The 137,016-nt window shown below is 48.2% G+C and overlaps 9 protein-coding genes and 1 long non-coding RNA gene across 11 annotated transcripts in view; 6 read left to right on the plus strand and 4 right to left on the minus strand.

The window, feature by feature from the left end:
• Positions 1-8,269: 8,269 nt before the first annotated feature.
• RHOA (ras homolog family member A) lies at positions 8,270-14,517 on the plus strand. The gene is made up of 4 exons (XM_042885440.1): positions 8,270-8,457; positions 10,973-11,093; positions 12,622-12,752; positions 13,237-14,517. Exons 1-4 carry the CDS (start codon positions 8,302-8,304, stop codon positions 13,408-13,410), a joined length of 582 nt encoding a protein of 193 aa, XP_042741374.1. The 5' UTR covers positions 8,270-8,301; the 3' UTR covers positions 13,411-14,517.
• A 1,402-nt stretch (positions 14,518-15,919) lies between these two features.
• On the plus strand, positions 15,920-16,820 carry GPX1 (glutathione peroxidase 1). Its single transcript, XM_042885473.1, has 2 exons — positions 15,920-16,156; positions 16,233-16,820. The coding sequence occupies exons 1-2, from the start codon at positions 15,935-15,937 to the stop codon at positions 16,596-16,598; spliced, it is 588 nt and encodes a 195-aa protein (XP_042741407.1). The 5' UTR covers positions 15,920-15,934; the 3' UTR covers positions 16,599-16,820.
• A 3,324-nt stretch (positions 16,821-20,144) lies between these two features.
• USP4 (ubiquitin specific peptidase 4) lies at positions 20,145-52,591 on the plus strand. The gene is made up of 22 exons (XM_042885391.1): positions 20,145-20,317; positions 20,408-20,535; positions 20,663-20,793; positions 24,058-24,184; positions 25,323-25,468; positions 25,716-25,777; positions 29,612-29,755; positions 30,375-30,492; positions 31,160-31,333; positions 33,228-33,386; positions 35,009-35,233; positions 36,480-36,563; positions 37,274-37,368; positions 44,720-44,911; positions 45,442-45,530; positions 46,003-46,218; positions 46,297-46,367; positions 47,365-47,480; positions 48,030-48,179; positions 49,023-49,126; positions 49,354-49,442; positions 49,571-52,591. The coding sequence occupies exons 1-22, from the start codon at positions 20,145-20,147 to the stop codon at positions 49,670-49,672; spliced, it is 2,895 nt and encodes a 964-aa protein (XP_042741325.1). The 3' UTR covers positions 49,673-52,591.
• A 1,327-nt stretch (positions 52,592-53,918) lies between these two features.
• On the minus strand, positions 53,919-57,722 carry EMC3 (ER membrane protein complex subunit 3). Its single transcript, XM_042885392.1, has 8 exons — positions 57,473-57,722; positions 57,338-57,395; positions 56,699-56,792; positions 55,991-56,095; positions 55,289-55,370; positions 55,047-55,126; positions 54,380-54,462; positions 53,919-54,144 (listed from the first exon to the last, which is right to left on the minus strand). The coding sequence occupies exons 1-8, from the start codon at positions 57,625-57,627 to the stop codon at positions 54,016-54,018; spliced, it is 786 nt and encodes a 261-aa protein (XP_042741326.1). The 5' UTR covers positions 57,628-57,722; the 3' UTR covers positions 53,919-54,015.
• An 85-nt stretch (positions 57,723-57,807) lies between these two features.
• FANCD2 (FA complementation group D2) lies at positions 57,808-102,574 on the plus strand. The gene is made up of 44 exons (XM_042885505.1): positions 57,808-57,874; positions 58,233-58,334; positions 59,088-59,219; positions 60,290-60,357; positions 61,066-61,169; positions 62,103-62,166; positions 63,331-63,383; positions 64,763-64,838; positions 65,567-65,691; positions 68,582-68,669; positions 69,077-69,181; positions 70,243-70,343; positions 71,182-71,290; positions 71,638-71,673; positions 72,061-72,204; positions 73,184-73,318; positions 74,676-74,807; positions 76,807-76,914; positions 77,817-77,926; positions 79,339-79,399; positions 79,888-80,013; positions 80,882-80,955; positions 81,058-81,198; positions 82,352-82,452; positions 82,734-82,849; positions 83,677-83,785; positions 83,962-84,060; positions 85,652-85,761; positions 86,920-87,066; positions 88,333-88,449; positions 88,960-89,088; positions 89,288-89,403; positions 91,165-91,278; positions 91,789-91,916; positions 93,414-93,513; positions 94,777-94,899; positions 95,675-95,768; positions 96,581-96,652; positions 97,714-97,752; positions 98,342-98,416; positions 99,469-99,543; positions 101,734-101,880; positions 102,379-102,453; positions 102,524-102,574. The coding sequence occupies exons 2-44, from the start codon at positions 58,256-58,258 to the stop codon at positions 102,572-102,574; spliced, it is 4,308 nt and encodes a 1,435-aa protein (XP_042741439.1). The 5' UTR covers positions 57,808-57,874; positions 58,233-58,255.
• A 32-nt stretch (positions 102,575-102,606) lies between these two features.
• On the plus strand, positions 102,607-103,322 carry BRK1 (BRICK1 subunit of SCAR/WAVE actin nucleating complex). The gene is made up of 3 exons (XM_042885477.1): positions 102,607-102,764; positions 102,848-102,930; positions 102,998-103,322. Exons 1-3 carry the CDS (start codon positions 102,647-102,649, stop codon positions 103,022-103,024), a joined length of 228 nt encoding a protein of 75 aa, XP_042741411.1. The 5' UTR covers positions 102,607-102,646; the 3' UTR covers positions 103,025-103,322.
• A 2,167-nt stretch (positions 103,323-105,489) lies between these two features.
• PHF7 (PHD finger protein 7) lies at positions 105,490-107,426 on the minus strand. The gene is made up of 6 exons (XM_042885431.1): positions 107,284-107,426; positions 106,932-107,094; positions 106,738-106,841; positions 106,412-106,519; positions 106,142-106,260; positions 105,490-106,000 (listed from the first exon to the last, which is right to left on the minus strand). The coding sequence occupies exons 1-6, from the start codon at positions 107,424-107,426 to the stop codon at positions 105,657-105,659; spliced, it is 981 nt and encodes a 326-aa protein (XP_042741365.1). The 3' UTR covers positions 105,490-105,656.
• Positions 107,427-107,677: 251 nt separating this feature from the next.
• On the minus strand, positions 107,678-108,284 carry LOC122187721. Its single transcript, XR_006181397.1, has 3 exons — positions 108,169-108,284; positions 107,857-107,948; positions 107,678-107,767 (listed from the first exon to the last, which is right to left on the minus strand). It is a non-coding gene; the product is annotated as an uncharacterized LOC122187721 (long non-coding RNA).
• Positions 108,285-109,780: 1,496 nt separating this feature from the next.
• Positions 109,781-116,606, minus strand: LOC122187688 (maestro heat-like repeat-containing protein family member 6). Its single transcript, XM_042885432.1, has 22 exons — positions 116,585-116,606; positions 115,527-115,624; positions 115,229-115,345; positions 114,981-115,060; positions 114,733-114,853; positions 114,533-114,619; positions 114,174-114,278; positions 113,861-114,041; positions 113,667-113,776; positions 113,297-113,446; positions 113,000-113,154; positions 112,754-112,901; positions 112,357-112,535; positions 112,138-112,275; positions 111,861-111,975; positions 111,572-111,709; positions 111,232-111,408; positions 110,948-111,103; positions 110,667-110,768; positions 110,489-110,594; positions 110,337-110,396; positions 109,781-110,201 (listed from the first exon to the last, which is right to left on the minus strand). Exons 1-22 carry the CDS (start codon positions 116,604-116,606, stop codon positions 110,026-110,028), a joined length of 2,721 nt encoding a protein of 906 aa, XP_042741366.1. The 3' UTR covers positions 109,781-110,025.
• Positions 116,607-121,535: 4,929 nt separating this feature from the next.
• RAD54L2 (RAD54 like 2) overlaps positions 121,536-137,016 on the plus strand; it is a 63,377-nt gene continuing 47,896 nt past the window's right edge. For both annotated transcript variants that reach the window (XM_042885415.1, XM_042885413.1), the window contains exon 1: positions 121,536-121,589. The gene's annotated coding sequence lies outside the window, so the exon portion shown is untranslated. The remainder of the gene's footprint in view (positions 121,590-137,016) is intronic.

The raw sequence follows: 137,016 nt of genomic DNA on the forward strand, positions 1-137,016 counted from the left end.
GTGTTTGAATGCCCTGCAAGCACCCAGAGGGGAGGTGTGGGGATCTGCTCAGTGCAACCAGAGGATCTGGTGAGGTCTGAAGGTGGGGTGGATGTTGAGTAGTCTGGGAAGGAAAGACAAAAAGTGAGGAGGAGGAACTGCAGCCCAGGCCTTTGGATACTAAATGAAAGGAGGAAAAGCATCAAATGCATTTCGCTCCAGGTAAGTGCAAATCAGGAGGGAGAAATAATCTCAATTTGGTGGGGTGAGAGTTAATTATTGCCACTTATGAGGAAGAGTTTGTCATCGTTCAGTGGAAATCGAGTTTAATGTTTGGTAGTGATTGATTGAGGAGCAATGGGAAGAGGAGTCAGTAAGAAAACAGGATGGCATCGTGCCTCTCAGATCACAGCCCACTGTTGTCCTGAATGCTGTGCATGAAGAGGGGCTTGGGGGTGCAGAATGCCAAGGGGAGCAGATGAGAGGCTGATGAAGGCGACTGGAGATAATAAGGCAGGGGGTGCCTAGAGGCTGAACCCCCCAGCTCAGCCCCACAAGGTGCTCTGAGTGGCTTTTTTTTCTTTTCTTTGGAGCTTCAGGACCTTGCAAGTGAAATGATGGAAGAAAGCACTGCCAGGCGTGCTGCTGAGCACAAAGATTGCGAAGCAAGGAACGCCCAAGCTGGAAACTGGGAAAATAAGCTTGTAGCTGAGCATTTCCTGCTCCTGCCCTTGGTAATCTTAAGTGCCTGTGGAGCTGGTGGGCACCTGGGGGGGGATACTGAGCAGAAAGCTGGCCTAAATGCTGAGCGTCCCACAGGTCGCACGCATGATTGGAAATCCACAGATCTACTATAATTACCTCAATATTAAGCCCTAATCTCATTTTGTGCAGAGTAATCTTGGGACTCGGAATTGCGTAAGAGAAGTGCTCTCGTGTGTGCTGATAACAAAGAGAGGGTCAGCAGGGGCAAAGCAGCAGGCGTGCAGAGGGGCGATGGGCTGTGTGCCCTCAGGTTAAATGCTTCCTGCCTCATAGCCCTGCCTTGGGGCAGGGTGTGAGAGTGTCCTGCCATGGACCAGGGAAATGCTGCAGTTAGCTTCTTGCCTGAGTGCTGGAGCAGCATCCATCCCATAGCTGTTGGAAATGAAGGAGAGTGGCACAGTGGGGAGCCTGGCAGGAGCAAAGGGAGCTTGTGGGAGCCCAGAAGGATCTTGCTGGGTTTGGCATTTGGACAGCAGGGCACATGGTGCCAGTGTTTGGATGGAGGGTTCTGCTTGAGCATATTGCAGCTTTAGCTTCTAACTGTTAGCGCTTGAGTTGGCTTAATAAAAAAAAAAAAAAAGCTTTGGGAACCTCACTTTGTGATGTTTTTCTGTAAGCAAGTGTTGAAAGTGATTTAACTGAGTAACCTGGCCTGGAAGGGAAATGAAAGCATCTGTTCTGTTTTGCATTTACAGCGTAATGCAGGAAAGCCGTGCGGATGGGACAGGAGAAAAGTAGAAACTGAAAGCAGAAAGTAGAAAAACAGGCTGGAAGGCACAGAAAGTGCCTCGCTGGGGGAAAAGGGAGCTCGAGGAGGAGCCTAGGCCAGGAGGTGTTAGATCTCACAGATGTCTTCATTACCTCTGTCAGTAGGAAGGATGGAACATCACTGTGTGCTTTGGAGCTGCTGGCTTACACCTCTGCTCTGTGTGTGGCTCAGCTTGAAGCTCTGTCTGGCCTGCGAGTGGGGGGGTTCTGCGTGGATGTGTTTTTCTGGAAAGCTCTTGAACTGCTGCAGTGATTTAAGGAGTTTGGAAGAGTGCTAATAATCAGGAGAAGTAGGACAGCCTTAATGATTATAATCCCATCAGAGTAAGGCATCAATCCCAGGTACAATAATGGAACAAGTAACAAAGCGTTCAGAAAAGAATTAAGGCACTGTCACTCATCGAGGACTGAGAAACAATTAGTGCTAATTGTTTCAGTTCTGTTCTTAAGTGCAGGTGTTCTCTTGGCCTTCGATGTGATTGCGCATTGCTTTCAGTAAGAACTGAACTGCTATAAAATCAGTATGTCTTGTATTCAATGTGGAGGGGCTGTAGAGCCTGTGCCTGTGGGGCACTCAGCTCGTGGGCTGGGGTTCCTGCTGCACCAAGCAGCAGAGGAGGGATTGACAGGCCTGCAAAGGAGGATGATGCAAATAAAACCTTACCCCTTGCACAAAGTGCAAGTGCTGCCAGAGCAAGAGCCACAGCTGTGGGTGCTCCTTCGTGCTAAAAGCAGAAAGGGCGAGGGAGGTGGCCTGCTCCTCTGTGCCTGCCTGGGAGTTGGGTGGCGGTGAGAGAGATGAATAGGGATGGTTCTGAGTTGGAAGGAAGTGGCTTTACTCACAGTGTGTCATTAAGCTGTGGGAGCTCCCTCCTCCTGCAGGCTGTGAGCCCAGAGCTGTACACTGCTTCAGAGGCGTCTGGCCTGGCTGGGGGAGGGTGGGGGTGTGCAGCTGCTCAGGGAGTCCTGCAGGATGCTGTTCCTTCCTCTTCCTCCTCCCTGCCCTTCTGCCAGCTCTGCCTTGCAGCTGCCCACAGTGCAGGGCGGGAGGCAGACTGGGGTTGCTGCCGTGGCTTTGTTCCTGTAAAGCCCTGGTGAGTGGAGAGCCAGTGGCTAGAAATCCAGAAAGCATATCACGATCAGAAGCAGTTTTCTCTAGGGGTCAGATGCACTGCATGTTGTCACACAGGATTCCTCCTGAAGAGGAAAGCAAGGGCAAAGGCTGCCATCTGATACGAGGAATCCGGTGCTGAGGTGTCACACAAAACCCCCAGCACTGATCTGGTGCTGAGTGCCAACCCGGTGTCCTGGGAAGCTTTGCACTCTCTGCACTGCAGCAACGTGGGCAGCACCAGCAGCATGTAACTGACGCACATGGGATGCTCGTGCCTGTAAAGCTCCAGTTTGGCACTTCTGGCTGGCTCTTTCTTGCTCTGTGTAAAATACATCAGTCATTAAGGGTTCACAAAAGCTGCCTCAGAGCTGATGCGTTGTGGTTCTGATGCACTGAGCTGCCCCTGCTCACAGTTCTGGGGTTGTGCTGCAGGGCATTGAGTGGGTTATCAGTTATCAGTGATCTGGGCCTGCTGAGCTTTGTTACCTGGGGTTTAGCACAGCTGCGTGGCTCTGGAAATGGGCGGCTCTGTTTGCAGAGCATTTCCCAAACTAGTAAAACTTGCCAGGCTTGAGCATGGCTAGCAGTCAGAACAACCCATGAGCAGAAAGCCAAACGTTTTGCTTGGATGCCAAGGGTCCAGCACTTAGTCCTGCTGGCAGCTGTGCCAACCTTCTGTGGCATTTTTCGATTGTACTTCAGTCAGGTAATAGAAAATTTCCATTAAGGGCTGCACACGACGTGCCGCAGCAGTAGCGTGCCCCGTGCTTTGCCAGCTCCGGGACTGTTTGAGTGCTACATTTCATATATAAGCCTCCAAAAAAACCCCCGTCTTTTCTTACCACCTGCTCCTGTGGCGCACGGTAGTTAGAAATAGAACTATTTTGCAGTGGTGTCAAACAAAACTGCCTCATGTTCTCCATGCTCCCTAAAGAATATGGTTATTTCCCAAAAGCCTCAATAGCAACACATGGAATGTCTGATGTGAGAATGAACATCCACAGGCCAGTTTGCACACAATCAAGCAGCTGTTTATTATTGAAACAAGCTGTGTTGACCATCACCTTGTAGCATTCATGTTTTCAGTGCTTGCATCCTGGTGCCCTGTGGCCAAGGCATCCTCCTAGCCCGCTGTGCTCCGTGCTGTTCATGGTATCACACAGGTGTGATCTCTCTGAGCGCAGAGCTGGTCAGTCTTTGCTTTCACTGCAGTGTAGATGAGCCCTGTCCTGGATGCCTTTGGCAATAATGGCAATAATGAAGTGCTGGCAGCGTGTTTTGGTGTATGTTATTCTTAGGGTTAAATCTAACTCCTCTGTGTGACTGAATCGGTCTCTTTCCTCCCTTCCTTTCATTGCAGTCCCAAGGCCGATTGCAAACCTGTTTTGCAGCTTCTGTAAGAGGTGAATTGGGGTCACAGTTTCCTTTACTTCACAGGCATGGCTGGCTGAGCGTGGGGCCCATCCTGTGTGAGCTCTGCGTGCGGAGAGGAGCTGACGAAGGCAGCGTGAACTGCAGTTCATCTGCAGTGTTTGTAGCGTTTGCTTAGACATACTTTCATTAATGTGAAGATGTGGTGGGGGAAAGAAACCTTCAAGATGCGCAGTCAGTGACGTTTTTCCATGGGAGATGGAAGGAGAAGAAGGCTGGGATGCTTTGTCTTGCTGGCAGATCTGTGGGACTTGGGCTGGACTGGAAGAAGGGGGACTGGGCAGTTAGAGATTTGCCATCCTCCTCTTCCTTGTGATGATGATCTCGGTACCATTCCCTCATCCAAATGCTCCATACTCAGCCCCAGTCCCTTCACAGTCTGCATGCAGCTGCCCCACGAGCAGACTTGCTCTGTTTTCCATTCCAAACTGCTCTGAGACTTGGGTCATTCTCATTTTGTATGCCAGAAGGCAGCGGTGGGAGCAGCCTGCTCATCCCTCCCTGCCCTCCTCCTCAGAACCACTGCAGAAGCTCCTCCCCCTCTGTCCTCACAGAAGGGAATATTTTAGAACAGAACACAGGGCCTGGCAGGGTTCTGCCCCACCTCAGCAGGGTTGGCTGGGTGTAGGGGGACACAGAGAGTGCTGGACATCGGTCTGCCTGGTGCTCAGCGTGCGGGAGGCAGCAGCAGGGCTGCCTGCAAGATGCCGAAACTCTGCAATGCCTTGTGTTGGAGGGCTTTAGTAAGACCAGGTGGGAAAGAATCTAAAGTGTGTTTCTGCTCCCATTGGCAGAAATGTCCTGAGTGGGGCTGCTGGGCTGCTCCTGTGGTTTTGTGTATTTTTTTAATCAAAGCAGCGATCCGTTTGGGCGAAACCTTGGGTCTGCCTGCGTGGCATAGCAGTAACATAAAGTTGGTAGTGGCCAACAGGTCAGCGACACGAAGCATAGCGAGGATACCCATGTGGTGGGAAAGGGCTTTAATGCCCCTTTCTTACTTTCTCTGGGGGGGAGATGCAGAGCTGGAGAGGCACACCTGGGCTGTGGGGCACGGCCGTATCCACCTTTGGAGCGTGCCCGTGGGCTCCCTTCTGAGTGTGACTTTAGGGTCTGCAGGATGGGGGGCACTGCCAGCATTCCCCTGGGAAAATAATGTATGTGCTGAGCTAAAGGGGCAGGTTCTGTTGCATTAAATAATAATGCTTTGGGGGAGTGGGTGGCAGAATATATTTAAAACACAGAAAAAAAAATTACTTTCCCCATCTTTTCATTCTTTGGGAGTGTTCAGTAGGTTCTTGTAACAAGCAGGGCTTTATGCTGCGCGAGTGCTGCGCTTGGAAATAGCTTCGTGTAACAAAGGTATTAGTGTGGCAGCTGAGCAAACAGGAGCTCCTTGTGCTGTCAGCTCTGTGCCGAGCGAGGAGCTGCAGCTCCTGTGGTACCTGGGGAAGGCACTGGCTGGGAGGGTGTCATAATTTGGAATTTCTTCCATTTGAATCTCTTCTCTCACCTGACTGGAGCTGCATGCTGGCTGCACTGCAGCAAATGCAGCGTGTGCGTAGCCTAGGTGCTGCCCGTCTTACAGCAAAGCTCTTCTTGCTTTCTGCAGCGAATGGGTGTATATCCAGGCCTCAGAATACCTGGTTAAGAAAGCAGAGCGTGCCAAAATGCAGAAGGCCTCAAATGCCGCATGTGCTGTTAGCGTTGTCCTGTGATACAGATTGCTAAGATGTGGTCCTGCTGCAAGCAGTCAGATTCCTTCTCATTTGTGCCACCCAGATGTTGTTCTCAGTGTTTGCCAGCTCTGACGATCCCTTCTAGCTGCCATGGAGAGCAGGGTGCTGTTGCCATGGCCATATATGTGCTGTCCAGCAAAGAACAAAACCGATTGGGTTTTTTTGGGACTTGCAGCGTCATCGCTGTGAACACAAATTGTGCTGCAAAGGCAGCAGCAGTGCTCCTTCCCTGAATGTCTGTGTGTTGGTTCATGTCAGTGAAGCACTGGGTGAACTCTTTGGTCCCCCACATTCTGGTGAGTGTGTGCAGAGCAGAGCCATAGGGAAGCATGGGAAGCGTGATATCCAAAGAAGTGTTGGATGAGCTGGGATGGGTTTGCCTGCAGAGAAGCCTGAGGAAGGGTACACACTGGAGAAAGGGAATAAGCTGTTGTCCTGCACCCATGTCAAGTAGGATAAGAGGTAATGGGCTTACATTACATAAGGAAGGCTGAGGGCAGCCTGCAGGGGAAGTATGCTCAGGGGGAGCAGAGTGCAGAGGCAGGTTGCTCCAGGGGTCTGTAGGGCTCAGCATTGTGGTTCTGAAGGGTGATGGAGAAACCTGGCAGGGGACAGGCCTTATGCAGTTGATTGTGACTTGGTGCAGAGGACAGATGATCTCCAGTTCTGTAAAATCAAATATTACCGTTGCTAGAAATACTCAAAACCATCTAAAGCCACTGAAAGAGAACCCGTTTAAGGCATGTATCATTTTAAACCTTCCACAAATGTAAAAATAACCCTAAAGCCCTAAGGTAAATAACACAAATGCATGCATGTGTGTTAATTCATAAGGTGAATGTAGCCCATTTTAGAGAGAGATTTGGATTACAGCAGTTGTCTGATGTAGCCGTGCTCCAGGAGTCCCCAAGCCCTTGCTGACTGATGGCTGAGGGGTCCTTCCCTACTGGCACCCCCAGAAGAAGCCCAGAACCTCTAGCAACCACTGCTGCTTTGCCATGAAGTAGTGCTGAAGATTGCCTATAGGTGGTTAGTTTTATCTTTTCATTTGCTTAATTTCCAAGGGAGAGAGAAGAGGTGGAAAGGAGGAAATGTTTTGGCTGTATTCTTCTCTCTGCTTCATCAAGCCTTTCTCCCCTCGCCAGCAGCACCAGTCATCCCTGTGAGCTTTGTACTGGGCTTGTCACAGTACAAATTTCCTCTGGGAGTGTGCAGTTGGTCATAAAATGGCTATAATGGCAGCGTGCCTGTTGGCTGCATGGCTGGGAAGCTTTGTGGGGTGTCTCAGGGTGCCCTCCAAAGTGCCCTCACTGCAGAACGAAGTCAGTGTGGTTCTGTCCTGTTCTGTTCCCATGCAGCCCAGCCCCTCCTTATATGTCTTGTTCCTGCACTGGGAGCAAATAATGCCTGAGGAGAAAAGAGAACAAGTATATGTATATATTGTGTTCCAAGGACTTTCAGTCTCAGAGTACTTTCTGATGAGGGATTTTCTAATTCAGGTGTGGTTCCTGCATTCTTGAACCTGTGCAGGAAGCTTCTTCCACAAACCTGCCCAGTCTCCTTTAGGGCTGCATGCATTTCTTGTGCCCACATCATCCCCTTGCTGGAGTCGCCCAGGTCCCTGTTGCCCTCTGGTGGGCTTGGACTCTATTCTGCTGCCTTTGTGTCACTCCCTCATAGTCATTTGTGGGAAGTGATGACAAGCAGTCAGTGTCTGTCCACGCTGGCCACTCCTGACTCTGTAGATGTTTGCCAACTCTGACATGGTCATCTCGTTCAGCCCCACCCTGACCAGCTTTTGTTAAACCTCTTCCAGCTTTCCTCCCATTCACGATGCTACTTTGTCCTTCTGTTGCTTTCCTAGCAGTTTCTGCCATTTCCTTTTGTTCTTTTGACTGCTACTGAGGGGACACTTCCAGGAGGAAGCAGCAGGGATCCCAGCAGCCCGCAAGGAGCTACTGGCCGTGCCGTCCAGGAGTGAGCTGTGTGCTTCCCAGCCCTGTGCAGCGTGCTGCCTGTAACTGGAGGAGCAGGCTGAGACCTGGAGGTCCTTGTGTGAGCACTGTGACGTGGCAGACGGGCGCTCCCCAGCCCCAGTGACTCACCAAGCCTTCTGGCACTGGGTCGCTGGGACAGCTCAGCCTGGGAGAGTGTCAGTGCCCTCAGACTGGAGCGCTGCTCACTGGATTGTCTAAAACACACTTCTCAGGATGTGCTCACTTGGTTTCTGTGGAGTTCCGTGTCTCAAACTCCAGGTCAGGCGAGGCAGTGCTACAACATGCTGATTTCCATTCCCTTCTGCCGCTTCCATGCCCGGTGCCTCAGCAGCACGATGATTTTCTTAAAAAGATGGAGATCTCTTTCCAGATGTGTCTCTGCCCAGAGCAGGAAGACTCGATTCAGAAGTTGTTATTGATTGGAAATAATTAGTAACGATTGCTAATTATTAGCGTCTCAATTAAAAGCTGCGACGGAAGGATTAATAAGCTGTCCTCTTGTGTTTCAGCTATGGCAGCCATTCGAAAAAAGCTGGTTATAGTGGGTGACGGTGCCTGTGGGAAGACCTGCCTGCTGATTGTGTTTAGCAAAGACCAGTTCCCTGAAGTCTATGTTCCCACCGTCTTTGAAAATTATGTAGCAGATATTGAAGTGGATGGAAAGCAGGTATGTATACATGCTTACAGTAATCAAAATGAACGTGCATTTATTCAGAACACCGTAGAGATCAGCGTGCTTCTTTAATGAGTGGGCAGTCCAGGTACTTTTAGTACCCACTTTGTCAATTTATTTTTAAACACATCGTGTTTGCATGCAGTAAAAATACTGCCCTGCTCATATCCAGTGTCTGTTTACAGCATATTTCTTGTTACAATGTATTTCTAACCCCCTACAATTTGAGATGGTGAAAAACCAGCAGTTCTGGCAGGTGAATGCTGTGTGCTGAGGCAAAGATGTGCTGAGAACATGGGGCCACTGCCCATTGGGGCTGCAAAGGGGCAGCCCTGCCTTGATGGGGTCCTGCAGCTGTGAGGACAAAGTTCCTGGAGCAGTATTTTTTCCTACCCGCTCCTGGCAATGTGCAAAATCCTCTTTGGAACAGATGACTGGCAGACTTCAAAGGGATTTCATTTTTGTAGTGTTCATCAGCATCTGTCCTACTGGCCTGCAGGAATGCAGATCTTAGCAGCCAGGCGTGCTCACCAAGCTTCAATGTTAGTTCTTCTTTTGTGAATGCATTGCTCATACACTTCATTTTCAGTACTTTGAAGAGCAGTTTTGAATTAATGGGACTCAGAGGTCACACAGTTTGCCAAACAAACCCCCAAACCCCTGCTCCAGGAACCAGCCTTCAGAAGCCTGCAATCTGAAAGCCGAGTACACTGCATTCTGTGTTTGTGTCCCACTAAGTGGCCTGAGCTGTGTAAAATGGGCACTTTGCAGTGTACTCTGGAGCCTTGTACCTCAAAAGGCCAGCTGCTTTCAGAATTTTGGCAAGCATGACGTGTGTCTGTTTATTATCACGCAGTTGACCTTCCTGGTCTTCTGTGGCAGGCTGTGGTGCTGAGCTCCCCTGTGCCACAGTCCTTTCACTGTAGGTTCAGGCACGGTCAGAATACCTTCCTGTCACTTGTAGTTCAGGTGCAGTGATGTGCACTGGAACTGCTTAGTTTCAGTTCTGATTTGGGCCAAGATCAGAGCCAGTTATGGGTGTTCTGTTGCATTTGATTTCCTGCTGTCAGAGGTATGGATTAATTGTGGTTGTAGTCATTACACTTCATGCTATCTGAGTCTGAAAAGAGCTCTCATATGATGTGGATAGAATAGAAAAGAAATCCTTTTAGGCTAGTACAAAGACACATTTCCCTCCACAGTTACAACTTCTCAGCTGCTTTATCATATCTGAGATACGAGATCTTAAATTGTTGTTTCAAATACATCTGGCGTTCATTACCACCCAGTCACACAGCCTCACTCCCTCCTGCCTGAATCCCTGCATCTCTCAATGGGTGGGCCAGAGAGCTGTGCCATTCCAGCGGTGTGCAGCTCTGTGCCACCAGCACTTGGTACAAGTGGCACGAGCAGCTCGAGCGGTGCCTTTTCTGCTGTGGAAATGTCCGTGCCTGTTTGATGAGCAGATGATGTTTTATCCAAGCACTTTGTATTCTGAAAACCTGGTTACAAAAGCCTGCAGTGGAGCAGGGCTTCAGGCTGCGCCGTCTCAGGGATGCATGCCTGCTGTCCTCTTAGAAAAGCATTCCCAGAAATGCACAGTGCCACATGGAAACAGAACGGTGATGCTGTGGGATGTGTTTGTTCAGACAGAGCAAAGGAGCTGATGTGAGCATCATGTGAGGGGACCTGCAGCAGATACCTCTGTAAAAAGCATGAGTGCCACCAAGCTCACATTAGCAGCTGTGAATGCAGAGATTGCTCTGAGGAGTCATTCTGCTGTATTTATGTCACGGTGTTCTGTGTGTCTGCAGATAAGGCATTGCATCTTTACAGCGTTACCAGACGTTTGCATTGCCTGTTGAAGCTCACATTTGAGTTCTGGTTCTGTCTGTCTCTATCTGAGCTGCTGTGGACTTATTTTCTGAAGGAGACTAAAGGAGAAGAGTAAAATAGAAGTGTAAATACCAAGAACCTTACTCAGAACTGAATAAAATTGCTCACAAGAAGCTGTGTGCACAAACCAGCTGTGTGCCAAAGCAAATGGCAAGCTTGCATTTCTGCTCAGATGGAGTTGTAAGAATTTGTGCACAAATAAGTATTAGCTTGACATTTCGCTGTCACTACGGGTTCCAGCTGTAAACCAATTGAAAATATGCATAATCCTAAAAAGTTTATACTTAGAGAGTCCTCTTTTGCTGACAGCTGGTATTCCTGGAATGCCTATCGAATGGCTTCTCAGCCCTGTGCAGCTGGGTCCCCTTAATCCCCATCTTGCTTTTCTGCTGGAAGCGTTCAAGTGCTTGCAGAGAACTGCTGTGGATGTGAGGGGAGGTCTCACGAGCTGCAAGAAGTCAGTCTGGGGACAGGCAGTTCTGTTGCCAAAGCAGCTCTGTTCTGCTCCTGAGAGGCACTGACTGCAATACGTGGTGCACTGTGCTGGGGTCTCTTGCTTCAGAATCACAGCATCCCTGTCAGGTGGCTGACTGCCCTGCTCTTTGTGCTGCAGGTGGAGCTGGCTCTGTGGGACACAGCAGGACAAGAAGACTACGATCGACTTAGACCGCTTTCTTACCCAGACACCGACGTTATACTTATGTGTTTTTCAATCGATAGTCCTGATAGTTTAGGTAAGCAGGATGGCATCACATGAAAAACTGCTCCTGGGTGTTGCTGTATTCCTTTGGAAATCATCCCTTAAAATGTATTCTCATGTGCTGCGGTGAGAGCATTCCCAGCTTCAAAATCTGCCTTTATTGCAATGTATGGTTTTCATAAATTCAGATCTTTAAGGAACCTTGCAGTACAGATTGGCACTTTGATTTATTGTTATTATTATTATTTCTCCTTGAAAATGGCAGGTTCTTACGTGCTCAAGATCGCACTATATCCAGGAAAACTGACCAACTCCCTTCCTTTGTAAATGGGAAAAGTTAGCTTTGTGTCATTCCTCCTCCCCCCAACACACCCTTTTTATTCAGGAGAGAGTTTGGTTTGAAGCACTCCCAATTACTAGGTTCTAAACACACAGAGTTCTCTTTCTCTGCATGGTGGGGAAGAAACCTGACCTGGAGCAGGCTCAGGATGGGGAGGAGAGGCTTTCTCACTGCTGGAAGGGATTGCAGAGGCTGAGGGTTTATGGCCTGCTCTGCTTTCCTGTGAGTGGCACCTGCTTGTGGTGGAGAAGAGAACACAGCTGCTTGATTTAAGATTTCTGAGCTCCAGATGAGACAGATGTTTATCAGATGGCACCTCTCCTGCACGGAGCCCAGGGCTGAATTGTTTGGTGTTTGATATTTAAGACTGATGCACAGATACGTGTTTGATCTTAAAAAGGCAGTTCTGAGGAGGGGGAGAAGAAGGAAGTAGGGAGGCTCCTATTGCAAGGACGAAGAACATCTCTTGAACTTTGATTCCTGTCCCAGTTAAAATGGTAATTGCTGCATCCAGCATAGCCTCCCAACCACATATTTTGTGGTAACATTTTCTTAAACAAGTGATTTTCTGCAAAGATCAGTCACCAGTGGCATTTGTTTGCTGGTGCTTATTTGGGAGCTGTCTCACTAGATCTCCCTACTCCTCTGATCCATCCTATGGGCAAACCCTTCCTCCCTGAGTTGCCTCAGGAAGAAACAAGGAGACAGAAAGGAGGTGTGAAACACTGCCAGTGGGATAATGCCTGGTGGTTGTTCTGATTTCTTGCCTTGCCTTACAAATGAGTGGCACAGTGTTTGTTTCTGTGCATCTGTAGTCCATGGAGTTCAGGTGGTGGTTTGGTTTTGGGGTTGGGTGTTGTAAAAAAGCTACGCTGCAGGGCCGTGCCTGTCTTTAGCTTCTGGAGATAAAGGCAGTGCATCTCTCGAAGCCAAACATTCCATAACTCTTCACATCAGAATTCTGATTTCTCTTCTTTGAAATCTTGTGCTAACCCTTGTCAAGTGGTTACTGAGACGTAGAGAAACCAAAATTTTGGGTGTCCATCAGCTTGTCTTTTTGGTATCAGCAGAACAGGTCTATTTGCACCTGGTGTGGAAAGTAGAATAAGGGCATCAGTGTGTTTTAGCTCGTTACTACAAGTCAGCAGGCAGAAGCCTTAAAAGAAAACCAGCCCCAGAACTGGGTTTTGGTGTGCTCACACTTGTGGTATTTTTTTAACAGAAAACATCCCAGAGAAGTGGACCCCAGAGGTGAAGCATTTCTGTCCCAACGTGCCTATCATCTTGGTAGGAAACAAGAAGGACCTGAGGAATGACGAGCACACAAGACGAGAGCTGGCCAAAATGAAGCAGGCAGGTTCCTTTGAGAGAGCTTTAACAAGACATGAAGTGGGTAGTGATAGGACAAGGGGAATGGTGTTAAACTGAGATGGGAGGTTTAGGTTGGATATGAGGAGGAAGTTTTTCACCCAGAGGGTGGTGAGGCACTGGCACAGGTTGCCCAAGGAGGCTGTGGATGCCCCATCCCTGCAGGCATTCAAGGCCAGGCTGGATGTGGCTCTGGGCAGCCTGGGCTGCTGGTTGGTGACCTGCACACAGCAGGGGTTGGAACTGGATGAGCACTGTGCTCCTTTGCAGCCCATTCTATGAAAGTGCATCTCAGCTGTCCCAGAGCATCGAGTGGGCATTGGCAGCTTGCTGTGTGTTGCACAGTGAGCAGTTTATGGTCGGGTTGTAAAAGGAAGTGGCTTCAGCGGCGTGTCTGCCATCAGTGCAGATGCTGCAGCTCCTTCCTGAGCACGTCGCTTGGTTTTAACTCTCCTTTGTGTTGTTGCAGGAGCCTGTCAAGCCTGAGGAAGGAAGAGATATGGCAAACCGCATCGGTGCATTTGGATACATGGAGTGTTCGGCAAAGACCAAAGACGGTGTGAGGGAGGTTTTTGAAATGGCCACTAGAGCTGCTTTGCAAGCCCGGCGTGGCAAGAAAAAGTCCGGGTGCCTTCTCTTATAAAGTGTGGCCAGAGGAAGATGGCCAAAGCAGCACCCTGCACTTGAGTAATTTTGAAGTGCTGTTTATTAATCTTAGTGTATGATTACTGGCCTTTTTCATTATCTATAATTTACTTAAGAGATTAAAAATCGAGTCATCTTGCTACCAGTATTTAGAAGCCAACCATGATTTTTATAACAATCTGCATCAAATTCATCTGTGCACCCAAGGTTAACCTCAACATTCCTCTAACCAACCTTTTCTGCACTCACAGGATATGCCAGGCGCTAATTGAAGACAATTCTCTATCTTCTTTCTTCTTTCTAGAAAGAGAAAAAGCTGTCAACACAGAGGATTGGTCTGTAACTACTTAATAACTAACGTCCTATTCTAATTGAGTACAACAGTTCATGGCTGTATGTGGAACGAAGCGTGGCTTCAGTGCTATCACATTTAGGAAGGTCTGATTTGCATGGCTGGGTGGTGTGAAAGGTTTGTTTGAAAATGTGATCACTCTGAAATGACCAAGTCCCATTCAGCTAAGGAAAAGTGAGGGTTCTGTGGTTTCATGTTAGTTACCTTTTAGTTACTGTGTAATTAGTGCCAGTTTAAATGTATGTTACCAAAAATAAATCTATTTACCCCAGCTTAGATGTAGTATTTTTTGTATAATTGGATTTCCTAATACTGTTACTTGTAACCTCTGCGTTAAGGTGTTCTGGGTTTTTTAAGAAACTGTATTTGAAAATAAAGTCCAATGGAAAGCAGCTGATCCTCTTCCCCTTCATTTGTAAGAGTCTGACCCACCGGAATGATCCAAGTGGTCTGCACAGCCAGGAGGAGTTTTTTCCATGACGTGCCGTAGGGATGAGAAAAGACAGCCTGCTCACACTCAAAGCTTCTGAACTGTTCAGTTGCCTTAAGCTCATTGCTGGACCCAATTTCAAAACTAAAAATAAAAAAAAAAAAAAAAAAAAAAAAGGAAACTTTTTGTGTAAGTTTGGTTACCATGTAGTGATCAGACTCCTAACCTGTGAACTTCTTGCTGTTCTGCAGCCAACTAAACTTTCTGTATTTTCATTTTTCCAACAACTAATAGAATAAAGGCAGTTTTCTAAGCTCCCTGTATCCTGGTGTCTGTATTGCTCACTCCGGGCTTTTGGCCCAGCGTCCAACAACCTGAACCAGAAGAATCATTCTCGGTGTGGCTGTGGAACAGCTGCAAATGCTTCTGTGTGTTTTTCCTGGTAAGTGCTGCCCGTGGAGGAGGAATCCTTCACCCTGCCTGGCGATGAGATCACAGAATGAGATGGGTTGGAAGGGACCTCAAAAATCATGAAGCTCCAACCCCCTCATTGCAGGCAGGGCCACCAACCTCTGTATTTAATACCAGACCAGGCAGCACAGGGCCCCATCCAACCCAGCCTTCAACACCTCCAGGGATGGGGCATCCACAGCCTCTCTGAGCAGCCTGAAATTCAGCACCTCACCGCTCTCATAGTAAAGAATTTCCCCCTGACATCCAACCTCAGTCTTCCTTCTTTCAACTTAAAACCTTCTCCTGCCGTCATCCGCCTTTCCAAGAGTTGATTCCCCTCCTGTTCACAGGCTCCCTTTAGGTACCGAAAGGCTGCAATGAGGTCACCCCGCAGCCTTCTCTTCTCCGGGCTGAGCTGTGCTGCAGCATGCATCTGTGCCCGTGTTGGTGTTCCAGCAGCTGCTGCGGAGCTGAGAGCCCTGCCAGCAGAGCTGGGTTTGGGCCAGTGCCCTGTAGAAGGGAGCACCGAGCTGCACCCAGGCCGAGTCCTGCAAAATGCCATTAGTTTTTTGAAGGGGGGGGCAGGCTGTGCTTCGGACACGCAAAGGCAGTCCTTTGCCCCCGCCCCGGGGTGACACAGCGGCAGAGCAGGAAGTTTCCAGCCGCTGCGCTGCCCGTGGGGATTTCATGGCTGTTGTTGAGCTTACTCGTTGCCGTGCTCTTCCCTTTTTGGGGTGGAGGTTTTTTTCTTCTTCCTTTTTTTTAAAAAAGTTGAGCAAAACCGGTTTGCAGCGCGCTGCAGCCGCCGTTACGCAGCCGCTCATCACCCACGGGGTTCTGAGTAAGGGCTGCGCGCCCCTCCAGCTCGCGAGCTGCCGCTCCGCCGCCGCGGTCTCCCCGCAAGCGATCCCTTCGTTAGCTCACGTCTGATCCCATCCCCCGCCTGCAGAGCCGCCCCTCAGCCGCGGGTGCCGCCCCTGGAGGTGCCCCAGGCCACCGAGGGGCCCTGGGCGGCGGGAGCTGGAGGGCGGGCAGCCCACGGCACGGGCGGGGCTGGAGGTCCTTTCCGACCCAACCGCGCTGCGTTTCTTCGTGCGTGCTGCCGCCCCTCCCGAGCACCGCCCGCACCCCCAGCCCTGTCCCGGCTCTGCCCCAAACAGCGCAGAGAGGCGCGGAAAGGGGCGGGCGGTGCGCGCCTGAACTGAGGCGGGACAGAGCGCTGCGGGGTGGGCGGGTGTTGGTGTGTCCGTCCGTCTGTAGGAAGGAGCGGAGCGGAGCGGAGCGGCCATGGCAGCAACGCGGCTGGCGGGGATCTCGGCGCGGCCGCTGGGCGCGGCTGAGCCGCTGGCGCTGGGCTCGCTGCAGGGCAAGGTGCTGCTGGTGGTCAACGTGGCGTCGCTCTGAGGCACCACCACGCGCGACTTCCTGCAGCTCAACGAGCTGCAGCAGCGCTACGGGCCCCGCGGGCTGCGTGTGCTGGGCTTCCCCTGCAACCAGTTCGGGCACCAGGTATGGAGCGGGGAGCGGGCAGCGGGGAGGGGGCGGCAGCGCGGCCGGGAGCTCACGGGGCCGATCCTTCCCGCAGGAGAACGCCACCAACGAGGAGATCCTGCGCTCGCTGGAGTACGTGCGGCCCGGCAACGGCTTCAAACCCAATTTCACCATGTTCGAGAAGTGCGAGGTGAACGGGAAGGGCGCGCACCCGCTGTTCACCTTCCTGAAAGAGGCGCTGCCCTTCCCGCACGACGACCCCACGGCGCTGATGACCAACCCGCAGTACATCATCTGGTCGCCCGTGTGCCGCAACGACGTCTCCTGGAACTTCGAGAAGTTCCTCGTGGGCCCCGACGGCGTTCCCTTCCGCCGCTACAGCCGGCACTTCGAGACCATCAAGCTGCAGGACGACATCGAGCTGCTGCTCCAGAAGGTCCCCAAGGAGGCTCTGCAATAAAGGAAAGCCTGCACCTGCGTTGTACCGAGGGCCGCTGCTCTGGCTGAACCCCCAATGTCCGTGCAAGCTTTGCTCGTGACGGTGCATCTTCCAAACCCTCGAAGTGCGCCCGATGTTTTCAAAGCTGCATGTGAAATGTTTGGGGCAACTCAGCCTGGGGAGCAGCACATGAGTGTGGGTAATGGTGTGGGGTTCTCTGAATAAAGACAAAGTCTGCTTTAAGGCTACGGCGTGGTGAATCTGGGTGAGTTGGGACAAACAGGGTGGCCAAAGGCTGGGTGCATGCTCTGCCTGGGTGCGGGCTGGCTGGGTGCAGGCTGGGGCAGGCTGAGCTGTGCCCGGGCAGCTGGCAGCCACTGCACGGCTTCTGGCTGCTGTACCAAGGGGCTGCAGAGGAGCAGCCTTTGCCCGAGGTCACTCATTCTTCGTCTTGCATCAGTGGATGCCCCAAGGAGACCCAGAGCTGGAGCAGCGAGTGTGTGTGGTGCTGCTGTCCTATCTGCCCAGCGGTCCCTGGCACTGTTCTGTGTTGGAGGCAGCCTCTGGTGGTGCCACTGACCCTGAAAGTGTTCAGGAAATATGGGGATGTGGCACTGAGGGGGTGGCTGAGTGGGCAGCTAGGGATAAAGATTCCATGATTCTGTGATCCTGCATTCAGCCCGGGTCACCTTGCAGCCCCAGCACAGGTACACGGGGCTCTAGCTGGAGAACCAGTTCTTTTGTTCCCAGCCTGTTTGACTACTTCTTCAGCAGAAGCTGTGCCTCGCCTCTGATTATCGCTGTTGCCTCTTGGGCACAAGAATTGTAGGCAACACACAGTGTGGGTGAGCTGGGGTTTGTGCTATGGCATTTTCTTGTTTCAATTCCTCTGCTGCCTAGTTTTGATTCCAACAAGCACTGATCTGACAGGTGTTCTGTGGAGCTGCCAAGACCTTGATGTTGTTCCTGGGCAGCAACGCAGGGTTTGCAGCTGAATGCCAAAATTGGGGCTGTTTTCCCCTGGAAGCCGTGAGCATGTGCCAAACTTCATCTGCTATCTCATTGCACAGGTCCTCCTGCGGTTGGTTTTCACTCCAGATATCTCACAGTTTCTGCACAATCAACCCTTACAAGGCCTCGAAGCACTGAGTGTAAACATGGTGCTACACTGCCGAGTTCAAGCATGTACCAGCAACTTGGGAAGGCACAACGCTTTCAAGCTCCATCACTTGTGTGTTGTTCTCATAACTGAAACCACTTAACTTTGGGATTTATGGTTTTTTTTTTTTTCCTGTTCATAGCTTCCCATTTCTTACTTGCTTCATGAATGCAAGTACATCCAAGGCCCCTCCTGGCCCGGTTGTTAAGGCAAAGCCTGCAGGCAGCTCCACCCTGCTTACCGCTACCCCTGAGTAATCCGGATTTCAGCTCAGATTGCACAACTCTCACTGGGCTATTTCTTAATTTCCTTAACTTTTTAACTTTGTTAAAAACAAAAAAAAAACAAAAAACAAAACAAAACAAAACAAAACAAAAAAAAACAGGATGTTTTCAGTGGTTCATTTCGCCTCTGGAGCAGAAGTTGCTTGATTTGGTGCATTCACTTTGCAGTTAAATCCACTTCCCTAATTAGTGCAGTATGTTGAAACACACTGAAAGCACAGTGGCTGACGGGCAGCAGGAGCTCATTGCATTGCCTTTAAAAATCTTACTCGATGTGAGCTGTGGCATTTCCTTCATCTTGGCTCACCAGACTCCAGATGTGTGAGCAGGAGCCCCTGCAGGACCCTCCATGCTTTGCCACTTCCCACTGTCTGCAGCCTCTGTAGAGCCCCACAGCTGCAAGGAACAGGGCACCAGGGCAGCCCCACAAAGAGATCCTTCCCCAGGTGGGAGAGCTGCCTGCTGGAGCTGTACAGTGTTCATTCTGTATTAATGGCCATGGGATTTGTTTGTCTCCTGGCTGCCGGGGCTGTAGTGGCAGAAAAGCAAAGCGGCAGCTCCAGGACAGATGCGCAGCAGCAGAATGATAGCGGTGATGCTACTCTAGGATGAAAATTGGCAGAAAAACAAACCATCCCAATGTAAGCATGCTGCAGTCCCAGCAGTTAGTGTGCAGAGGTAAAATCCTCTCAGCCTCATTCCCTGTCTGCTTTAATCACACACAGAGAGTGGATGGTGGTGGAAGGGCCATTCTGGAAACATTCCTTGGTGACACACACATAAGAGCACAGTTCTTGTGCAGGCTGCTGTACTCCAACACTACTGGGTGTTGGAACCACGTGGGAAAGAGACATTTCACTGCAGGTAATGCATTTCAATGATTCCGTGACCTGAGGACATTGCCCCTTCCGTATCTTATCTACACTCCTATACCTTCCTACTCCTACACCTTCCTACTGTAACATGTATCTGCTAACAGCTACTCCTTTGCCAGTGCACACCTTGCCCTTCCCTTCCTCTACCTATCAGCCCCAGCTCTCCCCCCTTCCCAGAGTGTTTGGCCCCTCCTTCCCCTCATGATCAGGGTGACCTTCTAAGCTGCCATCAACTCCTTTAACCTTTAAACAAGTTCAGATGGGACACAGTCAGGAGCATGAACTAGCTGCAAATAAAAACGTCCTATCCTGCCTTTATCTCCTGGCTTCCCAAGCATTCTGCCCATCAGCCTCAAGGACACAACCCTCAATCATGGAACAGCAGCGTTCAGAAGCATTTAAACAACAGAAATGCCATCAAGTGGAGAACAAAACAAGCCCTTTATTCCTCAGCCTGCTAAAAGCTCTTTCTGATGTTTTTAACTCCTTTTTCCTTTCCGAGGAGTTGCATTGCACACACAAACTTTGCACACACAGACTTCCAGAGGACTTGTAGTCATTTTTTGGTCACTGCCATGGGCAGGCAGGAGGAAACACCTGCCTACAGCTGGGTGGTGCCTGAAAGCCCTTGCTCCCTTAGCCCTACACATGAGACTATTTTGTTTCCTATTAGGAAACAGAGCTCAGCCATGCGTGCTTTGCCTCAGCACAGCTGACTCACTGTAAAACACACCCACGAGCTGTGGCAGCATTCTTAAAGCTTGCTGGCATTCATTGATGGATTGCCCTGCCCTGCAGTTTGTTTAGGTAACAGAGCTGTGTCTCTGTACCAAGGAGAGAAGGAAGTTCTGCCGAACGTTTGTACCAAGGAAACAGGAGGTCGTGTAGCATGTGATATGTAACAGAACTCTGGGAAACCTTTGCATGTGTAACACGAGCACCACAATCTCCCTGAAGGGCGGTTTCCAGAGGCACTTTCACAACTCTTACGAGCTCCCCTCGTTGCTCAGCTCTGTCCTCTCTTTTCTTCCCCCCCTCAGTCTGAAGGCTTTCCCCCCCAGGCTCGCACTCAGCGCAGGGAGCCATGAAGCCTGGCCACAGGGAACACACACACAGCCGCAGCTCACACGCCGCCGAACCACGCCCCCACCACTTCCGGTCACCCGGGCGGGGCCACAAAATGGCGCCCGCACGCAGAGCGCATGTGCGCACGGCCGACTTCCGGTAGCGGAGGGGTGAGCGCACCAAGATGGCGGCGGCCCAGGGCGGAGGGGGGGCGGCGCGGTCGGAGCTCGGCCCGGAGGCGCCGGGCTCGGCGACCGTGGAGCCGGCGGCGGCGGACTCGGCGGTGCCGAGCCCTGCGGTGCAGCGGGCTGAGCTGAGGCCACTGATGGCCGCGTCCATGAGGCTGGGGGAGTCCTGGTGAGCCCGGCCGGCCCTTCCCCGCTGCCCCGTCCCCGGGCTGCCAGCGGGCTGCCAGCGCTGAGGGCCGCGCCCGGCCGTGTGTTGCAGGTACCTGCTGTCCAGCCGCTGGTTCGGTCTCTGGAAGCGCTACGTGGGTTACGACAGGTGGGACGTGTCCGGCGTGGGCGACCCCAATCTCTTTCCTGGGCCCATCGACAACGCGTGTCTGCTGAACGGTGAGTGCGGCCCTGTGTGGCCCGGCCCGTCGGGGCTGACGGGCTGCGCGGGGCTCCCCGGGCAACGGTAGCTGCGGGGAGGAAGGGAGCGTGAGAGAGCCGGACCTTAAGCACGTGTCCCTTCCAGATGGGGAAAGTCAGAGCTTAAAGGAGCACCTCATCGCTCAGCTGGACTACGTGCTGGTGCCCAGCAGCGCCTGGCAGAAGCTGGTTTCGTGGTATGGCTGCATCGAGGGACAGCAGCCCATCGTGAGGAAAGTACGTATGGATGGAGCAGGGTTTCCTCAGTATACCTTTGTTATCTTATCTTTGGGGCTGAGGCTGATTGGATGGAGTTCAACAAGACCAAATGCCAGGTCCTGCACTTCTGTCACAGCAACCCTGGGCAATGCTATAGGCTGGGGACAGAGCAGCTGGAAAGCTGTGTGGAGAAAAAGGATCTGGGGGTGTTAGTTGACACCTGGCTACAGATGAGCCAGCAGTGTGCTGGGGTTTACAAGAAGGCCAAGAGCATCCTGGCACATGTCAGAAACAATGCAACCAGCAGGAGCACAGAGGTGATCCTCATACTGGTGAGGCTGCACTTCAAGTACTGTGTTCAGTTTTGGGTCCCTCTCCCCAAGAAAGACATCGAGGTATTGCAGTTTGTCCATGGAAGGGCAACAGAGCTGTGAAGGGTCTGGAGCGCAGTCCTATGAGGAGTGGCTGAGGGAACTGGGTTTGTTTCATCTGGAGAAGAGGAGGCTCAGGGGAGGTCTTATTTCTCTCTCTGCAACTCCCTGAAACGAGGTTGTAGTGTAGTGGGGATCAGCCTTTTCTGCCAGGTAGCAGTGATAAGATGAGAGGGAATGGACTCAAGTTGCACCAGGGGAGATTAGGTTGGATGCTATGAAAAATTTCTTAAAGAATGGTCAGACACTGACACAGGCTGCCTGGGGAAATGACTGAGTCACCATTCCTGAAGGTGTTCAAGAAAAGGGTAGATGTGGCACTGTGGGACATGGCTTAGGGGGGGGGCATGGTGGTGATGGGTTGATGGTTGGACTCCATGACCTTGGAGATCTTTTCTAACCCTTATTCTGTGGTGTTTGTTTCACTGGATGTGAGTTGAGATAATAATGTCAGGTTGCACTTAGCTAGTTGTATTAAAGAATATGATTTGCCAGTGTTGAAGTGCCTGAATCCCCACTGACTCTGTGGATGGGTTATGTGGGGTGAGAGCCATGAACCTTGTTCCAGTTACCTTTAAGTTTGTTTGGAGCAGTGTGGTGCTTTTGTGTTGTGTGCAGCTTGGGCTGTACTAAGGCATGCAATCTGTTAGGCTTATTGATCTAATGGGACAGAACAGGGGACTGGGGTAAATTACCTGCTAATGCAGATGGTTTGGGCACTTTCTATGCAGTTGAACTTGGTTCTTGTTTTCTCTCCCAAAATTCTAGCACTCTAAACTCCAAAAAGAAAAGGAGTGTGTGTGGTTTTCTTTTCTAAGCTTGTAAGATGTTTTCTTCTGTAAGTGTAGTTATGAATGCATTTTGAGTATGTAAGCTCTTCTGAAAGGTAGACCTCACATGTCACTCTTCTGAAACCTGTCAGTTGTTTACAGGTAGAAGGGGTTTTGCTTTTGTTTTAGTCTTGAGTTTTCAGATCAATTCAGTACCATAATTGTTGAGTGTTAGAGATTAGAGCAAATGCTGCTTTGCAGACAGTCTGAGTTATCGTGGCTCAATTAAAAATAACTTTTTTAAGTCTAGACTTGCTGCAAGAATTTCAGTCTCTGTTGATAACCTGCCAGTTACAGTGGATTTTGCTGTTTAAAAAACAGCACCTAGAAATATAGCAGAATAGTATGTCTGTGGGATGTGGCATTCTGTTAGAGAAAAATAGGAAGTGAAAGGTCGGGGGGTACAGCAGCACAGTGCTGCACGTGAGTGTAACCTGCTTGGTATCTAGTGACAGAATGTTCTACATGGCAATGGAAGTAACGTACTTAGACGTGTGATCCTTGGGTGCTCTTTGCTTAAATGGGGATCAATTCATGCATCAGAGTATCTGTAAAAATAACATTTGGAAAGTAATTATTCCTCAAGCATCCTCATAACTTCACAAGTTGAGATTTCTTCCGTCCCTGTGGGTCTGGTAACTGGAAGCAAATACAGGAGGGTAAGACTAGATTTATCTCTAGTTTATCTTATTTCATATTTCCAAACTGTTTCTTGGGACAGTCACTGCAGAAGTCCTGTTGCAGAGCACATGAGTGTGCAAAGTATGGAACAGCAGGGTTTGGGTGTTCATAGCAGTGTGGTTATGTGTTGTGCTGCCCAGTGGGATCACCCACATTTTCCTTTGGCCAGCTTAGTACAGAGAGCAAGCTTGCTGGCCAGAGCTCTTCAGAGAAGTGATGGAAGGAGATTTGTTTTCAATGACCCGAACTGTGTGCCCAAACCATGCTGCTGTTCTGTGAACAGGCACAGTGATGTGCTCAGGAACTTCTCCTGGAAAGGTGTTCTTCCATTTCTGCTGTTGGCTAAAATTTCTGCTAAAAAAGAGACAGAATTTGTGAATGGTTTCTTTTGCATTAAGCAACAACAGAGGTTTCATCTCTTATTCTTGATTCTTCTTTTCTTTCCGAAACTGAGCAAAGTGTTTTTTCGTATGTGGGTTTTTTTCATTCATCCACTTAATTAATTAATCCACATTAAAAATAATGCAGCTATAGATTGTGGATGTGGATTGCAGCAAGTCTGATGTCTTGGGGAAAAATCTTCTGTATCTGCTACTGCAGTGAAGTATGGTGTCAGTTTCCTAGACCTTTTAGCTGCAGAGCACTGTGTGAGTAACATGTTAGTTTTTCATGTTATTTTTTTTAATAGGGTAAGTTTTGCAGTATCCACGTTGAGAAGGATCTCAAGGTTTGTCAAGTTTAGTACTTGAGAAATCACTTTTTTCCTGTACAGTCTTAAATGAACTAAACGTGGCTTTTGTTTACATAGATATGTGGCATCACTTTTGCAAGCTGTGTTGCAGGACTTCAGGATTGTGCTGTATGCATTTCTCCTCAACAATAAGAGAAGGGAATGAGCATGGTATTTAAATGAATAAAAGAGCAAGCTTGAAAGCAACACACTTGTAGGCAGCCATGTGTAGTTAAATGATACTGGTGGAGTCACCGTAGCACAAAGCTGGGAAGTTAAGTGTGAATTAATTATGAACGGAGTGGTTCAGTATTGTGCACCAATGAGCTGAAAACTGGTCTCAGGGTGAAGAGGAGTGCTTGGTGTCAGGTATGGGGAGGGCAGTTGTCCCACAGTGCTGTGAAGCTGTAGTATCAGATGGTATGATATTCTCAGCTATTTTTTTTTCCTCTTCCTGCTGCACTGGTGTTGTCACATAACTGGCCTCTAACTGACGTGCTGCTTTTCCTGCTGTGATATGATTTAAAATCTGTAGATGAAGAGGGATATCTAATCTTGCAGAATACCTTATTATTACTGGTGTTATTTTTCACCTTCTTTCTGTGTGCAGGTGATGGAATTTGGTCTGTATGCAAAGCACTGTGAGGTTGAAGTTTATCCTCTTGAGCTGAAGCTGTGTGAGAGCAGCAGTGCTTCCAACGTGATCAGCTGCTGCTTCAGCAGAAGAGATAGTGTTGGTAAGTAGCTCTCTATGCATTAAGCTGTTCTGATGCTTCGTCAAGAGGTGCTTCGTACCTTCCAGAGCAAGAAAGATGATGTGACTAGAACAAGTCTAGCAGTAAGGTGGTCCAACTGGAGTACATGATCTTTGAGTAGAGCCTAAGGGAGCTGTGGTTGACCTGGAAAAGAAAGGACTTTAGGGGCACCTCTTAACAGCCTCACAGAACCTGTGAGGAGGTTATTGAGAACAGAGGAGGCGAGCTCCTTACTGCAGCACAAAGCAAGGTAACAACAGGTGGTGGTCATATATGAAACATGAGGGTTTGAACTGAATATAATGAAAGTTTTCCCTGTCAGAACAGCTGGGCGTTTGAACAGAGCCCAAATGGGGATTTTCCTTCCTTGCCAGCTTTGAACACCCAGCTGGCTGTGTCCCAAGCAGCCCGGGCTGAAAGCAGTGTTGACTCAGCTTTGAACGCTCAGATTAGGAACAGCCTGAAGTTTCTTCCAGTCATAGTGACTCTTTGTGCAGTGCAGGGAGATGTCATTAAAGGCTTTGCAGAACGTGTTGTTTACTAACCAGTGTCCTTGAGAAACCTCTGTGTTGTTTGTGTAAAGCACTTCAGTCTTTTGTTCTTGTTGTATAATTCCTTCCTTGAGTGTGAATGTTTTAGATGTCCTCTCAGTGGCTTCTTCCTATGCTTCTCTACTTCCTGAAACGTGCCCTCCGTGTAATTCTTGTATTTTCAGATGTGAAAATACATCTGAAATGCATCTGATGGATTTTAGCTGTAATTTGTCTATAAAGAGGCTTCTTTCAGCTTGCTGGTGATAACTGAAACACTTCCTTCTCAACCTGCGTTTTCAAATCATGGCTCTTCCACCAAAGTTGTCCTTTGGGCAGGAGCATCCCAAGGGTTCTGAATGCTGTTGAATGGAGGGCTTGGTGGACAAATGTGTGGCTGAAATAACTGCATTTCTTTCTTTCACACTAAGTACTAGAAAAGCTATAGGAGCAATTGTAACTCCCACAGTGCGCTCCCTACTCAGAAGCCCTTGACAGATAGTGGTGCTGGAAGACTGGCTTCCCAGTTTATTTTCTTCAAAAGTTTTTGTGTTTTAGGAGTTTTGGTGTTGCTTTTTCTTCCTGAACAGCCACTCTTGTGAAAGAAATTCGGAAACTATTTCAAATCCCAGCTGAGAAGGATGTGAGGTTATGGAGCAGCCATTTTGATGGCTCCTACGAGCAGCTCAGCGATTTGGGTGTCACCCTAGAAGATGCAAACATCTATCATGGGGAGGTAAGGGATGTATCTATCTTCAGTGCTCGTGGTGAATGCTGGCATTCTGATAATGCTCAGCAATTTGCAATGCAGGTTTCCTTGAGCAGTGCTTTTTCTCTAAAGTTTTTAGATGCTCGTGTACTGTTTTCCTTTCAGGTCAAGTACTTCAATCACAGTTATCAATATTTGCTCTACTGATGACTTTGTGAAATGTATAGTGGATTTTTTTAGTTACTTCTCTTTTTTTATCTGCACTCTCTTTCAGCTTGTCCTAATAGAAGTGAAAAATGAAGATGGCACGTGGCCTCAACATCCTTTCCTTGCAAAGTAAGAGTAAAGTAATGGCTTCCATTATTTAGTTCAGCTCGTTTGCTGAGTTTAGTGAGTGTGCATTCCCTGGGGAGGCCCAGTTATTGGTGGCTGTTGTGAATTTGTTTGTTTTGTGTGTTTTGGAGAATGTCAGATCTTCAATATAAATATCCTTTATTTATTGCCCTACAGCTGGTTTCTTGTTTTAGCAACAGTCTCTGTCCTAAAGCCCATTTCAGATAGGTTGTGTAAGGATTAAATAGCTTAGGTTTCTGCAGTGCTTAGGAGACAGAAGTGCTATTTCTGTTGAGCTAGATTACTTAGGAAACTGCCTCTGTAGACTGCCCAGGAAAAGTCTGTAGTATTCTACTGCTGTAGGAAAAAATAAAAAGATTGCAGCATGTGAATGCCAGTAGTGAACATTCCACATTCTAGTAGTTTCTCATTAAAAGCAGTTGCAGACAGCCTGACAAATGTGAGCCTTCCATCCTCTGCAAAAAAACACCCGAGAGCTAACAAAAAGAAATCAAAACACCCAACCAATTAGAACCCTGGAAATATTGCTATGAATCTTTAATCTCTGAGTAAGATGAGGAGATGAGGGTGTGATGAAATACTGTGTGTGTGTAGCAGAGTGTGAGTTACGTGCAGTGGTGAGAAATGACTTGTTCATTGTTACACTGCAGAAGGCAAAATCCAATGAAGTTGAGGCCATCAGATTTGATACTGATAAAGGAAATCTTTTCTGTACGGTGCAGTTGAAATGGCAGCAGGTTTCGTAAGGTGCTCCATTTTTAATCAAGATCCTACTGGAGCTGTTTGAAGAAGAGGGAAAAATGAGATTGTTAGTGACAGCTAGTACAGGATCATTTCAGACTTCAGGGATGTCATGCTGGGGAAGTGGGTCAAGAGGAGGTCTGTAGGATCACAGTGAACTCGATGTACATTTTCTCTCTCCACTCACTGTCGTTGCTCTATTAATGCATTTGTAATTGCTCTGTGCTTTCCCTTCACGTCAGTCGTGATCTTCTCTGAAATTTATTTCGTTTCCTTCCCATTTTATGGCATATCTTCATATAAATGCTTTGTTTGGTCACTTGTGGTTTATTTGGTATTTGAATATTCTCCAACTGCTTTTCATCCTTTAATCTTTAACTTTTTCAGTACTACTTTTCATTAAGAGTGGTTTATGAATCCTAAGTGAAACGTAGCCAGCATCTCAGCTGAAGAGAAACAACGACACTCTGCTGTTCACTGATGGTGCTGTGCATTCAGTCAACCTCTTCCTTCCTGACCCACTCTTCATTAAAAAGGAGTTGAGGAGTTGTTGCTTAGTTCACTCATTTGGAGCACACGCTGTTTTTTCTTCAGCTGCCCTGTCTTGCCTTAGGCAGCTGTTGGACCTCATGCACCATTCAGTGATAAAGCCAGAAATTGTTGTGTGATTTAAGGCCATTGATGTATTTTGTATGCACGTCACGCTATGATTAAATGCCCTTCTGAGTTTGAAACTCTTCTTCCCCTGTAGTGCTGGTGACCTCAGGGACCCCCTTCAGCAATGGTGCCAAAGATTTCAAGGGCAGGCCTTCATTTCTTGACTTTCAAGCACGTGTACTTGCAGCAGTTGCTCTGCTTTGGGTAGCTTTGACTATGTCAGTTCTGCTGGAGAGACTCTGGCATACGTGAGCTTTCTAAGTGGCTTTTCATGATGGCCATAGCTTTGCTTGTTCTTCCTTTTTTTTTTTGTTGAAGCATCTATAGTTTTTTTGCTTTTCTGGATCCCTGCTTTATAAAGGACTAACTTCCCCACGTGCTCTCAAGGTATCATCAGCTGAATCAGCTGAATTGGAATACTTTTCTTGCTTATGCCTTCCAACCACTTGAAAATCTTCCTTTTCTTTTTTTTTTTTTTTTTGTTTTTTTCTTTTTTCCAAGCAGTTCATCTTGGCAGGCTTTTGGTTTTTTGGTTTTTTTTTTGCTTATCACAGTTCTTGTACTCAATTAATCTTCGGAGAGCAGCAGCATAATGACGGATTTCTCTTCCCTTGCCATCTGTGTGGGTTTTCAAAAGGTTGCGTGGTAGAACTTGAGATGCCTGACTATAATTGGCAGAATGGGGGCAATGTGCAGCAGTGCTGTGAGATGTGAAGTTTGGGGTCTCTGACCGTGAGCCCTCAGTGTGTGCTGGGCTCTGTGGGGCTGTGATTCCAGCCCTGGCAACCTATGCAACCTATGTGAGTCCCTGTAGCAGCATTGAGGTTAATGTTATAATGAAAAATAACCTCAGTGGTTCACCAGGGAACTCCTGAGCGTGGATCAGAAGATTTCCTTTTCCTAGCTGACGTGCTGGTAAATGGCATGTGAAATGATAGCATCCTTTTAGGCTGTCAAGAAATGTGGTAAGTGGGTTAATGAGGTTTCAGAAGGAATCTAATGGACTGCTGAACAGTTGGCAGGTGATTTTGTTACTGGGGGACTTAAAAGTGTTCTGTCGATGAGAAAGTTAAAAGCTGATTTGAGCACTTAAAGTTCTGTGTTGTACAAGAAGTGGAAGTGAAATAAGGAAGTCCACAGGCAGCAGATTGAGGAAAAACTCGAGCCAGTGCCTACAAGAAGCTGAATCCAAATGCTCAGTGCTGCAGAATGAAGCGGGAGTTTCTGACTGCAGTGATTACTGATGTTTCAAATTGTTTGTGCTCTGCTGGATTTAATTGAACCATGTTGGCTGTCATCAGTCACCTCTGTTTCCATGTGCTTTGGCACAGCTTCCAGAAGGATCTGTCTGCTCCATGATCTTACCAGGCACTGAGATGAGCCAAGCTGGCCTGTAGTTCCCTGGATCTTCTGTTTTTTTTTTTCCCCCTTTTTGAAGGTGGGGGTTATGTTTCTCCCTTTCCATTCTGTGAGAACGTCACTGGACTGTCACAGCTGCTCAGATATGATGGCTAATGGCTTAGCAACTTCATCTGCCAGTTCCCTCAGGTTCTTCAGATGCATCTCATAAAGTCCTGTGGGCTTCAATACGTCCAGGTTCCTTATGTGGTCTTAAACCTGGTCTTCTGCAGTAGGTTGTTCTTCATTCTCTCCCAGCTCCTGCCTTTGGTTTGTGCATACTGAGCAGTGGTTGGAGCACTTCTCAGTGAGGACTGAGGCCAAACATTCTTTGAGTATCTCAGCTTTCTCCATAACCCAGGTAACCAGGTCCATCATATTCTCAGGGAATGTTCTCTCTGCCAGCCTTAATTGCTGCCACCCAGGTTCCCTTTGTCATCTTCAGTGTATACTGCCTTCCCAAACAGCTTGGTTCTGTGCATCCCTTCCAGTACCCCTCTCTGCAGAGTGCTGAGGGTTGCTGTGTGCATGGCCTTGGTGCCACAATAGTGGTGTGCCTCGCCCCCAGGCGATGGAGTTGTATCATCCAGCTCAGTGACAAACTGATTACCATTCTGTTTTGGGAGCTCAGTAAAGAAGAACTGATGTTGTTGCTTTTAACATGAGGTGAGCCTTTTGTGATGATTAAGACTGTAATTTTTGTTTGTTTGTTTCTAGCTGGCTTACGAGTAGAGTTAAATCATGATGTCCTGTTACTTGTGCCATCTGAAATACATTCTTATTTCGGTCTGACCAAGGAATTTTGCCTTAAGCAAGAATTGCAACTCCTGCTTTTGTGCTTCTGTCTGATGTTTCTGTTCAGATGTGTTTTTGGAAACGTGATTACACAGATGATAGCAGTGAAATCTGTGAGGGGCTCACTGTAAAATGGCAATTCCTTGGGGTTTTGTGGCAGGTGGTGTTGGGGTGGCCAAAGTAGTACCACTGCTTCTACTTTTTTTTTTTTCTCCTTTCTTCCAGGTCAAGCACTGCAACTAGCAGAAACTTTTCTACCTCTTCAAAACCTTCAGCAAGTTCTTACTCCTCAGCATCTGCCACGTCTGTCATTACTAACGGTGATAGCAGTAATTCCTATGGACTGAGCAGCTCCAGCCTAGGCAGGGGGTAAGAGCTGCAATCATCTTTTGTGTCTTTGTCCTTCGTGTGAATACTGCTGCTCTTCCTTGACTGTATAGAAAACGACTGTGATGCTGCTTTGAGCAACTTAAATCAAACCTTGCCTTTGAGGCAATTAGGTTCTGCTGTTCCCTGCTCACTCAGAAGAGTAGCACATGTTCTGGTACTGCTAACTGCTAGAGCTTGGCCTGATTTTCAGAGGACTGGGGGTGTGAGGGAAAGGATTATATTCTTCTCTCCATCTGCCTGTGTGATAGCAGCCTTTCCAGGTGGAAACTGTAATTTCTTTACTAGCTCTAACAGCTCATCACACGAGCTCTTGCACTGGGTTGCTACACTAGCATGGAGTGCTGTGTACTTTTAGGCAGAGGAAATTAAAGTGTTCTGTGGCATGCATTAATAATAGACCCTGTAGTGATTAATGTTTCCAAAGTTAGTGTGTGTATCTCGTGATCCTGGTATCTAGTGCTAGCCACTGTGAGGCAGCAGCAATATGAAGGCTGGTGCCTTTCATTAATCAATTCTTTCACACGTTTGATGCAAGTCTTCAAAATGACCAAGGCTGGGTAGGCTCACTGCGGAGTACTTTGTGTCGTCTTTCTTTCAGAGGTTCTGGATTTGCCTGCAACTCTTACAGCAGCAGGGACTCAGCTTCCCTGTCCCAGCCCGGCCTTTGTGGACTCAGTAACCTTGGGAATACTTGCTTCATGAATTCTGCATTACAGGTAACGTTTGAAAAGAGCGTTCTTCAGATTAAGCACAAGAGCGATCTCATCTCACAGAGATTATGAGTCAGAATCTGTGGAAAGAAAAGTGCTTATGCAGGAATGGTCAGACGTGGAAAACGTTCTAAGCTGTGTGTGCAGCACTGGTGAGATGAGCACGCAGAACTGTGGTCTCTTGCAGACTTGGCATCATCAGGCTTCAGCATTACGCTGAGAAGCTTTTCTTAGGTTGATGAAGTATCAGTGGGAGTTACAGAACAAATTAACCAAAAATTCCTGAAGGAAAACCAAGTTGCTGCAGGCCAGAGAGCCTTGTGTGTCGTACTCTTGATAAACTGGTAGAAACTGCTCCAAAGAGAAGGGTTGCACTTGTGGACACATCTGCTGCATGAGAGTAGCCAGCGTGGCATCCACAAAGAGAAATGAGTCTCTTGAATGCTGTAGCCTTTGGTGTTTTAATTTGTTTTCCAGCCATGTTCCAGTTACAGTCGTTGAAGTATCCCGCCTTCCTGAGAGATTTTTTTAATTGTTAAATAGTCTGCTTCACCAGATTTGTTAAAACATCTAGCGTGTGTTCTGATGTGGAAGTTGGATTTGCTACTTCACTGTCACACAGATTTGTTGTACAGTGCAGTAAGTTCATTTCCTTAATGTTTTTTTTTTTTAGTGTCTGAGCAATACTCCTCCTCTGACTGAGTATTTCCTGGAAGATAAATATGAAGCTGAAATAAATCACAGCAACCCCTTGGGGATGAGAGGAGAAATTGCAGAAGCCTATGCGGAACTCATTAAGCAGATTTGGTCTGGGAGACAATCTCATGTGGCCCCACGTATGTTTAAAGTAAGTACTCTGTGTGCTCATGGTGTTGCACTTTGGCAGAAGAAGCTAACGTGCCTTCCACAAATTCTGGTGTCTTGAAAGCACTAGCAACAGAACTGCTTCAGTGTTACTTCATTTTTTAAGGAGCTATTTTTTGGAGTGGGGGAAGGAAGGAGAAGTGAGAAAGTAAGGTCGTGACCTGGAGTTGGCTGTTGCTTTTTACCACTGTGCCTTACTTAGTAAATGGCCTTCTAACCTGAGAGCTGTTTTTATATGCATCACCATGGCTGTTGGTACAAAACTAGGCAAGGTCATGAGCACTGCCAGCTGTTAATTTTCAGCAGCATGCAAGTTGTAAATGCAAAAGTGGAATGAGCAAGAAGCATTTCCTTGTCTTCTGTGTTGTCTGTTGGTTTGGTGTTGGCAGTGCTTCAGCACAGAGCTGCTTCCAGCTGAAACCCTGCAATGTAGCAGTAGTGTGCAACCACCCTAGGAAAATTTAAACTATGTGTTTTGTTCTAAATATGATGCAAAGGTGCTCCAGGACAATGTAATAAAAGCATCAAAGGAACATTAAAAGTGCTTCTGTAAGTGCAATCCCAGTAATGCGAAGAACAACATTCCAAATACATGAAATAAGCAATGAGCTGAAACTGTGAATTCACATCCTTTTGCTGGTTGAGTTTTGTGTGGCGTAGTGTCTAAGCTGAGTTATATGCTTTTGAGACCTGAAGCATAAGTGCTGCCTACAACAGAAATTGTCCTCTGTAGGGTCACAGGTGGCTCTGAAGCAGCAAGATGTTTTTAATGTCTGCCTCTTGAAGTTGGTGGCACACAGAATCACAGAATCACCCGGGTTGGAAGGGACCTCAAGGATCATGTAGTTCCAACCCCCCTGCCTGGCAGGGCCACCAAACATACACATTCAGATCAGGTTGCCCAGGACCCCGTCCAACCTGGCCTTGATGGCCACACCATCCTTCTTTATTAAAGTTACTCTGTAAACTGTTTGGAGGAAGTAGACAGTAGTGGGCATCTTTAAAAGTGTCTTACCGTTGGCTGTTCTTATTTAAGACTGGAGTAAGTGTTGCTTTTTATTTCCCAGTGCAGCATTACTTGTGCTGCTTCTAATATTGCTGCTGTGTTTCAGTATTTCAGCCCTTGGTTTGGATTTCCTTGCAGTTGTCACTGTGATTAAAATGTGCTGAGCATAACTCTAGAATCGTGTTTGGTGCCACGTGTTGGTGAGAAGATGAGCTGTGATCCTTTGGACAGAGCACTCCTTCAGCTGCTCGTTGGATGGAGTACCACAGAAAATCTGTTGTTTGTGAAAGCAGGAAGTTAAATGGCAGTGCTGTGATATGGCACTTGTGGTTTGGAGTAGCACAGGTTGTGTTTGGCTGCAGTGTTTCTGGCTCTTGCTACTCAGCCTGTTATATCTTCTAGGTTCATACCTAGCTGCAGACTACTGGTGACTCTTGGTTTCAAGCTTAGCTTTGAGCCAGTCAATGTTAGTTCTCCTGCAGGTGCTTTCTGTCTTCACCTTCAAGATGCTGTCATGCAGTAATTCTGCATTGTGGCTGTAGGCTTCTGAAATAAAGTAAAAAAATGCAACATGCACAGAAGTTTTCCATGCTCGCTGTTTGCAGGTTTGTGAATTAATATTCCTACTTCAGATCTCCATGTTGTAGCACTAAATACATTCATCTCCCGTAGTAGTTCAGGGATGAAGTGAAAAATGGTTGGTAAAATTAATCTCTGCACTCTCTACTTTGTTAGCATTCAGTTCTCTGGGGTCTGCTGCTAATATAAGGCAGCATGGGGTTTGTCTGGAAAAGCTAGGTTGTGTTTTTATCCCACTGTCTTTTGCATACAGCTTATACTTGTCCCCTCCAACTCTTGTGTTATGTTGCAGACACAGGTTGGCCGATTTGCTCCTCAGTTTTCAGGATACCAGCAGCAAGATTCCCAGGAGCTCTTGGCTTTTCTTCTAGATGGCTTGCATGAGGATTTAAATAGAGTGAAGAAGAAACCTTACTTGGAGCTGAAGGATGCCAATGGCAGGCCCGATTCGGTATGGTGCTCTTTGCTAGAGAACAGGACAACCAGTGCTCCTGAAGGAGTATAAGTTGGTTTTGTCATGCTTCCTGCCCACTAACCACAATAATGCCTTCCCTGCAAAGCCACTATACCCAGGAAGAGAGAATCCTGTTATGCCTTGTGGCCTAGATAGTTCTTCATGGCACCTTGCAGCACAAAGCTGTTGCTCTGTATTACAGCAGAGCTCTGTTCTTCCTGCCAAGCAAGAAAGTACCTTACCATACCATTCTGACATAGGTTTTCAGTGGAAAAGAAAGAAGTTTGAGCTTGTACTGAGCTTTTATATGACAAGTAGATTGCAGTTACCACTACAGCCTTGTCTCTTGACTACCTCATCACACTGTCAACTTCCAGGTAGTCTGGACAGCAGCTGTCAGCATCAATTTGAGGCAGATGCTGTCTGTGGACTTTGGGAGTGGGGATGCATGTGGAAGTGCAGGGAGACTCTAAAGAAATTGTCTGAATGAGTGCCCTGGGTTGTAAGCAGCGTTGTGGTAAGCAGCACTCAGGCTGGGGTACTCAGCTGTTCTCCCTTGTGGCCTCTCGATGTGTGTAACCTGTGAAGTGTTACATTGAGGTTGTATGAAAGGTCTGGACAAAGCAAAGCCAGAGCTAAGTTTTATGCAGAGTTGAATCACTGTAATGTGGTCCTGCTGTGGATCTGGATGAATTCTTAATGTTCAGTGAACCAGCTGCATCTCCTGCACAGGCTTCTCCTGATTCTTCCTCCTTTCTGGTGCTGTGGAATGGATATAAAAGCAGTTTTACACACTTGGGGTCCAGTTACCTACTCTACAGGGGTACAGGAAAATGATTCTTTGATGCCATTTCTTGACATAGGCCTGAAAAATCTCATGGTCGTTTTTTCCTCTCTACCTTTATCCTCTATCAGTACTGGTATGAGTACTGGTACTGGTATGAGAGCACCTTACAGACACTTCTGTTTGTCTGAAGTTGGCAAATGCTGTGCCCGCATTGAGATGAGACACATAATAGTGGAATGTCTTTCTGTAGGTGAAATCACATTCCTCTTGATTGGGTTTCTGACTTTTGTCATGGTACAAACAACTGCAGTGTACTGACAGGTGCAGAATCCACAGTAAATACACAGTCAGGGTGGCAGTAATGCTCATAAAAGCCAGGTAAAACAGTTTTTATTATTGTTTTTTTAGGAAGTATATGTGACTATTTATTTTTCCACTTACCTGACAATAGCTTATAGGTTTTTTTTTTGCTTTTTTATGCAAATGGCAACAATGCTTGAAGTATATTTATTCCTTTTTTCTCCAAGCAGTGGTGGTGGGTGGGGTGAAGAGGACACCCAGCTCTGCTTCATTTTCTTTCGGTGCTTCCACTTCCCCTGATGCAGGAAGTACACAGATTTCTGCCTTGTTTTCAAACTGCTGTACTTCTAGCTTGATACAGGGCCTTAGTTTCACTGTGAAAAATCCAGGAGTGTTAGGCTGAAAATAGAGTGTACACCCCCCTTTCTATGAAGATTTTCTCTGTATGTATTGACTTCCTGAGTTTGCTTCCATCCCCATGCTTGCTGTGCCTCGTGTTTGTGAGAGTTAATACTTAATTTCTGTTCTGTAGGTGGTAGCAAAAGAAGCCTGGGAGAACCACAGACTGCGGAACGATTCTGTCATTGTGGATATTTTTCATGGTCTTTTCAAATCTACCCTTGTTTGTCCCAAATGCTCCAAGGTTTCTGTGACCTTTGATCCCTTCTGTTACTTAACCCTTCCACTGCCTTTGAAGAGAGATCGTCTCCTGGAAGTTACCCTGGTGTTTGCAGACCCGCAGCGCAGACCTGTCCAGGTGAGGCATGGCTAAGGCAGGAATTTCTTTATCCCAGTCTCTTCCTCTTAGGTTTTAAAGAGGTGGCTTAACTTTTCCTGTGGTGAGGTTACCTATGTGATACACTGCTCTGTGAAGGCAGGAATACGTTTGCATGGTCACGTTTGCCTTATATTACCTTGGAAGAATGCAAAGGTGAAGCTTCTCTAAATGAGTAAGGATTTTCAATTTCATACAAATGGGGGAAAAAGTCTCTCTTGTAAAAAGAGAGGTATGATTTGATTACTTTAAAAGCCTGCTTTTTTCTGAGATAGGTACTGGTATCTACTTTTCTTTATTTCAAGTGAGCCTGTAGGTGAGCACACACACAAAGTAGCCTTGTAGTTGCCATGCTTGTGCACAAGATCTGTGGCACCCAGAAGCTCTAATGGTGGATAGACATTTACCAAAGGAAAAAGTAAAGCAGCTTTTGAGGTGTTGCTTGGCAGTATTTGCATATGTTGTGCATTAGAACCTTTGATTTATATAGAGTGTCATCTTGGGGGTAAGGGGTTGGTAGACGCAGTGGTGATGTATGCTAAGTTGGTGGTGAATTTTGATTCTGCTTTTTGTACAGCTGTGAAGTCAAGGAGAGCTGCACTCATCACCAAGGTTTTGTAAAGAGAAGGAACAGAAGAGGGATTCACTGAAGAGATGGGAAACATAAATGAGTAGCATAGGGACTGAAAGCCTAAATTGTGCTTTGAAGAATTGAGATAAACCAAAGTTGCAGCAGCTGGAGCTCTGCTGGCTGAACTGGCCATGTTCAGTCTCACATCCCCACCTGCTGTCCTCCTGACAGCAACTCTGTGCGTTTTGTGATCTCCCAGTTGGGATGCCAGAGGTATGCACCACTGCCTTTCACCTCTGGTGTGTGACACAGGAGAAAAAGTGTCTCCACTACGTGGGTTGTGCTAAGGGGAAGTGAACTGTAAGCCTGTGATGGCCACGGGTGAGGGTACAGATGGATGGCATAACCCAGAAGATCCTGGTGAATAATAGTGAAACATAACTCCTTGTAGTCAAGGCAAGTGTGCTCCATGTGGCTCCCTCAAGTGTGTGCGTGCCTTTGAGTCCTTCTCTAAAGCATACGGTTCTGATTCCCAAAGGAGGAAAGGCTGGCTGTGACCTTGAGCAGAACTAGGCATTCCAAGCTGTGTTTTCGGATCCATGCTCTTTGTGTACACAAGTTTGTTTTGCCTTTGCTAAGCATTATCTCTCTTTTTAGTACCGGGTTGTGGTGCCAATGATGGGGGCCATCTCAGATCTCTGCGAATCACTCTCCAAACTTTCTGGGGTTCCTGCAGAAAACGTAAGGATAAATGCAGTGTGGTGACATTGATAAATCTTTGCTGTTCTAGAGGCATTTTGATGTCTTAATTTTTGAATGTATAATGAGCTGAAGGATATATTTCTGTTGTTACTCCTTGAGAGGTTTGAATGCAATTTTTGACTGAAAAATATATATAAAAAAAGGCATGGAAATCATCTGTTCAGCCACCCACCTCCCTCTCTAGTGTTTCTGACACTGTAATTTCTTAGTAATGTGAGTTGCTCAGCCTGTTTTGAGGCCACCTCCCCTTGGGTGTCCTTATAATAACAAAGGAATTGGGTGAGCTTTTTATAAAATGAATGGTTTTGTAGGTGATGGGGGAGATTTTTCAGGATATCAGTGTAACACTTCAATTTATGTCAATATTTAGCGAGTTATAGATGGAGTGGTCTTTGCCTAAAATGTTAGATTTGAGCTGTTGTTGCCAGCAGACAGACTTGCAGCTGTAGTATCTCATCTCTTCAGTACCTCTGTAAAATCAGTCTGTCACTTGCTTTGTTTTTCTGATCCACCTTAATGAAAGCAGCTGATGAGCTCTTGGTGCTGTTAAGGAAAACAGAGCACTGATGCTACAGGTGCTGAAAATTCTCATGGGGAAAAAAAAACACAAGTGTTGCTTGAATTTAGCAGGCATGAATTTATGTAAATATTTACTACAGTCTCTTTGCAACTCTCACTTGCTGTTCCAGATGGTGGTGACAGATGTGTATAACCATCGGTTCCACAAAATCTTCCAGGCGGATGAAGGTTTAAATCACATCATGCCGAAAGACGACATCTTTGTGTGAGTAAAGTGGGAAGATGCCACGATGCAGAGAGTGCTGAGAACCAACGTGGGTGTTACAGCACCCAGCTAACCATGGCAGGGGTTTTGCTGTGTCTGTGTCCAGCTGCAGAGGACTTGTTTTGGGGAGCATGGGCGCCTGTGGTGAAGCTGAGGGTTCAGTTGTGCTTGATGTTTCCAGTGCATGTGGTGGATGAGACAACCTGGATCGTCTGAGTGGAGAGCAAAGGTCGTGTTCCTCTGTAGCAGCTGGTAAAAGATGGGAAGTACAGCGCATGAAATGCAAAGCAGACTTTGGAGTTAGCTGCTGAGCCTGGAGCTTGTGAGGTCCAATGAGATCCCCATCAGAAGCCCCCTCTTTCTCTTATGAGATAATCCACTGCAAGCTTGCTGTTTGTATAAAAGCATTGTGCAGTGGTGTCCTTGGGTGCAGTGAGTGGGATGCTGTGATGTGCTGTTTGGTGCTGTTCTGTCCTGCTATCTGTTGTGAACTCGCTGCTGAGGAGTCATGCCAGACTGTTTCTGAAAGTTCCTGTCGTATCATTTGTTTTCTTCAATTGCAGCTGAAGATCAGGCTGGTTAAGGTGCTATGAAGGGCATTTGGTGTCTGTTTGTTGGGATATTTTAAGGCGTTAAGTTGCAAGCAAACCTTTCTCCATAACTTACAAAATGTAGAAAAGCAAGAAGGATGATGTTATAGAGATCTTTCCTTAAGTCCAGCATGGAGATGCTCCTTGCTGCCCCTCTCCCAGCAGGGTACTCTTCCTTTGAGGAGCTAGGAAATGGCAACAAAGATGTTTTCCTAGGTGTGTAACCTGTTGCATGTTCCTTCTCAGAAAGCTGCTGTGTCTGAGTTCATCTCTGCTCCTGCACTGAACCAGAAGCATTAGCTCAACTGCAGCCCTGTGTGTGTTCATTTGCAGTCGCTGTGAGGCCGTGCTGAGAGTCGCTGTGTCCTTGTGTGGAGGCCTGATTGTAAATGAGGCCGTGCTGTGAGTCACAGCAGTGAGCTGACCTGGGTTAAAAATAGCTGTGCGAGGAAGAAGAGAGACAGCAGGAGGAAACCTGGCTAATCCTGTTTTTCCATGGAACCCTCTCAAGATGTTTTCAGCAGCCTGGAGCGCCTCTCTTATGGAGACAGGCTGAGGGAACTGGGGGTGTGCAGTGTGGAGAGGAGGAGGCTCTGGGGAGACCTCAATGCAGCCTTCAGTGCTTGAGGGAGCTTATAAGCAGGAGGGGGGCTAACTTTTTACATCATCTGATAGTGATAGGATATAATGGAATGTGTTATCCTTTGATACAGCTGAGAAATATTTTCTTTCTTTTAAGTCAGTGAGGAAAACTTGAGTGCCTTCTAGAAAGTGTTTTGCTCTTTGGGTTAAAGTCACCTCTAGCTCTGCAGAGAAGGGGTGGAAGAAGAGTTGATTCATATGACTGAAGCACGGCTCTTGTGCCTGCAGAGTCCACAGAGTGCTTGTCATGGAAAAGATCTTGTGCTGAGAGGTGATGTAGTTGGGTGTATATGCTGTTTGCACTGTATGGTGCGTCTCTTTTCTGCTCCTGAAAGAAAACTCTCTTTGTATTGATTAATGAAGGGCAGCAGCTGCCTTGTATTAGAAAGTATGTGTAGTGTTTTAACAGCTACAGCAGTTTCACCCCAAATTCACAAATTAAAAAGCCAGGGAAGGGGGGGGTAACACAGTCACCGTCCAGTCTTTATTTTGCACTGTGTTTACAGTGAGTATTGCCACAGAATAAACCCCAAGAAGACTTTCTGTGGTGTTGAATGGGACTGGGAAGGTCACAATTTATATGCCAGCAACTCTGTAGGCTGTTTGTTTATTGTGGTAGGAAAACACTGTTTTTTCCCTAAGATTTGTTCAAATCACTGGAGTGCCTCATGTAATAACGTGAGTCACAGGAGAGGTGAGTTTTCTGATATTGCTCCTTCTGCTAGAATCAGATGAGAAATCTGCCCCATTTCAGGACATTGTGCCTGCAGTGCAGCAGAGCTGATGGAGAGGTACGGCCCTCAGCTGAGGAAAGAGGTACTGGAGTGGGAGATCTGCTAATGATGGTACTACTTGCATGGTATATTCTCAGGTACAAACCATCAGGAGGGTTTGAAGTTGATACATGTAGCCCAGAATACGACTTGAGGACCACGAGCTCATTTAAATTAAGGATCTTTTCTGGAATCATAAGGCCTTTTGTATTTAAATGCATGTAATATTCACCATCTCAGATGCTCAACCTATTTCCTCTTATATACTGACCATCTGCTCTTATTTTCCCCTTGTGTTCAGTGGTTTGGCCTCCTGCTGGCATGCTGTAATGAGTACATCTAATCATCGTGTTTTAGGTAACTGAAGTTAGACGGAAAGTTTCTTTCACTGGAAAGGGCTCAAAAGTACGAGTAACTGAGCAATTCTAGACTGAGTTTAATCAGTACAGCATATTCAGAGAGAGATTTCTCAGATGCACATTCTCAAAATTTGTATTTAAAAATTGCAAAATTCTCAGTGGGATCCCGTGGTGGGTTTTTGTCCCTTTGGATTTTGCTGGCTGTTGTCATTCATTTGTTTTTCCTGATCTCCACAGCAAGGAAACAGGGAAGCTGTAATGATCTGAAGTTCATCCCTGCCTCTTACCAGCACTTAAATCATCCTTTTACCCTCTCAATAGTGTCCTCATCTGAAATGTACTCCACCCTCCCACTTGAAGAAGCAAAACAAGGTTGTGTTAATAGTTGCCTGTGGCTGTTTGCTAGAGCTTGAGACTGCAGAGAACCAGCCTGCAGTGCCTGGGGGAGCTGTGAGGCCCCAGGGTTCCTGTTTCACCAGCAGCTGCCATCCCAGTGGGTGTCCTCATGCCCTGAGGCTCAGTGCTCAGCTGATTGCCCTCTGGGTGGGCAGCAGAGCAGGAGGGGCAGGCTGCTCCTTTTACAGGACTATGACATTATGATATTATTTTACGAGTGGTTTTCTTGGTATGGGAACCGAAGCTGTTAGCTGATGCCCTGGTGACTTTTATTTTTTGTAAGAGAAATAAGGTGTAATGGTTTCTGAAGCTTTAGGGCCTTATGGTAACTTAACTTGGCAGCTTTTGCCTTCTGTCCCATTCTCAGCACCACCTTAAGTTGCCTGAGGATGGAGATGTGTCAGTATCAACATTCAGTCTCCTGCAGTATTTTCTCTGGCTTTGCTGAAAGCAGTGGCCAAATATGGGGCTGCATATGAGAGCAATATCCCATTGCTTTGACATACTTCTGGTTTTAGAGTGCTGTGTGCTAGCCAGCTAGTGAGCTAGCCAGCCAGTGAGCTGCATGCATTTCCATTTGGAAAGCAGGGAGACATCTCATACCATAGATCTGTGCCCCTTGGGCACACTGGGTACTGCAGTACTAATACTGGAATTGTTGCTGTCCTGCTTTTGGCAATAGTACGTTTGATTTCTTGCCTTCAGATTTAGGTCCCTGTATGGGTTGCTTCCTGAGCACAGTGTCACTTTCCACGCAGCGCTGTGCTTAAAGAGTCACTGGGTGGAACTCATGCAGCACGGAGCAGCACTGCAGCTCAGCTGTGCTTTGTTCTCTCACTGCCAATTGCTCGCAGAGGGGAAGGGCCTGCTGGTAGAGGCATTTAAATGTAGACCATACTGTTGAAATAATGAATATATGTGAAAGGTCCTGTACAAATATTGAGCTTGCACATCCTAAAAGATATTTTAGTGGTGAGAAGAGCTGTGTTTTGGTGTTTGTTTTTTTTTCTATTTTCACTTCAGAGAATGGGGAAGACAGGTCAGCTTTGTGACCTTGCAGTGCACCTGGATGTTCTGAGACATGCACAGTGAATGGTCACCTCCTACCAAAGCAGTGGGAGATGTGGAATTTTGATGCAGGTGGAAGAAGGAGACTCCTTGGGCTCCATTTGGAATTGAAGCTGAACTGACAGCCGTTCTTAAAATATCTGTTCTGAATGGCTGTGATGTGCTTTTCCTTCCAGCTGGTCTGTTCCTGGTTTACTCATTCTTGTTGTGTATCACCTATTGTAATAGTAGAAGAGGAAGAAAAGTGAATGTTACCGGACTTCCTGTTTTTTAAGTGATTTTATGTAACTCATATGGATCCACGTGCAAGAGGACAACAGCACACGTGTTTTTCTCCAGAGAAGGATGGCTTGGAATTATGATTCTCCAAGCCTTATGCGCTTCTCTTTCTAATCATGGCAGGCTTGGAAATGAAGTATTGCCCTGCTGCAACATTTGGTAGCGTTTAGCAGCAGAGCAGAGGGTAGGGTAGGTGCTGAAATAGCGTTTTGTTCTAGATATAAAGTAGGGCCTCTGGCCTGACACGTGGGACAGTGCAGCCAAAGCACAATGGCACTAACCCACTTCTCAGCAGCACTGTAAATTATTCTCTGGAGGCATGATATTCCTGTGGAAGCTCAGAGAGATCTGTGGCAAATGACCAGGAAGTCACTGTGTAAAGGTGGTCTGCAAATCAATTTGACAAAACGAGCCCAGTGTTTGTGCTGAATGCTCTCCTTCTCCAGGCTAAGCAGGGCGCAGCGTTCAGCACGTCACTGCAATGCTCACTATTTCTTTCCCTTAGGTTCCGTGAAGTCCAACCCCACTATAGGACCTCCGGCTCCCGCTCCAATCTAACACCCCCACATGTACCATGCTGGTGATGTCACATCACCCAGAGATCCTGCTGGAGCTCGGAGCCGGCCTACAAGGGGTCAGGTAAGTGCCACCCAAAGGCAGCCTGCACAGCCCTTATCTACTTGAGCAGGACTCAGTATTTCTTCTTAGCTCCTAAGGCCTGAGAAGAAAAACTCTTAGATTCATAAATTGGATGTCTCTGATCTCTTAGCCTGGCTAATGGGGCGTACAATATAACGTGTGTAATTCACACTGATGGAAGTCTCACAAATTGATTTGCAGGTCACCTTTAACCTATAAAAGTCATATAAAATATATGTTTGGTTTGCCATGAGTGTATATGTTTGCCTTGTCTTACAACATGCTTTGTTCTACGTTTAGGTAAGATCATGGTCTTGAAAACCACAGCTGGCTGCAGGCAGGGCAGATTTGTCACCGTGACAAGCACAGCAGCTATTGCACTGAGTTGCATCAGCAAACTGCCTGGTGTGACATGTTTGAGATAGCTGAGACTGCAGCAGTTTGATCTAGGAAAGTGATTGGTAGTTACTTTGAAATATCCTTTCTGAAGTGTGCTACTTTAACTTGGAAAAATGATGCTGGTTGAATTCCCTCATCCTTTTGCTTGTTTTCTCGGTTGCTGTTGTTATACCCTGACCTGTGATCCATGCAGTGTTTTCCAGTTGCGTTTGATGTTATTTACATCACAGCATTTTGGAGAGAGTTATGGTTAATATATCCATGCATTAGGTTGGCATCTAGCTGAGAGCCTTTCCTGCTAGTAGTGACTTTTCATATAGTCCTTCTGTAGTTTTTCATGCTCCCCTGCATTTGCTTAACATTAATTTACCAGGAGACAAGTTAGCTGCTTCATTGCTCAGCATCCCCTTTCTGAGTGGCAGCCATAGCCTGAAGCTTCCTGGTGCTGTTTTGCAGGATGAAGGCTAGTCAAAGCCGTCCTGCTCTACTGTCACTTAGCTGCTTTCAGGCACTTTGCAGACCTGTCATGAATTACTAACGCAGCTGGCCAGTGCCCGTCAGTTGTATAGACTGATGCAGCCCTATAGGCTTATAGTATCAGCTCTGCTGGTTCTGAGACATCTCTAGTGCTAGAGTACAAGCTGTTCTGTGATGGAGTAGACAGAGGGCCACTTTCCTAGTCAGGAGTTTGTGAGGTGTTGTTTTGGGGGATGTTGCAGGCTGTTTGTGAGAGATATATGAGTAATCCTTAGCTTTTTTATCCCATCTGTGCCGTCACAGAGGCAGGGCTTAGTTCAGGACCTGTGTGAGGATGGAGTATTGCTGGGGCTCCTGTGATCAGCACTGCAGGTGGTGTGAGAGGCAGTCATTGGAATGGTGAGGAATACAAGCACCTTGGACATGTTATGTACTCATCTGCTTGGTGGGAGACCAGCTCAGAGGGTCTCCTAGAACCTGCAGTTAACTGTAAGTAATACACTGTAACTGAGTTAATGTTGTGTTATGGTGCTAAGTGAAGTAGTTCTCTTTATAGTTGCTTCTCAGGAAACTTCAGAAGGTCTGGTGCTGTTGTCTAGCTGAATAGCACCAACAGCATAGAAAACATCAATGGCCGTTCTTAGTGAACCGTTAGATCCACTTTTTGTCGCTTGTGTTCTTGGAGGGGTATTTTTCTTCATGGCCTCAGGCTGGGAGCAAGGCTTTTGTTTGAGTAGAACGGAACAGAACTGCAACTCTGCAATTTGTTCCGCTCCATCCTCTGCAAGGGTGTGCTGAACAGGGGCAGAAACCTGTTTCTTGGCTCTTGCAAGAAAGGAAGTGGCATCCCTAATGTGCAAGAGCTGTTGGTGTGTCACCTGAGTGTCATCTCAGTTATGTGTAGTGACAACTTCCATGAAATCTCTTTTTTTTCAGTTTTAAGATGGGTCTGGGACAGGTGACTCACAAAGCTAAAGAGCACTATCGCTTGGACATCCTGAGGATAAGTCCTTTGTAATGAATGGTCTTGAAAGCCACGTTGGGAGCGAGAAATGCAGTAAAGTTGGACCACGTGGTTTCTTCTGACTCTCCTATCTGTGAATATCTGATTTTGCTGTTGCATCCAGCGGCACAAATTGCAGTCAGTCTTCTCACTGCTCTCTGGAGCTGCTTTTCTTCCAGAATGTTCTTGCTGTGTGCACTGCTTTTGGATTTTTCTGCAAAGCAGGTGTTTTCAAGCTCTTGGTTTTCTGGAGTCCTGGCTGGTTGTGGTGTAAGCTCAGACCTGTAATGGTACAAGAGGCTGAGGGGGAATGTAAGACCCCAAGGAACTGAGAAGATTTCTTTCTCCAGACAGAGCAAACATTGTCTCAGTGATCTAAATGTTCACGTAGCATCTTCTCACTGATCCCATGATCTGATTGAAACATCTGATTGTCAGAGTAACGTTTGGGGAGGTGAGCGGTAACACAGATGTGAATTAAGAGCAAAAGGCAGAGGGAAGGTGGCAGTCAAGTTGATGGCAGGTATGTACCCTGTGCCATTGTGAGCCATGGGAAGCGGGCAGGAAGCAGCTGTGTCTGTGCCAGGAAGGCCAAAGTACAACCTGTATTGTCCTCAGGAGATCCTGGTTGAGAGAACTGTTGGACTGACTTGATATTGGTTCTGCCTGCTGCGCTTCTTGGCAGTAGAAATAAGTAACTTGTGGACATACCTGTCTTTCAAACAGATACGAAGTCTGCAAGCCAAGTGAAGATGGCTCAGAGTACATTACTTTCTCTCTTTACTTTCGGGAAAAGGCAGTGAGGCAATCCAGCAGCACTTCAGGGACCATACTCTTTGGTCAGCCACTGCTGATATCTGTGCCAAAGCACAAGCTCACTGTGGATCACTTGTATGGTGTTGTTTTGGAGCAGATCAGGTAAGTCACATCTGTACTTTAGTGCAAAATTCTAGTGTTAGCTTGCTGAATTAGACTGTAACAGGATCACTGCATCCTTTTTGATAGCAAGATTTTTTTCCTTGATTTGTTTGTGGAGTACCAACCAGTATTTGCATTGTGCTAGTGCCTGGAGGCCACAGGGACCTCCTGAAGTGCTGGTTGTCTGGGCTCTGTAAAAGCTGACTGTAAGATAATACTGGTGGTGGTCTCATGGGAAGTTACCTGCTTGGTGCTGCAAACCAGATTAGGAGCAGCGCTTGGGAAATATTGTGAGGGCTCTCACGTGGGCCACCGTAACCTATTTTGGTTTCCTATCTAATGCTTGTAAGACTTGGTACAAGCATTGAGAACATAGACTTACTGAGCTGTTTTTGTTTGACTCTCTGAGAGTTGAGAGTTTTGATGCTGTGTGTGGTGAATTCTGGTTCGCTGAGGGGGTTGACAGGCTGCAGTTCTTGTGATGTACAGTTCTGTTACAGCTGTGTGATTCAAATGTTCCCTCTGTTTAGTCGCTACGTGAAACTCCCCGTGGCAGAAGAATACTCCACACCTTGCCCAGGCAGAGGAGCGTGCAATGGCTCCAGCAGTGTGGCTGAAGGTAAAGTCTTCTCAGAATGGCTTGGAAGCTTTTGTTATCATGTTGTTTGTGCTGTGTGTAATTGGCTTGGGCTCCTGCAGATAGTTTTTAGCACTATGTGATGATTACATTGCACTGTGGCGTAGGGCTGCCTTTCTATGAAGACAACCAAATGCAGCTTTTGTCTCTTTTGGGATGTTTATTAGAGTGTGCTATCAGGTAGTGTGATGTGCTAAGCTGTGTTGAGTATATTTCCTCATGTCTGGCAGGAGGATGTGAACCCTGATGTTTTACCTGGCCTTGGTAAAGGATAAAATACAGCTTCAGATGCAGTCGTTAGCAAGCACAGATTTATTCTTGTGTGTTTCTTGTTTATTTCTAAGTGATCTGTGCACATCATAGCAGTCTTAAGCAAGCAGCTGTCAATGTGAGGTGTCAGTCTAAACTTTTCCCTGAAAGTCATCAATACTGGGCTTGTTTTAAATTTTGCCAGGTGACATTGAAGAGATGGAGCATCAGGATGATGGACAGGAATGCAGGGAGAAGCTGGCAGAAGTTGATCCCTGCCACTCTGAGGGTTGCATGCAGGTTGAACCAACAAGAGACGTGCAGCCTTGTAAGAAGCAGCATTTCACTTTTAGCCTTGTGAATTTATATGGGACCTCTGAGATAAACTCCATTGTAGAAGGAAAACTCTTGAAATTGAATGGTAATTATTGTCCTGTTACAGTTTCTCTTCTTCCTCCTTACACCAACAAATTGGCAACCAAAGTTTTTCTTCTTCTAGCTTTTTCTACACTTGCTGTTGACTGGGATTCTGATACACGGAGGCTGCTCTTTGATGAACAGGAGGCACAGGTTGTAGTATGCTCTTTTCATAAGTATTCTGTGTGTAAACTTAGTACAAGGCATAGTACACAGCATGATACTTCAATAGATCACAGTAATAAACAGTTGAAGTTGTGTGTCCCCTGCATAGAGTTGGAGTCAACAACATGGGGTGAGTTGGTTGTGACAAGGACTACAGGTTTGTTATTGATCTGCCACCAGCATTCCTGAAAGTAGATACTTTAATTTCTATTTGTGTAGTTCATAATCCACTGAAATTAATAAAAAAAGGGAACCATGCACACAAACCATCTTCCTTACACTTCTTACCAACAGACCACACTTGAACGATTGAGTGGCTTGGAGACAAGAGCTGGCTCACTTGAAAGTCAGAATCGACTGCGATTACTCCTCTGGGAGTTGGTAGCTTCTTTGCCCCACTGTCATTTTGGTTTCTGTCAATCATTTAAGTACATTTAGCATATGCCATAATGATTTAGCATTTGTTGAGTATTCTTAGTGTCATGCAGTGTGCTTGAGCAATGCTGTATGTTTGCACAGCTATCTTTTTCTAGGAGTTTCATAACGTAGTCAGAGAGCAGTTCAGGTTCAATGGTCTGTTTGTCACCAGGCTATGCAGATTGATATTTAATTTTTGCTCTAGCTATCGTAGAACTACGTTGAGTGTTTTTTATCTGCTTTTGTGTTTCCAGGCTCTTTCACACCTTCTAAGCTTATTTTTGTACTGAGGAAATGCTAATTCTGGTAGATGCTAGTCCTATTTTATGGCTGCTAGAGTGTGAGGAGTTGTAACTTCATCGGGGAGCATGGGGAGAGTGGTAACTGAGGTGGAGGAAGTGCAAAGGACTGTTCACAAAGCAAGGAAGGGATGGCTGGAGGCTCGGGGTATTTGTGTGGGCAAAGGGGGCTGGGAACCACCAGCAGTGTGAACTTGGGCACGTTATTTTCACAGTGGCAGGGATTAAAGTCTATGTGAATTGAGTAAAACATGCATCTCTTTCACTAGGCGTGTGAAAAGCATGCAAGTGTGTTACAACCACAGAAGATGAAGGCAGTGGTAGCCCTTAAAGACTGTATAGAGCTCTTTACTACAATGGAAACTCTTGGTGAACACGACCCTTGGTAAGAGCTTTCTCCCTTTTTATATACTATAAAATGCTGTAACTGCTTGAGCTCATGATTTGTCCCAGGATTCTGGTGATTTCTCAGGTCTGTCTTTTAGTCTATGGGAGATGTCTCTTCTGTGGTCAGTTCACTCAGTAGGCTGTAGGCATGGGCTAATGGAGAGTGGTTTTTTTCCTTGTTTCCTGCTGCCTTTAAAAAAGGCACTGTGTATGTAGAGATCTATTTTTAATTCCCCACCATACGTCTGTCTTTCAGACAGCGTCGGAAGAAGCATTTGTGGTATCAGTGAAAGCAGGTGGCTACTTAAAGGTTTTGCACTATTTTATTTCCAGCTTGTGCCAGTCTTGAGGCACTCTTAGTTTTGCCTAAATCCCCAGTCCAGTAGGATGTTCTACCAACAGAGTGAAAGTAAGTGGTAGCTTGGAAACCTCCAAGGAATTACATGTTCCACAAGCCAAAAGGGGCTTCTGTGAGGTAGGGACTGAACCACATTACTGACGTATCCTCTGACTTCTTTCAGTTTTCTTGTTTGTACTTTTTCCTCAGGTATTGCCCTAACTGCAAGAAGCATCAGCAGGCCACAAAGAAGTTTGACTTGTGGTCTTTGCCCAAGATTTTGGTAGTGCATCTGAAACGCTTCTCATACAGCAGATACTGGAGGGATAAACTCGACACTGTTGTGGAATTCCCGATCAGGTAGGATCCTTCCTTTGAGCCAGTCTTCATACAAAGAGCTGGTCAAGAGGAATCTAGTTCTGATGCTTGATGTTGTGTGAGCTCGTTATTAATGCTGTAACTGGGACAGATCTGTCTTATGGCTTTGAGCTACAAGACAGCAGGCATGAATTGGTAATAGCCTCCAGGTGCAGGACACATCAGCAGTTTGCCTGCTGCTCTAATCCCTATTGCTCTGCTACTGGGCAGATGGAGTGGGCCAATATATTACATGTTAGAGTCACTCCTAGGAAGGCCAGGAATGTGCATCAATTCTGACTCAATCTTTTTTTTTTTTTTTTTTGTATGGTTAGTCTTAACATTAATCTGTTCCACGCATCTCAAAGAACACCAATTAACAGGCGGGCATTGTTTCTTTTGGGAAAAAAAAGATTAAAACGATGGGTTTCCTGCTGAACCAGATGTATACAGAGAATTGAGGAAACTTATTGTGCGGTGTTGTTTGTAGTCCTGAATGCTGCAAAAGTATGAGATGAAAGCCTGCCTCCTCCCCTGCCTTCTGCTTGTCAACATTCTGCAACAGGATGCTGGTGTTCTTTGCTACTTCTCTTTTACTTTTTACTCCACAGGGACATGCTCAGAGTTGGTTTTCATTCGGCACCTCCTTCTCAATTGTTTTGCAGCACCCCATGAGTTTAGCAGGACCTGCCTTGTGTTGGCCGGCCGATGTTTGGGTCTCTGTGCTGATAACTGTTCAACATGAGAGCACAACACGTAGCTTCACCAGCGCTGCGTGCTAACAGAGCTGCACTGATGTGAAAGTGCAGACTGTTGGCATACTGATATTTTTGGATTTCCTTCCAGGGGTTTAAACATGTCTGAGTTTGTCTGTGACCCAAGAGGAAGCTCCTATGTCTACGACCTCATTGCAGTTTCCAATCACTATGGAGCCATGGGAGTAGGCCACTGTGAGTCCCTTTTTTTTTCTGTTCTTTCCTGCAAGGACTTATGCTGGGGGGATGGGAGAAGGGCTCTGTGCACTGTGATTTACAGCAATCCTCACCAAAAGTTTCTAGTACAGCGTCAAACATGAAACTGTGGAAGGCTAACTCTTGGACAGCCTTGCATGGTTGGTTTGAGATTTGAATGTTACTGGTGCGGTGCTTCCCTGAGCTGCAATTTCTTCTCCCAACAGACACTGCCTATGCAAAGAACAAGGTGAATGGCAAGTGGTACTACTTTGATGACAGCAGTGTATCGTTGGCTTCAGAAGACCAAATAGTGGTGAGTACTTGGCCTGAAGATAATCTGAGTTTGTGCTAAGGGTGGCTTCTTGCTTTGGGCATTGTATTTCTAGCCAGCCTACATGGATTATTTCAGTCTTTCAGATTCTTTGTCTTTTTGTTTGGTAGACAAAAGCTGCATATGTGCTGTTTTATCAGCGCCGAAACGATGAGGAACATGTTGCCCCATCTCCTCCCCAAGAAGAGTGTGATGGCATGGATACCAACTAAGCACCGCCTCCAGCACTCGACCACCATGTTAGAGGTCCCTCCTGAAGCCACCTCTGAGGCATCTGAAGTTTTTTCTCTCTTCTGTAGGAGTCGAGCAGAAAATCTAGCACTGAAAGATTTGGTGCTTGGGGTTACAAAACAGCACTGGAAAGCCAGGAATAGGTGCTGAATCTCAGATATTTAGAGGCCAAAAATAATATATATTGGAGCTTTGATAAAGTTCTTTTTAAACTCTGTCTGAGCTGTGTGGCTTGAGGCAGGGGTCAGGGCTGAGCCGGGGCTGTGGGACCTGGGTTAAGGTCTGTAGCTGGGGTTTGGGTAGTATAGCCTGAATCCGAGGTCACAGCTGAGTGTGGTGGGGCCCACAGAGGAGCACAGTGGGTAGGATTCTGTGAATTGATGCAGGGGCTTCCTGTCAACCCTGTGGAGTTGCTGACGGGCTCTGCTTGTGTCAGTGAGGCTTGTGTACCCTTTCTGGAATCTCTCAATTCAAATCTTTGTAGTTCTGGCTTGTCTGTTGCCACCTCTGCCATTGTACTTTGGTTCCCTTGATAAACACCAAAGTTTCTCTTACTTGCGTCCTTTCATTTGTGGATGCACTTGAGACTCTTGTGGGCAGTTCTTACTCAGCCTCTGTTAGCGACAGTACAAAGGGGAATGGCTTTAAGAGGGGAGATTTAGGTTCGGTATTTGGATGGCGGTGAGGAGCTGGCATTGCTGCCCAGGGCTGTGGTGCCCATCCCTGGAGGGGTCCTGGACAGCCCAAGCTGGTGAGGGGAGCAGCCAGCCTACAGAAGGAGTTGGAACCAGATGATCATTCAGGTTCCTTCCAGCCCAAGCTGTTCTGTGATTGTAAACGTGAATACCGAATCTGCAAGGTTGGCAATTCTTGTCTAGTGTGTCCTCTTGCCATAGTTACTCTATTTTGCTCCATCCTTCTAATACAACTGGGAAATGCTCTTCCTCTCTTCCACCTTTACCTGACTGGCTCTGTTTCTTGCAGGAGTTCAGCTTTCCTCTTGTATGAGGATTCCTGTGAGCAGTAGATCAGGTTAGTCCTCAGTGGAGAACTGTTTTTTTCTCATTAAAAAAATTAGAAAAACTTAGTTTTCATCTGGTTTTGAGGGAGATGTTTAGCTCAAGGTGGTAAACCACACTGCAAGGGTCCTCCTTGCAGCCAGGTGCACTGGCAGAACAAAAGGCCAAGAGAAACTACTATCCCTCCTGAGATGCGTGCTTGGAGTCGCTCTGTCCTCTCTGCACAGTTCCGGTGGCTTCATTGCTGACTGTAGCTGTCTTCTCTGCCTGCCAGTGTTGACAGTCTTTGTTTAACTCTGACCACACCAGCTCAGCTCCCTTTGCTCTGCTCTGAGCAACAAACCCCATAGGAGGTCATCGTGCACCAGTCCCTGGACCTGCGCTGTGCAAAGGCAGAGCCAGCTGCTATCTGTCTGTCCTTCTCCAAGCAAAGGGAGGTGGGGGGGGGGGGGCAGCCCCCCATGGCTCCCTGCCAGGGCATGAGAAGAAGGAAGGACTGTCTCTAGCTGGCACATAAGTATTATTACCCCCCTTCTGCAGAATTTTGCTTTTAAAGCGTTGAAAGTTGAATTTAGAGATCAGAATTGCTTAGTTGTTTCCGCTGTTCTGGTTTGTGGGTTGTCTCGGATTTTTTTTTACAGCTCTTAGTATTTTATTTCTGTTTTGAGGGGAGTATCCCCAAAGCAGTTTTTAACTGTAGCACTGCACTGAATTACTCTGATTGGCATTTCTCTTAGGTTACCCTGAAAGAAAACCACATGGGCATTCCAAAATGGGGAGGTGGGAGAGGCAAGAGGAGAGCAAAATAGCTCTGTAAAGGCAACTTCCATCTGAAGTTTGTTCTCCTCTTTACCTCCTTTGCTGCACTGACACTGAGAATTCATCAGTGGGGCTCAATCTCTGATGCTCAGATGCTGAGCAGACACTGTTGTACTGCAGAAAGAGCGGCCCAGCTCTTATTCTCTGTCTCAGAGCTGATGGCCTTGGCTGGTGGGAGTCTGCCATAACACCAGACCTGTTTTTTTGGAGTAGCACTTTGTAAGTGGTTGGATGCGTTGTATGAAGAGGAAAATTAAAGAGTGGTTTGCACTGAAACTGGGTTTTGTTGTGTGTTCATCTGTTGTTATGTGGCCTGAAGTGCAGGATGAGCAGCTGCTGGTTGTGAGGATGCCTGCTGCAGCAGGAGCTCTTTCAGCTGGAGCGCAGTGAGTGCCGTGCAGGGGAGCAGTGCAGTGCTGTCTCAATCTGAAAGTTTGTTCTCAACGTTTGCTTTTTCTCCACTGCAGTGCTGTGCTGGTCTGTGGTGGTCCTTGCCTTTCTGCGACGTTGGGCAGCCTCAGTTGTGCCTTTCTCATCATCCTTCTGCAGATCTGGGGAGGCTGCATTCCTTCCGGCCATTTTTGCTCCATAGCTTCCCTGCTTGTGGCCATACCACTGAAATGGTTGTCCTGCAGCTACTGCAGTTTCCCAAGGCGTGCTAAATAAGTACCTTAAGCTGGAAAAGGTCAAGGAAGCAAGTTAAATGCAACAGGCTTGCATGCATTTAGCACGTGCAGGGAATCTGGAGGATTGTCACCAAGCCTGCAGATCGAGGACAGTTGTGAAGGTGAAAACCTCGTGAAGGGGTGTTGAGGACTGGCGTGAAAAACAAGGCCGTGTTCAGAGTATGAAGGACACGATAATGGTGTAAAGGAATTTGAGCAGCAAACAACTAGCTGCAAGTTGTGCTGTGTGAGAAAGCTGTTGTGGGAAGTAGGCGTAGCGGGAACTTGGTGGTTACAGGTTGATGGACATGAGTGATAGCCAATGAGAACGCGGCAAGTGAACTTAAAGGTTATGTAGGATGTTGCTCTACCATTAAACGTTGGACTTAGTTGCTAACTCGTGTCGAGTCGTCACTAAGATCCCACTCCCACAAAGGGGGCTTAAAGCTCATGCTGTGACTGCAGTGTAACAGCTGAAGGGCTTGGTCTTAGAGCCTGAGAGAAGGTTAGAAGAGCCTCAATAGAAAACAGCAGTTACTGAGATACACTGTGAAATGCTGACCATCAAAGCATGACATGAAACCCATCATGGATATCTGTGGCTCCAGGGGAATGAATACGTGGTTGCACATTTGTCTTTTTAGTGAAGCAGGGTGGTGTGCAGTGTTCTGGGAAATGAGGCAGAGAAAGAAATAGGGAAGGAATAAACTAATTGGTGAGAATCAAAGAATGCCTTAGGCTGGAGTGAATCTTGAAGATCATCTAGTTCCAAACACCCTGCCATGGGCAGCGTTGCCACCCACCAGCTCAGGCTGCCCAGGATCCCACCCAGCCTTTCCTGGAATGCTTCCAGAGAAGGAGCATCAACAATCTTTCTGGGCAACCTGCTGCAGTGCCTCCCCAACATAAAAATAAATAAATAAAAAAAGAGGAAGTTGGAGGACAGGTTAAGTTTTATGTAATAAGTCAGTGGCAAAAGCCTGTGCTGATTTCTGCCTTTTGATATGAAAGCAAGAGCTTGGAAAGAAGGGAAAGCAAAATGGAAGTTTGCTAAGGTGGAGGTGATCAGAGACTGAGCCAGTGCAGAGGCTTGTGGGGAACGTCTCATGCAAGAACGTCGTGGACAGGAAATGGAAAATGACTTGAAACACCAGTTGTACTGTCAGTGAAGTAGAGGTATTCAGGAATGAAACCTCTTGAGGAAAGAGCAGGGAATATCTCGGAGCTAAGATTCCTGGCAGGGGGGCAAATAATGTGGAAATGACCCTCCGCTGAGAGCTGCCGTCCTCACCTGTGCTGGGAGGCAGGCATCGCGCTGATCGTGCCTCTCCAGTGCACAGATGTGGTGCTCCTATCCCTGATGCCAGGGATCCTTGGGAACGCGCTGCCAAGTGGCAGTGAAAGAGTTGGAACTGCCAGACAGAAGCAGAGGCAGTTGGGAGCAGCTGGCACACCCTCTCCCACATCAGGATGAATGCTGGCTGTGGTGCTCTGCCTTGCGCTGCTGTTTCTCTCCTTGTGGCTGTGCCACTGGCGCAGCAAATGCTGCAAGGCAGGAACAACCTAGGAAGGGAACATTCTGGCCGTGCCTGGTGGGGCTCAGCTGTGGGGTCACTGCCACCTTGGGATGCTCTTGGGAAAGTCTGGAGTCCCTGAGGGCACGCTGCTTATCATGTGCATATCCAATACTTGGGCCTCAAATGACAGTTAAGTAACTGCAGTACTGAATGTGCTGTGTTTCTTTTATTCTTAGCTTTGCTAAATACATTAGACGGTTTTCTTTTCAAATCTTTTTCACAAGAAGAGACAGCATTTTCAAATTCAGAAGATGGAGGTCTGTAGTTCTTCCTTAAACATGCCTTCAAAATGGAGGTCTTTTGCCATAAGCTCTTCTTCTACGTCCTCTAAAGCCCACTGATGATCAGTCAGTTCTAAAGCTTCCCATTCCGTCTGCATTGGAATGAAAAAGAGGTAGAGGGGAAAAAAAAGCAGATTTGAATCGGATTTAGATCAGATACACCTGTCTTATCAAGTTTGCTTCAGTGTGCTGTAGAGCTGCCAAACCTGGGGCAACTTGTATTATACCTCATCAGTTATCACCTCTAATTTTAGGAACAGGAAGCCAGAGTGCTTCCCTTGGTTGACATGGGGAAAGCAAAAGGGAATGCAGGTGAAAATACTGTACCTTAAATGCTTTGTTGGTATCTGCTGGCATGGCCATTGCTGCCCCTGTCATTTGTTCTTGCATCACTCTGGACTGATCTGCAGCTGCAAAAAGAGAAATGAGAGGTTTATTTTCATTTGCTTCACTAAGCAGTGCTTGGAGCACAGAGCCTCTGGGCCGCACTAGAAAGTTGGAGAACTCACCTCCTCCCTTCTCCCCCCTGAAACAAAACATTAACTTGGCCATGTGAGTTCTCACGAGACATCCTGTCCCTGTTCCTTACATCTTAGCTAAATTTACTTAAAATATGCAGGCAGATGGAGGAAAATATGGTCCTTTACATTCCCCATCACCATCTTGCCTTGAATGTAACATTAAGTGACTACTGCAGCTTTTGTTAAAACTGATCCTTGCCAGCAATAAATCGAAGCCAAGATCAGAAGTTTCTACTTTCCAATTTGATGAGAAGGAAAGCATGGGTTAATTACCACAGAGGTTTACAAACAGTTAGCTAACAGCTGGTGCAGGAGAGATGAGTAATTGCTCCAGGTGATGGCAAACCTGGCTAGTGGAAAGTAATTTCAAGGAAGCGAGAGAGGCTTTTTGGTTGGAAATGTAGAAGTGCTTCCACAGCAAGTCATTTAATGAAAGGAGAAGCCAGCTCCTCCCCGGCAGTGACAGGACTTACCATTGTCTTGACCCAAAATGAGAGTATAAATGCTTCTGAGTCCAAACACGTTCAAGAAGTACCAGGAAGCAGAGCTCACCCTAGAAAATCAGAATAAGCATTTCTGACTTCAGTTTAAAGATGCCTGTTTGTGACACGTTGCTTGTGACTTGACTTCACAAGCATGCACAGGCTATTCAAGGGTTTTTAAGACTTTCAGAATATTCCAAATGTTCACCTTTGAGTGTGGAGAACACACTTACCAGGATGCATCTAAAGTGAGCAGTTCAATTCCCTGCTGCAACATTGGTTTGAAACGCAGTGTCAGAGGAAATGGGACCTTTGCTGAAGGACAAAATGAAACCCAGTTTCACAAGGTAACACAGCGTACTTGCAGAGGAGATTGCAAAGCCAGTAGATGTTTCTTTCATTAGATCTAGTGCAGTCTGAAGGTAATGCATAAAATAACAATGCACACTTTTGAAAAAGCAGTCATTCTAATTTTTATTTTAAAATGGAACCTTTTAAAACCATCACAGCCAAATTATCATAGCTGTTGTTTCAGTGAAGGGAAACGTCTTTTGTTAAGGAGACAGTTACTGCATAAGCAACAAAGAAAACAACCCACAAAGCTGTGCATTTAAGGGAGCCTGCTTGATATGCAAACTCTGCATGACACAGTAACTGACTCCCCTCCATCAATTTGAAGTCTAAGCAGTTTTAATAAATAACTCTTTTCACCACTAGACCTGTTCCCAGTAGAAGCTGTTTTGTTTGTCATCACGTCCAGTTCTCTGAGAATAACCTTCCCACCTTTGCTTTGGGACGAGCCAATCAATGTGCTTCATGCAGCAAGCCAGATTCACCCTGCTTCCAGCCTGCTGCTTTCAGGTGTGGGATCAGATTCCTCTAGAGGTCCTCACCCACCACAGCCAGACCCTCAGGCTGTTATTCCACACTCTTACTTGTGACAAACCCTGAGAATGTCATGTTGATCCAACCGCCGATGAGGATCATAGGCAGCACGTTGGTTACATTCCCTTTCATCATGTCTGTCAACATGGTAGGATCTGCAAATCAAACACAGAACACCACGTAGCAGGGCAGACAGGAGATAATACTTCCACCAAGGTGAGGTGCCTCAAATACAAAACTGAATGAGAGCTAACAGTTCTACCCCGCTATCTACCTGGATCTATTAGTTTCTACTGTCAGTCATCAAATATTTTGCAAGATGAGCAGCTGTTGTGGCAGCAGCAGCTGCTGAAAGCATCTTTTGTTTTCTGCTGCATATGTCCCATCCCAGTCTGGGCCTCTCTGTGAGGCTGCTTACCTAAAAAAGTGGCAGTGAACAATTCAGCCAATTTGCTATTGATGTCTTTGGAGCCAATAACGAGTTACGCATTTAGAGATGGTCCTGCTGGAGCTGGTGCAGAAAAATGACAGCAGGACTCCCATTTCTGGCCATACTGAGAGGCATGTCTCACGAGACCACGATGCTGAAGCGACCCAACACATTGCTACCTCCCCTCTCCTCTGCCCTCCAGCCTCAGCTCATTTCCCACCTCCGCCCTCACATTCACTGAACTCTTTGCCAAGGTGGTTCTCCTTGCTACCTCTGCAGAAAAAGACATCTTTTCCCTCCCGCCTGTGTTCACCACGCCATAACACACCTGTCATTGGTGAAGGAGGCACCACCTTTCTTTTCGTTTTCTTAAAAAATCCATCTTCTGGGTTATTAAAATAGTATTTCCGGGTCAGGAAAGACTGAAAACAAAAAGAGCCAATGCCAGCATCGTGAGCAATGAAGGACAACAATATTTCTTGCTCATTTAAACACTTTAGGAGCTATCTGACGACGTTTTTCTCAGCTACTTCACTATCTGGATGCCCTGAAGCTCATTACTTTGATGTTTCCCCAAGTACCAACTTTCTGTCTTGCCAAAATTCCTGAAATAATCCTACAAGTTCTCTTAAGAAAAATCCACCTTTCACACTTTGTGCAAAGCTCCTGTTGGCTCTGCACCGACACCAGACAGTTCCACTCCCCCACCCCGACTTACAGCTTTTACAATACACGGATTAGGCAGCAACTGAGCAAATGCGAGCAGCCGACTGCCTCATTCTCCTGAGCTCTCAATCCCTGCGGGTTTACCGGCAGCTGTTCAGCGCGGCGCTTTGGAGGCAGGTTTCACTTCAGCACGCCAAGCCAGGCGGCACACCAGGGAGGAGGCAGCGAGTTCCCTGTGCCCAACCCCATCTCGGGGCTGCGCTCCCACTGTGAGACTCGAGCTGCCCACGCACCTCCGTACCTGCTTCGGGATGTATTTTCCATTCTCCCGCAGGACCCTGCTGCGAATCAGGACTTGGCTGCAAAAGAGAGGGGCGGTGTGAGCGGCGGCGGCGGCACCCGTGGGGCCGGGAGGGCTTCGGGGCCGGGGCCTGACCTGTCCGACACCTGCTCCTGCGTGAGGCGCTTGTCGCTCTGCAGCAGGATGGAGACATAGTGGCGGATCATGCCCACGAAGAAGGTGATGAAGACGATGGGCAGCACCACCCACAGACGGATGTTGGAATCCAGCAGCAGCTCGGGCTCGCTCATCGTGACTCCGTTCCCGATCCGATCCCGGCCTCGGTCCTGACCCGGCTCCCGCTCGGGCTCCGGCCGCTTCCGGGCCGCCCTAGGCCCCGGCTCCGCTTCCGCTTCCGGTGTGCGCCGGAAGGACGTCACCGCGCGCCAAAGGCGGGAAGCTCGAGCTCTAGTAGCGCCGGTGCCGCCTGAGGGGCGGCGGCGGGAGCGAGGTGGGCTGTGAGCAGATGGTTTTCTTCTTCAACGGTAACCTGCGAAGGTGAGTCGAGAGCGGTTTCTTTGTCCTAAACGCTGCCGCCTACCCGGAGGGGACGAGTCGGAGGGGTTCGTGCTGAGAGCTTCCGCGAAGTCGAAGCGTGGTGTGACAGCTCTGACATCTCAGCACTGGGCAGTGGAACAGAGCGGGGTGATGCTGCTCAGCCGGGCCATCCGTCTGCCTCTGAGAAACGTATTCTTAGGTCGTTTCCTTTCACTGTTTGCTGCTTCATTCTAGAGTTGTTAAAAAACAAAAAACCAACAAACAACAACAAACTAAAACAATAAAAAAGCCCTCATCTCAAAACTGAATTAAAATCACAACTCCTAAACTCACTTGACTTTTTCCCCTGTTCTTACAGACAGCGACAAAGGATTTGTTACCATGGTTTCGAAAAGGAAGTTGTCTAAAATTGATGTTTCTGAAGAGAGCTCCAAGACAGACCTGCAGAGTAGGTGCTCAGGTACCCCGTGGTGAAGGGAAACCCTCTGGTAGTGGCAGCAGCTGTTGTAATGATGGCTTTGGCAACTTCAGCAGCTGCTCATTAGTAACAGTATTGATCTTTAACAGTATTATTTTTATAAATCACAATAAAATAACAACACTAAAAGCAGTACCGTGCACCATATCTTTTCTCAGTCCTTGTACCTTTGGTCAGTGTTAACCTGCTGGAGCTTCAGTGCCTTTGGAGTGCATGGATCAATCCCATTTGTTCAAAATGGATATCTCTAAAACCAAAGCAGCCTCTTTATGTGGCTGAAAGGAAAATGTTTTGCTTTAGTAGGTGGATGGGATACCCACGTCTCAAACGTGGTGGGAAAACCCAGGTTAAATCTGTGCTTTTCAGGGCAGAGAAAGTATGTGCTCCATTCCCTTGTTAGCAGATATGTCTTCCTTGAGAGTAAGGCAGTGAAAGTGCCTGTGGTTGTGGAGCACTAAAAGGGGGGAGCCAGAAGTGTTCCCTTGTGGTTTTGTGCTCAGGGGTGGCTACTTCCCAGAACTGCATTGGAGTTTGAGTTAGCTAACAGCTGCTGTCAAATACAGCCTCACAGCACTGCTGTTGATCTGGTTCCATAAGCGTATTCTTGTGTTACATTGTTAAGGTTAATTGAAGGGTAACTTTTGTGAAGGTTAATGTTAAATTAATTGTTTTATGAAAGATTCGGGCTTCTCTTTTTTGCACAGCAATTTGATGTAGGTTGCCTTGTTTTCTCAGAAACAAAGAAGCCACGGGTTTCTGATAAGAGGACTTCTGCCCAAGGTGGATTGGAGAATGAGGGAGTATTTGAAGAGCTCCTGAGAACATCAGGAATCATACTGAAAGCTGGGGAAGGACAGAATGAAATAGGTACCTGCCCACTTGTGTGCAAAAACCTGCAAAGTTGACTGTTATAAGGCAAAGATGCGTGTTAGTTTTGGAGGAAAATACACTTTGGACAGCTTTTTCCCAATTTCGGGGAAACTTTCATCTGGCCTCTTATTTGCTTTATACTTTGTGAATCAAATAGTTCCTGCCTGAATGTATCATCCAAACTCATTACACTAGATTTTTAAGCGTGTACATGCCAAGCCAAAAGACTTTTGATAGACTGTTAGAGGTAGATGCAATCTAATCTCGTTCCATTTATGATTACAGTATTTTTCTATTAGTCAGACCAAGATGGATGAAATAACTATTGCTTCATTGAGTTACAGAGCCGAGAGCTCTGAAGCAGGAAAACAAACTCTGTAGTTCATACAAGGCCTTCAGCAAATGGAGGAAACGTGCTGGATAAAGCTGCTTCACCTTTGTCATAGTTTAAGCAGCTGAAAGTTGAATGGCACAGCCCCACACACAGCTCTCCATGTTCCAGCTCTATGGTACAAGGAAGCTGTGTTGGCCCTGTTGCTGCAGTGTGGTTTGGGCAGGAGAAGGCTTCTTTGGGACGGCAGGGATGCTGGAGTTGCTCATTTGTGTGACGTTACCCAGCACATCACATGAATGGGCTTTGCTTGTGGTTATGGAATTGCTTCTGCTGGCAGTTGGCTACTCTGGCAAGTTAGGCAAAGGGTCCTTTGTGTTGCACATCTGGTAAGGATTGTGTTGTGTTGCACTCTCAAGGACAAAAAGAAAACAAACCTGGGGAATTCTTCCTCCTCTTCTTGATCCATTGTTCAGTCTCGAATAGGTTTGTCTTTACCAAAAAACAGCAGGAATTTGTCCATCGAGGCTTTTTATGCTACTGGCTGCCTGCAGCTCAGGGTGGAGAGAGCACAAGTGGTGACAGTGCCCAGGGTTTTGCTAAGTGGAGCTCCTGATAGAGCAAGTGCCAAAATAACACGGGACGGTCCTGAGAGCTCGTGTCTCATGTAGTCGTTCTGATGTCATGTGGCTCCAACGTGTCAGTGCCTTTCTTCTCTTTTGAAACTTCCCCTCAGCTGTGGATCAAACGGCTTTCCAGAAGAAGCTCCGCGTGGCCCTGGAGAAGCACCCATCGTACCCAGGTGTAAGTAACTGACTGAGCTGTGGCAGGAGCCACATTGAAAGTGCAGCCCAGGTTCCCTAATCCTCTCGGTGCTTTCATCCCAGCATTTTGGTCTCATTGTTCTTCTGAACGCTCGGGAGTGAAGCGATGACCAGCTGGTGTGTCTTACCACTGAGATTGCTTTTGCACAATTCCAAATGCAAGTGCTGCATTTCCACTGCCATGCCCTATCACAGTAATTCACTGGCAATATTATTCAATAGAAACAGACTCTGAAGTGAGCAAAATCTCTACCTTACCTTTCTATTGAAGGCTGTGCTTGGTTTTCTATTAACTGGGAGCTGACAACATGAAAGCTGCCACAATGTGATGCTCCTCTCCAGCTAACAAGCCTAGAGGAAACTCCCGAGGCCAACAATTTGAATCCTGCAGATGTTTTTAGATGTAGATCTTGTCACATTGAATGTTGCTGTTCTCGCCAAACAGAGAGTTGAGGAAAGCCCTTTTAAGTCAAAGATGAAACAGGAGACTTGTTTTGTAGAGCAACTAATGTTTCCTTTGCGTTTAAAATAGAATTTATCTAGCATTCCTTCTGTCACAATTTCTGTCTCTGGCTACACAGCGTAGGAAACTTTTTTGCTGGTTTCATCGCTTGCTCACAAAGAGCATCCTATAGGACAGCAACTGATTGAAATTATCCACTTCTTGATAAGTCAATCTGCTTTCCAGGTTGTGAAGCAGTTTATCGGTGGATTGGAGTCTCACATTAAGGACAGAAGTCAGTTCAAGAACTGCCTCTTGCCATGCACTCCTGCACGGACTGAGGGGTCAAGGTTAGGAAAATGTACTTTTGTCCTCCCCTTTGGTCAGAGCTGGTCTGTACTTAATGCCTTATAGCACTGAGCTGAGTGGAGGGAAAAGCCATAGCTCAGGCTGATGCATGACAAGACCTGTGCCTTGTGCAGCACTGGCCAGTGTAATGCAATTCCCTACTAAAAGCAGTAATTGTGAAGTGGTAAGTCACAGAACTTACAAGCTGCCCGTGGGATGAGCTGAGTCCCCTGGCATTTAACTGCAAGATCCAATTATTTCACTATTCCGAAGCTTTCCATTGCTTTTGTTCTTGGCCAAAATACACTGAACTAACAGTGCTTTCAGCACTGTACCTGAGTCTTCAGGTTCATTCTGAAGAAGCAGACCCTGTCATCTTTTTGTTGAGTGTTTTCCCCTTTCTAATACGCGTGGGAAACCTTTCTCACACCCAACTGCTGGCTTTATGGCAGCTGAAGCCTTCAGTTTGTTGTGATGCTGGGTTAGGAACATCCAGCCAGCACGTAACTTATTTTTTTAATGGAATGCCTTTAGATTTCCAAACTTTCCTGTTCTAAAACATTGGAAATTCTCCCACAGCAAAGGTAATGATGAGATGGTTAGGATTGGAATTTGTTAAAACCTGGCAACTGATTTTCATTTTGCACTTCTAAAAGAATTCTGGCCTTAGAAGTCCTGAAAATGTATTTTCCTGGCAATGATTGAGTGAGGAGTATATACCCTAACGTACCATCTCTTTGGTTTGGGGGTGCTTTTGTGATATATATATATATCACAAAATATATACATATATATCTATATATATCTATATATATATATATATATATATAAAGTCATCATAAGTGGATTTAAAAAAAAAAAAAGAAGTAATAGGCAGAGGTGGTCTGCTCTCCTCATGTTCTTTTATGACTGCAATGGAATCTTTCACCTTGCAGGACTCTGGTGCACTCATACTGTGAAAGCCTCATTAAGCTGCTGCTTGGAATTAAGATCTTGCAGGTGGGTGCATCTTAGTTTGCTCTTTATGGTGGTATTGATTTATTTAGGGACCCTTTGCTGGTGTAAGTAGTGGCTGAGTAGAACTGGTGAGGATGCAGCTGGAAACGTGTCCCATTTCTTGTTTCCTTTGGCACACGGAGATGCTGTGTGCCTGGAGCACGTGGCACACAAGGAGAGGTGGAACTGGCTTTGTTTCTTCTTAAGAGGAGGATGTCAGGGGACCTTGTGGTCTGTACCTATGTAGTTGCATGGTGCAGAGAAAACAGCAGAGTCTTCTCAAAGGTAGATGGGCAGGATGAGAGATGGCAGCCAAGTTAAAGATGGGAAATTCTGATAGAATTGAACCACTTCTCTGGAGAATATTGAGAAAACTTAGAGGTGCTTAAGATCAGGTAAGTCCCTGGTCTGGCCTTGATGGTTAGCCCTGTTTTGAGCAAAGGCTTGGACCAAAGATCTCCAAAGTTCCTTTCAAAAAGAAACTCTTTAATGCTTTAATTACAGCCCCAAACAAGTATTACATGAAGACAATATGGAAGGAAGAGGCCCTTCCAAGACTTACTTGGATGTATAAGCAGCTCAGTTCACTTAGATCTCGTATCAGTCATCTCTGCTTCCTGCAGTTGCTGGTGGCAGATGTAGAAGTGGTTTAACAAGGAAAGGAAGGGGAAACTAAACATGGAGGTCCTAACACAAAAATGTCACAGCAATAAGGCACCTCATTCTCTTTTCATCCCCTTTTGTCTGTTCCCTTCCCAAATGTGGCCCCAAAGACAACTGCTTTCAGTCCTATGGTGCAGCTGCACTGGCTTTCCTGGGAACTAAAAACCAATCACACAAGTGAAGCAAAATGCACTGAGGTGAGATTTAAACAGTGTGGGTATGGTTCTAAGTGTGTTTCAAAGCATTGCTGTCAACAGCCAGCTCTGCTGGGTTGTGTAATAGCTGCATCAACACATGTGGAGTTGAACATGCAATCTCTCACCACAGAGCGAGGGCAGGCACTGGGGAAGAGATGTCTTACATAGGAAGTGTTTTTGCTTGTTGTTTGGATGCTCTTATGCTCTGTGCATGTTTCACCTTCTGTGAAAGGGTAGCTTTGGTAGCAGTGCCATGGTACAAGCAGTAAGTCATCAGCCTCACAGTGTCCTTTTGCCTTTCTTACAGCCTACTGTCGTAACGCTGCTGCTGGAAAAGATCCCCGAATTCTTTTTTGATGTGTGAGTACAGACTGTTTTCCCTCTATCCTGAAATGTACTTCCTGATTTTGAACAATCACCAGCTGTTTAACTGTTGTTTCAAATTTACTTACATGGATGTATTTAAAACGCTGCTGTATTTAAAGATATCATCCATCCATGTGTAAAATCATCTGTGGGTACCACGTCTTTAAAATGGTGGGTGCATGTGGCAGAAGGCAAATTCATAGAAGGTGAAACACATCCCCTCCTGATTCAATGCTTCTGTTAGCTGTTGGCACCAAGACTGGAAGTATTTCAGCAGAGGGACTGGGAGATATCCTGTTATTTAAACAAGGGGAAAGTGGCTGACAGAGTTCTGTGTGGCTGTTAGATGCAAGCAGACCTCCTTTCAAGAATGCAGTTTGTAGTCAAATGAGGAAAACAGAAGAAGCATCTGTTGTTTTTTCTTGAATGGAGAACATCGTGGCACATTTTGCAGTAGGAGGAGATCCTCTGGAGGTCTGAGTTGTTCAGCATGTCTGTAAGTGGGGAAAAAAGGAATGAAAAGTGAGGTAACAGCTGATGGCAGCAAATTTTCATGATCATCAAATCTAAAGTGGACTGTGAAGAGCAATAGAAGTTTCCTGTTTAACTGTGGGACAAGAAACAACATTCATTACAACTAATCTGTAACTGCAAATTGATTGGGCAATTTCAGCCCAAACTGACATAAAAGCATCTCTGAAACCTGTGAGACTGGTACGGTTTTCATGTCACCTGATGGACAGAGGACATCCAATTTATTAACCTACTGCAGGAATAGTGTGTAACCCTACAGGGTTCTGGGTTGCAGTGTGTAGAGATCTGAAATAACTGTGGTTGGTCCTGTTCATTTTTTTTAAAGGGGAAACTACTTGCAGATAAATGTACTGCTGGATAGTGGGGGTGAGGGACTGGGCACCAGCTTCTGCCTTGGGAAATTGTTTGTTGTTGGAGACTGAGTGGAAACTCAGGGATAACATGGCTCTGTGTATGCTCTGTTTCTTACAGCTTAGCCAGATGCATCTAACACTGCCAGCAGCTGGGGACAAGGACGCTGGGCTCAGGGGAGATTTAGGCTAAGCCAGCATAGCCACACTCATGGTAGCACAGGAGATCCAAAGCGAGGTCACACTGCCTGTGTTGTAACTACGATGTTGCCGGTAGCGTTTTGAGACAGGCTGTGGAATCCCTTATCTGTGTGTGCAGTGAGAGGCAGGGCTCCTTCACAGTGCTACAAGCTCTCCTTTTATATTTTCACAATGGGATTTGAATAGTTGGTTGATGTGACTTTCATTGTGTGGTTTTGCTGACCAGCAGCAAAGCCTTCCAGTCTGTGTGTGGATCTGACTCAGCTGTGCTTCACTTCTGTCGTTTAGTGTGGGCACCTTTGGGACAAACTTCCCTCGGCTCATTGTCAATCAGTTCAAATGGCTCGACAGTCTTGACAGCCAGGTGGGTACTGATGGCACAGCCCCTGTGTGCTTTTCCACTTAAGGTCTGAACACCTCTCAGGTGAGCTGAGGTCACTGTTGATCCTAATGCAAACAGGTGTTTCCATATTCACACTCAATACTCAATGAAATTTAATTCTTGTTCATGTTCTTTCCTTCTGTAACTTCTGAATGTCCCCTTTTATTTTCTTCTTCTCTTGCTGTAACTCTTCTTTTTTGTATTTTCTTAAAAAATTTGTATCTCTACATACCTATCCACATTCTGAAGCAGTTTCTGGCAGAAAGTTACAGTCTCTTATTTAATTTTAACAAGAGATACTGGATGCTTGCCAGCATCTGGGGATGGATTCTCTGTTCTGGCTCTGGTGGTTCCTTTCCTTCTTTCCCTTTCTATATCAGCAGCCTCTGTGAATTACTCTGTATTAAAGGGCTGTTGCTAAGGAGAGTCCCAGAATGAAGAGAACTAGGAATTCATGCTAGACTCTGGAAAGCTTGCTGTTGGGTTTCCCAGTTTCCTTCCCTCAGCAAGACATTCAAGTTCTACTTGTAAAAATGCTGTTGTTCCTGAAAGTCTAGACTACGATTCCCTGCTCCAGCAGGACAATGAGTGAAGGGACAGTTAGCAGAAATCCAAATGAATGGCTTGTGCATAATAATGTTGTCATTCTAAGTAACCACTTGCTAGTGCTAAGACTCACCCATTTTTACAAGTGATTCTCTTCTCTGCAGGATCTTGTCAAGAAGTTAATGCAGATGCTTAGTGTGTCTCCTGTACCAATCCAGCATGATATTATCATCAGTTTACCTGAGATCCTGGAGGATTCCCAGCAAAATGAAGTTGCCAGAGAGTTGAGGTACAGTTAGTTCTATTTTTTCCCCTCTTCTTTCTTGAATAGGAAAAAAAAAGTGTGAATGCAGGTTGCATGGGGACTGGCTAAAGCTGCATGGCAACAGGATGTTTTCTACATGATCTAAAACATTAAGTTCTTCAGTGAGTGTAGCACAGACTGATGATAGAGTCATAGAAGGGTTTGGGTTGGAAGGCACCTTTAAGATCATGTAGTTCCAACCCCATGCTGATGGTAGGAACACATCCTTTAGCCCAGGTTTCTCACAGCCCCACCCAGCCTGGCCTTGAATGCTTCCAGGGAGGGGGCATCTCAACAACCTCTCTGGGCAACCTGTTCCAGTGTCTCACCACTCTCTCACAGTAAAACATTTATTCTTAATATCCAGTTCAAAGCCATTTTCCATCACCCTGTCACTACGTGCCCTTATATTAAAAAGTCCCTCTCCAGCTTTCCTGTAGGCCCCCTTCAGGTCCTGGAAGGCTGCTATAAGGTCTCCCTGGAGCCTTCTCTTCTCCAGGCTGAACAGCCCCAGCTCTCAGCCTGTCCTTGTTGGGGAGGTGCTCCAGCCATCTGATGTCTCTGTGGCCCTTCTCTGCACCTGCTCCATCAGCTCCATGTCCTTCTTGTGCTGGGGGCCCAGTACTGGATGCAGTACTCCTGGTGGGATCTCATGAGAGTATAGGGGCCAAAAATCAGCTTCTTTGACCTGCTGGTCATGTTTGTCTTGATGCGACCCAGGATACAGTTGGTCTTCTGGGCTGCAAGCATGCATTACTGGCTTGATTTGAGTTTTCTATAAACTGAGACGCCCAAATCCTTCTCAGGGCTGCTCTCAAGCCATTCTCTGCCCAACCTGTATCTGTGCTTGGGATTACCCCAGCCCACATGCAGGACCTTGCACTTGGCCTTGTTGAACTTGATGAGGTTGGCTTGGGCCCATCCCTCAAGCCTGTCCAGGTCCCTCTGGATGGCATCTGTTCCCTGCGCCGTGTCAGCTGCACCGCTCAGCTTGGTGTCATCTGCAAACTTGCTAAGGGTGCACTTGATCCCACTGTCCATATTGCCTACAAAGATGTGAATGATCCAGCAGAAGTTATAAGCACTTAAGTGGAATCTGCCTGTGGTCAGTCATTCAGATATTACTAGAGGCAGCTTTGGATTTGGTCTGGGTTATGCTACAATAAGGGTCAACATTGCTTTTGTTATTTTTTTAAAAAGCTCAAAACACAACAAAATAGATGTGCTCACAAAGCAGAACCTTCTAATTATTTTATGCACTTCTCTCAAATGTATTTACTGACATGAAGAGCTGGATGACCTATTATCAAGAGAGGTCCTCCCAGAGAGTGCCAGCTTGTGCTGTCCCTTACACCTGTCTCTTCCATATGTATATTGATTTAATTACACGCACCAGTGTTTTTCATCCTGGCCATTACACAGTTCACTTGCATTTATGCCTGTACCAATTATCATTTCACTCTGCTAGTTTTATTTCAGCCTGCCCCTGTCAAGTACATCCTGTTTCCTGGACTCAGACTTCTGTATCTCTATTTGTATTTTTGCAAAGTTGAGAATCTAAAGGCTAGCAGCAAGACACTTATTTGTGTATTCTCAGTAGCCCCTACCCATGTCTGGTGTGGGAAAGTACTCAGTGCTTGTTACAACAAACTAGGGAGCATTCAAGAAGCAGAAAGATGAAATTTTTCACCTCACATTATTAATAGTTTCACTTGAATTGAGAAAGTTTATAAGGAACTTAGATGGCAGCCAAGAATGATTACATGAATTCCAGGAAAATGAAGTCCACAATGCTGTTTAAGCACAGCTACTGTCCCTTGTTCAGTAGGTTGCTAAACTTCTGCTTGCTGGAAACCAGACCAGGGACAGAGGTGTGACTGTAGTGTTTAGCAAAGCAGGTGTCCATCAAGGCTTCACAGAACATCTTTGCTAACAAAGCATTGTCCAAAACATGCACGTAAAGCAAGAAACAGCTGTAGATGGCAAATCAGAAAACAGAGCAGAAACATCAGGACTGGAAACTTACCTTCTGTCTTAACAGCCTCTACGTTGCCATCTTGGTACCTGGTCAGCACAGGGTTCTCAGCTTCAGGTCCAAGTAAAGCCCCAGCTGTGTACCTGAGAACAGAGCTGTGCTGCCCACTGCTGCTGTGTGGAGCTTTAGGGAGGAAATTGCGGAAGAGCTGGCTGGAGTCTGACCCAAGAGGTACTGCAGGGAAAGCCAAAAGGCCCTTTCAAGGAATCTTTTATGGCAGAGGCACCTATTACAGCTCTGACTTCATGGATTGTTTGCTGAAGTGTCCTTCCATTCCTCATCTTCTCCACTCCTGGTGAAGCAGAGGATGTGTTCCCTTCCCAGCTTTGCCAAAACGTCCCTCTCAAGGTTTTCTCTTTACTCAGTCTTCCCTGTTTCTTGTACACCTGCTAATATCTGGGGCTTAGAGCCCTCCAGTGGCTTGTAAAGGTCCTTTGTTAAAGGCAAGGCAGTGGCAGCACGTTCTCCCTTAGGTATGAAGTCAGGTTAAGTAATATACCAGCAATCTCCCCCCCCCTTTTTTTTTTTTCCTGTTATAATGAAACCAGGACCTACTGAATTTCAGGTGTTTGCTTGAGGTTCCTGCCAGGCTTTTCTCCATGCTCCCAGTTATTCCAGTGTTGAAAAAGGTACAGTCATCATATCAGCTCCACACCAACACCCACAGAATTGTAATTTATTGTGTTCAGAGAGTGATAATTTAGGGAGCAAGGTTTCTGTAAAGTCAGTGTTGTATGTTTTGTGGTGAACACAGAAACGACTAGAATCCTGCAGTTTATTAAACATGAATTCCTGCTTTATATTAAGAGGGTGATTTGTTTTCCTTTCCTTGCACATCAGCTGCTTACTAAAACAAGGCAGACGACTCACAGTTCCAATTCTGGATGCTCTTTCTCGTTTGGATCTTGATGCAGAACTTCTGGCTGAGGTAAGAGCTTCTACTGGGTGGTAGAGCAAACTCTTCCAGGCTCTTCCCTTTCGTAAGCCAGTTAAAAATGATGGTGCCAAGCCCTTCCTGGAAGTGCCAGGTGATACGATAAGGAGCAGTGGCCACAAATTACAGCCTGGGGGTTCAGGTCAGACACTTGGAAAATGGATTAGGGTCTACAGCACTAACATGGACTATGAGAGGTAGCATCAGGGAGGGGAATGGTTGTGTCCTGTCTGAAGATCCTCAAGGTTTAGCAAAGCTGAGGCTAGTCTGATCTGGTAACGGTGATATTCCTGCTCTGAGCAGAAGGCTGCATCAGGGTCCTCCAGAGATCCCTCCCAGCGCCTGCTCTGTATCTCTGTGAGCCGTGTGATTGCAGCCAACCCCTGTTGCTCTCCCCTCAGGTGCGGCAGTGTGCCATGAGCATTGTGCCTTCTGTGAAACTGGAGGATTTGCCTGTGGTCGTAAAATTCATCCTGCATGATGTCAAGGCTGCAGATGCTGTAGAGGTACGGAGCTCTCCCTGTACTACAGATGATAAGTTTTATACTCCAGTGCAGGTTTTCAGAGAGGCTGTTCGTTCAGCGCACAAAGGTGCATGCTGTAATAGTTCCAAGTAAAATTTTAGTCTTGTCAAGGATCAAAGCAGGTGTGGAAAGCAGCTGTCTTTTGACATGGATTTGGTTATGCTTTGAGGCATGAAATTGAAATCTACCCCTTTCTGCTAGCAGGTTTTTCTCATTTGTTTAGTTAGAACTTGTAATTTTCTTTTCGTTGTCAATGTTGTGAAATTATGTTAAGCTCCTAGACTGAAGAACTCTTTGAGGCAAATTTAAGCCTTTGAATTATATCTTAGAATTTGCACTCATTTTAAGGGCTTTTAAGGGTTCTAAACTCCTAACTTGTTCAAAAGAGCAGGGATTGTAACTTGGTAATTCTCTTGTTTCCTCCACCAAATTCTGTTCTAAAAGCTCCTTTAAGAACCATCCTTTTTGCAATGTTTCTATGTTTGGAGGACTGTTCTCATCCTCCCTTGTAAGACTCCTTGGTTGAGCCAACCTTGCTGAATGATTGAACGTGGGTTTTTATCATTCTTTGAGGAAACCTCAGGAGAAGTCAGATATGGATTCTGATCTGCCCAGATCTTCAAGGGAGATCACTGTGAAAAATGTATGCCTATAACGTGCAATCTATCTTATGCTGATCTGTGGTTTGACAGCCCACAATTCCTGTGGCTATTTTATATCCTGTCCTGCTGCTAAACAAGATAAAATTAGTTAAAGGCAGCATGTCATGAATATAATGGAAACTTCATGGGGTAACTTAAGAAATCCTTTTCTGCTTTCTGCCTGCATGCACTTATGCCATCTTAATTTCGTGAAGAAGTAATTAAAAAAAAGAAAAAAAAAAAGTTGAACACAGCTAAATGTTTAGATATCATCACAAATAAGTGAGTATTGGATTTGTAATTCTAGGGCTATTCTGGGGGATTTTAATTTAAATTTTCCTTAGTCTTTTTCATTCCCCCCTCATATGTCAGAAGGTTTGTGCAAGGATCTGTGTGTTACAGGTGATTTCTGATCTTCGTAAGAGCTTGGATCTGTCATCGTGCGTTCTGCCACTGCAGATGCTAGGTTCCCAGAGAAAGCTTAAAAGCCAAGCTCAGGCCAGGTAACTATTTCTGTCATTCTGCAGTGATGAGATGGTACACGAGGCCTTCATCTCTTCTTTATCTGCTCTGAGAGATGCACCTACTTACATTCATTCTAATTTGTCCTAAGTGAAGGTGCTGACACTTCTGTTCCTTCCTTGGTGCTCGCATAGCGCGTTATCAGTCCTTGTCCAGCGAGCTTCCCCCACAGTGCTTGTTGGTTGGATGAAGGTTGAGGAGCTGTCCTGGTTTGAGGGGAAAAATTCAGCTATCAGAATAAATCTACTGGGAAACAAAATCTGTCCTTCGTTCTTGGTGTCAGCTTCAGAGGCTGATTTGGCAGCTGGGATTTATTTTCTTATTCTGAGCAACTCACTGCTGTTCTGTGAACACCCTTCTAGTGCTCAGACTCCACAGACAATATACTGACATGTTTCATCGTAAAGCAGAAATGCTCACCTTAATCCAGCAGCTCTCCCACCTTATCCCTAACCCTCATTTTTTTTCTTTTGTCTTTCTGCACTTATCTGGTGCGTTAACAGTGCCCTGTGCATAGCTTACCTCCTTTCACTAAAGTCAGAGAGAAGGCAAGAGGCCGTCTGCATCCACACCTGCATGAGGGCACGTGGTCCCATTTGTAATGGAGGTGTTTGCTGCAAGTTGATCTTTAGGTTCCCCCTAAGTATGTCTTTGGTCCTTCACTGCCTGCTTCCACCCTGTTGTGAACCTCCCTGCCCTTACCAAAGCATTCCTCCTACAGGATTGCTGCTTTTCATGACTGCTGTGATTGCTAGGCTGCCTTGTCCCTTTCACTGCAGTATCTACAATGGCTGAGTCATCTTTTCTGGTCGTTAACAGTTCTTCCATGAGCCAAATGACCACCAGCCAGAACTGTGTGAAGGTGCTTTTTGATGTGATCAAGCTAGCTGTAAGATTCCAAAAAGATGTCTCTGAAGCTTGGATTAAGGTAAGATGCACGTGTCAGACCTCGTTTCCTCACATAATTTAGTCAAATATGAAGAAGTGAACGTTAGCTCTGATAGTTACTGATAGAGATTTCATTCATTTCCAGAACTTTAGTTTTTTGCAAGACCAGTGCTGTTTGAAAATATCCATGCTGAATTCTCATGCCTTCTTTTGGCTGCCTTCTGAATTCTGAATTTGCTGGTTTGGATAGCTGACCTGTTGCAGAGAAGTGCCTCGGTGTATGCCTTTTCTCATTTGTCTTCGTGTAACACTCATGGTTTTAACATACAGTACTGTGCTGTAACCTAACAGCTTTCTTCATTTTTGGTTTTTGTTTTTTGCTCGTAGGCCATTGAGAACTGCACGTCTGTATCTGACCACAAGGTAATACTTCTGACTCTGTGCTTTTCTTAGTGAGTGTCCTTTTCTGGTGGTTCTCATAGCTCTCTCTATGGGCACAGATGGAGAGATCTTTCTAATCAGAGTAGAAACCACCAGTGATGTTGGCTGGGTGGTTCTGTTGGTGTCTGACTTATTGCCACTGTAACAGCCATTCGTTTTGTTATTACTCTTTAATTCATCCCTTCCATGCATCAGGAGACAGAGTTGAGATCTCTCCTGTCGGAATGATGAGAGTTCTGCTGTAATTGTGGCTGTCAGGGGCTTTTTGAGCTCTTGATTTCCTTCTCAGTTTTGATTTCAAAGCGTGTAGCTGTCTGGCATGTTTCATGCCTTTTCAGCATAATGATTAACAGCTGTTTCTTCCTAAAGGTTCTGGATCTGATCGTTTTGCTGCTAATCCATTCTACAAACAGCAAGAACAGGAAGCAAACTGAGAAGGTATTGAGGAGCAAGATTCGCCTGGGCTGCATGCCAGAGCAGCTGGTGCAGAATGCTTTCCAAGATCATTCCATGGTCAGTGCTGACTCTGTGTTGGGACTCTCCCTTCTTCATCCCTCAAATGTCCTGTCAGATGATGATTTAACCCTGTGCTGCATTATGTATAGTTCAGAGTTTCTTGGTCACTACTCAGTCTCGCAGGGCATTTCTCCTCTGTCGTAGTTGTCTGTCCTTTAAGAGAACAGTTTTTCTTTATTTTGGTGCAAAACCCCTCAGCCTTTGTTATAAACCTCAGGTCTCCACTGCATGTTCCTCACTTGCTGTTGTCTCCCACTGTGTTTTTAGGAGTCAGTAGGTTTATATATCATTTTCTGTGTGCTGTTTTTTGTATCTATGTGTATGTGTGTCTGTGTATGGCATGTGTTTGCCTAATACTATGAGAAAGCAGAAAATATCTGAAAAACTGATCAGAGTTTTCAAAACTGAAAAGCAATACAGTGCAGGAGCAGGGGGAACGGGTGAAAAACACTGTTATGAATTTAAAGTAACCTATGTCAGTAACACAAGCGGGGACTTCTATTCCATTTATTCTGAATGTAACTGCTTTTAATTCAATTTTAGCTGAACAGCCCTTCCTGAAGAAGTTAATTAGGCCACTTTACATGAGTGAGAGCTTGTTCAAAGCTGCTTTAAGAGATTAAGCTAACTTCACTCACAGAAATCAAAATTACCTTTCGTATTGATGTGACAGTACTTCTGTCACAGTAGTGCCAAGAGCATGTCTGCCCCATGGCTTTTAATCTGTGGTGCACTGCTGTGAAGCGACTTCCCATGGTGTCACTGATGAGGGATTCTCTGCTGTGAGCCCTGCAGCCTGGCGTAACCCATCTGAAAATTCTTTGTGTGGGCAAGGTTAGAGAAAGCCATTCTGGTCTGCCTTATCTGCTCTTGTTGCCCACTTCTGCTGGACTGGACAGCCTGGAAAAAATCTACTGATCCAGACAAAGCTTTTGAGATGAGCTGCAGCACGTTGTATTATATTTCTATTTTTCAGGTCATCAAGGATTTCTTCCCTTCAATTCTATCGCTTGCCCAGACGTTTCTGCACTCTGCACACCCAGCTGTGGTCTCCTTTGGCAGCTGCTTGTACAAACAAGCTTTTGCAGTCTTTGACTCTTACTGCCAGCAGGTACAGTGGGATAGATGGCATTTGTTTTATTTTCGTGTGCTTGCACTTTGTTGGAGGGTGTGTGCCTTCATCCTTCAGAGGAGGGGATTTCGGGCAACCAGAAGCCTTTGAGAGAAATCTCTGCTATAGAATAAGCCAAGAAGAAGATCACAGCTCTGGTAGCAACTGACTGAGACACAGAGACTGCTGAGAGGAGCAGGGAGCAAGTAGGCAGATCTCAGAAGTGACGAAACAATAAAACAAAAAACAAAAACACTCCACATATGGAGCAGGGGGGACTGTGCTGTTCTTTTTTGCAGGTCAAGAAGCAAATGTTTTTACTGAGCTGAAAGCTGGACTGAGCTTCAGGGTCACAGAGAAAATTTGCTCATAAATTCTTATTTCTATTCTGTGTTCATCACTTTGAGTCTCCTCTGTTTTAAAAGAAAGAAAAAAAAAAGCCACACACGATTCATATTGAAATACTTTCCTTGGAGAACTTACTGCGTTGAAAACACACAGCTTCCCCTCAGAGCTCTGACCAGCTTGGACTTCTTTTGCATACTCCGAAATAACTGCAGGCCAGACTTTGAGTGTGAGAATAAGGAAATCTGGGGACCAAAGACAGCTCTGCAAATTCTTTTGAATATATTCGCACTTTTTGGACACAGAATGTTTGCAATTAAGGCTGGTTGTGACCTTGCATCTATATTTACTTGGTACAGCAAACTTAACCAGCTGAGAAAAGCTTGAGACATGCAATGCTGTCTGCAATAAGTTTAGCAATAGTTTGAAATGCTATGAATTTCCAAAGAGGTTGGCTGTGTTAGCAGCTGGTGATGTAGGGAAGTCCCAGAACCCCACAGAGGATGAGATTGCAGAGACAAGAGTGTCTGGAAGCCAGCTGAAGTAAAGCCAACAAAAAGATTTTTAAAATGAAAATATCCTTTTGAACAGCTGTTGATAAAGAGAGTTGAGACACTGGATGGTGTAGTTAGAGGCAATGCTTTCCTGGATAAGGTGCAACATTCTGTGTGCATGTGCAAATAATGTGGGTTTTTATTGTCTTAAGTGGTAGCTGAGAGCACAAGCTGCAGGGCTGGTAGCACACAGGCAGGAGGAAAGTGGTGAAGAAAAGCTTCCAAAAGCTCTTTGTAAACTGAATAAAATTCAGGCTGAAGGTGAAAGCCAACACTGTGACTATCTGGAATTAGAAAATGAACTGAGAAGAAAGTTAGAATTATAGGGCTGAGTTTCAAGACGGTTTTCTGCACTCGATCCGTATATTTATGGGAGTAGAACATAGCAACAGCAGAACAAGGGCAGGCATTTTCCCACCGACATTTCATTGCAGATTCTCTTGGGGGTCTTTCCTTAGGAGGTTGTATGTGCTTTGGTCACTCATGTATGCAGTGGAAATGAAACAGAGCTGGATATTTCTCTGGATGTGCTCACTGATCTGGTGATCCTACACACGTCCCTGCTGCTGCGCTACGCCACCTTCGTGAAGGTACGTGCAGATCTGTGGGCACACTGCATCTCAGGATCCTTTCCCAACTTTGTCCCAGATCCAGAATAGGTCAGTGTGCTTCAGAAATATCCTTAATAAAACAAGCTGTATCTGTAAAGCTGTTCTGAGAAATGCAGTGGTCAGGATGAAAAGGAACTTTTTGTGAAGGTGTGAGCTGGACTGTGAATTTCTGGAAGTGGAAATTGGACTAGAAAAAGAAGTTACTCTTCCCTGTAAATGGAGAACGTGTGTGTTGCAGGGATGGAATGACATCTGTGGACAGAAGGAAAATGATTTATTTACATATCTTTGTTAATATCAGCTATTGCAAATCTTTGGCAAAAACCTGCTGCCTTTGTGGACTTCCTCTTCTACTATGCTGGAAGATTGGCAACACTTAGCCAGTATTTTGAACCATAAAACAAAGCTCCTAGCAAGAATAGGAAAAGACTTTCCTAAAACTTAAAAGAAAGTACTCAATAGGGAGAAAAGCAATAGTGAATTCTTGACTGGTAATAATGATTAGCAGAGTCAGACCTGCACAACTGCCACGTTCCAGAGGCAGTAGAAGTGGAGAGCATGAGGGGAGCGAAATAGCAAGGCAAGCATGTAGCATGATTCTGCTTGAGCTTCCTCCTGCAGTGATTTGTACTTCAAGGACCCTGTATTTCCCCTTGAGGAGTGGTGGCTGTGTGCATTTTCCCACCGACCTATTTTTGTGTTTGCCCACTTGGTGGCAGTGAGTTCTGTAGTTTAAGCACCCACTGTAGGGAAGTGGAGTACTTTTCACTTTTTGGTTGCTGGATTGTTAGATACATGTCAACGTTTTAAAACATGCTCCAAGGGAGGATGTGAAGGTCTGCCATAAGAATTTGTATGCAGTCTGTCATGTTTAATCTGTAAAAAGGAGAAATGGGACTCGCTTCTTTCCGGCAGAGCTGGGATGTGCTGGGGGATCAAGGTTGAAAGCGGTCCTTGAAAGAGACAGCATAGATTTCTTCCTCTTCATGGAATGCTTTGTCACAAGTGTGGTGGGAGCACTTGCTCACAGCCTTCAGCTGAGACCCGCTGACCTCCTGACCTTGTTTGCACATTCTTATCTTGGCAGGATATTTACAGGTTATGGTTTCTGTGGACTAATCTTCCATGCATTACCAAAGCTTCTGGATGACAAGCATTAATAAATGTTCTGGCCACACCTTGGGGCCCTGCAGTACGCTGTGTTTGATGTGCTTCTCAGAGGTGGTAGAGGCAGTAGCCAGCTATCTGTGAAAAGATCTGCAAGGCTGCAGATGGCCAGCAGGTTCCACACAGAGTTGGAGCCTTTTCAGCCTAGCAGCAGATCTACAGATCTCCTCAAACTACTTTTTTAGTGTTTAAACTGGATGAATTTTCTTGGGAATGGCAGAAAGCAGGTAACTGATCCTGCAGTTGCCCTTGTCACACTCAGTGCCTTGTTCTAAATCCTGCTCAAGGTTGGCCAGTTGTAGGATGAAAATAATGCTAGCAAAGTACTGTGTCAGTAGTAGAAAAGACAGCAGTGCTGTGGGCAGCAGTTGGATTGCTTTCACTGAAATACTCAGAACAAGAAATATCCTGAGGGCGCCATTCAGCACAGATGGTGTCTCCCCTGAATTCTTAAAGGCCTGGCTGTTATTACAGGGTTTGTGTTGGAAATATCAGCAAATTCACCTGTTCATCTCAAATACTTTGAGCAGTGAGAAAATCCATGATAGAAGCTAAATAGCTGCCGCTAGTGGGATTGCAGCACAAAATGCTTGTAGGAGCCAGATTGTTCTCCTCATTCAGCTTCCAGTACAGCAAACTGCAAGAATTAAGGGCAGACCAGTAGCTCTGCATTTGTGTTCATTTCAAAGTAGATTTTTCCTACATATACAAAAAAAATAAAGGTAATTGGCTGCTCTTTGGCTGACAGTTGTTGGAATTTTGAAAGGATTTCTTGATGTATCTGAGTTAGTTTGTGGCTTCTCTCTTACAGACCATTTTAGACTCTATGCAGAAACTGAATCCATGCCAGATCCGGAAGCTCTTCTACATTCTCAGCACACTAGCGTTCAGCCAGAGACAAGAAGGAAGTTATATTCAGGTAAGCAGGGACACAACAGAAAGGAGTTCAGCTGTGCCATGGTTCTTTTAGCTGGGCTAAGTTCTAGTATTGCACTAATAGTAGCTCATTTATGACCAGCAAGTAGTGTGAGGGTGTCCTTTAGCTTAATACCCTTCTCCACAACTGCAAGCTGAGCTGCAGCTCCAGACTTTGCTGTCCTGCACAGGAAGTGCTCTCCACAGAGTCTGTACATCTCCTGGCTTTCCTGGAAGCACCCTCTTTCACATCTAGAAAGGATAGATTGATAGAAACGTTGGTGGAAGGAGACCAGTTCCTGATCTAACCTCTTAGTTGCAGAGAGTCTTTTGCCAGCACGAGATCAGGTTGGCTGTGATTTTGCCCAGTTGAGCCCTGGAGATGTGCAAAAGTGTAAATTTAGCATTTCTTTCTCAAGCTTTGTTTCTCCATCAATTGGAAGCATTCAGAAAGCACAGTTCAGCTCCTTTCTCCAAGACACTTATCTTGATCCAAGTTCTTAATGTTTGTTGATCAGATATGACAGGCACTCATCAGAAACCACTCCATCCCTGAGCCTCTTTCAGCTGGCTGTATTTTGGAGGGCAGCTGCAGTGTGTGTGGAGAACTGAAGGAATATATACTAAGTTTTAATATATATTCTTAACTACAGAAAAAATCTAGACTGTGTAGTAATTGGAGCAAAGCCAAAGCACTTACAATGCTATTTGCAACCTTACCTACAGTTCTGACAATTATGTTAATTACAAACGAAGTCACAGGACGTACATTCAGTCTACAGAGCTGTAATCTCAATCAACCATCTCTGTGCAGCCTTTGGAGACGACATCAGGTGAAGATGCTGACAGGACAGAGCAGTGTGCACAGATGCTCTGTAATGACACAGGCTGTGTCTTTCTTCTTAGGATGACATGCACATGGTGATCAGGAAGTGGCTCTCCAGCTCTGTTCCCAACCACAAACAGATGGGGATTATCGGTTCTGTTGCCATGATGGGCAGCATGGCATTAAAAAGGTGAGAGAAAATGTACAGAGGTGAATTCAGTATGATTTAAGACAACCTGGAGTAGGGAAAGGTGGCAGGAAGGCATTGCCTTCTAGCGCAGGCACATCTTGGTCAGAGCCAGTAACTGAACTCTTACCTGCAAACTGCAACATTTGGTGTTGCTGACTGCTTAGTACTGCTGTTTGCTGCAAATCCTGAAGGCATCCACTGAATTTCTTGTTAGTGCTTATACATGAAGGCCTCGAGTAGCACTGGCAGGGCCTAACACTTGGGGAAAATAAATTGAATACTGGACTGAGTGGTGGACTGAATGCAGATCAGCCTGTAAAACTAAGGCTGAATAGTCTAATGTACCCTGTTTGAATGCAGAGAAATATAATGGAGAGGTAAGAAGAAGAAATGCTAGGTATTGGCTTGACAGCTTCCAGTGTACTGCATAATAATTTATAAACAGTGTTGAAGAGCCAGGCAAACTCCTGGTAAGAACTGCAACAAAGATTGAAGAGCTTAGGCTAGAAACTTTTGAGCTGTGTTTGGAAATATGGTGTAGGTTGCTGATTTTTCACTTCTTAATGAAATGCTTTTGCTGTTTATTACATGAAGGGAAAAGCCCAACTGTAGGCCCTGGGTTAGTGGGCTTCCTTACGGTTGCTCCCATAGCACTGACATCAGACTTGCACTGGCCTAAGTCTAAGCAGGACGAGATAAAATAGTTATTTCAAGAAGAGGGTTAGAAAATCCTCAAAGGCAGACTATAGACAAAAAAGAACAACACAAGAATGGAGGCATCAGCACATCAAGCATCCCTCAGTAGCAAGGAACTTGCCAGGTAAAATGCACATGGATGACTCCAGCAGGTGGGAGTGTGTTCCGTGTCTCAAAAAAAGCTTTGAATCCCTGGGGAACTTGGTTGTTTGACCTACAGAGGTATTCCTTCCAAGTCTGACCAACTGTTTTGGGAAAATGTATCTGCTGGCACTTGAGAAATATCTTGGTAGTATGTTGGGTCTCTACCTTACTAGCATCCTACCTGATTTCATTAGAAACGCTTTGAAGGAGGCAAGCTCTAAAGCCTCCTTCCTTATTAAAGGAAAAAAACTACCCTTCTGAGCCTTGCAAGTAAGCAGCAGGTATTTGAGTAGTTGGCATCATGTACCAGATATAGCAGATGTCAGGCTCGTGGTGAGGTGAGGCTACATGGCCTTCAGGAAGGTGAGTGACTAGAGGTCAGAAAAGGTGTAATCTTGAAGGTGATGTTGAGTCTTGACCCAAAGGAGTCAAACAGCAGCAGGTGTTTCTCTAGTACTGTTACAAAATGTGTCTTTTTTCATGCCTAATTCTCCACTGAATTTCTCTGTGTGATGAGTTTTGCCGTCTCTTAAGTGCTGTGTCACAAAAGTGAGGTTATCAATTGCTTGCAGAAATGAAGCAGACGGTGGTTCGCTGGAGAGACCTGAGCTGAGCATCGAATGTGATGGGCAGGTGGGTGCCAAGAATGGGTGCATTCTGGGGCAGTGTGGGGCAGAGAGAGGACGTGGTCAGCAGGAAGATCTTCAGGTGAAGCACTACGGGTCTGACAGTCAGCTTTACTCAGATGCTTGTACATTAATACTTGAGATGCTTGTACATTAACTACAGAGCCAAGAATCTATCAAAAATTGTTTGGGAGCACCCTGTTAAGATAGCACTCATGCAGTACTGCAGGCATCTAGTGAAAGTCTTCTATCCAGATGCTATTTCAGACACAAAGAAACAGGACAATCTCTTTAGTGTTGTCCCGTGGTGGAGCAGTGCTAGGTCCTTGAAAGACCTATAAGCTGCATCTCTGCAAAAGTAGCCACCACAGGCTGTTACCCTGGAGCTGAAGCTCTGGTCATGCCTCAGGATAAATAAATGCAAAAAGGAGAAATTAGGGTAAAAGCTTTAGTTGGGTCTGTTTACCTGTTCTACAAACTGTTCTCTCCTTTCAGCTTTCTACACTGCTGGACCTTGTTGGCTTCTGCTGTGAGCAAACACCAGAGATCTTGGCTCTCTACTATGATGAACTTGCCAATTTGATCGAGAAGCAGAAGGGAAATTTGGACCTGCAGCTCTTGGTATGTTCCACACTATTTTGATCTTAATCACGGAAATGTATTCTTCAGAAAAGTGATGTTTTTGGAGTATGGACAGGGCAGTGGATTTTACTCCAGCCTGAGAACTGTTTCTTTGCTGTAGGCATGCTGAGGTTCCTGTAAGAGATTGAGGAGATACAAACTACTCCTTCATCTTTCTGGGGGTTTTTTTGGAGCTTTTGTTTGTTTGTTTGGACAGATTCCCTGTTATGCTTTAACAGCTTCCTGTATGTGAACTTTCACCTGACAGCAGGAAGGAGGGAAGACTTTTAAAGGAAATAAATAGACATTTCAGAGCAGGCTTTTCATATCCATAAACAAGGTAGAGCCTGGAAGAGCTTTAAACTTCTTATCAGAATTGGCTTCTGGTCAGACAGTTAAGGCTGTCTGACAACAAAGGACCTGGAGGAGCCACAGTGAAGATTTGTGGTAATTGGAAGAGCAGGGGCTCTTCTCTCTTTTTTGCTGGAATCATTGTGCCCTTTGCAACAACTGGTTGTATAGAAGAGGAGCTGTGCTTTCGAACAGGACTGGCTAGGCTAGAAAAGCCAGTCACTCCTGGCATCCAACTGAGTGCTCCCTGGAGGAAAAGCATTCATCTTGAATGTGTTTTTTTTTCATTCTCTTAGCTAGGCTGATACAGGTTACGTTCTTCTTGGGACTGGCTGTGTATGCTTGGCAATGTGTCCTAGCTGTCTCTCTAAAGTCAGTCCTTGCAAGCAGTGGGTTTCACTGCTGTGGCTGTTCCAGGGTCCTTTTGCTTGGCCTTGTCTTCTGCTTTTTCTACTGCAATTGTCACAGCTTGCTTCACTGAAGCAATTTGTTGAGCGGGTTTTTTCTCTCTTCACAGGATAAGTTTGGGAAGAGTTTGGTGGAGGACTTTCCCAATGACTTTGTGGTGGATCTCAGCCCTGCGGTGGATGGGTATGCTGAACGTTGGCTAACCTTTGTAATATTTCTGCTACTGAGAACTGGACGTGTAAACACTTGGTCCTTTCAACTGAGCTTGTCTGTCTTTTCTTGCAGTTCCTTTTTGTTCCCAGTGAAGTCCTTGTATAATCTGGATGAAGATGAAACTCAGGGAGCAATTGCCATTAACCTCCTACCACTGGTGTCACAGAGTGAGCCTGGCAGGGTCACTGATGAAATGAGTAATCCAAGGAAAAGGTACTTTGACATCTACCTTGCAGTTATACTACAGTTAAGAGAAGTATATTCTCATTTGATGCAGTACACTGTGCCCAGACCTGGCTGCCTCAGTGCTTGATGAGGAGCTGGGCAGAGGATTTGCCAGTTTTCAGTGTTCTTTTCTTGTCTGCTGTTGGACATGTTCAGATAAGTCTAGAGGCATAAGCATCTGATGGGGATCTGGCAGCCTGTTCTGACTCAGGCTGTTTTGGTGGTCTTAGTAAGTTATGTTGCATCCACTTTGTTTTCCATCCATCATGTGAGAACAGAAGCTCTTTAGTCCAGTGTTACTGTGTTATTAAATGCCTCATTGAGATGGATAGGCAACTCTGAGGTGGCAAAATTTGTATTTTAAGCAATGAGTCTCAAATAGAATCAGCAAGGAATTAGTAATTGTTGTAAAGACTTAGACAACAAAAAAATGTGCAAGATCACAAGCATGCAGCCAGAACTGAAATTTGACTAAGAAACAAGGGCTTTGTCCTTGGGGAATGAAACAAGAAGTGTGTAATAAATAACTTAAACAGTGGGCCATCAGCACTGCAAATAATAAGCCTTTTTTTTTTTTTTAACATCATCTTCACATTCTGCATAATTTATTGTTGGAAGGTCTTGTTGAGATTGTAGTTGTGCTTAATAAAAAGATAGAATCAATCTATAGCAAATAAAAAAACCACATAGTTCCCCTACATACATCAGTGTAAAAGCAGTAACTTTTCTTGCTCAGAATGAGAGCAGTAAGTAGAATGCTAGCAAATATTCAAGAAGGTTTCTCCACTGCTGATAAACAGATTTTACACAAATTCTTGTCATTCCTCCTGTAGTTTTCATCTGGTTTCTGCTGGAAATAAATCTGACTCTGTTTTTGATTCAGTACAGCTGTTCCTGTGCCCATGTGCTTTCCCAGAAAATTGATGATAAATGATATATTTCTTTTAACCATGGGGTGCGTTTCTGCTTTGTGCTGCTATGGCTTGCAAGGAGCAAAATCAAAGGAGTGGGCTGGGTGGCATGGGGAGGACACAGTGTGCAAGGGAAAAGTAATAAGCTTTCTGGAGAGATACAAAGCATAGGAGGACCAACTCCATTTCTCTGTATTTTTATTTATATCTTTTTATTTCTCCTTCCCCAGGGTAGTATCACCAATATGCCTATCGCCCTGCTTCCGACTGCTCAGACTCTACACTGGAGAACAAAACAATGGGAGCCTGGAGGAGATCGATGCCTTACTGGGTATGGGAGCGAACCTTGAACAGAGTCCATCCAGCTGACTTGCTCCTATCACAGATTTGCAAAGACCTCCTGCATCTGTAGGGAGAAATCTGTAGTTTGTGATGGAGGCTGAGATGCTCTGTTGTCCATAAAGTAAAGGGAGGCTTTTTCTGGCAAGTAACAGGTGGAGTTTGCTCCAGATAGCCATTGGAATTGTTACAGGTTTTGAGAAGGGTCCATGCAAAGATGAGAGGATGAGCAGCAAATGCAGCCCAACGTGTTCTCTGCTTATTCTGTCCCAGGTTGCCCTCTGTACCTGACTGACCTGAAGGTGGAAGGGAAGCTGGATTCTCTCTCCAAGCAGGAACGGGAATTTCTGTGCTCGCTCCTGTTCTATGCACTCAACTGGTTTCGTGAGGTGGGTAGAGCCTTGCCTGCCTATTTTGGAGTGGCCCTGAGGAGTAGCACTTAAACACACTAACCTCAGGCTTCAGGAGTGCAACTGTCAAGGAACAGCCTTGCCTTTTGGAAATATTCTCCAGCAAAATGTTGGAGATCTTCCTGTGTTCTTCTCTTCATTATTATAGCTGTTAGAGACTCAGAGGCTGTAAAGGACTCCCTTGCCATGTGAGTTCTCCATCTGCTACTCAGTTGCAGCCTGCACTCTGTGGCTTAGTTTTGTCTCTGAAAATCAGTTTTGTTGCTGCAAGGAGGCTGCTGTAAACCTCAAATATATTTCTAAGCTATGAGGTATAATAGTAGCCCTAGTAGGAGAGAAAGCACAAGAAAAAAGGTCAGTCTGTCCATGTTGTACTATCATGAGAGTAGCCAGCAGGTTGAGGAAATAAGTCACTTTTTGGATTGTCAATTATGGTACTGGAATTATGGCACTGGAACAGGCTGCCCGAGGAGGCTGTGGATGCTCCATCCCTGCAGGCATCCAAGGCCAGGCTGGATGTGGCTCTGGGCAGCCTGGGCTGCTGGTTGGTGACCCTGCATGTAGCAGAAACTGGATGCTCACTGTGGTCTTTTTCAACCCAGGCCATTCTATGATATGTCTGTTTTCATAGGGGCTTCTGAAGAGTTCTGTTCCCACAGTCTAGATCTGGTCAGATAGGCCACTTGTGCTGAGTGTTGCGTGCTTATTCAGGACATAGAAATGCTATTTAGGAAAAGTAGTAAGGGTGCACATCTCCCTAATTCAGTTTGTCAGTCTCCCTAAGTCAGTTTGTTTTGTGCTTCTAGGTTGTAAATGCCTTCTGCCAACAACAAGATGCTGAGATGAAGGGGAAAGTTCTGACTCGACTACAGAACATCACAGAGCTGCAGAATGTGCTAGGAAAATGTTTGTCAGGTGAATGTGGAATATTTCTATCTGTATGTTCTGGGCCTCAGCTGTGTCATGTAATGTATTGTCTCCCCGTTCGTGGGGACGATGAAAGATGGGGTACTTCCTCTAGATGTGTATTTGCCTGTATTTTCTCATTCAGGAACTGAGTCAAACAAATGTCTGTGTTTTGGCTCTTTCAGCAACCCCTGGCTATGTCCCACCACCTGCTACTTTTGATTCTGAAGCCCCAGAAGGTGTACCATCTATTAATGCTGGTGGTCCAGTGAGAAAAAAAAATGGTAAGGAAATCTTGTAATGTTTAAGGATGATGGGTTGGTGATGTTGGGTTGGACCAGCATGTTGCACTGGACCTGTCGTGTGAGAGTAATTAAGGCAGAAGGAAAGTTATGATTATGTTCTGCAGACTGGTAAGCTCAGATCAGACCAAGAGATTCCTGAGCTCAGCTCATATTGCCTACCAAAAAAAAAAAATCCATCACATGGGTCACAGTCGCATGGGGTCATATGGTTTCCACACCAATTTCACCCTACTTTTTGGTTTTGCTCAGCCAAAGTAAATAGTTTGCTGCCACTAAGTAGGGGAAGGTTTTCCAGTTCTCTACTCGCACTCTGAGCTGCCTTATTTCATATCCTTTGTGGTTACATAGTAAGCTGCCTTGGCTGCTTACTTTTGGCAAGGTGAGTTCTTCACTGTTCTAATCTATGTACTGTCTGTACCCAGTGGTCAGGCTCCCTGGAAACATTTGCTGGAAGTTTCCCCAGGCATTCCCTTCTCTGAGTTACTTATGAAACTGAATAAAGCCAATTTTTAAAGGATTCTATAGCTGACTCCGTGTGAAAAGTGCACATTAAGCCCTTCTCTTTGCTGCTTCTCCTCTAACAAGCTTTCTGTCCAAGAATGCACCTGTTCTTTCATCCAGTTCTTTAAGGGCTTTTGGTGTAAAACTTTATATGAGGCTTTTTGGATATCTGGATCTCTAGGGGATGCTGGATTCCTTTTATCAGTGTGATACCAGCAGCCTGGCAGCCCCGCTTCTTTCCAACAGCCTGCATGTCCACGTGCTCAGTGATCTTTTCCAGTAATGCAGGACAAACCCAACAGCCTTAATTTTCTTGAATCCTCCTTACACCCCTTTACATTCATGGGGATTCCATTGGCAAGCTGTCAGTCCCCCGAGGCAGCGCACAGAGTGTCAGGAATGTTGCACTGGAACAACTTTGGAACCTTGAGTGAATGTTTCCTTGCCCTAGTGACTTACTGGATGCCCATGTAGTCAAGTACATTGTGTACAGTTGAAGAAACCACACTGATTTCAAGTAATCTTTGTGCTACTGTGTCAGATGTGAGTCTTCCCTCCTTTGTCAGCAGTGAGGTCCTTTGCTGGGAATTAATTGAGTTGTTCTGCTGTTGGCACAGCGTCCCCATGAGCCCCATCAGTAGCTGTTTGCCCTGCTGTCCTTTTCCAGGTCCTCTGCCTTTGTCACTGCTGAGAGACAGCAATGCTAATTTTTTGTTCAAGCATTTTTTAAGATGATGACCCACCATTTTGGCAATCACTGCATAACATGTTTACAGTTCTGTGAGAAAAGTGAGACTTGCTTCAATTTCTTTCTGTGATTTTACTTCATGAAAGAGGAGCTGGTTGAAGAGAGAGTCCCAAATGCATTTGGCTTTCTTTTGGACTGTGACCCTGGTTACAGGTGACTCACAACCTGTGTGTGTTCCGTGCTTTATTAGGGCTGATTGAAGTACAACCTCTGCTGTTTTCCTGCCTTGCAGCACTATTTGAACACACTGCAACCCCTCTTTTCCCCCCTCCTCCCCCCCTCCTTTTTTTTTTCTCTCCTGAATTTGCTGTTTTCTTCAAGGAAAGAAAAAAAAGTCTGACAGCAGCAAAGCCTGCAGTGCAGAGCATACTCAGGCAGATGAAAGTTCTGATGGAAACCAGCCTGATACTGAGCTCTCCGAGCTGGAGAAGGTAGGTACATACCCTGCAGGAAAGGTAAAGGGAAATGAAATAAAACCAAAGCTTTGAAGTACTGCAGGCAAGTGCAGTTCCTAGTTTCAAGTCAGAAATTGATGTAAATCTGGAAAATACAGACCCCTGTAAGAAAATACATACCTCTGATTCTAGTCTGCTTCAGTCTCTTTTTTTTCTTATTTTTTAGTTTTTTCTTGAGGTATTTGATCAATATATTCATCATAAAGCATACTTAAAATGACCCATTTTCTTCACACACTAAGAGCTGCTCCCCAAATCTATCAACAAATGGATTGTTGGATCTTCTTTCTTGTTCTTTGAAGCAAGCTCTTATCATTATGCCCAGAGTGCACAATCTGTGCTAGCTGAAGGAGAGGCCCCAGGGAAGTGTGCCTGGCTTTGGACTCAGTATCCCAGATGCTGGGATCTCAGACATCCTTCAAGGCACAACTACCACTACGCTGTTACTAATGATTGATATTCAGAGCCTATTTTACCTTTTTTTTTGGTCCAGCAAATATGCTTTTCTTGTCTCCGTGCCACTGTACAGGTATGAAAACTGAGTCAAGTACCATAACAAAGTCACTTAAGTTACGACGAGCGAAGTCTTGGGTAGTTCTGGAAATTAATGGATGTAAAACCTTTTTTCAGCTAACAGGAGTATTGGTCCCAGACAAATCCATGGATGACAAAATCCATGAATCCTGCATGATCCACATCCTGCTCCCGTCGCAGGGTTACATGGAGTGAATCTCTTAGGAATGTGTAGATTTGGGGCCAACAAGCAGTATAGCATGCCATGGTTTACCATCCTGGTGTTTATCAGGGATAAAAACATTTGTCTCTTATGGTGCTTACGCTGTCTTTCACCAGTCCAGGATGAATTTCATGCAGCCATTGTTTCATAGAAAGCAGATAGCAAAGATTATTCTGGTTTCCTATATGTTATTTTTTCCAGAAAATGTTTAGTGACCTGTACAATCCACAATGAAGATGCTTCTGATTGTGTGTATTCATCTCTGCTACCTGTTGCAAATTGTTCTTAGTCTTGTTTCATCTTTGCAAGAAATACAGAGGACTGCGTAGAAGAAATAGGTTTATTTGAGCTAGAAAGTGTTGCAGGTTGCAAGCTGAGTTCTGCCATTCATTTTTCAGAGTGCTGCCGAGAGAGAGACAGGAAACCCTCTGGCACAGCTGCAGAGTTATCGCCCCTACTTCCGAGAGCTGGACCTGGAAGTGTTCTCTGTACTCCACTGTGGGCTGCTGACAAGGTCTGTCCTGGACACAGAGATGCACACAGAGGTGAGTGCAACCAGTTTTGTGTTACTTATTGCCTCGCTGTGGCCTTGGCCTCTCCTGCTCCATTAAAGTGAAACCTAAGTAAAGTTAATATTGTGTATCAAGAATCTTCCCCTTGAGATGGGAAGTAGTCCAACCCTCTCTGCTGTGAGCAAGTTTGCCACCCACTAGATATAAGGAAAAAAAGATATAGTATAGCATGTATAACTTTATGGAAAGAGAAAAGCTTTAATACTGAACACTGCTGAGGTATAGCATGTTCCAAACACTATGAGGGGGCCTGCCCATTCCCAAGAATCTATGACAGTAGAGTCCATGTTGCAAAAAGGCAGCTGTCTCAAGTCGTTGTTAGAGGGGAAACAGGGTGCAAAAACGAGACTGGTGTCATGGATGTTTGCCATCTGGAAGCTTATATAAAACTCTGCATTACTATGGAGATGGAGAGCAGAAGTGCTTAATTTTGTTAGACTCTTTGTAGGCAGGCTCAGTCCATCTGGAGTCTAATTTTGTTATGCAACCATAGGATTAGTAAAATGCAAAAAGGTTGTGGCAGTGTGGAGTGCAGCCTGCCCTGCTCCAAGGACAGCTGTCACCACGTGTGCAGGGTGCAGGGACCTGTAAGGCTATGTGAGAAACCTCCTGGCACATGTGGCATTATTTCAAATGATTACCTGAGAAGAAATCTTATTAGTGCTCATAAATATCTAATGGGTGGGAGCCAAGTGGATGGGGCCAGGCTCTGTGGTGGTGCCCAGTGACAGGAAAATGGGCAAGTGTCACAAACTGAAATGTAGGAAGTTCCATCTGAACACAGGAAAAAATTCTTTACTATGAGGTGGCAGAGCACTGAAACAAGCTGTCCAGAGAGGTTGTGGAGCCTCCCCTGGAAAGATTTAAAACGTCCCTGGGCACTTTCCTGTGTATCATACAGAACTTGCTTTAGCAGAAGCTTGGACCCAGAGGTTCCTTCCAGCCCCTACAATTCTGTGATTTTGAACTTCAGTGTATAAACACGTTCCCTCTCAGTAGCTGGGTGTTACTGGAGTTATGTTCAGAGCACCAGATCCACCTTGTGCTTTGAGTAACCAGAACTGATATCCCATCCCTCCAATGGAAAGGGCAAAAGCCTAGCATCTACCAAATTGCTCCCTGGCAGAGGTTAACTAAGCCAGGAGACATAACTGGAAATTGAGGGAGTGAATGTCAGCTTCAAGGCACTACAATTAGGTGCTGAGTCCTGGAATTGACTTTTCTTCCTTGTAATTGCAGGCTAGTGAAGTTGTGCAGCTGGGGCCTGCTGAGCTCTGCTTCCTTCTGGATGACATGTGCTGGAAGCTAGAACATGTGCTGACCCCAGGCCCCACTAGGAGAGTGCCCTTCTTCAAGGTGTGTCCAGCAGCAGCTTGGTGGGCTGTGACCTGGGCTGGCAGAGCTCATCAGTGGCTTCCAGCCTTTCCTGACTAAATGTTTTTCAGAAATATATTCACCTTGCAGTTGAATGGCAGTCTGTCTCCCAGCTGTGTCAGAGCAGCAGTTGCCTTTTCAAAAGAAATTACTGTACTGCATCACTCACCAAAGTGTTTGCAGCATCTAATTCTCTCCATGTCTTGGGAAAGTGCATGCAGCTGAGGGAAAACCATGTAGCCCAAAACTCAGGTGGCACTTCTCCCTGCCCAGCTTGGAGAAACTGGCTCTGCTGTTCAAGAAGCAGCTCAGCTTAAGCAGACAGAAGGTGTTAGAATCAATTTTCTGTTTTTCATTTTTTTTCCCCTGTATGTTTTCATATTCTTTAGAGTAACACCTTCAGTGCAAGGAGTCTTTGGTTTTCTGGGTGATGACTTCTGAAGTTATTATCAAGTAAGACTGAAATGACTTTAAAATTTTGGTTTGCTACAGGAAAAAGGCAACAAGGATATTGGTTTTTCCCACCTTTGTCAGAGATCCCCGAAGGAAGTTGCTGTGTGTGTAGTCAAGCTTCTAAAGCCACTGTGCAATCACATGGAGAACATGCACAACTACTTCCAGGTCAGCGGGCAGCGATTTTGATTCAAAAATCATCAAGTTTTGTTGCCTCTAGAAATATTTTTGGTTTTATTTGTGGGGAAAAGAGAGTGGCTTTGGTGTGTTGCAGGGTGTTTTAAGCATTGAGTTGACAGAAATGTGTTCTTTTGCCGTTTTATTTCCCTGGACTAGTATTTAATGAAAAATTTGTTCTGCATTGAAGACAGTTATACCAAACCAAGGTGTGGTAGGTGAATCAGGACTGGACATCCAGGAATACCAGCTGATGTCCTCTTGTTACCACCAGCTGCTGCAAACTTTTCGCTTGCTGTTTGCATGGTGAGTTTACACCAAAGGGTCACATAAATGAACAAAGTTTGTGTGCTCCCTCCCTTTCATGTTCCTCTGTAGTGTTTGTACCCAACTGATGACCTACCAGTCTTGCAGAACTGCACTCTGCTGTGTCTGGAGACATTTAAATGCTTTGTCGTTGACTCCCCTGAACAAAGCCAGTGATTGAGAGTGAATGCAGGACAGTTGGAAGCACAGAACAGGCCAGCATTCAGTGCATTGATCCATGTGATTTTTTGGATGATGACTGGCATAAGTGGCATACTGCCACGCCTCATTGTGCAACTCCCATTCTGCATGGGGATCTTGGAATTTCTTGCCCAGCAAGCCTCGTGTTAATTTGGCACTGCCTCAATGTTGAGCAATGAAAGGATTAATTTTTTTCACTGGAAATAATGGATGTGCATTTCACTGATGAGCTTTTGCTGCTGATGCTCTTGAACCAGATTCTGAAATGCCAAACTGTAATTGTACGTTCACTCTGAATTTAACTTCTGCATCTGTTAATAAAATTCAGGGTAGCATTGCACAGGTTGGTTTTTTTTCTGAATCCTAATTTAGATCTGAGTGTGGAAAGTGGTTTCCCATGGTTGTGCTTTGAAGGTAGGAGCAAGTGTAAAAAGAGCAAGAGAAGGAAGCAGCAGAATGCAAATCAACACGCCTTTGGCACTCCCTGAGCTTTGAATGCTTTGTAAATGTTAAACTTTCTTCAGAATCTAGCAGAATTTTGTAGGTTTTCTTGTTTTCTAATCAAACTGAACAGTTGCTCTATGTCATGCGCGAAGGTAAGCAGCTGATGATGCCACTTCTGCTTCTTACTGAGGTGTGCCTCTCCTGTTAGCCGCTGCTAAAGCCATAGAGACCCTGATGGCACTTCTGGCTGTTTCCAAACTGATCATTTTCTCCTTACGAATTATGAATTTGTTGTTCTTTAATCTGCCCATCTTGTAAACCAAAGGACTCGTCTCTCTTTGTCACACCGGCAGCTCAAGATGAGTTTACCCTCTATTCCATGTGAACAGTAAGATAGTTCTGTCTTGATATAAAACAAGCAGACATATACTGGGGGCTAGAAGTCCACCAACCCAATTATAACTTACATTAATGTTTCGTGAATCTCTGATTTGTTGGCAATCATGAATTATCTTCTGTGTTAAAGGTGCACTTGATCTTTACTGTTATCAAGCCCCTGTGTTCAGTGTGAAGATGTAGAGCATGGAGCCACCCCAGCACTTCCAGAATTCGTAGTCAGAGTGGATAATTTCACAGACAGTGGTAGTTCAAAGAGTTAATGAAGGTCCTGATGAAGGTCTTTTCCTTCCTGTTAGGCTTCTGCTCACTGCTTGAGAGCTGACTGCACACCTCACTGCATTTGCACAGCAACTGTCAATAGGCATCCTCTATTTTTCAGATCTGCATAATATTGTTTTAGTATATATGGACTTCTACTTATGTGGAAAGATTTTTTCCTTCCAACCTGGATCTGAAATCCGTGAACTGTAAAGTGGGTAACCTGTGTACACGAGGTTTTACATTCCCTGGAAAAGACAAACCATAATGGACAAAGCTAGCAGTTACAATCAGCTTTCAGTTTTTGTGCCCCCTATAACTTCCATGTTGCTGGGCTCTTCTGGTGTATTGGCTTCTTTGCATCAAACATCCCTGTTGCAAACATCTGCCCAGATATGCTTTTCTATGCAGTATCTCTCCTCCTACTCTGGTGCTGAGCTGGACTTTTTCTACCCTCAGGAATGGTTTTTCTCAACATGAGAATTCCAACTTGCTGAGGTCAGCTCTCCAGGTACTTGCAGACAGGCTGAAGCCAGGAGAGACGGAGTTTGTTCCTCTTGAAGAGCTGATAAGGTACAGTCAATGTTTCCCAAGCTCTGAAAGTGATAGATTTCAAACATTATGTATCAGTGTGTGTTCAGGAGCTCTCTTAGGGCTCTGAACACCTCTAAGCAGAAAGGTTTGCATTTCATTTGAATGGCAGTGCAGTCAAAGCTGATAAAATGAACTGTTGGATTATAAGATAGGCATTAGTCTATGGGGTGCATGTGTAAGCATGCTGTGTGAAACTAGCAGGTCAGTAGGATTCACAGAAGGAACAGATGGGTTCTGAGCAGTTAAAATGTCTACAGGGCACAAGACAAAAGTGTATAAAGATGTTGCTAAGCTTAGAGCAGCTAGGGCTTACAAGAGGTTTCTCAGTCATTGACTTTTTGTCTACTACAGGTTGCTACCCTTTCTTTAGAATGGTACTGCTAGAGACAAGTGCTAGGCTAGGGAGACCTTGGATCTTGAGCCAGTCTGTTGCTGGAGATTACCCTATCTATGCTGTCTTCACCTTTTTGCACTCCTGTCATTCTGCAGTGAGAGTTTCCAATACCTACTGAATTTCCAGCAGAGCATTCCCAGCTTCCAGTGTGCATTCATCCTCACTCAGCTCCTGATGGCCATCTCTGAAAAACCAATGACTGGCTGGAAGAGAGAGAAAATGGGTAATGTGTGAAGAGCCTTTTCTCCTGGATTAGTTTTTGTGCTGTTCTTTTTTTGTAAATCTTGGGTTATGTCTGCAAATGAACAGTTGTAGCAGTTAGTAAAAGGAACTGCAGTAAGTCTATTGGGAGCTCTTTGGTACTTGTTTTGCTGTGCCTCAGTCTTATGCAGAAAGGCAAACTCCAGCTCTTTTGGTTAGTGCTTTTTGAAATTGGAGCCTCACAGCTTTTAAGAGTTCTGTGAGTAAGTTTGCTGTTCAGTTTAGCTGCTAATGATGGAGCTGATCACAGATGTAACTGGGTGTAACTTCCTGGTAAGTACACGTAGCTCAGTTTGTTGTGACAGTTCATTTCCAAGAATTGTGGAAATAAACTGTGCAGGTAGAGCTGTTACTCCAGAGTGGAGGGAGAAAAAAATTAGCGACAGCTAACTGTGTGCATCTCAGTCAAGAGAACTGGCCTTCGTAGGGATTAGGTCCAGGACCGTAAGAAGAATCACCTTCAAGAAGGTGAGGCATAGGCATCCTTGCAAGGAATATACAAGAAAAGTAGTTTGTCTCCACTTGTAATTCTTTATTTCAGTGTATGATGAAGACAGTCTCCCCTCTCAGCTGCACTTGTCAAACTGCAGCGTCTCTAGAATTTGTCTTTCTCAGATACCCACAGCCACTCAATGATAAATTCCCTACTTTGATGGGATTTTTACTGTTTTAAACTGTCCCACGTTGGAAGAACTACCCACAGACCGTGTCAGGGAATAACCCGTTTTTGCTAATAATGTTCTGTTGGTAAGCATTACTGCAAAAGAGAAACAAATTTGTTAGAAGTTGTGAGTAATCTGTAAACTTCAGTTAACAGTCATGGTTATAGAGCTGTGGCCAAAGCAAAAAGTCTCTTGTTATTGGAATACAGTTTTTAGAAATGGATGCCCTAAGGGTGGCATATTGCCTTGTTTAAATATTTGGCTTGTAGGAGCTACCAAAGACCTTATGCTTGACCTAAGCTGGAGGTGCTGGATGGCTTCTGATGAAAGTGGGTATTCCAAACCAGGAGCATACTGGATGTGCACGTATTGTTGGGATAGGTCACAGAACAGTTTGGGTTGGAAGGGACCAAACCATAGTTGTGCCTCCTCCCTCTGCCACAGGCAGGGACAGCTCACATCAGACCAGGCTGCTCAAAACCACTTCCAAAATCAAAATCACTTCCAGGGATGGAGCATCCACAGTTTCTCTGGGCAACCTACGAACCTGCCTCGCAATGGATAACTTCCTCCTTATGTCTAGTCTCAGCCTCTTTCAGCTTGTGACCTTACTGCTTTCTGGGGAAAATGCATTCCATCTTCTCAAAGTTCAAGCATACTGAAGGGTAATGATGCTGTGATCTTTTGGCAAGCCATCTGGACACATGGCCTTTTTATGGAAGAAGGAAATTGTTTTGAATTCTTGGGAAACAAAACACATTCAATTCCTTCTGTAAGTTATTCCTTACCTTTTCCAGCTTCACTAGCAAAGCAGTTCCTCTGCCAGTCATGGATGAAGCCTGGTGGGGATCGCGAGAAGGGCAGCCACTTCAACAGTGCACTGCATACTTTGCTCTGGTAAGACTCAAGCCTTTGTAAGAGCACATTAACACAGTGGAAATTTTTCTCTTAGTTACTGGTGTTGCAGAGGAACAACTCCTCTTGGTCATAATCCTCATACTTAAGCAGTTTGGCTTAGCACACTGTTTCTATATCACTGGAAGACAGTGTGTGATGGGAAGAATTCTGCTGGTCACTGGCCATAGAAGCACAGAATCACTGAATGGCCAGGGTTGGAAGGGACCTCAAGGATCATGAGTCTCCAACTCCCCTGCCACAGGGGGGGCCACCAACCTCCCCATTTCATACCAGCCCAGGCTGCCCAGGGCCCCATCCAACCTGGCCTTGAACACCTCCAGGGGTGGACGGGGCATCCACAGCCTCTCTGGGCAGCTGTTCCAGCACCTCACCACCCATAGCAAAGAAAGCACGCTTGGACCTTGTGTTAGCTGCACTGTAGCTTGTCAGTGTACATCAGCACATCTACAGATGTGTGTGAAGGCATGTGTGAATGTGCGTCTGGACCCAAGCTTCTGGTTTTGTTCTCATAAAACTGAACACAAATCCACTCTCACTAAAGGTGAGGAGAACAGGGCTGAGTCTTAGGTGAGACAGAATCATGGGATGGTGAAAACTGGAAGGGATCTCTGGAAGTCACCTTGTTTCAGTTGCCCTTCTTCATCAGAAGAAAGCAGGCTGCCCTGGACCAAAAGAGTTTATGACCTTTGGAAGAAGAGGCAGGCAGGTCAAGGAGACTACAAATGTGCATTTATGCTGGGAGGAAATCAGAAGGGCCAAAGCCAAGCTAGAGCTTAACTTGGCCACTAAAGTGACAGACAATAAAAAATGTTTTTGTAAGTACATAAACAACAGAAGGAAGATAAGGGGAGTCTCCATCCTTTATTGGATGTGCAGGGAAGCATGATTATGAGAGATGAGGAGATTGCTGCCGTGCTCAATGCTGCCTTTGGCCTCATTCTTTATTAGTAGGTAATAGTTCTCAAAATAGCCATCCCATGAGCTAGAAGACAGAGACAGGGAGCAGAAGGAAGCCTTTTGTATCCAAAGGGAAATAGTAAGCCACCTACTGCATTGCTTGAACACACACAGATCTGTGGGGCTGGACAGGAACCCAAGGGTACTGAAGGAGCCTGAAGATACTCAGCATAAGAATGAACCAGGCAATTTTAGGCTACGTGCTACAGGCAGTGCAAAGTTCAAGAGCTTGCTGTGTTATTCTGTGTAATATTTACTAATGAACTAAGCTGGTTTTGGATTCAGTGTCTACCTGGAGCACACAGATGACATCTTGAAAGCTATAGAAGAAATCTCCAGTGTTGGTATTCCTGAGTTGATCAATTCTGCCAAAGATGGGTGTTCTTCTACGTATCCCACACTGAGCAGGTAATTACCTCAGTAGACATCAGAACATCACAAGGTACACAGAGACATTTTCTCCTTGTTTTACATTTATTTTCATATTTTGTTGTCTGTTATGTAATAATTGTATCTTAGTGCCACTGCAGGCAACTCTGGGCACTCCTAAGTATTTTTGGCAGTCCATAATAGGTTAGTAAATGATTATTAGCTTTAAGTTGAGGTGATAAATCCTTGTGCATTGATGCAATGTTGAGCTTTTATTTGCAAGCCATTTCACATGGAGAATGAGCTGTTGTCTGTTGTCATGTGTGCTACTCCTTTACATGCCACTGCAGTGATAGAAAGCACGCTAAAAGTCACCTTTGGTGACCTGGGGTGGCTGAAAGCACTCCTGGGTTAATATGTAGTTTGCAAAAGCTCCATACTTGGATTTGAGTGATTCTTGCTGCCAGCACAGCAACTAAGAAATGTTGCTTACATAGGGATAGACAAAATTTGTGTGTTTTTGAGGTACCAAACTCATCTTATGCTATGAACTGCAGACTTGTGTGCTCCCAGGGCTACAAAGAGGTTGTCTGTATAATTTATACTGGGGAACTGGTAGTGACTATCCAGCATTCTCCATCTGCGTTGAGTGCTTGGGCAGTACCTGCTTATGAGCCCTAGGCTTAATCTCCTGGGATTTCCTACTAAGAAGGATGCCCAATGGGGCAATCTCTGAGTTTCCAAGCTGTTTTAGGGATGAGTTTATCCAGATGCTAGTGGATGGCTTTCAGTTTTGCTCTCTCTTTCTTCACAGACAGACATTCCCAGTTTTCTTCAGAGTAATGATGGCTCAGCTCGAGAGTTCCGTGAAAAGCATCCCAGCTGGGAAACCATCAGACTCAAGTGAGGTAGGAAAACATGCATTGGTATCACAGAGGAGAGAAGGACCTAAGCTAAACTGGGTGGTGTAATAAAAATGTACAGCTTGTAAAGGAATCTACTGCTGAACGTGGACTAGGAAATGCAGTCAGAGAGGTTCCTTTATCAGCCCAAACTGATACACAGGTTAATATGTGACTAGCATCCTTTTGTTCCTGCTTTCCACCATCTAAAAATCCAGTAAATCTATCAGAAGCTATGAAGAGAAAACAGGTAGCAATCCACAAATTACTGTGCTGTGCAGGTGGTCTGCACACCTGTGTGGCTTCACAAAATTATTTTCCAGCCTAAAGCTTCTAAAAACAAAGAAGTGTATTAATGCCAGAGGAAGATAAACATGAATACAGATGTGCATCTGGCAGCTGTCTGAATTCTTTATCAAACTCAGCTTAATTCTGGGGATTACTGATGTCCTGGATGGGCCACACAGCATTCTACACGTATCCTTTCTGTGCAGAATTTTTCCTGGCCTCTGGGCAGCCTGACCTGGTGAGGGGCAACCAGCCCATAGCAGTGGGGTTGGAACATGATGAACTTTAAGGCCCCTTCCAACCCAACCATTCTGTGATTCTGTGAACTCTTAGCATTGTAGGACGTGGGGGTCCTGATCACGCTGGCATTGCCACTGAGTGCTTTTGCTGTGATAAATCTTCCTGTGGTAAAGCTTTGTCCCTCTGTCTTCAAAATAACTGCACTTTGAGTACAGCAAACACGGTGAGAGCATTCAGCAAAGTGAGAGGAAATGCACATCTTGGGTTACTGTCCCCTTGCATCCCATCAGGTACAACTGGAGAAGCTGCTGAAGTGGAACATTGCTGTGCGGAATTTCCACATCCTCATTAACTTGGTCAAGGTGAGGATCTGTGGTGATGATGATCTGTGATGTCCCTGCTTTTGCCTTGTGATGCCCAGCACATCCCAGTGAACCTGGGTTTATGAGCACATGAGAAAAGTGTGAAGGATGATGTACTGGCAGAACAACCTGGAGGTGGTAAATAAAGGCATTACAACCTGTGTACAAGGGTTTCCATTTTAGCACTCTCTGATTCTTACAGCCTGCACTTCTTAATAACATAGCTGTCACAGAAATGGTAAGTCTGTACAAAGAGAGAAGCAGGCTTTTTCAAGTACAGCTTATGAGCTCTCTTGAATTGAGCTGTGTTCTTCTGTAATAGCAGCACTCACTGGGGCCCTACTTGCACTCCGTGTTCTCTCACAGCACCAGTCTTCTAAGAGCATGAAAGCATAGAGCTAACTCGGTGTTTTTTCTGCAGTCCATAGCAGCACCATGGTAACATCTCAGCACTTGCTGACACCTGTGTGCTCTGTCAGTTCAAATGCTCACAAATTCATGATAGAATTAGTAACTGGCAAAAAAAATGTAAATAAACATGCACAAAAAGGAAACCCTCAGCAGAGCTGAGACCACCTATTCAGATTCTTTGTTCTCAGACCACAGCTGTGTGATAACTGGTGCCTTCTGCCAGCTGGCACCAAATTAATGCACCAGCTTCACTGTTTCCTGTGAAAGACATTCTTTTGCACACCTCAGTTTTGCTTTGTCTGCTCTATGGCTACTTGCCTATCAGCTGGGCAGGGTCTGTCAGTTTCCAGGCTATTAAGAACTTCAGAATCACTGAGATGATTTTGTGCCATCCGCAAAAGGTCTGCCTCCCTGCTCTCTTCAGATGGCTGAGTGGCCATCCTGCAAAGCACTTCTGTCTGACAACCATTACATTTCACGCACTTGCACCGTGCTCCCTGTCAAAAATTGAGAATGGATTTTGCCTTGAATAGGTGCCACGTGCCAGCAAAGGGAATGCAACAGTGGGCTATTTTTAATTGTTTGCTGTGCTTGCATTGTTTCCTTCAGATTTGCAGACTTATCTGACTCTTTAACTCTTGTCCACGTAGGTGTTTGACAGCAGGCCTGTACTCAGCATCTGCCTGAAGGTAAGTAAGAACTCCACTGAAGAGAGCTGCTGAAGCATCAGCTTTTCTGAATAGTTGTTTCCAGTGCAGCAGAGCAGTTACTGCACTCTCTGGAAGGAGCACACGTACCTTTACATTTTTACAGCCTTCCACTTTCTGTCCTTGCATGGCTCAACCACAGAGAATTTGCTGCAATTGCCAGTACTTGCTGAAGCCCTTCCCCCTCTCTCCTTTCCCCATGTTACTTCAAGGCAGAGTAAACAGCCCAAAAAGCAGGTCTCCCTTGGAGCCCAGGAAGACCACGCATCTCCCTGCAACTCTCCCTTTTCTGACTAGGATTTCTATAGTGACTCTAATTTTGTTTACTTAAATTCTGTTGCCAGTTTGCTGGTAAGACCAGAGTTGTGTGTGAGTTGTGTTTTCAGTCTGCCTTTTCAGTGATTCAAGTGAACCCCTTACTGAGCCTGTATATTTCAGAATAGTCTTCTACTGAGTAAGAGGAGTCTTCAGAGTAGCTTGAAAGAATGTATGGCTATCTTACCTGACTTCCTGGTGATTCTTTGAGAAGGAATTTCAACTTGCCTTTTAAAATATTTGTCATTTTTGGTAGTATGGCCGTGTCTTTGTAGAAGCATTTCTGAAGTTTGCCATGCCTCTCCTGGACCACAGCTTTAAAAAACATCGGGTAAGTGCTTTGCAAAGAGAACTGTCTGCTCTCAGTTGGGAGGCGTGCCTAATGCTGGCTGTAACACGTTGGCCTAACACTTGTGGCACTTAATGACCAACGTGTCTGATGTCTCTAGCTGTGCTGTGCCTTGCTTCACTTCACTTCACTTCACTAGCCAGTGAAGCCAGTGAAGCCAGTGAAGCAGTGCTTCACTAGCCTGTCCAGTGCTCCCTCAGCAAACAGTGTTTTCCAGCTTGCCAAGAACCTTTGGCAAAGCTGCGTGGCTTTGCTGATAGCAGAGGAAACCCTTTCAAACTCCTCCTTCTCCTTCAAATACCATCACCACAGAGGTGTCCCTGACAGAGTGGGAAGGTCACATTCAGCAGATCAGGTTGGTGAGGATTTGCAATCTGGAGGGACAGCGTTTTTGCAAAAAATTCTTGCAACTTTGGGTAGTTCAACATCTGGGTGCAGACCAACAGGTGCACCACACCATAGACAAGAACAGTCTGAGATCCCTTGCTTTGTTGCAAGGCAATGCCCGTTTGTCAGTGAGACTTGGTTTTTTTGCTTAGCCTCTGCATTTCAACCAACTCTCTAAGAAATGACCATTTCTATAGCAAACTTGAGATCTGTTCTCCAGATTTTTAGGGATTTAGGTTATCAGAAAGGATACCTGCTGTACGATAGACAGGGCCTCATAATTCACTCAGCAAAATGGGTTGTTGCCCAGAGTTCATGCTGGAATTGTTTCAAATACCACAATCTGACAGTATTACATATTTTCCTTCCAGTTCCCCTACTTTAGAAGGTTGTACTCAGGCAAGATGTGACAAGATTATCTTGATCCTAATTGCCCCTCATTGCTTTCATTGATAGGTTATGATGTGTGGTCCTTTAATTGCCACATGCACAGTGCAGTTCTCCTATGGCTCATCCTGTTCACCTGATGATTCCTAATTGTACCTCTAAAAGGTTTCCTTAGTCTAAAACTCTTACATTAATTCTTTTAGTCACTTGTGGGACAAAATGCTTTGACAATTATTTACTGGTCTATGTTTTTATTTCAGGACGATGTGCAGAGTTTGCTGAAAACACTGCAGCTGAGTACCAGGCAGCTCCATCACATGTGTGGCCATTCCAAGGTAAGTTCCAATTGTTCCACAAACTCCTCTTGTAAGCACATTTTATTCTTTTCCCTGGTTTTCCAGGGCACGGCCAGGTTCTAATTGCAGTCTTACATGTGTCAGTTATAGCAAAAGCTCTGAGAGGAGGTGAAATAGCCACGGTCAACAGCCAAAAAGCTGAAGTATTTGATTTGGAAGCTGCTTAATTGGATGTCAGATCAGGTTAGCATACCCTATTCAAAAGGAAAGTTATCTTCTGTTGTTGGCATCTGCAAGAGAGTTTCTGAACACACAAGCCAAGACCCTGGAAACCTGGTATAAAGTACAACTGCCAGATTGGTAATATGTGAGAGAAGCCATGGCAAAGATCACCAGCCTTGTGAGCCAGAACAAGGAGACAACCATACTCAAAATCTCCTCTAGGTGTCGTCTTGGTTTGTTATGTTGATGTTAGAGGAGAGGGCAAATGGAAAGGATTGTGCTGGTGGCATCCAGCCAGTCTGCCAGCCTCTGTGTAGTGAAGTGAGGGAAAGAAGGAAGGAGGACTGTCGCCCTGCTTGCAGTGTGGGCAGCCAGTGCTTGTCCCAAGATCACGGGGGGAAAAATGCTGTTAGAAAAAACTTTACTTGTGCTGCTTTGTTCCTTCCACGTTCCTCAGAGGCCCAAGAACACATTTCTGACAAAAGCTTTTCCAAGGCAGGTGAAGGGAGAAGACCATAAAGCATGGCTCCACGAGGCAGATTAGATTTGCTAGCAGTTTAGTCCAGAGCTGGCATCAGGAGCAGAAAAGTTCAGCTGAAAAGCAGAACATGCCATTGCAGTGTGGCAGAGAACCTGTCCAGTCAGTCTGGTGAACTGGAACTTGGCACAAACCCTGGAGATGCTAAAAAGCAATTCTCGTGTTTGAAACTGAAATCCTCATGCCTACTTTAAAGTCTCAGTTCACTGTGTGATCAGGATAACATCACTGCAGTTTCAGTGTTGTATTTGCCTTTGCACTCAGCCAGGATGTCCAAGTGCCGTTTTCTGTGGTCCCTCTTAGCCTATAAGCACAGTCAGTGAATACTTCTGTCTCACCAGTGTGGTCTGATCAGGTCTCTGTGCCAAATGGTTTGGGGAAAACGAGAGAAGGAGAATTTGTGGGGTCAGATTTTGGCAAATGAGAATGTGCTTTGTTGAGACTTCAAACTGCCTGCAGGCAGTGGGACAGGTTCCAGTCCCCAGGGAGAACAGTGACATTGGCAGTGTCATTACTGCAGTCGCTCCTGGGTAGGTTCTGATTGGTGCCAATGATTGCCAGCTCCTGCCTGTACTCAGACCAGAGAACAGATTGCTGTTGTTACTCTGGTACTTCTCTGCTGGTAGCAGACGAAGGAAGGCAGTGCCTCCCTACCCTCATGTGTTGAACTCATCCAAGATATGCAGTTAATCTGATTTCAGACTGCAGCTAATGAGAGGATCTGATGCTAGAAGGCTGCAAAGTACTCTCATGAAAGAAAAATATTCTTATGCACAACGTAATTGTTTATGGCTCTCTGTTTCAGCAATGACTCCGTGCTGTATTGCACATCCAAGCCTTGCAGGAACAGACTGCTCAGACAGGCTCACTCACCCAGACCTAATCACACACACTACCTGGCATAGCTGCCTTTCCTCAGCTGCTTTGTGCTTACAGCAATTCCATCTCTTCCCTCCTGTTCCAGTCCTCCAAAAGCCTGTGTTTCTTTGTTCTGCACAAGATGGCTTTTGAGTTCGTACTGCATCCCACACATCTAATGTAAAGGAGCTGTGTCAGGCACTGAGCAAGAAGAGATTGCCATTGCAGTGGTTTTTTCTACATCTTTCTCATTTCTTCTCTGTGCTTGGCAATCTGATGCGATGAGCTTGCAGCTATCAGCAAGTAGCTGTGTCTCTTCCTAGGCAGGTGGTTTGGTGCTCTGATGGCCGTAGCTCTGCTTTTTGCTGTGCATTGGGACTGTGCGGCTGTTCATTGCTGCCCTGCAGAGATGACTGCTATTTCACCAGCAATAGCTTGCTCCATCCCACCTGTGTAGCCATGACCTGGGCTAGCACTGTTCCCTGGAGCTGCTACAGCAGAACATATTTTGCCAGTGACATTCTCCACCCAGCCTGGGCTTGTGGAGCCTCAATTTTACAGGCACTCAGCCTAGGCACAAACTAACCAGACCCACTCTGTGCTGTTTCCAGATTCACCAGGATCTCGGCCTGACCAACCACGTGCCTTTGCTGAAGAAGTCCCTGGAACAGTTTGTGTATCGCGTGAAGGCAATGCTAGCTTTCAACCGCTGCCAGGAGGCCTTCTGGGTGGGCATCCTGAAGAACCGAGACCTGCAGGTGAGCACTGCTGTGCTGCATGGGCACCGAGAGCTGGGGGACAGTGCTCACCTTGTGCAGACTGCAGCTAAGAGGCCACGTGAATCACAGAATGAATCACAGAATGGCCTGGGTTGCAAAGGAGCACAGTGCTCATCCAGTTCCAACCCCCTGCTGTGTGCAGGTCGCCAACCAGCAGCCCAGGCTGCCCAGAGCCACATCCAGCCTGGCCTTGAATGCCTGCAGGGATGGGGCATCCACAGCCTCCTTGGGCAACCTGTGCCAGTGCCTCACCGCCCTGTGTGTGAAGGTGGCTGTTAGAGCTGTAGCAGAGCGGGAAGTACTTGAAGTTGGCCGGGTTCTGCACCTCAGGGTGCCGGCCCGGTGCGGCCCATCGCGCTGGTGACTCGTGCTGTTTGCAGATAAGGGCGGGGGTCCCTTTGCTCGCTGCCCCATCGAGGCTACCGAAACGCTTTCACATCCCGCCCGCTCAGCGCCGCTCTTCCTCCCTCCGCTCAGGGAGAAGAAATCCTGTCCCAGGCTACCGCAGCTCCGGAGGAGGACTCGGAGGACTCAGCGGACGGCGGAGCCGAGGTAGGGCCGTCCACGGCTCCGCGCCGCCCGGCCGGGCCGCCCGCTGCCGCCTGAGCCCGCTGTCCCGCAGGAGCCGGGCGGCGCGGACAGCGACAGCGACAGCGGCGGGGCGGGGCGCTGAGCCCGCGGGGGGACGGGAGGAAGAGGAAGAGGAAGAGGAGGCGGCGCGCATGCGCGGGCGGCGGCGGCGGCCATGTCGGTGCAGGAGGACCCGGTGCAGCGAGAGATCCACCAGGACTGGGCCAACCGCGAGTACATCGAGGTGATCACCAGCTCCATCAAGAAGATCGCCGACTTCCTCAACTCCTTCGGTGAGGGCCGCGGGGTTTGGGGGGGAGGAGGAGGAGGAGGGGGAAGGGTCCGGGCGGGCGGGCGCTGACCGCCGCTCCCGCAGACATGTCGTGCCGCTCCCGCCTGGCCACGCTGAACGAGAAGCTGACGGCGCTGGAGCGCAGGATCGAGTACATCGAGGCGCGGGTGAGCGGGCGGCGGGGCGGGGCGGGGCGCGGCGCGGGCGGGGGCTGAGCGCTCGCTGTCCCCGCAGGTCACCAAGGGCGAGACGCTGACGTAGACGCCGCCGGAGCCCCCCGCGCTCCCCCGCCGGCGGGGCCGCGTTGCCGGGGCCGCGGAGTGCCGCTGGGGGTCCGGCACAGCGCCCGGCGATGCGCATCTCCGTCTCTTCCTCCTCCTCCTCCTCCTCCTCCTGTCCGGGAGCTGAGTGGCAAGAAGCGAGAAGCCGCCCCCCGCACCGCCCCCCCGTTTATCGCAGTTCTTCAGCGGGCATCCGGAGCCGCAAGCACACTGCTCTTGTTGAGTGTTTTGTTGGGAGACCGCGGGGTTGGCGGCAGTAAAAGTCTTGTTGCTTCCCAGCAGGCTCGGTACGTTATTCTGCAGCTCCTCGTGGTGCCGATGTGACACCCACATGCCTTGTATTCCCCTTGTTATCCCCCTGCTGCCAGCCCCGACCTCAGCTGGTTGCTCCCTAGAGTGCATTCTACCTTAAGGTTTCCCTGTCTGTGGGAAGCTTTGCTTTCTGCTCTCAAAGCAAGAAGACTCCTCTAAGCCATCTCAAAGCTGCGTAGCCAGCTGTGGGTGCCCGTGGAGGCAGCAAAGGCCAGCTTGGGTGGGATCCTGCCCAGGTGCCTGGCACCCAGCCCAAGGCAGGGGGTTGGACCTATGGTATCCTTAAGATCTCCTCCAACCTTCTCCATTCCGTGACGCAGCTTGCTGTCAGGTCAGGCTGCACATCCCTGCTGCAAGGCTGCCGGCTGACAAGACATGGGGTGCTGTGCTTGGGTGTGTCAGAGGGTTGACACACTGCTGTCATGCAGCAGGGGCAGGCAGAAGAGCACCCAGCTCTTCTTGGAGAAAGCTGCATTGTGGCCTGTGGATACTAAAAGTCCACCCGTGTGCTGTGTGTGCTCATGGATGGGCTGGAGTGGAATCTGCAGAGAGCTTTGTGGGGGTGAGGCCCTGAGCAACCGTGTCAGTCTTGGAAGTTGACAGTGCTTCGAGTGCACCTGTGTACTGTAACTCCCAGTAGTGGGAGTTACAGACCTCCAGAGGTCCCTTCCTGCCTAAATTCTCATGGCATTCTTCAGCCTAATGGGGTGGAAGACAGAGTATTGCAGATATCCCTGGATCTAGGGCTGAACCTTGCTGACTTCTTGGCTTGAGATCCATTGCTTACTTTGCTTCTCAGCTGACTGTGCGCTGTGTCTCTGCCTGCTCTCTGGCAGGCTCTGCAGTGGTTCCCCCTTCTGCCAACCTGCTGTTTCCAACAGCAGCAGGTGCTGCTGTGTGTCCAGAGCATATTGATGTATATGCGTTTTCCCTGCCACAAGTGTATTGTAGCAGCAGATGAACACATGCTCTGTATCCTCAAAGCACACTTTCATTTGGCCCTGGGAGAGCTGGGTGCTCAGGCAGCCTTTCACCTCTGGTTGTTAATGCTCACAGTCTTGTCCCAGAGCCCAGCAGAGAAGAACAGTGAGATATACAGATTGAATTCAAAGTTGCAGTCTGATCCGAAGTACATTCTAAGGCACATGAGGTGTGGACCAGGAGCTCTCTAGGTACTTCTTGCTATCAGAGCCGTGGTGTTACAGCACTGTACTTTGAGGAAAGATAGGAAAGAAGGTCTGTAAGAGAAAATAATCTTAAACGCTATTGAATGTAACAGAGAACTGCTGTTTGTCCCTCTAAATGCCCAGCTCTGGGAGGCTCTGAAGGTGCAAGGAGGTGGTGTCCGCTTCCCTGTGGGTGCCAAGGCCCTGGCAGAAGTGCTCTCCCAAAGAGAGGGCTTGCCCTGCCTGCTGGGCACAGGGGTAGGGAAAAGTTCTGATTCACTGGGCTGTTTTTGTCGCTTCCCAAAAGCTGTCTGCACCCACTCACATCACTGCACCGCTGTTTGCTCATGAGGATGCTGTCAGGGGTCCATACTTACCACAATCTTGGGCCTTCCATGTGTGGGGGATGTGATTTTTAAGAGCTTTATTTATTCAGAGATGGCATTACGTGGGGTTTCTAATTTAGCTGAGTGATTAAAGAATATCGCAAAACCAAAGCACATGTTGGTTACTCTTACTGAAATACAGTAGTCACAGAGGTCCCAAAATAAACACGGTGCACGCTGTCAGTCTCTGTGCTTGTTGTTGGGGCTCGGCAACCCTGCACTGCTCTGGCTGGATGTGTTCTTGGCAGCACTGCTGCAGAAGCATTGGCATCACCAGCTGGGACATAGAGCTGCTGGAGGTTTGTCTAAACTAAAGCCAACTTCACACTGACTTCAATGCGAGTAGTAGTGGAGGTGGGTATGTGCCTATCCAAAACGGCTCTGATACTTGTGTCGTGGAATTAAGACTGCAAAACAGGGCCACCCCCTCCCCGCCAGCCCACTGCCCACATCCCTCAGGGCCACCTCCCCACAGCTCTTGCACTCCTCCAGGGACGGTGACTCCCCTTGAAGCTGCACCACAAGGCAGAGAAGAACCAAACTGACAGTGGCATGATGGAACTGTCACTTTTATTGATGGATTGTGGTGACTTTACACAGCAGTTGGAGCTGGTACACGGCTGCTCCTGCAACATCAGTGGGGCCGGCGGTTGATGTTCTGGGCCCGACGTGGAACCCGGGAGCGGCTTCGCCCCTGGGCTGGCCTTCACCGCCTGGACCGGCTCCTGCGGCGACTGCAGCCGACTGCTCAGGAGTGCCTCGAGGACCGAGATGTCCCTTGGCTGGCAGAGGTCGGGGTGCTGCTCTCGGTATTTGGGGCTGCAGCACGGCTGCTCGCATAGCATCCTTGGAGCTCATTGCATGCATCGTCAACGCGATGTAAACGTGAGCACATTCTCTTCCATTTTATCCTGCGCTGGCTGGACAGGCCTCTGCTCTCAGGCACCTTGGAACCGTGAGCCGACCCCGATGGTGCCTGGCTGGTGATGCTGGAGCCGCTGCTCGTCTGCGATGTCATAGGGCCTTGGAGAGGCCCGTGTCCCTGTTGGGTGGCAGTGCTGGGGCCAGCGCTGTCCACATTGCTGCTGGAGGCTGTAAGGGAAGGCAGGAAGATGAGTGGGATGGAACTCCAGCCCTGGGGTGGGACAGACTCCCACCCCTTCTGGACCAAAGGGACTTGAGCAAGATCTCGCCTTGCCCCAGCCCAGCAGCATGTGGCTGTTTGTCTCTTACAGGTGCCCTCTCCAGCACAGGCGTTGCACTCCCAGGCCTTTGTGCTCAGGCTCAAGTAGGAACAGCGCCGATGGGTGCCTCGCGCAGCACAGGAGCTGCAGAGGAGCAGCTGCCAGGGCCTGGGGAAAACAACAGGATGTGGCCGTGAGGACAAAGTGAGCTGAGCCAGGGAGCGCCCAGCATGGCTCTGGTGCTCAGTTTGTGCTCTCCCAGCCCGTGGCGAGGCTGCGATCCCACGCGGAGGCCCAGAGGGCTGCTGAGGGAACTCACCCCTCTCCTGCTCGGTCCCTGCCGTGGGGGTAACGGCACTCCCTGGCATCGCAGCGCTTGTGCTTGTCTCCCTCTTGTACGTATGAATTGTTGTCCCATATTGGTCCTCTGCCAGAGAAAGGAAGAAATCTGATGAGCAACCACTGCCTCTGTAGTAAGACGGACGCAGGCCATTCCTCCTCTTCCAGCCCAACACCGTTTCCAGCTTCTCCATGAAGCTGAGGCCAACGCTGTTGGCGGCAAAGATCCAGGCCTGCTTGGGCCATCCCTGGGCAGGCACAGCTCTTGTGCACTCAGGCCTGGAGAACCAGGAATGGGATACCAACCTGGATGGGATACGGATCCCCATGGCGTTCATATAATCAAAAAATTCGTCCTCTTCTTTGCAGTGTGGACAATGCAAAGTAATGCCCGCACACAGGGCCAGTCTCTGCAGCAGAAACAGAACAGGGTGAGTGTGAGCCAGGCCTGGTGCTGCTGAGCACCTGCCGTGCTCTTGGGGTGAGGAGAGGGCTCCTACCTGGATGCAAGCCCGGTGGAACCAGGCGTTTTGGCAGGCTGGGCACACCATGGTGCTGTAGGACACGCTGTCCCCCACGGGGTCCATGCAGATGATGCAGGTCGTGTCCTGCGCCGGCGCTGCCTTCACTGCCTGCTTCAGGTGATGCTCCATGCAGAGGGACCTGGGGGAAGACGGGAGGGACGGGCAAGGTGAGAAGTGCTGCGAGGAGGGCAGAGGAACAGGAAGGAGTCCCAGGCCTTGGCTCTGGCTCTGCCAGGCTGCTGGGAGGCGTCACAGCGCGCTCCTTGCTTCTTTGGCTGGTGCTGAAGCAGGGCTTGGAGGCCCACAGGCGATGCCTGGCAGCCCTTACCTGAACTCTCCAAAGTACTGGGTGACGCATTCACCCTTGGAAGCGCAGGGGAGATGGAAGCTGCGGTCGCAGCCTGGCTCTGCGCAGGTGATGGCGGCCCCCACATTGCCACAAACAAAGCAGAGCTGTAAAGAGCAGAGCATTTCCCATCAGCTGCAGGCTCAGGGCCTACGCAGCAGGCCCCGCACCTCTGTGCAGGGCACGGGATGGGGGCAGGGCTGGCTGGCACTCTGCAGAGCTGCCTGCTGAACAGGGCTGGTCTGCAAGAGCAGGGATTTCTCTTGGGGCTGGCTGGAAGGGCCGGGATTGTGTTCTTGAGACCAGGCAAAGCTCAGCCATGCCTCCGCTGGCACCAAGCTCCCTGTTCCGGTGCGGTGCTCACCGTCTGCTCTGCCTGCACGATTGTGCGTATAATCTCAACCCTGCTTAAATCATCATTTCTCTTCTGTCTTGCTGCTCCTTGAAGAAGGCCACCCACAAACAGCTGTATGGGAAAAGAGCATGATCTTGTTATGGCAGAAAGGAGGGAACCATTGTTTGGAGGATGGTGGAAGGAGCTGTGAAGGAACTCACTGCACAAAACTGGTGGAAATAGATCCCACTGATGATCAGTTTGTGCCCATAGATGTCTTTGTCAGCATCTCCCTGACCACAGAGCACGCAAGCTGGAGAGGAGAGAGGAACAGCAGTGAGCGCCTTGCGGAGCCAGGTGCCCCTGGGGGCTGTCCCAGGGGCTGCTGTGTGCCAGCTGTGCCAGCTGAGGGGCTGGCCAGAGGCCATGGAGGGGAAGGGACACTGCAGGCCCAGCAGTGCCAGCAGGCGGCCACAGCCCAACCACGGCATCCCTCTGCCCAGTGGTGGGGAGCTGTGCGCAGCGATATTTACTTTCACCCATCTGCCATGAGCTGGCAGGCTTCTTTGTCCCCTTGGACATCGTGTGCATCAACGGCGAGCACTCGCAGAGTGTCTGTCCCAGCAAAACCAGGCTTTCTCCTCCGCGTGACAACCTAGGGGAGAAGCGGGACGAGGCTGAGTTCTCAGCTCAGGCCCCGAGCGCTGGGGAGCCCTCCTCCCTGGGCAGCCTCAGGCAGCCCCTTCCTCCCTGCTCACCTCACCAAGTCGCACTGAGCTCGGCCTGAGCCCCGCAGCCTTGGCTCTGTTCTGCACCCCGCAGGTCACAGAGGCTGTTCCGTGCCACCCTCTGTGATGCCATCACATCTCACCGGGGCTGAGGGCACCCAGGCAGCAGGGCGGAGGCTCTTGCAGCCAATGCAGGGTGAGGGGCCCGGTGCCGGATGCAGCGCCGCTGGAACCCGGCGTGTTGGTGCTGCTGAAGGCACTGGGCGACACGTCCACCCTCCTGGCCCCACCTGAGTGCTGCCGGGCCTGTGGCTCCAGCAGTATCCCAATCAAGCGCTCAGCTGTTTCTATGGTGTTCTCAAGGCTTTACTTTTTGGTTGCTTGCTGCTGGTTACCTCTCGCTACAATAAATGACTCGACTCACAGAATCACAGCGTCTCGGTGGTTGGCAAAGACCTCTAAGATCACCAAGATCAGCAGTGGTGGGCTGTGTGTGTGCTGTAATACAAATGAGTACTGCTTGTGTGAGGTTTCTTCTCTGAGTGCTGCAGGGCAAAAATAGCATGGCTGCCCACCACAACAGTGAGGCTGAGGTGGAGATGCACAGGGTTAAGCCATGACCTCCTGGGAGGATAGGTGCACCCAAATACACTCAGGTCACCTAAACCTTCAGGTTTTGGGCTCAGGGTCTCCTTTTTCATTACAGAATCCTTGTCCATCAGGGCCCTGAGCCTCTGTTTTGGATCCAAAGATGTCACTGTATTGTTTACGTGCTCCTTTGGACGTCCCAGGCTGTCATCTTCACGGTACAGTGTCTTAGTTTTAGTTTTAAGACCCACCATTTCATTTTAAGATGTAGAACCACATTCTGAGGCTCCCAGTGCTTTCTTCAAGAGGAAAACTCTTTTTTTTGTTTGGTTTTTTTTTTTGTTTTCTGAGCTCCCAAATCCTCCTCCTAGGAGCCTGAAGTTTAGGGCCAAAAGCCTCCTTTCAGAGAACCAAACACCCAATTTCAGGGATCAAAGCATCATTTGGGGGATCCGCCCCGAGGTGGAGAGTCCAGATACTCGGTTCTAAGGGCTAAGGCTACACGTTGAGGTGCAGACCATAGTCTCTGGGACACAAAGCCTCTTCTCAGTCTCCAAATAGCTTTTTTTGCAGACCCAAAGTCATGGTTGTAGTGCTCTGAGCCTCTTCTGTAGTGCCCAGTGTCTCTCCTGTAAGACCAAAGCTGCTGCTTTGAGTTCAGAGAACCATTCTTGGTTCTCATTCTTTTCAGACCCAGCATGTCCTAAGTGGCCTCAAGCCCCCTTTTTGAGGGCCTGAAGTTGCATGTTGGGGGCCAAAGCCTGATTCTTAAGGCTCAAAGTCTCTTTTGGGGATCAAACTGCCATTTTGAGAGCTCAAACCATCACTCTGGGGCATCCAAAGCTGTTGTTTTATTGCCTAAACCTCCATCTCTGTTTTTAACGGTCAAAGCCTGATTTGCACAACCCTGAGCTTCAGGCTCACGAACTGAGCCAGCGCAGGAGAAGATGCACAAGGAGCAGAGCTGAGCAGCCGGTGGGAGGAGATGCACGAGGAGCAGAGCTGAGCAGGAGATGCGTAAGGAGCAGGGCTGAGCAGAGGGCAGGAGGAGATGCCAGGAGATTTCCAGGGCGCTCAGCTGTCTGCCTGTGAGGAGCGCCACCAGTGCCACACACTGTGGAGCCTGGAGAAAAGCTGCCAAAAGCCGAAGCCTGACGGTGGTGGTGGCCCTGTTTCTCTCAGGATCCATGCCGTCTGAAGGGACTGCAAAGATATGGATCCACTGGGGTCTCGCAGCACACTGTGAAGGCCTGAGATAACAGAGGAACAGAGGCTCTATGATAGCCGTGTACCTGCAGGACGCCCAGCTCTCCTCACCAGCAGAAGGGAGCAGGAGACAGGCATGTCACCTGCCTGCTGCCCCAACATCCCACTCCCTGGCTCACCCTGGTAGATGTTCTCTCTCTCAGCCTGCTGCTGATCCCTCTTGTGCTGCCCTAAGAGTCCTGGTAACATAAAACCCCATCAGCAACCCCGGCTGCTCCCTGGGTGCAGCATGGAGGGCCGGGCACAGGGGAAGCTCAGTCTCGTGGCTCACCGATGAACCTCACGGCCTCCCGCCGCAGGGGCTCCTGCGGGCTCTGTAGGTAGAGCAGGCTCTGGCCCAGGTAGTCCTGCGCTGCGCTCTTCCTCCTCTCCACCAGCTGGAGAGAAAAGGGCACGGAGTCAGCGCGGAGCAGAACTGAGCCTGTCCTGGGCTGTGGGAATGCGCGCACCAGGCACTCGCCGATCTGCCAGAACTGTGCCACCTCTGCCAGGCGCTGCAGCCGCCTCCAGCGCAGGAACCGTGTGGCACCAAGGAAGGCTTTCTGGGAGGCCTGCCAAACGGCTGAGATGCCACTGCAGTCCGAGCAGAGGCAGAGCCCGTGATCCTCGCAGCCCCTCCGCAGGGGGGATGCAGCTGCAGGGCTGACGCTGCCGTGGGCTGCAGCACCCCTGTGTTTGGGGGGCACCGCAGGGGCAGCGCCGCCCCCCCCCAAATGAACGCAGTTCCCACCTTGGCCACGCTCTCTTCCTCGTCGTGCAGGTGCAGATACAGCGGGACCAGGCTCCTGTACACCTCCTTCCGCATCTTCCTCTTCTCTCTGCCCTCCACAAAGCTCAGCGTGTCAAGGAAGAGGTGCATGGAGAGCTGGCGCACCGTGCCGGACTCCTGCGAGGAGGAAGGAAGGATGTAAATGTCAGCTCCAAGTCTACTGTGAGCAGGGCCAGCACCGCCAGCGTGGGGACACTGGGGGCCCGGCCACATCCCTAGCAAGCTGGGCTCCCTGCTCCCCTTACGTCCTCAAAAAGCGCTGGGAGATTGCCGGCCAGCTCCAGAGCCACGAGGCTGAGCTTCCCCCTCTCCAGGAGCCGCAGCAGGGTGCTGAGCACTGGCAGGGCCACGGCGCGGGCGCCGCTGTCTGCATCCTGTAGCTGCTCCATGATGCACGGCAGCAGGCTGAGCATTTTCCTCGCCTGCGGGAAAAACAGCCCAACAGAGACCATTGCTGGGGCAGAACGGCTCCAGCTGCAGCCTCCCTACTGGCTTGTCATCGTGGCACGGCGCCGGCAGGCAGGGTGGTCCCACACAGCCCCGGGGCAGCAGGCAGCTGATGGGCAGAGAGCTGCTCCTGCTCACCACGTCCGGCCTCTTGCTGAGCTCCAGGATGCTCCTGAGCACCAGCTGCTGTGTGCCCACGCTCTGGCTCTGCAGACAGGTGTTGAAGAGGCTCACGACGCGGTGCAGCTCTTCACTGGGGTCCACGCACTCCAGCATCTGCAACACACGCGGCTCTTAGTGCTGAGTCCTACCACCAGCTCGGGGCAAGGACAGCAGGGCACGGCCAGGCCTGGCCCCGAGGGAGGCAGCAGGGTTGGTGTGGAGGTCCCGCAGCTCCACGTTCACTGCTTCTGCAGCTGCTGCTCACCTCAACGAGGAAGACTATGGCCACCATCTCCCAGGAGCAGAGCTTGGTGCTAAGCAGCTCAACCAGCTGATGGAAGATGGGGTCACGCAGAGCACCAGGCAGTTCCCTCATCACCCTGGCGGGGATAAGAAGGCACCATCAGCCCTGAGCCGGGCGGGCACAGCTCTCCTGGCCGTGCTCTGCTGCCACAGTGCCCCAGGGGCCACAGGCTGTGTGCTGTGGCAGCACTTTGTCTGAGAGCTGGGGACTCCCCATCACCACAAGGAAGGGCTCTCACCTGGCCACCACCTGCACGCCCTGGAGGTGGGTGACGGTGCTGAGAAGCGCGTCCCAGCCCCCCTGCTCCTGGATGGCCTCCATCTGCCTCTGGAGGCCCACGCTGCAGAGCAGCACCTTCAAGGCCTGCACCGCGGACCTGCAGGTGGAGAAGGGTGCGAGTCGCATTGGGAGCCCCAGCACCGGGTCCTGGTGCAGCGGGGGGACGGGGATGTGGCACCTGATGGGAGTGAGCTGGTGCTGCCGGTGCTCCTCCCAGAAGATTCCCACCTCCTGCAGTGTCAGCTCCGTGGTGAAGGACACTTGCAGGAGGAGGGCCAGGAAGAGCTGGGGGAAAATGGCCTCGGCCTCCTTCATGACAAGAGGCAGCTGGAGTATCTCAGGGATGGTCCTCGCTGCCTGCTGAAAGCACCCAGACGCTGTCCTTTTCCCATCCCCCAGGTTTCCAGCCCACCTCAAGAGGTGTGGGAATGGAGGGACAGATGGAGAGGGACACCCCCAGAGCACCAGGCAGGTCTAGGAGTGTGTTCCAGTGCCCCAGGGCAGAAACCAGGCTTGGGAGTGGACAGGGAAGGGTAGCGAGGACTCAGGCTGAGCTGGGTGAGTGAGGAACTCACAGCTAGAGCGAGGACACGTGGCCAGTCCTCGATGGATGGGGATGTGTGTCGCAGAGAATGGTTTGTGAGCGCTTGGAGCAGCTCCTGCAGCACCTTCTCCACAGCTGAGGGCTCCGAGAGCATTTCCCTCCACATGGTGACGGTGACACTGCGGGTCCCCAGGGCTGTCAGCGTGGCTGCCCCCGCCTGGCTGACGGCCGTGGGGCGGGGAGGGGAGAGGAGCCCTGAGGGCTGTGGGCCCCGGACCTGGTGCAGGTGGGGGAGCAGCCCAGCAGGCTGCTAACCATCTCCCTCGGGTGTTTGCCGGCCAGCACGAGCAGGGCCCTGCCCAGGCTTTCGAGAGCCGGCTCAGCTTCGATGGAAGGCAGGCTGCCGTAGATCGTCTTCACAATCTTTCGCACCTGGAGGGGGACACACGTGAGAATGGAAAGGCACTGGAGCAGGGCCCTGCCGCCGTCCCCTCTGCTGCCTGCTGGCCAAACGCGGTGCCAGGGATGGGGCAGAGCCCCGAGGGCGGGAGCTGTGGCAGCCGCAGGTTCCCACCTGCCCTGGAGGGAAGCGAGCCTCTGCTGCCAGCACATCCACCATGTGGGCAGCCAGCTCGGTGCTGTGGAGGCTCGGCGCTGTCATGCTCTCAATGGCTGTGAGGAAGATGCTCACCCTTTCAGGGTACTGAAGGTATTTCAGGAACATCTGTGGGAGAAAGGGGAGGAGGGACGACTCACCCCCTGCAGGGCTGCTTGGCTGTGCGGGCGCCTCAGGAGAGCTGGGAGCAGGGGCTGGGCTGGGTGATGCCTGGGGTACAGAGCGTGAGGGCCCCGCGGGCACCAGGGCTGCTGGGGGACAGTGCCTGCACTCTTCCTGTCACTGCAGGCCTGGGTTCTCCTGTGGGCTCAGGGTTTGCTCTTTGTACCTCAAAGATATTTCTGGCTCGGTTCTCTTGGGAAACCTCCTGGTGGAGCAAAATTTGCTGGCACTCCCAAAGTTGTGAGTTCTTGGGATCCTTCTGCCACAGCCACATTCCTGGAGAGGAGCGGAAACAATGTCAGTGAGGGGCCTGGGCTCCTGAGGGTCTGCAGGGACGTGGCCCAACACAACTCCTCTCACTCTGGGAGGCGATGAAAATGAAAAGCTGACGGATAGCCTTCATCGCCTCATCTCTGGTCCCCTCATCCTGTGCTGCAGCTCCATGGATGAGGTGTTCAGCCAGCTTCCCCAGCACAGGGAAGCGTTGGTTCTCTGTGCAGTGATGCCGGAGCACCACAGCTCCCATGAAGCAGGAGCACACCTGGGGAGAGACACAGCAGAGATGCACAGCTGAGCAGAGCAGCAGGGCCCAGCCCAGCTCTGTGCAGGCCTGGAGACAGGTGGGCTCCAGCTGGCTAGACAGGATGGGGTGCTGGAGCTGTGTGCTCCCTACCTTGGGCAAGGAGCAGGTGTTGCTGAAGGCGAGCAGCCTGCCAATGCACGCCACGGCCCTCTCCTCCACGGCCGCCAGCTGGCACGTGGTGAAGGGCAGCAGGAGCTGTGGAGAGAAAAGCTGCCGGTGTGCCCACAGCACGGGGCGCTCGTCCTTCTTCTCGCTCCCCAGCTGCAGTGGAGGTGGGTGTTCCGTCCCTGTCCTGCTCCGGCCCCGCCGACTTCCCGCCGATCTCCACCCACCCCTCTGACCCCACAAGGGCCGGTCTTGGGCCGGCACCCCCTGCCCGCAGCTGGCCCTGGGGAGATCTCGCGTGGATCCCCCCTTTACGGCAAATCCCAGCCTTGCCGCAGCCAGACCTCCAAGATGTTCTGCAGCTCCATGAGGACAGAGGTGCCTGCGCTGCCCACCAGCCCCTGCAGCAGGCGGTGCAGGGCTTCCATGGTCTGCAAGGAGGACGGCGGTCAGGGCGGCCGTCCCTGCTGCGTCCTGCTGGCAGCAGAGCGGCATCCCGGCGGCGGTGCCCAGGACGCGTCCCCAGGGCCCAGCCCGTGCGCACCTCCGTGTAGAGCGCAGCGTCCAGGTCCTTCGCGTCCTCGTGGCGAGGGAGGCGGAGGACGCTGCTGAGGCAGGCACGCAGGAGGCCGCTCTTCCGCTCCTCCGGAAGCGGCCACGCGCTGCTGTAAGGGGAGAGAGGGCGGAGGCGCGATGCTCCGCTCGGCACCCTGCGCCCCGCTGCCTGCCCCGCTCAGGGCCCCCGGCCGGGACCGGTGCCACCACGCTGGCCGGCGCTGGGCTGGGCGATACCTCATGGCGGCGACGGCGCTCATGGCCTGCTGCCGCAGCTCCGTGTCCAGGCGCTCGGCGGGCTCCTCCTGCAGCAGCGCCTGAGGGCACGGTGGGACGGGAAGGGACGGGACGGCGCGGCGCGCCCTGCTTGGCAGACGGAGCCCCGGCACCCCATCCCAGCACCCCTCCCAGCTCCTGGGGCTCCCCAGCGACCCCGCGGTGGGAAGGGCTGTGCCCACCGCCCGGCCCTGCGGTGCTCCCCTTACCTCAATGCACTGCGCCACCTCCAGAGGGCAGACGCACAGCCGGTAATGGGCACCGCAGTCCTCCGCTTCGCAGACAGCACGGACGGAGGCCAGAAAGCTCAGCTTCTGTGACTCTGTCTGAGACAGGGAGAGGAGTTACGGGTGCTGGCATCAGGGCACCAGCTGGGCACGGCCGGGCAGGGGCAGCCAGGGAAGCACAGAGTGCTTGCTACCTGGGGTCTGCGTGTGCAGCCGGCACGGATACAGCTCAGGGGATCCTCCTCCTGTGGTGACACGATGGAGGCAGAAGGATGCTCACTTGAGCCTGAGAGCCCCTGCGGGGCTCTGGGGGTGCACAGTGCCCCAGGCCTCTCCGACCAGGCTTTTTCAGGTTGGCTTGGGAGTCTCTGTTGCATCCTGCAGTGAGAGAACAGCGGCAGGTATGGCTCCTGCTCCAGCCTTTCCTTAATGTGGCAAGGCCCACAATGACAGAGCAGGGATGTTGCATCACTGTGCCCTGCCCCAGTCCCACTCAGGACCTGTCCTCTTGCCCATAACCCCTCCAGCCCTGTGGGTGCCCCACACCACCCAGAGGTTCCAGTATGGGCCTGCAGATGCCCCTGCACATACCGAAGGACTCCCCCTGCCCTAGCTGCCCGCAGCCTCCCTTCACACCCCGGCCTCTTGGTGCCAACCCCACTCTGGATCCCCAGATCTCAATTCTGGTGCCAGGCAGGGCCCAGTCTGCAGAGAATTGCTTGGCAGGCAGGCTCAGCTGGGCTTCTGCAGAAGAGAGCAGCCTGGCAGCCTGCAGTAGCCCCACAGGGCCCAGCAGTGTCGGGGCACTGCTGTGCTGCCTGCCCTGCTGCCATGCAGAGCATTCTCTTCTCCCCGCTGTGGCCTATGGCCATCCTTGACCCCAGGCAGTTTTGTCTGGAAGGAGCGCTCGACTTCGCCCTGTGCCTGTGCCACAGCTGCAGTGTCTGGGTCTGCGAGTCCTGCTCAGGGCTCTCAGCCCATCTGTGGCTGCTGGGTGGTGGGGCACTGCTGAAAGCACTGCTGTCCCAAGCCCCTCTCAGGAGTGCAGCCATCTCCTCCTCATGCCAGCATTGGCGACAGGCAGTCCACCTTTGCTGAGCTCTGTGCCCGCACTGCACACAAGCTGTTTTCAAGCTGTGGACTAGTTAAATGCGATTAATAAAAGGGAAAATGACTGAGAAAGACAACTTTGTGTAATCTGTGGAACAGATCTCCAGCCTGAAACGGCTGAAGAGCTTTGCAATTCTCCTGCAATGACCTGTGAGGTACACAGATCTCCCGATAACATCAAAACACCCTGGAAAAGAGCCCGGCAGCATTTCCCTGCCTCACACTCACCTCCCAGCAGAGCTGAGAGCATAGCGCTGGCACTCAGAAATGCCACTCTGTCCGGCGGTCTTCTGGGAATCCATGGAAGTGGGAGAGCCTTCCCTGCGATTCCTCTTCACCCCTGTGGAGCAAGCAGTAGTGCAAAGGAGCAATGAGGGCTGCCACATCCTGCTGCAGCCCTCAGCCCCAGGTCCTGTCCAGTTCTGACCCCCTGTCCGAGCACACCAGGATTGCTGTGTCCACAGAAGCTCTTGGCAGGTATGTGCGAGCTTGTCTGGATGCACTTCTCTCCAGTTATTTGGTTGCTGAGTTCTAGCACTCTGCGGGCGCAGTTCTGAGCGTTCCCTGATTTCTGTCCCTTCTGTGGTTCTTCTTTAGTGCCCTCCTCGTACCTCACCCTGCTTACAGGTTCAGCCACCCGTAACAATCCACCACCACGGGTGTGGGCAGTTTGGCTGCGGAATGGGAAGGTTCTGAGTCCCGCTCTCTGAACACATGTTCCTGTTCCTGGACTATTAAATAAAAAGCCACTGTTTGATGGTTCATAATCCTTTGGTAGCGTCTGAAAGGGAATGCTGCACAGTTCCCAAGGAGCTTCCAACATGTTTCTTATCACCTTAACTGCTTTCCTGATCTGTAAACAGCAGCTCTCAAAAACTAATTGCTCAGCCCATGGAATCCATTGTCTTTCTCCCCTCCCTGCCACAGCCCAGCTGCCCAGGTTGTGCTGGATTCGAGCACACAAGTCTCTCCTGGCCCAGGCTCCAGCCATACAGGGGAATGAGTTAACATGTTCATGTTGCTTCCCACTTTATGCAGACAGGCAGCCTAGCGATGATCTCTTTCATTCATGCAATTCAATGCTCCCAATTGGCCACTGAAGAAGCAGGGCTAGCTGTGCTATGAAGACCCTTTCCCAAACACAGGGTATGCCAGGATGGTAGAGCACAATGTGTTGTGGATCTTAAGTACATCAATCTCTGCCATTAGTACAGTTACTTTCATCTCTAACTGCTGCTGACAGGAGTGCAGTTGTGAAGCAACCATAGCAGAGAGGCTTCACTGAACCCAATAAGGGTTCATGGTTTGTGGCTGTTCTGTAGCCATCCTGCACACATGTTCTGTGGTAAAGCCAGAGGGTCGTCCCCAGCAAACAAACTGAGGGTAGGATCCAACAACCTCAACCCCAGAGAGGAGCAAACACGGGGCAGAGCAGCAGCAGCTGCCAGGAGGCCTGAGTGCATGGGGCAGGCAGGGCTGGGCTCTTAACAAGAGCTCTTGACCAGAAAACAATGCCAAGAAAAGCAGAACTAGCTATAGACAAAAGCAAAGCAGACATCGGTCTCGCCCAGCTCTGTGTCCCAGCTGCTCCTGCAGTAGTGGGGCCACCCTGTCTCTTTGGAGTGGCAAAAATTGGGTTGAGTCTCCATTAAGGACAAGCCAAGAACCACCTGCAATAAAGGCTGACCCTGTGGTGCCTTTTCCTCGCAGCTTCCAAAGCACCGCAGGGAACAGGGCAGTCCTGGCCAGCCACAAGATTTATTTTCCACTAAGGAAGGTGAGGATGTGATTTTTTGCCCTATAATCTCCTCTTGTACGGAGAGAAATGTCCTGGGATGAAGAAGGACCACATGGGCCACGAAAAGGGTCAATGCATTTTGGGTGGGTGGGTGGGGTGGGCGTGTTTGGCTCCCTGTTGCACCTGCAGTAATCAGCAGGCTGGGAAGGAGGGCTTAAAAAAGGAGAGAGTTGCCTCTGAGAGGTAGAGGGCTAGTTTTTCAGATTGGATTCAGAGGCATGCAGGTAGTAGCATGGTAATGCCTTCTTGTAAGGCTGTGCTTAGCTTGCTTAATGCTCAGTTTCTCTACTGCCTCTCATCGTGGCAGAGCAGAAGAAGAAGGAAATTGCCTAACTTCCCAGTTGTTTTTTTTTTCCTTGAGGCTTGCTGGGAATTTGCTAATGGATTTTCACAGGTAAGTCAGTGATGCGGTGAAGTGGAGCTGCAGTTTTAGCTTTGCCCCTGTGAAGGGGGTGTCTGAGCTTTCTGTGCTCTGCAGGGGGGTTTACTGCTGATCTCATGGTCCTTGTAGGAGGTGGCTAAGCAGTGTGAGCCCTGATTGAGTGAGGATCCCTGCTGTGGGGATTGCCAGGAAAAGCTGGGTGACCTTTTCTAAGAGGGGATTGCATTTGTTCTTAAATTCCTTACTTGCATCATTGAATCTTCCCTGGACAGGTGTAGTTCAGAGCCTTGCGTGCAGAACTTGGGCTGTTTCAGGCAATGATTACCCATAACAAAACTCCCTGCTTTCCCTTCTCCAGTGTCTCATTCTCTCTGAGATCCATGGTATGTCCTTGGCCAAGCCTGAAAGGAAAGCTGGGGTTAATGGGGTCATGTCATTCTCCTGTGGCACCTTTCGTAGGGTTCTCACCTGTGGCATGGTAAATAGGTTTAGGAGATGTGTGGGAAAGAGAATGCTGAGTGCCTACAGCAGGGCGAGTCTCCTTTTCAGGATGCTGAGCATCAGTGCAGCAGAGGTACTTGATGGACACTTTCATCTGGATGTGAAACCAAGGCCTGTGAACTCTGTGTGTTGAGATCTAATTTGGAGCTGTGAGCAGAAGGGCTGTGAAAGGTAGGACTTTGAGAGCACCCCTCCCAAAGCAGCTTGAAATGTTATAAACTGGGCTCTGCTGGACAAGAATGACATAGCCATGTGTGGAAGTGCTTGTGGTTATGAGAGGCAATTAGGGCATGTCAATGAATAATGCATGTGCAGCTTAGGAAGGCTGGATGACATCTGTTTTATTTTTTGCACCGTTAATTGAGAGTGACTGTAGGACAAAACAGAACAAAGGGAAGGTGGGGAGATTTGGGGCAGATCATTAGGAAGTGGATGCTCACCAGTAATGCTTCCTGTCCGTTAAGCTGTAAAAACCTCAGGAAGAGGTACTGTACAAACGACCTCAACAGCTCCTAATCCATGTAACTCACGGAACACAATTCAGACTGTCAGTGACACGGTCATTTACAGAGAGCAGAGGGTAAAGCTGTTGCTTGCAAATCTAATGGCCTTTCCTGCACTGATACAGTGGCTGCCTTGCACTTCTGAGGCTGAGTGTAGGTTGTGGGATATTCATCAGCTCTACTTGTGCTGGTGCCATGGGGTGCTGGACCCAGATGGAAAATGACCTGGTTCTGCTCCTACTCGCCATGATTCCATGCATGTTGGCATGAGAAGTCAGGTGGGAAATTATCTGTTTTATGGATCTTATGGATCTTCCCTTGGGTTCTCAAGAGCCAGAGGGACCGTGTTGGCCCTGCGATTAGAGGAACTGTGTCTGCCTGCAGCTGGGGCCTAGTGAAGGAACAGGAGCTGTGCTCTGCATCCCTCTGCTGTGGTCTTCCCAAACATCCAGCTAGGGAAATTTCCCCATGTGTGTATGCCTGCCCAGCTCAGTGCAAAGCCTACTGCAGGTGAGCAGTGGTATTCACTCAAGCAAAGTCCGTAAGGGAGGGGCAGGGGGCATGCTGCTCTCTGTACCTACCAGGCTTTCACCTGTGGTCAGTAGCCAGCCTCTGGCCCAGGGAACAACCAGGGACTTGACCTCCAGTCCAGTTTGATAGGAACCACAGAATCATGGAATGGCTGAGGTTGGAGGGGACCTTAGAGATCATTGAGCTCCAACGCCCTGCTGTGGGCTGGCTGCCTGGGGCACCTCCAGGGATGGGCACCCACAGTTCTGGGCAGCACTGCCAGTGCCTCAGCACTCTCTGAGCAAAAAAAATTACCCCTAATATCTCGCCTAAATCCCCCTTCTTGTAGTTTAAAGCCATTCCCTCTTCTCTTTTACTGTCAGTCGGTGTAAGAAGTCATTCTCCCTCCTACATGAAAGCTCCCCTCAAGTACTGGAAGGTCACAGTGAGGTCTCCCTGGAGCCTTCTCTTCTCTGTGCATATCACCCCCATCTCCCTCAGCCTGTCCCATAGGAGAGGTGCTCCAGCCCGCTGAGCATCTTCGTGGCCTCCTCTGGCCCACAGCCCTCATTACTGTGGCCCCCAGGCCTGGACACAGTGCTCCAGGTGGGGCCTCATGAGGGCAAAGCAGAGGTGGAACAATCCCCTCCCTGCCTGCTGCCCCCCGCTGTTGATGCAGCCCAGGATGCTGTTGGCCCTCTGGGCTATGAGCACACACTGCTGGTTCGTGTGCAGCTTCTCGTCCACCAGGACACCCGCGTCCTTTTCTGCAGGGCTGCTCTCAAGTTCTTCTCCCACTCTGTGCTCACATCTAGGATTGCCCCCAGCCCAAAGTACAGCACCTTGCCCTTGTTGAATCTCATTAGGTTTACTTGTGCCCACTTCTCAAGTTTGTCCAGGTCCCTGTGGATGGCATCCCTTCCTCCTTTTGCATCAGCTGTGCCACTCAGCTCGGTGTCACACACAGATGTGCTGAGGGTGCAGTCGTTCCCGCTGTTGATGTTGCTGATAAAGAAGCACCGAACCCACCCAGAACCATTAGGTTAATTTCCTTGCTTTGGGAGGGCTCACTTTTCACCCTGATCTTTACCAGCGATGTCCTGCACGGGCAACTTGCTTTTCACAGCAGTGAGTAGCAAATGGTTGGCTTGTGACCGGGGGGAAGAACGGATACGAACAAGGAGCTTTTGTTGGCGGTGAGGCACGGGCACCGCTGCCCAGAGCTGTGGGTGCCCCATCCGCGGAGGTGCCGAAGGGCACGGAGGGGCTCTGGCAGCCTGGGCCGTGGCCGTGGGCAGAGGGGCAGCTCTAGGCGCAGCTCCCCGGGGCCGCTTTCCGCCCCCCGCGCCGGGAGGGAACCTTTCTGCGCCCCGCGGAACCTTTGCGGCGGAGGCGCCTGTTGCTGCCCGGGGGAGCGCGCGGCCGGACGCTGTGCGATGCGGCTCCCGAGCGGCGCTTGAGCGCCGAGGCCGGTACGGAGGCGGGCGGCTGCCAGCTCCAGGGCCCCGCAGCGCCCCCGGCCCGCACCCCCCCGCCGAGGTGAGAGCCGACGCCGCGCCGGGAGCGGGCCGGAAGGCCGCGGGGGGGGTGGGGGGGTGCGGTGGGGGGGGGGGGGGGGGGGGGGGTCGAACCGGCGGAGAGCCGCCCGCCCCGCCCCGCGGGCCCGGGGGCGGCGGGGAGCGGGGCCGAGGCTGCAGCCCCCGCCCTGGGCCGAGCCGGCGCGGCTCTCCCCTGGCGGCATCCCCGGGGCGCGGCGCCGGTCGGGGCCTAAGAGGGGGTGGGGCCTCGGGGAGCCCCCGGGAGGCCGCGGCCGCCCCCCGTGCCGCTAGCGGGGCCGTGCGCTGCCCGCGGGGCCGTGACCGGGGCGCGGCCGTAACGGTGCTGCCGCGGAGCGCGCTGGGGAGCTCGGGGGGGAGGGCCCGGCTGGCTCCCTCGTTTCCTCCGTTGATAAGCCTCGGGGTCGCTCCCGCTGCTTGTGGTCCGAGCGCTCCCGGCTGCGGCACCGGACACGTTCCCCCCGATTCCCAGGTCTGCTGCTCCGTCCGTCTGTACGAAACGAAGGCTTCCAAAGTTCTCGGCCGGGGCTGTCTGTGTGCAGCTGTGGAATCTTTGTCGCTGAAAAAGTCTTTAAAAGACGGGAGCTCTTTTTATGCTGAGGAGGTGTTAGCGTGCACCTCTGCTCGTCTTTGTAATCTTGTCTTATTGTAGCGGTGGGCGTTCTCAGAGTTACCCAAGTGCTATGTTTGGTGAATACTCGTTCAGCCCATGGGATCCGAGCCGGAGGTTCCGTCCCTCCCCGGCTCCAGGAACGGGCCGTAAAGCCCTCTGTCTGCTTCGATACAAAGTCAATTAGTTCAGAATAAACAGCCTTTGTTTTGGTAGTGCTACTCTAGGGGCAGTAGCGTCCAGCAGAGGGATGAAAACAAAACAGCCTGCTCTGCCCATGCTGGGCGTCTGAGTGAGCTCCGACACGGCCTGTTTGTTGAGCAAGGGTGCTTTCTTTCCCGGGTATGAAGGTGTATATCTTAAGTACACAGAGTGAACAGTGCAGCCTTTTATCTCATGGTCCTCTCAGCACCAGCATGAGGGGCTTGTTTGTTAATGGAGGGTGCTGAATGTGAGATTCTTAAGGAAAACACGCTCGCCGTTTTAAGGAAGAGCTGATGTGGATGTAGTGTGCAATCTTTTCTGTCTCCCACCAAATGCCACTTTCTCCACTGATGTCAATTGAGTATTTGGCCCCTGTGCTCCCCTTGTTCTACACCTCAGTTATCGATAACTTCTGCATCCCACTAATCTGTCCAAATTCCAGTTTTGGTACTGGAGAGCAGTGCAGCTCCTTAGCTGGAACACGGTGTGCTCTGAGAAGAACCGAACCATGTGCCTTCTGCCTTGGTGAGGATCTGAAAGGTTATAATCCGATCGAGAAATTGTAGTAGGCTGTGATAGCACCCTCTGGAATCCAAGTTGGTGTCATGGTGTTAATCCTGGCCAGGAGGGACTGCACGTGTGCACAGCCCACAGCAGTGGGTTCAGCTTTTCTTTCTTCCCTTGGAGCTGAAACCCCCCGAAGACAAAGATTCAGCTCTGTGCCCCTGCCCCAGGCTGTGTCGGACCTGGCAGGGATCAGCCTTTCCTTGACGTCAGGTCGCAACATCCGCTGCTGCAGTTGGACCACTGCTTTGTGTCCTTCTGCATGCAGTCCCAGCGCTCACACCTCTCCTCCCATAGCAGCGCCTCTGACCTGAGCGTTTGGAGTGCCCCACTGAACTCTCTCTCTTTGCTGTTGCGGGGCATCAAAGCTGCCCGTGATGTTCCCAACAGAGGTGAAAGGAAGGGATGGCTGCTCACAATGGGGCCGTGCTCCTGCTGATGGAGCCAAGCGTGCTGTTAGCCCACGTCGCTGCCAGGGCGCACTGCTGACTCACGTTCAGCATGCTGCCCACCATTTGTGCTGCTTTGTTTGTGAGCATGTATGGAGGCACATTATATGCACATGCACACGGCTGTGCAGCTCCAAAGAGAGCCTCAGTCATGCATGCACTTGTGCAGATAAGCACGCATGCATCAAACATGTTTTGCACCTCTGAACGGCAGCTTGACTGTCCTCCCTGGATTCCAGGTGGTGGTGGTGTGTGGGGGCACAGCAGCAGGTCATCCCTGGCTGGCCGTGCCACCAGGACAGCCTGTGCTTTGATTTTCTCAAAATGGCATTGTTTCAAATGCTTCTGTGCCATGTGATCGGGTCAGTGGGACAGGAGCAAGGAGCAGCTGTGTGAGTAGCGAGCAGTTTGACCGAGCACAAAGCCGGAATGGAAGCATGTTGTGATAGAGAAGGTGTTTTCAAATAATGTTGTCCATGAGTATGAATTAAATGGGATGTATTGCAGCAAGTAGCAGTGCTTCAACCATCCTGCCTTTAAAGCAAGCAGCTGGTGCCTCCTCATTCTGAGTTGTTAGTGCTGACTGATGCTCAGCTGCAGTAACCAGCTAATGCTGGCAGCATGCACCTGCTGGCAGGTTAAGCACATCTGAAGTTGAAACAAGTTCTGGAAAACCAGGAATCATGGAATGGCCTGGGTTGAAAAGGACTATAATGATCATTTAGCTTAAACCCCTCTGCTGTGTGCAGGTCACCAACCAGCAGCCCAGGCTGCCCCGAGCCACATCCAGCCTGGCCTTGAATGCCTGCAGGGATGGGGCATCCACAGCCTCCTTGGGCAGCCTGTGCCAGTGCCTCACCACCCTCTGTATGAAAAACTTCCTCCTAAAGAAGGTGTGGAAAAACACGTTTTCAGCCATGTGAATCTAAATTGTACCAAATTGTTGATCTGACGAATTCCTCAAAGCATGGAAAATAGGTTTTTAGAGCTCCTTGAAGGTCAGGCACGCTATTGACTCAGTTTTATGTCTGACGTTAAAGAGCAGAATGTCAGCTTAGTCCAGTGAGCGAGACTCATTCAGCGCTGTTGTAATCATGGAGCAGCAGTGATAATTTGAATTTTGTTCTTGCTCAGTCAGTGTGATACCCGACTTGGGGTCAGCCTGACACCTCTGAAAGCCTTGCAGTGATTTGAAGGTAGCCAGAATTGCCTCGAAGGAGGAATAAATAAAAGGTATGGCACCACTTAGATGTGATATCGGCGCTTTCAGCGTGCTCACGTTGGCGTGCAGGTGGTCAGGGCCGTGTTCCAGAGCAGCCATTCCGCAGGTGTGTCTGTGAATTGGAGTGTGGAAGCAGCAAAAGGATGAATGGATCTACGCCGGTGTAGCTCTGCATACCCACGGGCTTTCTGGTGTCACAGATACATCCAAGCCTGTGCTGAATTACGAGGGCTTTGATGAAGGCCTAACATGCAAAGCAATGCGCGTTACGTAAGGAGAGACTTCAGAGAGACGCTGAACTTCTGAACACAATTAAAGGCGCTTTGTAGTGTTTGGCATGTAATAAGTGGACGGCGTTACTCTGGCATTCTCAATGGAGAGCTGACTTGATCTAATTAAGAAGGAACTGGAGCTCCACGAGGACAGAGTTGATTAACAGCCACAGCAGAACCTTTCCATTGCTCGGCCAGGTGGGTGACGGAGTGCCCAGTCTGCAGGGCCAGCTGGGGCTGGGAAACCCCAGTCCTGCCTCATACATCCTTTTCTCTAAGCTTTTAGCTTGTGAAGAAAGCTTTTATCTATCTATCTATCTATCTATCTATCTATTTATTTCAGAGTTATTGAATCTGGAATAAGCAGATTGTAAACGCATGTTCATTCAATGCAGATTGCTCAAGCTGCATGGCACCCGAAGGCCAATAGATAAAACAAAAAACCCCCTATGGTCCTGACAAAGCCAGGAATAGGAACTGGGGATGGAGCTGCTCAGGCTGCTGAGTCAGACTAGAAAATGGGTATTACCCAAAAAGGATTTGCTTGAGGGCTGGTGGCAGGATTTGTTCAAAAAGAGCAAATTAAAGGAAAGTGCTCCATAGCTGATGAGTGCCCGTGCTCCAGAAGATCAAAGCATTGTGATTAGAACTCTTGTATCACATGTGTGTACATGCGGGCTTGGTGTGATGCTTGTATGATGGAGCTCCTCTCCTATGAAGAAAGGTTGAGGGAACTGGGCTCGTTTAGCTTGGAAAGGAGAAGGCTGTGGGGAGACCTCATTGTGGCCTTCCAGTACTTGAAGGGAGTGGATAAACAGGAGGGGGAATGGCTGTGTGTGAGGGTGGATGGTGACAGGACAAGGGGGAATGGTGTTAAACTGAGACGGGAGGTTTAGGTTGGGTATGAGGAGGAAGTTTTTCACCCTGAGGGCGGTGAGGCACTGGAACAGGTTGCCCAAGGAGGCTGTGGATGCCCCATCCCTGCAGGCATTCAAGGCCAGGCTGGATGTGGCTCTGGGCAGCCTGGGCTGCTGGTTGGCGACCTGCACACAGCAGGGGGTTGACATGAGATGATCATTGTGGTCCTTTTCAGCCCAGGCCATTCTGTGATTCCGTGATATCCCCATACCTGCCCTGAGGAGGGGTGTTGCTGCAGCCTAAAGGATAGGGCTGTGTGTGTGATTGGTGCCACACACCTGCCCCACACGGAGTAGGTGTGCAGGCAGCGTGAATGGAGGATTGTTGAGGGATTTCTGTTACGTCTAGTGCTTTGCAGTATTGTCATAAATGATTCAAATGAAGGAAAAAGGCAGAGATTTGAGCAATCATAGAATGGTTTGGGTTGGAAGGGACCTTTAAGGTCATGTAGTTCCAACCCCCTGCTGTGGGCAGGGACACCACCCATGGGACCGGTTGTTCACAGCCCCATCCAGCCTGGTGTTCAGTGCTTCCAGAGAGCACACAACTTCACTTGGCAACCTTTTCCAGTGTTTCACCACCCTTTAGAATTAGAAATTCTTCCTAATAGCTAGTCTAAATCTACCCTCTTCCAGTTTAAAACCATTTTCCCTCATCCGTCTCTACTTGCCCTTATAACAACTCTTCCCTATGGGCCCCCTTCAGGTCCAGGAAGGCAGCTGTTAGGTCTCCTCGGAGCTGAACAGCCCCAGCTCTCTCAGCCTGTCCCCATGGTGGAGGTGCTCTTGTCCTACTGGGAGAAGTCTCCCTCTGAGTGCATTTCCCCAGCAGAAGCTGCTTGCACCCCACTGCTGCTCACACTGTAGTCTTAGAAAGCAGGGAAGTTCTCACATTCTGTTCTTTGCACTCTTAAGCCATACTGGGCAGCAGGGCTCGCAGATAAAGCCCTTCTATTGAGGGAGGCTGTTTAGATGTTAATCTGAATTTCCTTGCCTTGTGGCAGAAGTCTCTGCTGCCCTCACAGTCATCTCATCTGAGCCATTTTGCTGACAAAAAGAAGCCTGTAAAGGAGCCAGAAGTTGTGCTAAGTGAACAGCTCCCTTACTTAAAGCCTTACGGTGGGAGAACACGAAGGAAGTTTAAGCTCATGGCTTCTTCTTTTTCTCTTCATAACCATTGGGAACAGGAATGGTTCTGAAAAGTAATGAAAGGTTCTGAAAGTAATGGCTCTTGTATTTCTGAGCCTGCTGCTCTGCTCCTTCAGTTTTTAAACCATTAAGAGTATAAAATTTGTTAAAATACACTGTCTTGTGCTTTGAGTGGTGCCTGTAGTCTGTCGGGTCTCGCTGCTTTAACTGCAGCTGTTATTGTGGAAGAATGCACCACAAGCACTGCAGGAGAGGAGATGGGAATGAAGAGGCTGGATGAGGCTGTGAGCAACGTGGTCTGGTGGGAGGCGTCCCTGCCTACAGCAAGGGCTTTGGAACAACATGATTTTAAAGGTCCTTTCCAACCCAAACCTTTCTACAGTTGTATGGTTTAACTAACGTAATAAGAAAAGTCTCAACTTCACCTTACAGAAAAGGGTCTTTTTGGCGCATGAAGCTGTTGGCTCTTGCCTTTACTTTTGACTGCCTTTAGGTTTCACATTAGCAAGGTTGTGTTCTGTTACTCGCTAGCCAGCAGAAGCCCAAACTCAAGCCCTTTTTAGGCTTTTGGAAGTCTTTCACAGGTTCTGAGTTTTGTTTTCTTTGTGGGTGGCTTTTTAATTTCTGTTTAGTGCTGTAGGAAATCAAAATGCACACGAGAAGAGGATGGAGCAGAGAGGAAACAAAGTGGCTGTCGCTCTGAATTCCTATCTGTTTCATGCTGCTGCTGCCCAATTCTCCCTCAGCTCCGCCTGTTATTGTTTATGGCAGGGAAGGCTGGGGGAGAGCAGAGTTAATCCTCCAGGGGTCTGGGGGTGGTTTTGGGTTGGGGGAAGGACTGTGGAACTTGGGAGGTAAGGATGCCAGTCTGTATGCTTCATTTTGCTTTGATGTGCATCCTCTCCCAGACTGGTGGCTTTCTCATAGCTGCTGAGGGGACCTCTCCTCTCCTCACCCCCATATCCACTTGTCTGTGACATTTAGTGTGAGGTTGTAACGTGTGGAAGGAGTCACCTATGGAACTGGACAGCAGGAGTAGTTTTCTTTCAGGTTTCTGGAGCTGCAGCCTCACCCTAGCATAAGAAGAGCTGTGCTGCCTGGAGCGCTCTGGGGGAAGCTTGGCAGTGGATGAACCAAGCACAGAGTTTGCAGGGAACTTGAATGGAAGGCACTGCATACAGTATGACCAGAACTCCATGGTGGCCCTTGGTTGTGTAGGATGGATTGGGGGCCCTGCTGTTATAGGATCTGAAGCAGAGAAAGCATCATGTGCAAAGAGCCCTGGGTTTGAAGCATGCAATGAGGTGTAGGGTAGATTGAGATCGAAGCAGAAGTTTCTGAACAAGAATGAAATGAGATATTGATACCCCAAGGGAGATCTTGGGAAGACGTTGATGTTCTAGGACAGCCCAGGAGTATCTACTCATCTCAGGTGTAATTATGCAGAACACAAAAACAAAGAAAGGCTGAGAGTTGAAGGAAGTGATTTTCCTTCATTCAGATACTAAAAATTAGCCCCCGGTCTCAGGCTGAGGGCGTGATGGGCAAAGCACAGTCCTCCTTGTGAGGTTGCAGCACTTACCCACTTGTTCTCTGCTGCAGGGATGGTGCAGGCTGCATCACTTCCCGTTGTCCCCATACACAGCTCTGCCTCTCCTAGTCCTACAGCAGTGCTGGGGGAGAGGAGCTGCGCTGCTCTGCAGGCCCTTCTGGGCTGCCTGCAGTCCCTGGCTCAGGACAGCTGAGCTGCCTGCTCCCTGGAATAGAGCTTTATCCCTTCTTTGCCCCTTTAATGCTAGTACCCGCATGGAATTGCCCTGACCTGTTGATAGAAGCGATGATTAAATACTGTAAATCATTAAGGACTTACGTGAGGAGGTCTGATGGTAGTTTACTTTGTGATTGAGGTGGTTAAGAGTATTTGCTGTGTCTCTGGTTGATGGGGTGAGCGTAGGATTTTTGTTGCCATACCATGTTATTCTGGCTTATTTATGCTTTTTGTTTATCATTTGCATCAGTGGATGTCGAAAGCAAAAGAAACAGCATTTGTGGTGTAACGTAATTGTCCGGAGGTTTAGATTACTCTTGCACTGTGAGTGCTTAACACTGCGGTGAGCTGCTTCTCCTTTGCAGGAGCGGTGTGGGAGCTGTGTTCCTTCCTTGGAAGAAGTGCAGGGGTACAGGGAGCCTTGGTGCAGCTCAGTGCAGCTCCTGGGTGTAGGATGAGTGAGAGGTCGGGGGGGTTGGCAGGGGCTGTTGGGCTGCAGACTTCTTCCACAAGGCTTGTTACCCCACAGGAGGCTGTATTGGACTTTGTTCCCATCGTTCTTGGGACGTGGTCTTGTTACCTGTGGAGGAGAGCTTTGTGTGCAAGCTGTGTGCTTTGGATTCCCTAATTATGTGATTTTTTATTTTGGAAGCTATGAGGCAGCACACTGGGAGCTTTGCAGTAGCCAGCCTGAAGCCGGGTCTGCTGTGACTGCGCATCCTGTTCTCAAGGAGCATGAGCAGGGAGGCCCTTCCTCTTGTTCTGAGCTTGTTTATGCTCTAAGGGCAGTAGTTAACTGCTTGAAAATAAGACCCAGGTAATGAGTAAATGAGTAGAGAACAGTGAGGAAATAGGTGATCTGCTTAATCATGTGGGCTCTGAGTGCTTTTTTCTGACTCTCCCTTGAAAAAGAAACAACCCAGTTGTTTAGAGGTGCCTTTTCTTTCCTCCACTACCTGCCACGGCGCTCATGAAAAACACAGAAGAGGAGGTCTTATATTTCAACTAAATCAATGCTTCTGGTCAGCCAAATGCCTCTTTTAACAGGGTGAGGTACAAAGCTGTTATCCCCCGCTGTTAGCGTGCAACCTCTGTATGCACCCATATGCTGTCATTGCCGTGAGCAGGTGCAGCCTCTTGACAGACTTCAGTTTCTGCCATTTGCCTTTAATAAAGAGGGACTAGGAATGAAATTCAGTGAGTTTTACAGCATTGCCAGTAAATCTGCTCTGGAAGTGCGCCATCACTTTTGGTTGTACACAAATACCCATCGAGAGGAAAGGGTTACTGCTCAAATGTCAGGGTTCTGCCCAGTGAATGATGACCAACAATTCCTACAGTTTGCCAAGTGAGTAGTTTGAGGGAAATGAATTTGCAGCCTTGATTCGGTTACTAATTAATAACTCATTAGTGAGGAAAAATAAAAGCAGGACAAGATATTCTCCTCCCAGTACACTTCACAGGGGTTATCAGCAGGTGGGCATAAGGGGGTTAGGCTGTGGTGTCCCTCTGCAGCACCACTCAGCGAGCTTCCATGGGTGAAGTGAGGGCTTGGGAAGGCCGCTCAGCTGAGACCTGTGCTTCTTGGAAGAAGCAATGCACTACAGGTATTTCCTCCCAAGGTCACAGGTGGATGCTGTGCATTTTGGAACAGTGTTTGGGCTGAATTCGGTGTGAATGTCTGTACAGCAGTGTCTTTTCAGCGCCAGCCAGAGCTACAAAAGACATTCCCAGCATTTATCAGCATTAAGTCATTCTGTGAGCTTGACAGACAGCGGCACTTGTACTCCTTCAGAGCTGTGTCCAGTAGCCAGCAGCTACTTGTGTACATCGCTGCCGTGGTGCTCGTTTACCAGAGTCCCTTCTCAATTGAGCCTTCCTGTCATAGCACTGGATATACGTTTATGGGGGCTCATAAGGGTAATTAATGCTTGACATCTGTTGGGAGTGGGCGCTTGTCACTGTTACCAATATGGTGTGGTGACTCCCAGGTCATCTTTGTGTTAGCAGTATTTGTGAGGCTCTTTTGACAAACTTGTTTGGCTTTTAAGGCTCTACTGAGAGGAATTTCAAGTGTCCAGAGTCATATCCTCAAAATTTGGAGGAAAGCAAGTGGCACGGCTGTGGCTAAAGACAAAAGCATGGAAGGCTCCTTCATCCAGTTGGTTGCAAGCAGGAGGGAAACAGATGCTAGGTTGGGTTTGTGCAGGGTAGGAAGGTACCTGATTTATTTTGATACGCTCAGTGGGAAGGGTGAAGATGAAAGTGTTTGGTAACCTTGATCTCAGAACCAGCAGAAAAGTGCCCTCTGTGAGTGGCACTAACTGTAAATCCTCCCGGCCCTCTGCCAGCAGGACGTTTTGTTGGAAGGAATGGCTCTGGAAGAAACCCATGCTGCTGACAGTTCTGAATCCTCTAATGGATTTTTAATCTACTGTGGTAGCCAGTAAAAATAAGTTTGCTGTCTGATTGCTTTGCAGACAGGAGCATTTTGGGTCTGCCATATGCTTATTGTCATCTTTATTTCATGAGAGCTCAAAACTGTGTATTTCCATTCCTTCCTGCTTTGGGAGTTTTTCTTTTTTTGCTTGTGTTCAACTTACTTTGGTAAACTGTAGGTGGCATAAGTAATACTTTCTCCTCTGTAGCGTAATGATTGCTGGAGGTGGGGCTGCGAATAAAGAGGGACAAACCTGTTTTGAAGTCTTTTTCTAAATACTGCTTAAACCAGAAACCTACTTTTGAGTCCAGTGCTGGAGAGGAAGAAGGATGAGGCACGGGAAACGAGCTCCCAGCCCTCTGCAAGCCTCAGTGGTGAACTGCTGACAGCTGAGCACAGGCAGTGCTGGGTTGTGGTTAGCTCTGCGTAATGGTGTGCAGTGGGACTGGCATCTGCCTCAGAGGGGCTGCTGGTTGCCCTGGACCACTGGTGATGGGAACACATTTCCTGAGCGGAGACACAGTTGCAGACAGTGAATCATTCCCCAGTAATGAAGCGTGCTTCTCTGCTGGGCAAAAAAAAGAGTGTGGGTAGGGCGGTGCTGAGAAAGTGGAACAGATCAACTCGGCCCTCAGCATTGAGAAAACACGCAGTTTTCCTCTTTCTGAAGGAAGGAAGCGTTGCTTACGAGCTGTGTGAGGCTCTTTCCCTGGGATGCTCTTCAAGTAGGTGAGCCATAATGTTATCGTATCACGACATCCAGAGCCATAGATTGACCTTGTCGAGTGGCAGCGACTGAGCTTTCTTTGAGAAGGGGTCAGCTCTTTGCCTTCCCTTCTCTGTTCCACTGCTGTAATTTATTACATAACTTCTTTACCACCTATGTGTAATAAGAGCCTGAAGTCCTAGAGGGATCTTTCTATAGTCTGGACCTTCCTTGCTTGTCAAAATTGGCCAACCTATTGCTACCTTTCTGTGTTCACAGAGACAAGGCTTTGGCATTGCTTTCCCATCAGCTGACTTTTGAAATCTTGTTTCTTGGAATTCCAGACTGGGCGGTCCTTCATGCTGGTTCATCCAGGTTCATCTTTTCTGTGCAATGAGTTTGGAATCTTGGTGTGCCACATCTCTCTGTTGAGTCTTCCCATTCTTTGCTCAGGATGTTGTTCCTTTCTTCGGTGCTGATTGGTTTCTGTAGCTGTAGGTGCTGTGGGCGAAGCATGTGAAATCTGACTTGCAAGTAGCTTTTGTGCTGAAATGCTGTTTTCTTTGAAAATAAAACTGTGATCTTTAAACTAAAACAAGGGAGGTTTAGGTTGGATATGAGAAGGAAGTTTTTCCCCCAGAGGGTGGTGAGGCACTGTTACAGGTTGCCCAAGGAGGCTGTGGATGCCCCATCCCTGCAGGCATTCAAGGCCAGGCTGGATGTGGCTGTGGGCAGCCTGGGCTGCTGGTTGGTGACCTGCACACAGCAGGGGGTTGAAATGAGATGATCATTATAGTCCTTTTCAACCCAGGCCATTCTGTGATTCTGTGATCTGGGGAGGGAGGGATGTTTCCTATTCCTAACCCTTCTTCTAGGAAGGAACACAAATGCCATCTATGCAGACACTGACAGTGCCGAAAATATGACTCTGCGAAATAAGCATTTTTTACTCAGTTATGACGTTAACACAGAGAAATATCAGTGATTGTTAGGACTGATCACTGCTGCTTACCTCAGATGGTCAGGTTTTGTGGAGTGCAGCACTACGCACTCCCCTCCATAGGGCAGTCAGCTGAGGAGGGCATTTCCCCTCCCCAGGAGTTTTGAAGGAGTTTACTTTTAGGAAGCCAATGTCGACTTCAGAGTAACTAAATAATTTATTTTTTTTTTTAACTAAATGCAATCACCCTTTTTGTAGCGAATGGTTATCCATACATGCATGTGTACAAATAGAGCTTGCTGCTTCATTCTGCCTTTGTCCAGCGCTCCTTCTGAAGTCTGTGTGGAAGTGAGCACTGCCATCTCCTGAAGAATATCCCTTTTACTTCTTCCAGGGCTGCCAGGGGCTGGCCCTGCCGTGTGTCACAGCCCGGAGCAGTGGCTGGCAGGGCCTGTGCCACCAGCCCATGTTGTGTAATGCCAGCGTGTCTCGTTGGGGATGGTGGTGAGAGCAGCCTTATGTAATGCTCATTGTCACATTCCTGTTCCAGCACTGTCGTGTCAGCAGAAGGGAAGGATTAGCCCTCCCTTTTCTTTGTCTCTTCATTTTTTTCCTCGCTTTCTCCCACCCTTTCTCGAGAGAGGCTTTTGTTGTTGGGGAACATGTGGTTTTGTGCTGCGTTCAGCATCGCCGTGCTTTGCAGGAAGGAAAATTTTATCCTAGAGGGCAAGACTTGCAGGTCTCCCGAAACTGATGGATGAGAGAGTTTTCTGAGACGCTGTTTCTCTCAGTTTCTGCTTCCCATAAATCACAGTGGGCTCCTAAATGCACACATCAAATGTGGGTTCAGGCTGGGTGTGCCACATGGGTGGGAGAGGAGCACCTGCCATCCCCAGAGGGCTGGTCTGCACCAAGCAGATGCCCTCCCCTTTGTGATTCTACAGCTCCTTGCCTTTCTTGGCTGTTACTGAGTTCCACTGCGGTTTGAACAAGAGGAAAAGGAGAATTGCTTTCTTCCTTTCCAGCGAGCTGTGTGTGGCCACCAGGCATCTGTGAGTCACAGCTGAGAACTCAATCGCTGCAAAGGGGGAAGGGGCTATAATCAAAGTAATCATCTGAGGATGGCTTTACATCCAGTTTGGTTCAAAAGTAAGTGAAAGAATAAGAAAATGGATCTGCTAGGCTTGTATTGGCCAGTAATACTGCTGGCTCAGGTTTATTTCCTTCTAGGTTGAGGTGTTACTTGCAAACTGTTAAAAGGTTTTAAATCTTATACAATACGTTAAAATCACGCTGTTACAAATCCACATCTGGGTGCTTTATCTTTGGCTGAGGGCTGCCTAGGAAGTACCCAAACTTTTCACCCAGAGGTGGTGAGGCACTGTTACAGGTTGCCCAAGGAGGCTGTGGATGCCCCATCCCTGCAGGCATTCAAGGCCAGGCTGGATGTGGCTGTGGGCAGCCTGGGCTGCTGGTTGGTGACCTGCACACAGCAGGGGGTTGGGACTGGATGAGCACTGTGCTCCTTTGCAACCCAGGCCATTCTGTGATTCAAACTTTGCTAGCACAGGACCCAGCAGAAAGATGATTCCCCACCCCAAAGAGCCTAGGGCTGCTCCCAGTTTGAAGTGCTAATGTGCTCTGCTGGTAAGAGGAATCTTATGGCCACAAACAATAAAAGAAAAACAAAAACAAAAAAGGGGGGAGGGGAGGGGAAATGGTTAATACCATGAAATCTGTGGTGCAGCGGAAGGCAGAGGGCTTTATGCAATGCTGATGTTGAAATACCTGTTTTCATTAAACTGCCCGTGCAGATCCCTCTGCGATCTGCTGCTGTGCTCCATTCTGTGGCCAGTCACCGCGGTGCCCACTGGTGTCTTGGTTGCAAAACAGGCTTTGAGGGACAAATCTTGATGAGTCCCAGATACTGGACGTGGCTGGAGGTTGGGGAGGTGATGGAATCCTCTTTACTCCTCAGCACCGCAGCGGTATTAGCGTTAAACCTTCCTCTCAACTTCAGACAGAAGAAATGGTGCTCCTATTGCTGTGCAGAGAGGGAGAAACACTGAGAGGACAGGAGTGTGTCTGAATCACAGAATCACAGAATTGTAGGGGTTGGAAGGGACCTCCAGAGATCATCGAGTCCAACCCCCCTGCCAAAGCAGTTCCCTACAGTAGGTCGCACAGGTCGGCATCCAGGCAGGTCTTGAACATCTCCAGAGAAGGAGACTCCCCCACCTCCCTGGGCAGCCTGTTCCAGTGCTCCGTCACCTCACTGTAAAGAAGTTCTTGCGCATGTTTGTGCGGAACTTCCTATGCTGCAGTTTCCAGCCGTTTCCCCTTGTCCTGTCTCCACTCACCACTGAAAAGAGTCCGGCCTCGCCATTCTGCCCCCCACACCTTAGATATTTATACACCTGGATCAGGTCCCCTCTCAGTCTCCTTTTCTCAAGGCTGAACAGACCCAGTTCACTCAGCCTTTCCTCATAGGAGAGATGCTCCAGGCCCTTCACCATCTTCGTGGCCCTCCGCTGGACTCTTTCCAAGAGATCCCTGTCTTTTTTGTACTGGGGAGCCCAGAACTGGACGCAGTACTCCAGATGAGGTCTTACCAGGGCAGAGTAGAGGGGGAGGATCACCTCCTTTGACCTGCTGGCCACGCTCTTTTTAAAGCACCCCAGTAAGCCATTGGCCTTTTTGGCCACAAGGGCACACTGCTGGCTCATGGCCGACCTGTCGTCCACCAGGACACCCAGGTCCCTTTCCACAGAGCTCCCCTCCAGCAGCTCATCCCCCAACCTGTACTGGTGCATGGAATTATTCCTCCCCAGATGCAAGACTCTACACTTGCTTTTGTTAAACCTCATCCGTTTTTTTCTGCCCAGCTCTCCAGCCTGTCCAGGTCTTGCTGAATGGCAGCACGGCCTTCAGGCGTGTCAGCCAATCCTCCCAACTTTGTATCATCACAAACTTGCTGAGGGTGGCCATTATCCCCTCATCAAGGTCATTGATGAAGATGTTGAACAAGACCGGACCCAGCACAGACCCCTGAGGAACACCGCTGGTTACAGGCCTCCAACCGGACTCTGCACCACCAACAACGACCCTCTGTGCTCTGCCAGTCAGCCAGTTCTCAACCCACCTCACTGTCCACTCATCTCGTCAGCCTGTGAAGCTTCCTAGGCTGTAGCCAGGCCTCGCTCACTGTCACCACATGGCACTCACACCCAAAGTGTTCTACCTTCAAAAGCAAAGCCCAAAAGCTGCTACACTATTTATATCTCTGCCGAGAGATGGGATATGGTGGATGAGAGAGGCTGTCTGAATCCTAATTTGACGTTCAGCTGATTGGACGCCTTGGCTTCCTGGAGGGGGATAGACACCACAGCTCTTTTCTCCTCCCTGGATAAGGCAGAGGATGTGTTCACACGTGATATGCTGTGGGCGTCGTGGCAATGGGTAATTCCCTTGAAATCCCAGGTAGCAGAAAGGCACCAATACAGCTCATCTCCTGAATGGCACAGGAATGCATGCAGCCTTGTAATGGCAGGTTTGAGTACAACCCGGCTGTTTCTAAGGGCAAAATGTTTGTTTTCCTCAGGGCTCTGTATCGGCTGCGAGGAGACACCAAAGCTTTTGAAAAGCAAAGCTCAGCTACTGTTTTGAAACGTGCATCAAATTTAGGAAACTTCTGATTGCTTCATGTCTGCAGTGCTTGTTTTGTACCACGTGTCTAAGAGTGAGGACTTCAGCTGTCTGCCTGGTGGTGGAGTGCTACCAGGACCTCGTAGTGAAACACTTCCTATTTCAGTGTGAATGCCCCCAAAGCCTGCTCTTCCCTTGTGTTTGTTTTCTTCTTTCTCACCCATGCTTTTCAGCATTATTGAGAAGCTAAGAGAGGCAAAGCAGAAACTGATGACTTCAGCTGGAATAATTCAGCATACGTGTCAAATTTGCAGCCTTGCTTCGGGAGCCTTGAGTTGTCTTTAACCTTCAGACTTCCAGCATCCTTTGCTTTACATTCCTTGTGATGCTTTCTTTATTTTCCTTTAAAGAGTGTATTTCTTCTCATTCATCCATGGTAATTCTTCGTGCATGGAGGAGTACCTAGATAGGCATCACTGTCCAGAAGCAGCAGTGTGTGATCTGGATAAACTTGTGAATCTGCA

The sequence above is a fragment of the Lagopus leucura genome, unplaced genomic scaffold (genome assembly GCF_019238085.1).
Source record: "Lagopus leucura isolate 7727_CA_CO unplaced genomic scaffold, USGS_WTPT01 Super-Scaffold_100050, whole genome shotgun sequence".
In the NCBI taxonomy this organism is placed as follows: domain Eukaryota; kingdom Metazoa; phylum Chordata; class Aves; order Galliformes; family Phasianidae; genus Lagopus; species Lagopus leucura.

Bases quoted from the DNA above. Each gene is read 5' to 3' on its own strand.
- RHOA (XM_042885440.1), top strand. From the start codon at position 8,302: ATGGCAGCCATTCGAAAAAAGCTGGTTATAGTGGGTGACGGTGCCTGT. The intron at 11,094-12,621 runs GTAAGCAGGATG...TTTTTTTAACAG, and splicing joins CGATAGTCCTGATAGTTTAG to AAAACATCCCAGAGAAGTGG. The intron at 12,753-13,236 runs GCAGGTTCCTTT...GTGTTGTTGCAG, and splicing joins AGCTGGCCAAAATGAAGCAG to GAGCCTGTCAAGCCTGAGGA.
- USP4 (XM_042885391.1), top strand. From the start codon at position 20,145: ATGGCGGCGGCCCAGGGCGGAGGGGGGGCGGCGCGGTCGGAGCTCGGC. The intron at 30,493-31,159 runs GTAACGTTTGAA...TTTTTTTTTTAG, and splicing joins TCATGAATTCTGCATTACAG to TGTCTGAGCAATACTCCTCC. The intron at 45,531-46,002 runs GTAAAGTCTTCT...AAATTTTGCCAG, and splicing joins CTCCAGCAGTGTGGCTGAAG to GTGACATTGAAGAGATGGAG.
- EMC3 (XM_042885392.1), bottom strand. From the start codon at position 57,627: ATGAGCGAGCCCGAGCTGCTGCTGGATTCCAACATCCGTCTGTGGGTG. The intron at 55,371-55,990 runs GTAAGAGTGTGG...TTTGTCCTTCAG, and splicing joins ATTCTCAGGGTTTGTCACAA to CAAAGGTCCCATTTCCTCTG. The intron at 54,145-54,379 runs GTACAGTATTTT...ATTCCAATGCAG, and splicing joins ATACCAACAAAGCATTTAAG to ACGGAATGGGAAGCTTTAGA.
- FANCD2 (XM_042885505.1), top strand. From the start codon at position 58,256: ATGGTTTCGAAAAGGAAGTTGTCTAAAATTGATGTTTCTGAAGAGAGC. The intron at 81,199-82,351 runs GTACTTTGACAT...CTCCTTCCCCAG, and splicing joins ATGAGTAATCCAAGGAAAAG to GGTAGTATCACCAATATGCC. The intron at 94,900-95,674 runs GTAATTACCTCA...CTTTCTTCACAG, and splicing joins ACGTATCCCACACTGAGCAG to ACAGACATTCCCAGTTTTCT.
- BRK1 (XM_042885477.1), top strand. From the start codon at position 102,647: ATGTCGGTGCAGGAGGACCCGGTGCAGCGAGAGATCCACCAGGACTGG. The intron at 102,765-102,847 runs GTGAGGGCCGCG...CCGCTCCCGCAG, and splicing joins CGACTTCCTCAACTCCTTCG to ACATGTCGTGCCGCTCCCGC. The intron at 102,931-102,997 runs GTGAGCGGGCGG...CTGTCCCCGCAG, and splicing joins TCGAGTACATCGAGGCGCGG to GTCACCAAGGGCGAGACGCT.
- PHF7 (XM_042885431.1), bottom strand. From the start codon at position 107,426: ATGCTCTGCTCTTTACAGCTCTGCTTTGTTTGTGGCAATGTGGGGGCC. The intron at 106,842-106,931 runs GTAGGAGCCCTC...TTTCTGCTGCAG, and splicing joins TCCACCGGGCTTGCATCCAG to AGACTGGCCCTGTGTGCGGG. The intron at 106,520-106,737 runs GTTGGTATCCCA...TTTCTCTGGCAG, and splicing joins GGGATCCGTATCCCATCCAG to AGGACCAATATGGGACAACA.
- LOC122187688 (XM_042885432.1), bottom strand. From the start codon at position 116,606: ATGCTCTCAGCTCTGCTGGGAG. The intron at 114,042-114,173 runs GTAGGGAGCACA...GTCTCTCCCCAG, and splicing joins ACACCTGCTCCTTGCCCAAG to GTGTGCTCCTGCTTCATGGG. The intron at 111,976-112,137 runs GTGAGAGCCCTT...TATCCCCGCCAG, and splicing joins GGCGTGCAGGTGGTGGCCAG to GGTGATGAGGGAACTGCCTG.